Source organism: Rhinoderma darwinii, chromosome 7 (genome assembly GCF_050947455.1).
Source record: "Rhinoderma darwinii isolate aRhiDar2 chromosome 7, aRhiDar2.hap1, whole genome shotgun sequence".
In the NCBI taxonomy this organism is placed as follows: domain Eukaryota; kingdom Metazoa; phylum Chordata; class Amphibia; order Anura; family Rhinodermatidae; genus Rhinoderma; species Rhinoderma darwinii.
The window spans coordinates 131336888-131481066 of NC_134693.1; the positions used below are offsets into that span (position 1 = coordinate 131336888).

A 144179-nucleotide genomic window follows, 5' to 3' on the forward strand; every position below is an offset into this window, starting at 1 on the left:
GCTGGCAGTGCTTATAGAGGGGCACTTTTCTGGCACTGTTTATTTGTGAGACTCTACTCACACTGTTGATAGGGGCACTTTTCTGGCACTGTTTATTTAAGACACTCTTCCGGCACTGTTCATAGGGGGGCACTTTCTGGGACTGTTTATTTGGGACACTCTTCTGGCACTGTGTAGGGAGGGGCACCTTCCTGGCACTGTTTATTTGGGACCCTCTGCTGGCACTGTTTATAAGGGGCACTTTGCTGGCACTGTTTATTTGGGACATTTTTCTGGCACTGTTTATAAAGGGCACTTTTCTGGCACCATTTATTTGGGACACTTTGCTGGCGCTGTTTACACGGGGACACCTAATTTAAACAAGTCGGATGCATTTCACGGCAGATGAGACAGATTTCAAGCAGGTCAATAGTCATTTTACACACCAATTTAGATTGAGATTGATCTGATTGGATAGAAACAGGGCCTTAGGGGTGTGGACCTTTGTGGTCGCATAGGGAGCTTCGCTTGTTACTACCGAAGAGGGCACCACTGACCCTGATGGCCTGGGAACCAGGAGCTTGCAGTCCGTGTCCGGATTTATGGAAATAAACCTATGGAAAGGCATCTCTACTGGCTCCAGCTACATTACCAAATCATTCATTAGGCAGTGCTATTTAGGCAACTGTCTGATCATGTTATTTGTACACTACAGTATATCATTGTATTATTTAGCCATTATATTGTATACCATAAGGGGGCGTCAATAGAAGGTATTGTGCAGGGAACTATCTAACCTAAGGTTGGCCCTGGATAGAAATTGGTCAGAAATCTATGTGTGGATATACAGTATTAAGCTGCATGTAGATTGGTCGATTTATCATAAAATAAATTATTTTTCGCTAACATTGCAATTTACACCAAATGATAATTGGTAAAATTCTTAACCCATTAACGCAACACAACGTACTGGCCCAATTAACCCCATAGTTGCAGTGCTCAAAAGCTAGCTAGTCCGATCTGCTAGTGTACTAGCAGATCGGAACCCCGCAATGCAATCGCGGGGTTCCGATGGCTGCTCTGGCAGACCGGAGGCCTAACAATGGCCTCCTGTCTGCCAAGTACACAAGCCTGTTAGGTCCCGCCCGGAGGCAGGGCCTAAAAGGTTTCTGGCTGCAAAAGGAAGATGGCACTGGCTCAGAAGCTCAGCCTGGGACATCACATTGAAAATGTCCACGTTTTATCAGAAAAAAAAGTCATTTTAAATTTCACTGTATAATTCCATTAAATTCAGCAAAAAAAACTGTGGGGTCAAAATGCTCACTATACCCCTCAATAAATTCTTTCAGGGGTGTAGTTTCCCAAATGGGGTCACTTTTGGGGGGTTTTCCACTGTTTTGGTCCCACAGGGGCTTTGCAAATCTAACATGGCACCCGAAAATCATTCCAACAAAACTTGAGCTCCAAAAGCCAAATGACGCTCCTTCCCTTCTGAGCCCTGCCGTGGGTCCAAACAGCAGTTTATTACCAGATATGGGTTATTGCCGTAATCGGGAGAAATTGCTTTTCAAATGTTGGGGTGCTTTTTCTCCTTTATGCATAGTAAAATGTAACATTTCTACATTTTATTGAAAAAAAATGTGATTTTAATATTTACGTGCAAACGGTGTAGTTTGTGGTGTCTTTTTGGGGTGTTTCCACTGTTTTGGCACCACAAGACCGGTTCAAACCTGACATGCTGCCTAAAATATAATCGAATAAAATGGAGGCCCCATAATCCACTAGGTGCTCCTTTGCTTCTGAGGCCGGTGTTTCAGTCCATTAAAACACTAGGGACACATGTGGGATATTTCTAAAAGCTGCAGAATCTGGGCAATAAATATTGATTTGCGTTTTTCTGGTAAAACCTTTTGTTTTACAGAAAAAAATGAATTAAAACAGATTTTCTGCAAAAAAAAGAATACATTTGTTAATTTCACCTCCACTTTGCTTTAATTCCTGTGAAACATCTAAAGGGTTAAGAAACTTTCTAAATGCTGTTTTGAATACTTTGAGGGTGCAGTTTTTAAAATTGGGTGATTTATGGGGGGTTTCTAATATATAGGCCCGCAAAGCCATTTCACAACTGAACTGGTCCATAAAAAAAAAGCTTTTGAAATTTTCTTGAAAATGTGAGAAAGATCTGAGCCTTGTAACGTCCTAGAAAAATACAAGGACGTTAAAAAAAACTGATGCAAACATAAAGTAGACATATGGGAAATGTTAACTAGTAACTATTTTGTGTGGTATTACTATCTGTCTTACAAGCAGATACATTCAAATGTAGAAAAATGCAAATTTTTGCAAATTTTCTCTAAATTTTGGTGTTTTTCACAAATAAACACTGAATGTATGGACCAAATTTTACCACTAACTTAAAGTACAATGTGTCACGAGAAAACAATCTAAGAATCGCTCTAAAAAATAAAATCATTCTAAAGTTATTACTACATAAAGTGACACGTCAGATTTGAAAAAAATGGCCTGGTCCATTAGGCAAAAACAGGCTGTGTCATTAAGGGGTTAAAGAGGAACGGTCAGCTCTTGGGACATGTCTGTTTAGTAAATACTTCCCCATGGTATAACAATTCTGGAGCATCTTTCTTTAGAACTATGCGTTGTGCCGTTCCTCTACTATTCCTACTGGAAATTTATGAATAAATTGTCAACTGGGCATTACTGTTCCCCTTGTCGATGGGGCATGTCCCTACACAGTCTCCAGTGTCAACACTGATTGAACATTGTCAGACTGTGTAGGGAAACAACCCCAACTGGTAACACCCAGTACCTGCACCTTTTACCGGAGAGACACGGAGGCAGTACTTTCTGTACCTACATCATTTTCTGGTAATCGCAAGAAGGCAGTACAATCTGTGCCTACATAATTTTCTGGTAATCACAAGAAGGCAGTACAATCTGTGCCTACATCATTTACTGGGAGAGACAAGGAACAAGTACTATCTTTGCATATATTATTTCTAGAAATGGAAAAGGACGCAGTACTACCTGTGTCTAGATCATCTACAGGGAGAGACAAGGACGTAGTGCTGTCTTTGCTTACATCATTTACATCAGAAAACAGGGAGGCAGTACTATCTGTATCTACATCGTTTACAGGGAAAGACAAGGAGGCTGTACTATCTGTAAACATCATTTATATGGAGAGACAAGAAGGCAGTACTATCTATCCCTACATGATTTGCTGGGAGAGACAAAGTCGCAGGACTATCTTTACCTACATCATTTACAGGGTGGGACAGGGAGGCAGTACTATCTGTGTCTGCAATACATAGAGAAAGATAAGGAGGTAGTACTGCCTGTGCCTATATCATTCAAGGGGAAAGACAGGAAGGCTGTGCCTATATTATTTTGAAAGAAAAAGTATATACTGCTCCCTCTAGTAAGGGGACCACCAAATTAGGGTGCAGTCACACGTGGAAGATTTTGTTACAGAATTTTTTGTGACTGAGAATCATCTGAATGGAACTTGCAGAAATCCACGCACCTGCTGTAGAAACGACCTCACTCAGGTGTCTGGAACTAATTTTCAGTCGCAGAAATTTCTGTAACAAAATCTGCCGCATGTGAATCCACCTTATACTGAAAATGTAAGCACTAAGATGGTGGTCAATTTGCCGACATGAACTGCTGTTATGCAATGACCACGGACAATGTAAATGCAGAATTCTTATAGAAGAAAAAAAAAATATTCATAAAAGCAACAGGCTCAAATATATGTGGATTTTCTGGATTATAACGCCAAAAAAAAAAACGCTTTAATTCTACGTGTATACAATTAAAAATTTGTAATTCAAAACTTCACCACTAGAGGTCATTATACACAATAAATTACTAAAATGATTGTTCATACACGCTAAAGATTATGAAACACTCATAGATCATCAGGAGTCTGATACAATGTACAAATTCTCAACATCTCTGTGTATATTTGTTTTTGTAATTCATTTTTATTAGGGCTCATCCACTCTTGTTTAAAGGGTCCCCCTACGATAAGCTCGTCCTGCTGCTGTAGCTCCCATTGATCAACTGTAATCTGTGGGGGAACCTTGCAGCAAGTGTCAGGGGTGTACACAGACGTCATAGGGCCCATTAGCAAAACTTGGTATAGTCCTTGCCCCCACCTAGAGTTCTGACAAATATACAATTTTTTTTGTAAGTTAATGATCACCGTCGTTTTTTTGTTGTTTTTTTTTAAACGGATCTTTATGGTGAGAGCCCTTCTAATATTAATGCACTGTGTGAGTGATGCCCCATAATATTGCTCCTGTGCAGCTTGTAACAGATTTATAAACATGGCGCACAACATGTTGATGAATCTGGCTAAAGCAAAAAACGCCAGGTCGGACCTTTTCTAAGTAGAAAAGTGGTGGGATTGTTTAATAATAAAATAAAAAAAGTCACCGACTTCACTTCACACAGTACATGATAAAACTGGCTGCATGTAGCCTCCACTAGGGGGAGCTCAGTGCATATAAAATTATATAGCCACCATTATATCCGTATGTACTGAGTTCCCCCTAGTGGTGGCTGCAGGGAAATGCTATTTCTTTATGTTGGGAAGCAGAAAAAGTTCATTTGGACACCTTTCTCACCTCGGGGCCTGATAGCAGGGTCCACCTTTATGGTGAATACGTGACTGCAGCGCCATGTAATGTTCATATACTGGGTCTTCCAGAGTGAGAGATGCTCTTTGGCTCATCCATGAGGGTCCTGAACCTTATTTTTATTAACTTTTTTTTTTTTTTAAATCCCTAGATGGGGCTTAAGAATTAGGTCTTCCTTCTACTTTTATGTAGGAAGGGCATTATCATAGCTCGCTTAGTTATAACAAATTTCAACTGCGTTATCACTTTGCATTTAACCCACATTTATCTCTTTTTCATGCCTAAAGTTTACTGCTTCACTTTAAATCTAAATAAGTCCAAAATTCTGTGTTAATGAATTTCTTAATATATTTTTATAAGGGTCAGAGCTCAATTTTTCTAATACAGAGCTTCAAATCTGTGAAAAATTTAAATCCTGGCTGCCTGCAGTCACCACTAGGGTGTGCTGAAGAATTTACTGAAGACTGATTTATTATTGAGTTCAAGGAGAACTGCAGAAATTCCTATGCAGTCAGCGCCCCCTAGTGGTTTCCAGAATTGTACTTGGCTTACTGAAAATCTCTCTATCAATAGTGCAGAAGTCCAGTTATTGAAACAAGAGGTCCAGTTGTGTTAGTGGTGAGTCTAATGTAATGACTTGGTTGGCCATTCTCAGTAAGTGAGCTGGGGGAGGGGCGAACTTTAAACATTTTTAACGAAAACCCATTAAAAGCATCATGAGTGGTAAAGAGTGAGAACTCTGACAAATTGGTGCTCACTAATCTCTGGACAAATGATATACTGTAATAATGTCAGATGCTAACATCAAGCTCCACTCTTTGATCGACTATCTGCACTCGGCTATGTTGGTCAGTCCTATAGACTTTGAATGGTGCGGCACCACACATGCTCGACCACCGCTTTATTCAATCTCCTCCTCACTGTGGTTGTGTGGTAAGGCGGAATGGGGGCCCGTTCTAACGATCGGTGGGTCCCAGCGATCATACATTAACCACTATGGATTGGAGATGTGGAGGTGTCCTTGGTGGGAAAACTCCTTTAAGGTGGTGATGAGCCAACCAGTACAACCGCAACGTACCTACATCCTAAAGACACCTAATAAGAATAAGAGATCAGTCAACAGCAACTTGCTGATGGTTTCCATCTTACAAGATTTTTTGGGGGGGGGGTCTACATGATAAAAGCAAAAAATGCACAAAAAGATAACGAAAATCATTTAAAGATGGAGCCTCACGTTAATTAAAAAGTGAGCGTCAGTTTAAATCTTACGTTATTTACAGCTGAAATAATGAGAGTCTCACAGTCGCCCATTAAAGGCGCAATTTAAGATCTTTGTAATTAAATAGAAAATGTCACACAGCCGAAACAAGGCTCCGCTGGGTCTACCTGCAATAATATCATAAACTGTTCCGTTTTGGCGGTTGGATTTCGATGCTGCTGCGTTTTATGACTCGGCCTTTTAATTCCCGTTTTCCCATAAGTCACAATGCTATACTCATTTAATAGGCGAGCCAAATTAGGCCGATCGCTATAGTGTATGAACAGAAAAATCAATTTGTCTTTAAATACTCTAAGTATTATGTAATGAGATAACTGAATCACAAATGTGTGTTCTCTGGACGCCGTCCAAAGATCTGAATTGCTGATTTTAAGCCCTTGGTTCATTTTACATTCATAGTTTTTTTGTTTTTTTTTCCTATGGAGGGAAATTGTCCAAGATAAAGGTTTAAAGGGACACTAAACCTAAAAACGACCTTACTTCCATTTGATGTGCAATTGAAATACAAACTATTGCTCTCTGTTATCAGTCACTGCAGGCTCAATTGTAGTGTACCTCAATAAGATGAGTGACAGGTCTATCCCTGCCCCCATGATCGCTGCTTTTGCTCACATATCTCCAGTGCTGAGAACCTCCGACGACAGTTACATATATATGTATGAATCAGATTAGCTAGTTTTTAGGCTTACTGGCCCTTTAAGGGGTAATTCTTGTAATGGCCTGAAGGGGGACTAGAAATTATATTATAGACGGCTATGAGCAGTATTTTCATAGAACGCTCGTCGCTCATCTGCTGATCGTATCGCTTTAAAAAAGTAAAATATTATCGTTGTCGGCAGCACATCTCCCTGACGCGCTACCAACATGATAATAACGTATGGGGACGAGCGATCGGAGTAAAGAGCGCTCGTCCTCATACATAGCTCCGTGTGACAGGAGCAAACGAGCGCCGATCAACGATGTTTATTTATCGTCCAGTCCAATAGGGCCTTAAGGCCCTGTTCATACCACATTTGAGCCTTTCGTCATTCGTATACCTTTGACAGAAGGTTCTGAAGTATGCCAGTGTATACAGAATACGATGGTATACGATGCCCATAGGTTAGCATGATAAAGAATGTATACCGTGCGATATACATTTTTTGAGGGATGCCTCTGCATAGAAAAGTGTAATAGACTGTACTTAACTATACTGCAAAAAAAAAAGAAGTTATACTTAGGGTATGTTCACACGGCCTATTTTCGGCCTTTTTTTGGCCGTAAACACCCAAAAAACGGCCAAAAAATCGGAAGCAGAACGCCTCCAAACATCTGGCCATTGATTTCAATGGGAAAAACGGCATTCTGTTCCGACGGCCCATTTTTTTACGCGGCCGTTTTGAAAACCGCCCGCGTAAAAGAAACGGTCGCGAAAAAGAAGTGCAGGTCATTTCTTGGAGTTCTGCTTGCCCTGCTTGTCTGGTTTAGAAAACCCATTTTCAAATACCGAATTAGGGGATTCTGAGTTATTAGAAAATGTGTTTCTCACTCTGGAGGACCCGACTTGTCCAGGCAATACATGAACAGTCTATTTATTTAAAGTGTAACTAAACTTTTAAAAAACTTTTGACATTTCATGGTGACATGTCAGATGTTTTGATCGGTGGGGGTCTGAGCACTGAGACCCCCATCAATCGCTAAAATGAAGGCGACAGATGGTTGAGCGCTGTGTCGCTTCGTATCTGATTGGCTTTCCTCAGAGCGGTGTACGCACTCATACTTACTCTTAAGCCTGAACACCACTCCGAGAAAAGCCGATCAGAAACAAAGCGGCACGGCGCTCACCCGATCCCTTCTGCTGCTTCGTTCTAGCGATTGGTGGGGGTCTCAGTGCTCGAACCCTCCACCGTTTAAAACTTCTAACATGTTGCTATGACATGTCGAAAGTTTTTTAATTTTAAGTTTAGTTACACTTTAATTGGGAATTGTGTAATGCTTAATTTTCTCTGTGGTGGCGCTGCAGGGAAATTTAAGACTTGCTACCAGGTTACCCCAGTGATTACAGCTGATCACTGGAGGTCCCAGCAGCGAGACACCCTGTGACCCTAAATAGGGCCCAAACTAATTTGGCTGAACTGCAGTCCTAGGCTCAGTGACATAAAGGGGTTGCAATGCTCCACTGTTCTGCTGATCAGTAACGTTCCTGAGGGTCGGACCCCCACTAATCCTAGCAGGGCAGGCCTTAGATTGGATGGGGCCCTTTGCAATACCTTCTGTAGATGCCCCTTCCATTATGGTGTACCATATAGCTCGCAAATAATGTTTAGTTACAGTATACATATAACCATACCATGCCCAAATAGCACTGCTCAATTAAAAAAACTAGACAATGCAGCTGCCTTTCTATAGTTCCGGGCACCAAGCATGGCAAGCTGTGGATGCCAAAGCCATCGAGGCGAATAGCGCCCCCTTCAGCAATGACAAGTGAAAAACCCTGTGCAACTGCACAGTTCTGCATCCCACATTGAAGGCCTAACATTTGTTGGCCGTGCTCATCCCTCTTTCACTCATCGCCAGGATATGCCATCACTTTGCGATCAGTGGGTCCCGTCCCACCCAGCTAGAAAGGAAAACTTAGAAGGGGATGCAGCGCTCTAAAGCAGCCCTACAGCCCCCTCATTCTCAGGAACAGAGGGAGACCTGGCAATCCGACCGCCACCGATTGCAAAGTGGCATATGCCAGAGATATGCCATCACTTTGGGTGATGGGAATAATCCTCTATATAATGGCTTGATATTTGTACCTTACAATTTAATGTACTAGCAACTGTGCCCCCTTTATAATTTGCAAATGTTGGCAGTCCGTGCTTGCTCACATTGACTAAGTGTTTCAGATTAAGTTCATTTTGTCCCTTGCCAATATGTGTTTAAGCAAATAGTCATTATGCAAATTGCTGAAATGACTATTTCTAATTACGTACATTTCCACAACGTGCCGCACATTATTACCAATGTAACAGGAATTTTAAAGGTCATTACAAAATAAGTTCTAGTTTGTATAACAAGAATACATAGTGTAGTCACATCAACTGGAAAAAACCCAAACCTCTAATATATGTATAGCATGCTAATAAGTGCAATACCACTGCTCTCCTCTAGAGGGCACAACAGTTTGAAGATGATTTTATTGGTATTCAATATGTTCCCATTTACTTTTTTTTGGGGGGGGGGGGGGGGATTGGGTTCTTACTTAAATTATGTTGATTGAAGGAAAACAGAACTATCTTTCCCGGCTGAAAGGACACGCTGGGAGTTATAGTTTTGCAATAGCCGGAGAGCCACAAGAGGTCTAAGAAATATTATTATCAAACCATCATGCATGACATTCAGTGTTTGCTAAATATTAGTATACATGATCCTTGGAGGGTTATTACTATCATTTCTATACCCATGTATTTGGAGATGGTAGTTTAACATGAATTTCCACCTTTTATCAATATGTAATTTTTAGGTCTAAATTTCTGTGCTGATCAATTTCTGAATATCTTTTTCTAGTGGTTGGAGCTCTGTTTTCCTGACTCCCTGCATAGATATGAAGTTAATGGATAACATTCTTGCTACATGCAGCCACCACTAGAGGGAGCTTAGAAGCTTACTGCATACAGTTATTATGAATTATTTAGTTCATTATACACACAGTAATAGGCAATAGTAATAGTAATGCAATAGGCTCCCTCTAGTGGTGGCTGCAGGTAGCAAGAATATTACCAATTAACTTTTATCTCTGCATAGGATTTGCAGCTCTGTGTCAGAAAAACAGAAGACCGACCACTTTAAAGATATATTATGAAATTAATCTGAACAGAATTTCGGATTTATCTAGATTAAGTAAACACAAAGGTATTTAAAGGTGGACACTTAACCATCTAAAGACTCCACTGCTCCAGTTGTATCCTGAGACCCATTTGCAACAACTGTTCCCACAAGGTAAAGCCCTTTCTAGTAACACTTTTAAAACTACAGAAATAGTTGTTAATCTTCTCACAATCCATTATACCTCATACCGACGCCTGCACTATGTGCAAAACACTATTATAAAAAGGGAATGTCTGTATTCCTATGAGAGGGAAACATTTGGCAGCATTTGCAAAATAAATATTTATTTTCTGCGTATTCATAAAGGTGTCGGATTTGCTAATATCAACATTTAGGGGAGGAAAAAGTAAAACAACAAAAAATATTGTAATCACATTTTTGGCTGTTTGGTATCATAGTAATAATGTGTTATTTGTAATATGTTACATCGAGTGAGACTTCCTATTTACGGAATTGCATTATAAGCAGTTACCTAATTTTCGCATAATACCAGGATAGTTTCCTTAAAGGGGTTGTGCACTTTTTGTTAGAAGGGTCCCCAAGCAAAGAAGCTGATCACAGGTTGTCCCGATGCTGGGACTCCTAGTGATCAGTTGTAATCTTTGAGGGAATGTGGCAGCAAGTGCTTAATTTCCCTGCAGTGCCACCACAGGCAAAATGAAGCATTACATAGGTACCATTAAAATCAATAGGATTTCAATAATATATGGATGTGACGTGTAATCCAGAGCGGGAGACACTTTCTGTAGCCACTCTTCACTTTGATTAATAGAAGAGGATCGTGAACTGGGGACTCCCATCCAGAGGCATAACTTTAAGCTTCTAGGCCCATGGCAAAATCTATAACCGATACCCCAACCTACCATGTTCCATTTATAATACTAGCTTCTTCTTCTTCTTCTTCTTCTTCTTCTTCTTCTTCTTCTTCTTCTTCTTCTTCTTCTTCTTCTTCTTCTTCTTCTTCTTCCTCTTCTACTTTTTCTTCCTCCTCTTCTTCTTCCTCTTCTTCTTCCTCTTCTTCTTTTTCCTCTCCTTCCTCTTCATTTTTCATCTTCTTCCTCCTCTTCTTCCTCTTCTTCTTTTTCCTCTCCTTCCTCTTTTTTCTCTTCTTCTTCTTCCTCTTCTTCTTCCTCCTCTTATTCTTCTTTTTCTTCTTCCTCTTTTTCGTCTTCTTTTTTTCCCCACTTCTTCATTTTTTTCGTCTTCTTCCTCTTCTTTTTCCTCTTCTTCCTCTACTTCTTGTTCCTCTTCCCCTACTTCCTCTTCTTCTTCCTCTTCTTTCTCTTCTTCTTTTTCCTCTCCTTCCTCTTCCTCTTCTTTTTATTCCTCTTTTTCTTCTTCCCCTTCTTCCTCTTCTTTTTTTTCCCCTCTTCTTTTTCCTTTTATTCTTTTTCCTCTCCTACCTCTTCTTTGTCTTTTTCTCTCCTTCTTCTTCCTCTTCCTCTTTCTCTACTTCTTCTTCATTCTAGCCATTATGAGGGTCCCAACAGCTCCAGAACCCCCTATCAATGCTATCTTCTGAGATGTCAGAAGGTGAAGAGAAAAAATGCAGTGTAATTACGGGTATCGGCGCCAGGCTGAAGAGGATCAGGAACGGAGTCAAGTGCATAGGATCTAGGAGATCTTTTATTGAGAAGACGACGCGTTTCCGGACCGAACTGGTCCCTTTGTCAGGTCAGTATACAATAGTTGCACGTGTAGTGTGCACATATATATGCAGTAAAAAGACCGGGAACACACCGGTGCACAACACTTCAATTAACATACAAATTAACAAGAGCCGTTACAGGATGACAGATCCTTCGTGGCTTCAAAGTTGAAAACATCATGAAACCATTTTTTCTCTTCACCTTCTGACTCTCACCTTGTCCCAGGTACCAAGGATTTAGCACCAAGGGACTGCAGTGGGTGGCAGCCGGCTATCTACACTTCACCACCTCATAATAGTCTCGGAGGAGCACCGCCATCCCCTCACCTTTTTGCTGTACTAACTCCTCTTCTGAGATGTGTCTCTGAGGTCCATATATTCATTACACTTTTGGAAACATAGAACTACAATGTACTGGTTATAGGGGGTTTACTATGAATTATATTTCTCATTCCTCATCATACAAGCCCGTGGAAATAAGTGACACTCACAGGGCCAATAGAAGGATGGTGCGGACCCACTGTGCTACCAATGGATTTGGTGTAGGTATAAACCAGAGAGAGGAGTATAAGGAATAGCTAGGTGTTTACCCTTTAACTTACGTACGGAGATGTGGACAGCCGCTAGTATCGACAGGTTGCTACTCCCAGAGTAGTTTCAATGGACGACAGCCAACATGGATAGGCGAGGTACAATGACAGCAGACAGATGCAAGGTCGGAACAAAGGCATAAGTCAGTGCAAGCGCCAGACGGTCGTCATGGAAAACAAAGAACAGGTCAGTTCAGGCAGCAGACAGGCGAGGTCAAGTTCAGGGGGTTTGGTAACAGATAATCCAAATAGAAGTAGCTGGAGAGTACAACTAGCGAGGTAAAGTATCGGACCTTAAAGGGAAATAGCCGACCTGTAGCCCCATAAAAAGTGAATGGAGCCATGGTTGAGCATGCGTAGTAGCGCTTCATTTATATTGGACACACATGGATGGCAAGGTAAGCCCGCTCTCAGAATCGGTGGGGGTCCCAGTGGTCGGATTCACACCCATCAGATATTTATCACCTATCCTGTTGATAAGTGATAAATATAGATAATGGGGGAAACCCTTTATGTACCCAGGAAAGATAAGTGAAATTGGCGCATGTTGGCCCCTTAAGGGGAGTTTCAGCACACCCACACTAGTGGCCACAACGGGAAGTTGAAGGAGCCAGCGGCATGGAGTGGAGGAAAGGCGTGGCGCTGGCCACAAACCAGAAAACAGTGGCAGGAGCGGACGGCGGCCATTACAATACAATCTGAGTCTTTAGGCAAATTTTGACATTGACACAACACCTTTGATACATTATCTTAAAGTGAATGTCCCCTTTAAATACCATTTTGTCTTTTTTTTAAATCTGAATAGGCCCAAACATCTGTGCGGATTAATTTCTTAATAGATCTTTATAGCACTCGGAGCTACGTTTTTCTGATATACAGCTCCAAATCCACTGTATAAACATAATGTTAAAACATAACACGCTACAGCCACCACTAGGGGGAGCTTAGGCGCTTACCACATACAGTTCATACATTGAACTCAATAATAACACAGTATACAGTAAGCTCGTAAGCTCCCCCTAGTGGTGACTGAAGGCAGAACTTTATCTTTTAAATCTATGTTTACACAGGGGATTTGGATCTCTGTATCAGAAAAGCAAAGCTCCAATTGCTACAAAGATATATTAAGAAATGAATCAGCAAAAAATGTTGGACTTAAAAATTACATTGTGTCCAAAGGTGGAGATTCACTTTAAGTGTCTCATGGAACAGTTGTCAGCATCAAATTAGGTTTCTGATGTCTATGTCCATCTTTTCCTATGACTTTTTGATATTTCTAAAATGCAAAATAGCTCTCCAAAAACTGTCACTCTAGTGCCACCTATAGGTGACTCCCCTGTAAATCCTTATCCGATCCTTTATAGAGTCTTGAAAAATACAGGGCAGTCACCAATAGGTGGCACTGGAGAGACAGTTTTTTAACTTCAGTAAGAGAGCTATTTTGCATACTTTTTTCCCAGGGAACATTGCCCTTAAATTTCCCTACCAGCTAAATCTCCGCAAGTAGATGCCTTCCACAATTTTTCTAATATAAACTGCTTGCCTACAAGTGGGATACATTGGCCGCATTGTGATATTGTACAGTTATTTAATTGAGTATAAACCGACTTCAGGAAGTTTAGGAGACGCCAGATCCGGTTTGGTTACCTCACACACCCTTCATCTGAAATGTTACGTTGTATTTCATAGACAAATCTGTCAACATACACTCTGCGCAAGGAGTTTCACAACCACTATTAACCCTCACTTAATGGGTCAGTGCAAACAGTAATATTATAAGAGGGGTGTGGAGAATAGAGAAGATTCTCATTGGGGCTCATTGTCCGCAATATATATGGGGTTGTGTTACCTGATAATCTTTATAATCATTATATACTTGCTGTAATAGAAATCATCTCTCCATGCAATGACTTCCAGCTGAGCTTGAGCTCATATTCATAAAAGCAGAGCTGCAGTGTAAAGCATTGGGGAAGAACAGAAGTCTGAGCCTCAGATGAAACAGGAAGTAGATTTGAGACTACCTTACATTCTCTCCAGACAATGCAGCTGTACTGTAGGCACTGATCATAGCTGTGTCCTAATGGAGCAGAGCTAAAAAGCAACCATCAGAATGAATAGGAGGAAAGCATCATCCAATGGTAGTGATTTATGCATAATTTATAAGACCACACTAAGAATAGGCCATTAATATCTGAATGGTGGGGGTTTGACTCCCAGCCTTGACACAGCGCCATATATTTGGTTGTGGTTGTACCTGGTACTACAGCTTACAGAAGCTCAGTCTTGGAAAAACGCTATAATAAAATGAATTTGCGGAGCACTTCTCACTTACATTTCTTTTTTTGTTTTCTTTTTTATTGCAGGCCCAACTCTAATTGACCAAAGGGCTTTAGCCACACCTAACCATTGCCCCTTATCAGGGGAGTCACTATAGGGGGTGCAGAGGCAGCAGTCGCACCGAGGTCCTGGAGCCACATACGAAGACAGCATTTTGGTGCATTTATTTTTTACTCCAGACCAAATGCCCCTTTGCAGTTACATTTTCCCCCAGTTCTTGTGAGCATTTAGTTATATTCTCCAGGCTGTGGCTCTCCAACTGTTGCAAAACTACAACTCCCAGCATGGCTGCCAGGGTATGCTGAAAGTTTTAACTGTGCAACAGCTGGAGACCCACAAGTAGGAGATAGATGCTCTATAAACTATTGTACATTTGAAGTGTACGACCAAGTGGAACTTTTGCGAAACTTATGTTATGTGTACAATATGACAGCACTATGTATGTGTATTATATGGTGGCATTAGTTATGTGTACAGTATGACAGCACTATGTATGTATACTGTATGGTGGCATTAGTTATGTGTATAGTATGATAGCACTATGTATGTATACTGTATGGTAGCATTAATTATGTGTACAGTATGGAAGCACTATGTATGTATACTGTATGGTGGCATAAGTTATGTGTACAGTATGGGAGCACTATGTATGTATACTGTATGGTGGCATTAGTTATGTGTACAATATGACAGCACTATGTATGTATACTGTACAGTGGCATTAGTTATGTATACAATATAATAGCACTATGTATGTATACTGTATGGTAGCATTAGTTATCTGTACAATATGACAGCACTATGTATGTATACTGTATGGTAGCATTAGTTATGTGTACAGTATGGTAGCACTATGTATATATACTGTATGGTGGCATTAGTTATGTGTACAGTATAATAGCACTATGTATGTATACTGTATGGTAGCATTAGTTATGTGTACAGTATGGTAGCACTATGTATATATACTGTATGGTAGCATTAGTTATGTGTACAATATGACAGCACTATATATGTATACTGTATGGTGGCATTAGTTATGTGTACAATATGACAGCACTATGTATGTGTACTGTATGGTAGCATTACTTATGTGTACAATATGACAGCACTATGTATATATACTGTATGGTGGCATTAGTTATGTGTACAATATGACAGCACTATGTATGTGTACTGTATGGTAGCATTACTTATATGTACAATATGACAGCACTATGTATATATACTGTATGGTGGCATTAGTTATGTGTACAATATGACAGCACTATGTATGTATACTGTATGGTAGCATTAGTTATGTGTACAATATGACAGCACTATGTATGTATACTGTATGGTAGCATTAGTTATGTGTACAATATGACAGCACTATGTATGTATACTGTATGGTAGCATTAGTTATGTGTACAATATGACAGCACTGTGTATGTATACTCTATGGTAGCATTAGTTATGTGTACAATATGACAGCACTATGTATGTATTCTGTATGGTGGCATTAGTTATGTGTACAATATGACAGCACTATGTATATATACTGTATGGTGGCATAAGTTATGTGTACAGTATGGGAGCACTATGTATGTGTACTGTATGGTGGCATTAGTTATGTGTACAATATGACAGCACTATGTATGTATACTGTATGGTAGCATTAGTTATGTGCAAAATATGACAGCACTATGTATGTATACTGTATGGTAGCATTAGTTATGTGTACATTATGATAGCACTATGTATATATACTGTATGGTGGCATTAGTTATGTGTACAATATGACAGCACTATGTATGTATACTGTATGGTGGCATTAGTTATGTGTATAGTATGATAGCACTATGTATATATACTGTATGGTGGCATTAGTTATGTGTATAGTATGATAGCACTATGTATATATACTGTATGGTGGCATTAGTTATGTGTACAGTATGGTAGCACCATGTATATATACTGTATGGTAGCATTAGTTATGTGTACAATATGACAGCACTATGTATGTATACTGTATGGTAGCATTAGTTATGTGCAAAATATGACAGCACTATGTATGTATACTGTATGGTAGCATTAGTTATGTGTACATTATGATAGCACTATGTATATATACTGTATGGTGGCATTAGTTATGTGTACAATATGACAGCACTATGTATGTATACTGTATGGTAGCATTAGTTATGTGTACAATATGACAGCACTATGTATATATACTGTATGGTGGCATTAGTTATGTGTACAATATGACAGCACTATGTATGTGTACTGTATGGTGGCATTAGTTATGTGTACAATATGACAGCACTATGTATGTATACTGTATGGTAGCATTAGTTATGTGTACAATATGACAGCACTATGTATGTATACTGTATGGTAGCATTAATTATGTGTACAACATGACAGCACTATGTATGTATACTGTATGGTAGCATTAGTTATGTGCAAAATATGACAGCACTATGTATGTATACTGTATGGTGGCATTAGTTATGTGTACAATATGACAGCACTATGTATGTATACTGTATGGTGGCATTAGTTATGTGTACAATATGACAGCACTATGTATGTATACTGTATGGTAGCATTAATTATGTGTACAACATGACAGCACTATGTATGTATACTGTATGGTAGCATTAGTTATGTGCAAAATATGACAGCACTATGTATGTATACTGTATGGTAGCATTAGTTATGTGTACAGTATGATAGCACTATGTATATATACTGTATGATGGCATTAGTTATGTGTACAATATGACAGCACTATGTATGTATACTGTATGGTAGCATTAGTTATGTGTACAATATGACAGCACTGTGTATGTATACTCTATGGTAGCATTAGTTATGTGTACAATATGACAGCACTATGTATGTGTACCATATGGTGGCATTAGTTATGTGTACAATATAATAGCACTATGTATATATACTGTATGGTGGCATTAGTTATGTGTACAGTATGGAAGCACTATGTATGTATACTGTATGGTGGCATTAGTTATGTGTATAGTATGATAGCACTATGTATGTATACTGTATGGTGGCATTAGTTATGTGTACAGTATGGTAGCACCATGTGTATATATACTGTATGGTAGCATTAGTTATGTGTACAATATGACAGCACTATGTATATATACTGTATGGTGGCATTAGTTATGTGTACAGTATGGTAGCACTATGTATATATACTGTATGGTGGCATTAGTTATGTGTACAATATGACAGCACTATGTATGTATACTGTATGGTAGCATTAATTATGTGTACAATATGACAGCACTATGTATGTATACTGTATGGTAGCATTAGTTATGTGCAAAATATGACAGCACTATGTATGTATACTGTATGGTAGCATTAGTTATGTGAACAATATGACAGCACTATGTATGTATACTGTATGGTAGCATTAGTTATGTGTACAGTATGGTAGCACTATGTATATATACTGTATGGTGGCATTAGTTATGTGTACAATATGACAGCACTATGTATGTATACTGTATGGTAGCATTAATTATGTGTACAATATGACAGCACTATGTATGTATACTGTATGGTGGCATTAGTTATGTGTACCCTATGATAGCACTATGTATATATACTGTATGGTGGCATTAGTTATGTGTACAATATGACAGCACTATGTATGTATACCATATGGTGGCATTAGTTATGTGTACAATATAATAGCACTATGTATATATACTGTATGGTGGCATTAGTTATGTGTACAATATGACAGCACTATGTATGTATACTTTACGGTGGCATTAGTTATGTGTACAATATGACAGCACTATGTATGTATACTGTATGGTAGCATTAGTTATGTGTACAGTATGGTAGCACTATGTATATATACTGTATGGTGGCATTAGTTATGTGTACAATATGACAGCACTATGTATGTATACTGTATGGTAGCATTAATTATGTGTACAATATGACAGCACTATGTATGTATACTGTATGGTAGGATTAGTTATGTGCAAAATATGACAGCACTATGTATGTATACTGTATGGTAGCATTAGTTATGTGAACAATATGACAGAACTATGTATGTATTCTGTATGGTAGCATTAGTTATGTGTACAGTATGATAGCACTATGTATATATACTGTATGGTGGCATTAGTTATGTGTACAGTATGGTAGCAACATGTATATATACTGTATGGTAGCATTAGTTATGTGTACAGTATGGTAGCACTATGTATGTATACTGTATGGTGGCATTAGTTATGTGTACAATATGACAGCACTATGTATGTATACTGTATGGTAGCATTAGTTATGTGCAAAATATGACAGCACTATGTATGTATACTGTATGGTAGCATTAGTTATGTGTACAATATGACAGCACTATGTATGTATTCTGTATGGTAGCATTAGTTATGTGTACAATATGACAGCACTATGTATGTATACTGTATGGTGGCATTAGTTATGTGTACAATATGACAGCACTATGTATGTATACTGTATGGTAGCATTAGTTATGTGTACAATATGACAGCACTATGTATGTGTACTGTATGGTGGCATTAGTTATGTGTACAATATGACAGCACTATGTATGTGTACTGTATGGTGGCATTAGTTATGTGTACAATATGACAGCACTATGTATGTATACTGTATGGTAGCATTAATTATGTGTACAATATGACAGCACTATGTATGTATACTGTATGGTGGCATTAGTTATGTGTACCCTATGATAGCACTATGTATATATACTGTATGGTGGCATTAGTTATGTGTACAATATGACAGCACTATGTATGTATACCATATGGTGGCATTAGTTATGTGTACAATATAATAGCACTATGTATATATACTGTATGGTGGCATTAGTTATGTGTACAATATGACAGCACTATGTATGTATACTGTATGGTAGCATTAGTTATGTGAACAATATGACAGAACTATGTATGTATTCTGTATGGTAGCATTAGTTATGTGTACAGTATGATAGCACTATGTATATATACTGTATGGTGGCATTAGTTATGTGTACAGTATGGTAGCAACATGTATATATACTGTATGGTAGCATTAGTTATGTGTACAGTATGGTAGCACTATGTATGTATACTGTATGGTGGCATTAGTTATGTGTACAATATGACAGCACTATGTATGTATACTGTATGGTAGCATTAGTTATGTGCAAAATATGACAGCACTATGTGTGTATACTGTATGGTAGGATTAGTTATGTGCAAAATATGACAGCACTATGTATGTATACTGTATGGTAGCATTAGTTATGTGAACAATATGACAGAACTATGTATGTATTCTGTATGGTAGCATTAGTTATGTGTACAGTATGATAGCACTATGTATATATACTGTATGGTGGCATTAGTTATGTGTACAGTATGGTAGCAACATGTATATATACTGTATGGTAGCATTAGTTATGTGTACAGTATGGTAGCACTATGTATGTATACTGTATGGTGGCATTAGTTATGTGTACAATATGACAGCACTATGTATGTATACTGTATGGTAGCATTAGTTATGTGCAAAATATGACAGCACTATGTATGTATACTGTATGGTAGCATTAGTTATGTGTACAATATGACAGCACTATGTATGTATTCTGTATGGTAGCATTAGTTATGTGTACAATATGACAGCACTATGTATGTATACTGTATGGTGGCATTAGTTATGTGTACAATATGACAGCACTATGTATGTATACTGTATGGTAGCATTAGTTATGTGTACAATATGACAGCACTATGTATGTGTACTGTATGGTGGCATTAGTTATGTGTACAATATGACAGCACTATGTATGTGTACTGTATGGTGGCATTAGTTATGTGTACAATATGACAGCACTATGTATGTATACTGTATGGTAGCATTAGTTATGTGTACAATATGACAGCACTATGTATATATACTGTATGGTGGCATAAGTTATGTGTACAATATGACAGCACTATGTATGTATACTGTATGGTAGCATTAGTTATGTGTACAATATGACAGCACTATGTATGTGTACTGTATGGTGGCATTAGTTATGTGTACAATATGACAGCACTATGTATGTGTACTGTATGGTGGCATTAGTTATGTGTACAATATGACATCACTATGTATGTATACTGTATGGTGTCATTAGTTATGTGTACAATATAATAGCACTATGTATGTGTATTATATGGTGGCATTAGTTATGTGTACAATATGACAGCACTATGTATGCATTTTGTATGGTAGCATTAGTTATGTGTACAATATGACAGCACTATGTATGTATACTGTATGGTAGCATTAGTTATGTGTACAATATGACAGCACTATGTATGTGTACTGTATGGTGGCATTAGTTATGTGTACAATATGACATCACTATGTATGTATACTCTATGGTAGCATTAGTTATGTGTACAATATGACAGCACTATGTATGTGTATTATATGGTGGCATTAGTTATGTGTACAATATGACAGCACTATGTATGCATTTTGTATGGTAGCATTAGTTATGTGTACAATATGACAGCACTATGTATGTATACTGTATGGTAGCATTAGTTATGTGTACAATATGACAGCACTATGTATGTGTACTGTATGGTGGCATTAGTTATGTGTACAATATGACATCACTATGTATGTATACTCTATGGTAGCATTAGTTATGTGTACAATATGACAGCACTATGTATGTATACTGTATGGTAGCATTAGTTATGTGTACAATATGACAGCACTATGTATGTGTACTGTATGGTGGCATTAGTTATGTGTACAATATGACAGCACTATGTATGTATACTGTATGGTAGCATTAGTTATGTGTACAATATGACAGCACTATGTATATATACTGTATGGTGGCATAAGTTATGTGTACAATATGACAGCACTATGTATGTATACTGTATGGTAGCATTAGTTATGTGTACAATATGACAGCACTATGTATGTGTACTGTATGGTGGCATTAGTTATGTGTACAATATGACAGCACTATGTATGTGTACTGTATGGTGGCATTAGTTATGTGTACAATATGACATCACTATGTATGTATACTGTATGGTGTCATTAGTTATGTGTACAATATAATAGCACTATGTATGTGTATTATATGGTGGCATTAGTTATGTGTACAATATGACAGCACTATGTATGCATTTTGTATGGTAGCATTAGTTATGTGTACAATATGACAGCACTATGTATGTATACTGTATGGTAGCATTAGTTATGTGTACAATATGACAGCACTATGTATGTGTACTGTATGGTGGCATTAGTTATGTGTACAATATGACATCACTATGTATGTATACTCTATGGTAGCATTAGTTATGTGTACAATATGACAGCACTATGTATGTATACTGTATGGTAGCATTAGTTATGTGTACAATATGACAGCACTATGTATGTGTACTGTATGGTGGCATTAGTTATGTGTACAATATGACAGCACTATGTATATATACTGTATGGTGGCATTAGTTATGTGTACAATATGACAGCACTATGTATGTATACTGTATGGTGGCATTAGTTATGTGTACAATATAATAGCACTATGTATGTGTATTATATGGTGGCATTAGTTATGTGTACAATATGACAGCACTATGTATGCATTTTGTATTGCAGCATTAGTTATGTGTACAATATGACAGCACTATGTATGCATTTTGTATGGTAGCATTAGTTATGTGTACAATATGACAGCACTATGTATGCATTTTGTATGGTAGCATTAGTTATGTGTACAATATGACAGCACTATGTATGTATACTGTATGGTAGCATTAGTTATGTGTACAATATAATAGCACTATGTATGTGTATTATATGGTGGCATTAGTTATGTGTACAATATGACAACACTATGTATGCATTTTGTATGGTAGCATTAGTTATGTGTACAATATGACAGCACTATGTATGTATACTGTATGGTAGCATTAGTTATGTGTACAATATGACAGCACTATGTATATATACTGTATGGTAGCATTAGTTATGTGTACAATATGACAGCACTATGTATATATACTGTATGGTAGCATTAGTTATGTGTACAATATGACAGCACTATGTATGTATACTGTATGGTGGCATTAGTTATGTGTACAATATGACAGCACTATGTATGTATACTGTATGGTGGCATTAGTTATGTGTACAATATAATAGCACTATGTATGTATACTGTATGGTGGCATTAGTTATTTGTACAATATGACAGCACTATGTATGTATACTGTATGGTGGCATTAGTTATGTGTACAATATGACATCACTATGTATGTATACTGTATGGTGGCATTAGTTATGTGTACAATATAATAGCACTATGTATGTATACTGTATGGTGACATTAGTTATGTGTACAATATAATAGCACTATGTATGTATACTGTATGGTGGCATTAGTTATGTGTACAATATGACAGCACTATGTATGTATACTGTATGGTGGCATTAGTTATGTGTACAATATAATAGCACTATGTATGTATACTGTATGGTGGCATTAGTTATGTGTACAATATAATAGCACTATGTATGTATACTGTATGGTGGCATTAGTTATGTGTACAATATGACAGCACTATGTATGTGTACTCTATGGTGGCATTAAATATGTGTACAGTATTACAGCACTATGTATCTGTATGGTATGAAATTAATTACCCCCAGAGTATCTCATTATGACATGACAAACACTGCTACGCTCCCGTGACTGCAGCCGTGAGTGGGACTCTGTCATCCACTTATGGGACCAGCTTACTTGTTAGTCTAATTGTAATATATGCAAATTATTGACTATAGCTCAGAGACCTGAGGTCTAATGTAGGCAGTGATTAATGTTCTTGAGGGACCAGCACCAGAAGGTGTCAAGTTGCGCTATAGTCAAAGGGACAATGATTACATCTTGACACTGCTGTGTCCACAGGTGGTCTCCAGAGACAGCCATGAGTACATCAAAACCCTGGCAATTTCTTCAGAAGGAAATCACACAGCGGGGGGCTAATCTAGTCTATTAAAAACCTATCAGCTTTTGTATCTGTAAGCGGGAAAGAAAAACACAAAGCATAACCAAAATAAATACACAGGGGCTGATCATCCTTGTTCTGCTCCTTCTTCTTTTCTATTGTTTATTGCCACCAAATCTGCTCATAGAATTATTCCTATTTTGGGTGGTTGTCTGCTTTGGTTAATCCATTTTTTTAGAAGGGTCCCTCAAAAATAAACTGTTCCCTTCCAGCGATCAGATGTAATCTAGAGGGGAAACCTGGCAGCTTCTCCTGCAGTGCCACTACAGGGGACATGAAGCATTACAATGGGCTGTCTATGTAATGCATGGACATGTTGGGTCCTCCAGAGTGAGAGACGCTCTTTGTAGCCGCTCTCCACAATGAATAATTGATGTAAGTCCCGAATGAGAGACTGCCTTCATAAAACCCTATTCCCACTGAACCACCCTTGGGGTTCATCCATCTTTGAAGCAAAAATGTATGTGTAGTTTTTTATTTAATTGCGAATGTTTTGTAGGGTAAAAGGGGACATTTATGAGATGAGTGATGATTACCAATAAACTTGTCTTTTTCTTTAAGCCCCCCTTATTCTCCTTCCGTATCCTCCCCAATTCTATTCATGACAGCAGATGGGCCTTGCCATGAAGAAAGACTGACATCGACCTTCTCTTATTGTCTCTGAATTACACTTGTCCTCAGCGGGTTTGTGGCGGGCCTGTGTGTCTTTCCAGGCTGCGAGCCTGCTTCTCTAGCTTCATTCTTGGCAGCTATAAAAGAGATCAGACACGGACGGATTGTGGCTCAGATCCAGCGTTTACAAATGCTGCACGCTCGGATGTTGGCAGCAGACAAAGAAATACACACAGTCCTCTCCAATTTTTTTCTTTTTATGTTACTATGCTATATGTTTTATTGCAGACTACTATTGTTTGGACAGTCTATGATGAAGTCAATAATTTTCATTACTTTATAGTTATATTCTCCAGCCTGTGGCTCTCCAGCTGTTGCAAAACTACAACTCCCGGCATGGCTGTCATGTTATGATGAGAGTTGTAACTGTGCAACAGCTGGAGACCCACAGTTTGCGACAGATTCTCTATAAAATATTGTGCATTTAAAATCCAGGACCACATGATTCAACCTGTGGATAGTGCGACACAGCCCTCTTGTAGGTAGTGCCACACAGCCCCCTGTAGATAGTGCCACACAGCCCCCTGTAGATAGTGCCACACAGACCCCTGTATATAGTGCCACACAGCCCCTTGCAGGTAGTGCCACACAGCCCCCTTGTAGGTAGTGCCACACAGCCCCCTTGTAGGTAGTGCCACACAGCCCCTTGGTAGGTAGTACCACACAGCCCCCTGGAAGGTAGTGCCACATCCCCCTGGTAGGTAGTGCCACACAGCCCCCTGGTAAGAAGTGCCACACAGACCCCTTGTACGTAGTGCCACACAGCCCCCTGGTAGGTAGTGCCACACAGCCCACTGGTAGGTAGTGCCACACAGCCCCCTGGTAGGTAGTGCCACACAGCCCCCTGGTAGGTAGTGCCATACAGCCCCCTGGTAGGTAGTGCCACACAGCCCCCTGGTAGGTAGTGCCACACAGCCCCCTGGTAGGTAGTGCCACACAGCCCCCTGGTAGGTAGGTAGTGCCACACAGCCCCCTGGTAGGTAGGTAGTGCCACACAGCCCCCTGGTAGGTAGTGCCACACAGCCCCCTGGTATGTAGTGACACACAGCCCCCTTGTAGGTAGAGCCACAAAGCCCACAGCCCCCTTGTAGATAGCAACCCATCCCTTCCTGTAGATAGTGCCCCTGTAGCTCCCTGAAGGAGCGGAATCCTCCTGTGGCTGGGGATTCCGCACCAGGAGCGCTCCGATTGATATCTTTGTCCATAAATGGACACAGACGACAGGGGCTTCTCCTGGAGTGGAATCCCCGGTCACAGCATCGTCAATGCTGTGGACGGGGATTCCGCTTCAGGAGTTGTCTTTCTACTCTGCTATCTACTAAAGCCACTGTAGCACCCTGAAGGAGGGTGCTACATATATGGACAGAGACATGAAGCGCTCCATCCAGGAGCGGAATGCCCAGCAACACAGGGATTCAGCTCCTTCAGGGAGCTACAGTGGCGCTAGTAGATAGCAGAGGAGGAAGATACCTCCCTGCTATGCTATAGTGGCGTCGCTACCGCTGTAGCAGCCGCAGCAGCTGCTAGCGGCGCTGACGGGCGGCACAGGTGCCCGCATGCCCAGTGTCGCCGCTAGCAGCCGCTATGGCTGCTACATTGGTAGTGACGCCACTGAGTGAAGAAGTGCCCGGGCAGAAAGGCGCTTGCTGAGTCGCCGGGCCTGGTGCTTCTGAAACAAACTGGGGAAGGGAGCCAGTGCAGCGCCCCCTTCCACCTGCTGGAGTGATGCGCCCTGTGCAATGGCACAGGTCGCACACCCCTAAGGCTGGCCCTGATCACTATGTATGTGTACCATATGGTGGCATTAGTTATGTGTATGGTAGAACAGCACTATGTATATGTACTGTATGGTGGCATTAGTTATAGGTACAGATGGACACCACTATGTATGTGTACCATATGGTGGCATTAGTTATGTGTATGGTAGGACAGCACTATGTATATGTACTGTATGGTGGCATTAGTTATGTGTACAGTATGACAGCACTTTGTCTGTGTAATGTATGGTGGCATTATTTATTGCTACAATATGACAGCACTGTGTATGTGTATTATATGGTGGCATTAGTTATGTGTACCCTATGATAGCACTATGTATGTGTACTGTATGGTGGAATTAGTTATGTTTACAGTATAAGAGCACTATGTATGTGTATTGTATATGTGTACAATATGACAGGTGGCATTAAATATGTGTACAGTATGACAAAAGTTTGTCTGTGTACTGTATGGTGGCATTAGTCATGTGTACAGTATGACAGTACTATATATGTGTACTGTATGGTGGCACTATTTAATAACTTTGAAATTAAGGCACTGACAGTCTATTAAGTGCATGTGCATCTCTTTATATGTGTATGTGCCCCACATGTGAATATCTACACTCAATAACCAGCACCGCCATGACAAAATCCAGTGTACGTTTCTTGGCTCCTGGTGTTTCAGTAGATACATAAATACGTATCTGATGTACCTGGAGATTTCAAAGTCATCAGTAGATATTCTTCTAATATGACCCTTACCTCCTGCCAGACAAGTCAAGTAAAACCTACCACATTAATTGTATATCAACTCAATCTGAGCGGTAGTTTTACGTTCCATGTGGATTTAATCTGTAGCATTTTAATAGTTCTCTGTGGATAGTAGATTATTTATAAGACTAGTACCGACAACACTTAATACCCAGCTGTGGTTAGAAGAAGGATGGCGAAGTCATATTACCGTTATTAAAAGATAATTTTAGCATTTAACATATCTAATCCAGTGGAGAAGGGCTGGACAAGTGCTGCCAAGACGTGAAAGGAACTCTCTGGCTTCTAATATTGATTTTCCTGACCAAGATCTGTGTTTAGCCACATAAGTAGTTGCGTTTGGTGTTCTCTTAAGGGAGTGTTTGGGATAGTTTTCCTTCATTCCGCCAAGATAACTGATTGCTTATAGTTGTGTATTAGTTATATCATATTTTATTATTTCATATTCAATTGTATATTATTTATTATTACGCCTTCAGAATATCAGCAAACAATAAGACAACCGGAGAGATGACCATTACACAGCTATAGAATTAAAAATATTAAAATTCTGGCTGCCTGCAGTTGCCACCAGAGGGAGCTCACTTCATACATACTTATACAGCACCGATTGAAGTAAATGAGAGTAATATAAATACATGTGCAACAAGCTCTTCCTAGCGGCAACTGCCTGCAGCCTATGAAGGTGTAATTATGCAAATTAGTTCAAATTAGGAGGGAAACTTTCTCTCTAGCGCCACCTATAGGTGACTACCCTGTCTGATCCATTAAAGAGCCTTGAAACATGTCTAGGGATATCAACCAAACCAGAGACACCAATCCATAGACAGCACTGTTTTGGCATTTTTGCTCATCACCAGTACAGAGTAGGTTTCTGGTTGGCTGGGTGACATGTCTTAGATGCAGCTCTTAGAAGGTACTCTTGGCCTTGCAGGTATACGGCTGGTGTAGAGACTCTGGTTTGGCTTATACCCCTAGTTATATTTCAAGGCTCTTTAATGGGTCAGACATGAACTTACAGGATAGTCTCCTATAGGTGGCACTAGAGAGAACGGTTTTTTTCCTTCTGGTGGAAAACTGATTTGCATACTTTTCCCAGGAAGCATTGCTTGTAAGACTCTCTACATCATCTGGATCTCTGCAAGGAGAACCGGTACCTTCCAAGAGTTGGGATCATATAAGGCAGGTTGGAATGGTTTTCCTGGATGACAAGGCTTCTTAGAGCGTGGGATGAGCCTTGGATAGCAGGGGCAAAAGTCAACTGCGGGAAGTCGGAAGCCATGCTCTTCGGAAAATGGTACCTGCCTTCTCCTGCCTCCTTCCTGTTTACTATCAAGCCGGACTTCATCAAAATTCTGGGAGTCTGGTTCGGTAAGGAAGGTGCAGCCCTAAAGTCGTGGGAAGAACGCTTGGCCAAAGTCAACCAAAGGATCGGACTATGGAGCCTCAGACAACTCACTATTGAGGGCAAAGCAATGCTCCTGCGTAACGAAGTCTTGTCTGTGCTACAATACACTGCACAGGCATGGCCCCCTCTTGCCACGGTCTCGAGGGCCATTACCAGGACTGTGTTTCGCTTCATCTGGGGCTCGAAAATGGACAGAGTAAAGCGGACTGTTATGTACAAGGAGCCCCGCAAAGGTGGGAAGGGTATACCCGACATTCCCACTCTGCTGCGGATCGCTTTTGTATGTGACTGTGTTCGTAGGACTCTGAGGACAGCAAACGGCTCTGCGGGCAAGGCCATGTCCCGCTACTTCCTCCTTCCCCTCTGGCGAGGTTTTGGCTGGGACAAGTGGGACAGCTCCTTCCCTTACAACTGGCACGCTCCCTGGTTCTACGGAGATGTCCGGTTTGTGAGGGAGCATCAACTGGAGGGTCTTAAGCCCGACTTGTGGAAACCTAAGACGATCCACAAGCACATCAGAGCAAAGGACTCACTGGAGTCTGTTCCAGGGCTTCATGCCGACACGTTGGAGACTGTTTGGACTAACGTGTCATCTGGCAGGTTGACCAACGGGCACAAGGACATTTCATGGATGGCCATTCAGGGAGGACTGCCTCTTAGGTCATTCATGCATGCCCGCAACCTGTGCAAGACCCGGTACTGCCCCAGGTGCCCCTTCACGGAGGAAACATCTTTGCACACTTTCTGGCAGTGCCCCTTTGCACAGGGTCTGTTGAAAGCCTTGGAACATGAACTCAAGGACTCAGTACCCAGGAACAGACTGTCGTACCGCTCGGTACTTTATGGACTATTTCCTGGGAATACCACGGATGGAGCAATCCAGGAAGCCTGGCGCCTTATGAACTGCTTTAAGGACGCTATATGGTTTGCCAGGAACCGTCTGATTTTGCGGAGAGAGAGTGTGTCCGTCCAGGACTGCCGCAGGCTGATCCACAGCCTGCTCAGGGACTATTCCACCTGGGACAGCCCGGACGTCGATGAGGAAGAGGACTGATACTCCCCTTCCCCCCACTCTCCCTTCTTGTGTGTTGTCTTTCAATAAAGCTTCGGGCCTGTGATTTCCCCCTTCCCTATCCCCTCCTACCCACTCCCCTATCCCATCACTTGTCTGTAATGCTTTGTTGTTTGGCTTTAGTGAATGCAAGAATGTTAGTGTAGCATGTGGTGTAATGTATAGCATTATCTAGCCTGTACTGTGTATTATACTGGCATGTTATGTTTGACGACTGTTATTATTTATTTAAAAAACATTTTTTTTTAAAAATGAGCCTTGGATAGCTCAGTCGGTAGAGCATCAGACTTTTAATCTGAGGGTCCAGGGTTCAAGTCCCTGTTCAGGCGTGTGTCTTGTAGAAAACCAGACCAGACCCGATGGCTCACTTCGTTCTCGGATTGACTTTGTGTTCACCTCCCGGGCAGTCAAGCAGCATGGGCACTCCATGGTCCCCTGCTTCTTCTCTGACCACAGGGCCATTCTCTTCCAGGGTGCCATCGGCCACGGTTTTCCTCCCGGCCCTGGCTCCTGGAAGCTGAATTGTGCCCTGCTGGAAAGAGAGGAGGTACTGGCGGAACTTAGAGACGCCTATATTGTTTGGAGGAATGATAAAGTTTTCTTTGACAAAACCTGTGACTGGTGGGAATATGTTAAAGTTGAATTTCGTTGTTTCTTTCAGACAAAAAGTCGTCAACAGGCGTGTGAGAGGAAGAGAGACTTCAGAGAGATGCAGCGTCAGCTGCGATCCCTGCAAGACCTCCTTCAATGCGGCTGGGACGTCAGGAAGGAGCTGGAGGAAGCCAAAAAGGGCCTGAAAAGGCACTTTGAGGAGGAATCCAAGCGAATTGTCTTTCGTTCCAAGGTGGAGAACCTGGAGAAGGGTGAGAAATGTAACTCGTTCTTTTTCAGGAAACTCCATGCCGGCCACACGCCCCTGAAGGAACTCCGAGATGAGACCGGAAACATGCATTCTGGGAAGAAGGAGGTGATGGGAGTCGTCACAGACTACTACCGAAGCCTCTACTCCCGGAAAACCACTGACCCCGAAGCCGCCGATAAATTCCTGTCAGGTATCACTAATCATCTTGATCCTGCAGGTACGGAGGCTATGGATGTACCCCTGATGGTGGAGGAACTGCTCTCTGCCGCTAAATCCTTCAGACCCGGCAGGACCCCGGGCAGTGATGGTCTCCCAGCAGAGCTCTATGTAGCGCTGGGGGACTTGATCTGTCCGGACCTGCTGGAGCTCTATGAGGAGATGGTGGTGGAGGGTAGAATGCCACCGTCCTTGAGAGAAGGCATGATCACGATCTTGTATAAGCGGAAGGGGGAGAGATGTGACCTGAAAAACTGGCGTCCCATCTCTCTCCTGAACGTGGACTACAAGATCCTCGCCAAAGTATTGGCCAACAGACTGAAGGTTGTCATCGGACAGATCATCGGATCGGACCAAACCTGCGGCATTCCTGGCCGTAGGGTGGCCGACAGTCTTGCCCTGGTGAGGGACACGGTGCATTACATGCAAAGCCGCCGTACACACGCGGCCCTGGTCAGTCTGGATCAGGAGAAGGCTTTTGACCGGGTCTCTCACGAATTCATGGGTAAGGCTCTGCGTAGGCTGCGGCTTGGCAGGTTGTTCTGTTTGTATGTTAACCTGATGTATTGCGACATTTACAGCTCGGTGCTGGTGAACGGCTGGAAGACTGACCCCTTTCCTGTATCGTCGGGGGTTAGACAAGGCTGTCCTCTTTCACCTCTCCTTTTTGTTTGTGTTATAGAGCTCTTCACAGAGGCTATCCGGCAGAATGGAGAGATCAGAGGGATCACCGCACCAGGTCCAGGACACTTCGAGGTCAAATGCTCGCTGTACATGGACGACGTGACCGTCTTCTGCGCTGACCAGAGTTCGGTGACTGCACTCGTCCAGACCTGCGAGGAGTTCGGACGCGCTTCAGGGGCAAAAGTCAACTGCGGGAAGTCGGAAGCCATGCTCTTCGGAAAGTGGTACCTGCCTTCTCCTGCCTCCTTCCCGTTTACTATCAAGCCGGACTTCATCAAAATTCTGGGAGTCTGGTTCGGTAAGGAAGGTGCAGCCCTAAAGTCGTGGGAAGAACGCTTGGCCAAAGTCAACCAAAGGATCGGACTGTGGAGCCTCAGACAACTCACTATTGAGGGCAAAGCAATGGTCCTGCGTAACGAAGTCTTGCCTGTGCTACAATACACTGCACAGGCATGGTCCCCTCTTGCCACGGTCTCGAGGGCCATTACCAGGACTGTGTTTTGCTTCATCTGGGGCTCGAAAATGGACAGGGTAAAGCGGACTGTTATGTACAAGGAGCCCCGCAAAGGTGGGAAGGGTATACCCGACATTCCCACTCTGCTGCGGATCGCTTTTGTATGTGACTGTGTTCGTAGGACTCTGAGGACAGCAAACGGCTCTGCGGGCAAGGCCATGTCCCGCTACTTCCTCCTTCCCCTCTGGCAAGGTTTCGGCTGGGACAAGTGGGACAGCTCCTTCCCTTACAACTGGCACGCTCCCTGGTTCTACGGAGATGTCGTCCGGTTTGTGAGGGAGCATCAACTGGAGGGTCTTAAGCCCGACTTGTGGAAACCTAAGACGATCCACAAGCACATCAGAGCAAAGGACTCACTGGAGTCTGTTCCAGGGCTTCATGCCGACACGTTGGAGACTGTTTGGACTAACGTGTCATCTGGCAGGTTGACCAACGGGCACAAGGACATTTCATGAATGGCCATCCAGGGAGGACTGCCTCTTAGGTCATTCATGCATGCCCGCAACCTGTGCAAGACCCGGTACTGCCCCAGATGCCCCTTCACGGAGGAAACATCTTTGCACACTTTCTGGCAGTGCCCCTTTGTACAGGGTCTGTTGAAAGCCTTGGAACATGAACTCAAGGACTCAGTACCCAGGAACAGACTGTCGTACCGCTCGGTACTTTATGGACTATTTCCTGGGAATACCACGGATGGAGCAATCCAGGAAGCCTGGCGCCTTATGAACTGCTTTAAGGACGCTATATGGTTTGCCAGGAACCGTCTGATTTTGCGGAGAGAGAGTGTGTCCGTCCAGGACTGCCGCAGGCTGATCCACAGCCTGCTCAGAGACTATTCCACCTGGGACAGCCCGGACGTCGATGAGGAAGAGGACTGATACTCCCCTTCCCCCCACTCTCCCTTCTTGTGTGTTGTCTTTCAATAAAGCTTCGGGCCTGTGATTTCCCCCTTCCCTATCCCCTCCTACCCACTCCCCTATCCCATCACTTGTCTGTAATGCTTTGTTGTTTGGCTTTAGTGAATGCAAGAATGTTAGTGTAGCATGTGGTGTAATGTATAGCATAGGCTAGCCTGTACTGTGTATTATACTGTCATGTTATGTTTGACGACTGTTATTATTTATTATTTGCTGCTTCATGGCTTGCGCTGTGTCGCAGTAATGTTTGTATGATGACGATTGATTGTCAATAAAGCATTTTTCAATCAAAAAATCTGTTCTTATCAGTCCTTGTAAGGATAGATAGCTCGGAGAACCACTGGGGAAAAAAAAATAAAAAATAAATGAGCCTTGGAAATAATGGGCAACTGTTGACCATGTAGATAAGTTTTGGTAGCTCCAATCACTGACCGCTAACCTTCGTGGTGTCTATGCTTATCTCCTCCTTACAAAGAAACCTACATTGTGGTTGTTATGGTGACACAACTGAGTCGTGAAATCATTGTACGGTCACAGCAGCGACTTGGCAGACATACGACATATATATGAGGAGCGTGTAGTAAAAGATCTCACAAACATTCTTCAGCAATAAAACAAAGAATAAAGAAGCATTGGCATCAGCATAATCCATCTAGAATTAAAACATTTAGCGTCTCGGTAAAACAAAGACATCTTTTCTCGTGAAGACGTTAACAACGCGCTACAGTTTTTTCTTCTTTTTCCAGCAAAGTATTGTTGATTCTTTAGAACAATGGAGCCGTAACTCAACCATGTCAGCAGTGAAGACTACCAGCGTCTTTGTACTTCCATTTCTAACATGTTTCCACCTATAGACTTGTCAGAAGACGGCATTATCTTCAGCAAAGTCATAGAGGCAATAATAGCAGGGCCAATTTTAGGAGGAGGCAAACTAGGCAACTGCCCAAGGCACCTATTTTCAAGGGGGCCTCCAAGGATGGGAGTCCAAGAAGCAACCTAAAAAACACCAGTATTATCTAGCATTGTATGGTGGAATTATTTGGGAACTGAATTACGGTATTATGTGGGTTTTTTAAGGGAGTATTATTAGGATACTGTATATTTTTGGGCACTATATGGTGATATTAAAAGGGTTATATGGCAGTATAATCTTGGCACTATATGGTGGTATTTTGTGGGCTGTATATGTAGTATTATGTGGACACTGTAAAGAAGTATTATTGAGCCCCGACCCTTACTATGCTTTCAATTCTTTTCAATTTCCATGTTTTGTCACCGGGGAACCTGGGAAGGGCTGGAGGTAACTGAGTTGTAGAGGCCCCTAGGCTATTGCCCCTTTTGCCCTCCCTATATTCTGGCCTTACATTACAGGTAGAACAAGTTTTCCACCTGTGTCTAGGGGCTTGAATTTTAACCTTGGCTTGAGCCCCTGGGCCTAGTGTGACACCTTGAGCTGATCAGAGCCAAAATTTTGAGATGTTAGAACTACTTTCCATACCTGACTAGTTAAAATAATTGAGTAAGATTCATAAAATGTCAGTGACACCAGATGTTTGTCACCAGATTAGGTTCTTTACTCCTAAAGGGGGTTTTACACTGGGCGATTATCGGGCAGACAAGCGTTCATAGAAAGCTCATTGCGCGTAAACAGGGCAGCGATCAGCGGATGAACGAGCAAACGCTCGATCATCTGCTGATCGTATCGTGTTAAAAAAGTAAAATATTATCATTGTCGGCAGCACATCTCCCGGTGTAAACAGGGAGACGCGCTGCCGACATGATAATAATGTATGGGGACGAGCGATCCGATCCACGAGCTGTCTTGGCCGGTGTAATAGGCCCATTGTCATGTGACAACAGGCCAAACTCACCAAATACAAACATAAAGTTATAGTAAAAAATGTAGTAACATCAAAGTAGATCTGTGATCAAACGTGACCAGGCTGAAAACTTTCTGTGAACTTTTAATTTGTTCCATCCTCGTCCCTGCTGTTTTCTTCCTATGTCAGTGAGTTATTATCCTGACTTCTACATTTCATACATGGAGCCCAGGAAGCAGGTACATATCTGCAAAAAAAATAACTTTGTCACAGTCACCCAAGCTTCATAGAAATGCATAGCCACTGTTTGCTTTCTCCTCTTCCCCTGCCCTCTTTAGCTCCTCCTGTTTTATTTCACCCAGAATTCAATGCAGTGTCTGATTTTTGCCATCCTGAGGAACACAGCAACATGTGGGGGACCGGAATGTATATTAGCGGTGTACTCACATACTACAGGGACTACACAGCGAATCATTTCTGGTCCCCACATAACCCTTTTAACCCCTTTTTGCCCCAGACTACCAGGGATACTTACATTAACCCCTTCAACTGCCCTAGACCAACAGGGATTTAGGCATTTGACCTAGTGGCGACCCTAATCTCCAGGAAAGCGACCAGAAAGTCAGCCATATTGGTTGTGACCCATCTTTATGCAAACAAACATATAAAAAGGCGGAACAGAATTTTTAACAAATTGACAGATGAGGGAACTTTTACATTTTAGGGAAAAATTATTTTTGTACTTTGTCAATTTATAGTAAAATGACGTGGGTATACTGACAGTATTCTAATGGGGATAAAATAGCGATTCTGAGAATTTTGCGTATTTTATTCCAGGTATGTACAAAATAAAGAGCGATGTTATCCAGCCGATTAAACACCATATAAATGATTAAAACGGTCCGCACAACATCCCACAGTTCATGTAACTAATGATTATAGTTCACAGTCTGGGTCACATTTAATTAGACGATGCATTAAAATAGATTTGTAGAACCACTTATTCTGATTTAATTACTTAAAATGATGGTGTAATGAGCGTGCGTTCAGGAGGAAAAAAAAACTTGTTTAATGGCTTCCTTTGAAGTTAATAAGAGGAAAAATTTATCTTTTACCAAAAGTGTAATATGACAAGTTCATTTATAAAGCTGTGATATGGAAGCCAAAATAGAAGCGCGGGACGTACAGGACATGACGATTCCCAAGTCCGTGGTGTATATCGTTTTAAAGGGGTTGTACACTTTAACAATTTCTTTTTGTTAGAAGGGTCCCCTGAGAATAAACGGATCATGCAGGTGGGATCCGCTGCAACTCTGTGGGAATCTGGCAGCAAGTGCTCAATTCTCCTGCACTGCCACGACAGGAGCTACAAAGCATTACATTGTCCCTATAGAAATCAGTGGGCTGTCCGTGTAATACACAGATGTGCCTGGTCCTCCAGAGACAGACGCTCTTTGTATCCACTCTCCCTTCTGTCTTAGGGTATGTTCACACGCAGTAGCAAAATACGTCTGAAATTACGGAGCTGTTTTTGCCTGAAAACAGCACCTGATTTTCAGATGTTTTTGTAACTACTCGCGTTTTTCGCGGCGTATTTTACGGCCGTTATTGGAGCTGTTTTTCAATGGAGTCAATGAAAAACACCTCCAGAAACGTCCAAAGAAATGTACTGCATTGCAAGCAATGGGCAGATGTTTGGAGGCTTAATGGTGCCGTTTTTTCAGGCGTAATTAAAGGCGTAAACGGCCTGAATTACGTCTGAAACCACTGCGTGTGAACATACCCTTGTTTGACGCGGGCGTCTTTTTACGCGCCGTCTTTTGACAGCGACGCGTAAAATTACACCTCATGGGAACAGAACATCGTAAAACCCATTGAAAGCAATGGGCAGATGTTTGTAGGCGTAATCGAGCTGTCCTTTCAGGCGTAATTTGAGGCGTAAAACTCCCGATTTATTTCTGAAAACACTGCGTGTGAACATACCCTGAGTCTTTCCCACGTAGCTGGTGAGATCGCAGTTCACATGTGGTCTTATAAATGAAGTCACTACATCAGGATGCCGGCGCCGCTTACACAATATTTTTTTTCAGTGCTGGCTGTTTTTTTTAGCTTAAGACACAACTATGACCAGTGCTCTGTCTATTGGGGTCTGACGAAATCTGGCTGGCACTCTCACGGGAGCACTGAGGCTGGCACTCTTATAGGGGTACTGTGGCTGGCACTCTCACAGGAGCACTGAGGCTGGCACTCTTATTGGGAGCACTGAGGCTGGCACTCTTATAGGGGCACTGTGGCTGGCACTCTCACAGGAGCACTGAGGCTGGCACTCTCACGGGAGCACTGAGGCTGGCACTCTCACAGGAGCACTGAGGCTGGCACTCTCACAGGAGCACTGAGGCTGGCACTCTCACGGGAGCACTGAGGCTGGCACTCTCACGGGAGCACTGAGGCTGGCACTCTTATAGGGGCACTGTGGCTGGCACTCTCACAGGAGCACTGAGGCTGGCACTCTCACAGGAGCACTGAGGCTGGCACTCTCACGGGAGCACTGAGGCTGGCACTCTCACGGGAGCACTGAGGCTGGCACTCTTATCGGGGCACTGTGGCTGGCACTCTCACGGGAGCACTGAGGCTGGCACTCTCACTGGAACACTGAGGCTGCCACTCTTATGGGGCACTGTGGCTGGCACTCTCACAGAAGCACTGAGGCTGGCACTCTTATTGAAGCACTGAGGCTGGCACGCTTATGGGAGCACTGTGGCTGGCACTTATGGGAGCACTGTGGCTGGCACTTATGGGAGCACTGTGGCTGGCACTCTTGTGGGAGCACTGAGGCTGGAACTCTTATGGGAGCAATGAGGCTGGCACTCTTATGGGGGCACTGTGGCTGGCACTGTAATGTGTTTTCTGGGGATCAGCAGTCATGTACACTAGTCATAATTCAACGACATTAGGTTGCGGCATTGTGTGCGGTATATATATTAAGGGGTAAGGCATTTGACTAATCCCCAGCTATCAGCTATTTCTGTTTCTGGGAAAGCTGTGTGATAACCAATATGGCTGCCATGACATCTCCCACAGGTTCTGTCATCCAGCTTTTCCAGACCCCTGAATATGGTGAGTATTGTATTAAAATGCATACATTACACTTCAAGCAAAGATTTTGTAACGAATCATCAAAATTTTCGTTAGGGTCCCTGCGCTCGTAAATATTTTATTTTATAGCAATATTCTCCGCTGTTCGTGTTCTACGAAAGTTTTTTGAGGCTGTCAATTTAATCCGAGGTTTTGGGTATTTTACAGCCAAGAGAGAAGCTCTAAATCAATAGCGCAGACCACAGCACTGGGGAGATGTGAGCTCTGGCTGGACTCGGCATTAGGCAGAAAACATGTCAGCCACGTGAGCCAGGCCTCTCACTGTTTGTGGTTTTCAGGACAAGCAGTCGGGCCGCAAGGAAGGGCCCCTGGGATTTACTGTCAGAAGTTTTACTAAGATTTCATTCCAAGACTGAGCTGCTCTACAACAAAATAATGGAATCAGTGTGATCTGCCCGGGATTGCTGCAATCTCACCCGTTAATGGCGGGGGCTCTCTGGGGCCACATACAGGAGGTTTAGGGTCTTAGTAACACAGCGCGCATGTCTGATTGGTCCCTGAGCACCCATCATGTGGCCGCAGAGACCGCAGTGTTTGTATATATACGCTATATCCAAGGATGAGGAATGTGTACAGATGTAGCCAAGTTTATCTTGACTCTGAGAACTTGCTGCAGCGTGATATCACATAACAAAAGCCATTGAAAAAGTCAATTTGAAGTTTCTTGCCACTGTGTATTTAAAGTGTAGCTAAATGTTTGACAAACTTCTGACATGTCATAGTGAAATATCAGAAGTTTGGATTGGTGGGGGTCCGAGTTCTGAGACCCCCCACCAATCGCTAGAACGAAGCAGCTGAAGCCCTTGTGTGAGCGCTCAGCCGCTTCGTGTCTGTTCAGCTTTTTCCGGAAATAAATGTATCGATGTACGGACTCAATACAAAGTGTATGAGCCCCTGTACACCGCCACATCGGCTTTCTGGAAAAAGCAGATCAGACAAGAAACGGCTGAGCGCTCACATGAGCACTTCAGCTGCTTCGTTCTAGCGATTGGTGGGGGTCTCAGAGCTCGGACCTCCACCAATCCAAACTTCTGACAAGTCACTATGACATGTCAGAAGTTTATCAAACGTTTAGCTACACTTTAATGCTTTTCGAGTCAAGATAAAGATGGCTAGATCTGTATATATGTATACCCAAGATTGTCATACTCCCTAACCATTTTTTTTTACAAATAGTGTCGTTTACTGACGCACCTTCATTTATAGTGACGTCTCCAAATCAGGCTGAGACGTGCCGCCGCGGTCAGGTGATGTAGCATTGTCAATAAGGAACGGCAGGAGACCGGTTGTATGGAACCGACAGAGAACAGGTAAAGTGAGCACAGTACAGTTCCTTTAATCCGGCATCTATGAGTTCTGATGAGTGCTGGATTATCAAATATTCTGGATTATTGGACTGTCATCTAAAACTAGGGAATGTTAACCAAAATCTGCTGCTATCACTATGGTGGTCTCTGCTCAGTGTTCTGCTTTTGCTCCCTTCGGGAAGTGCCGGATTATCAGAGTTTCTGGATTTTTGGACGCGGAATTTCACTTTTCAGTTTATAATATTTTATTCCCTTAGAAAACTCCTTAGATTGCCATATACATATTAATTGTTGACAGATATTCTTGATTTCAGCTGGATTCGTCAACAATCTGGCAAACCATCTCCCGACATCTTCAGGAAAAACAGAAATCAGACTGGTTGAATCTTAAATTGTCAGATCCTGTAATGTCCTTCAAGATAAGCGGTGTCAGATATGTGATGCCGCTTATCATATTATTACGATAGACATAACATGTCTATTTATGGTGGAGTCACAGGAGATAGACGTCAATTCAACAAATATCTATGGCCAAATTTAGAAAAAGTCTATAAAAAATACATGAGATCCATTGATTCTTGCGTCACAATGCGACTTTAATACGTCTGTCATATCACATAATATCATTAAAGACATGAGAAAAAAAAAAACGTTTAACTCACCTATGCTCCAGGAACCTTATATAGAGTCGAATTCCTTTAATCCCTTTAATCTGGCATCAATAGAATCTAACAGGTGCCGGATTATCAAATTTTCCGGATTATTGGATGGTCACAGAAACGCGTCTTTTAAGAAAGACTCCTAATAGTTTATGGTTTCTAATTGTATAAAATTGTGCGCTAGAAGTAAAGGGGGTTTTACACTGGGCGAAATATTATCGGTGTCGGCAGCGCATCTTGGTGTGTAAACAGACGCGCTGCCGACATGATAATAACGTATAGGGACGAGCGATCGGAGTAACGACCGCTCGTCCCCATCCATAGCTCCGTGTGATGGGAGCAACCGAGCGCCGAATAACGATGTTTCATTGTTTGACGCTCGGCTGCACCGACCGCTTATCGGCCGGTGTAAAAGGGCCTTAAGTGTGGACTATCGGAATTTCTGGACTATCAGATTCCAGATTAAAGGAATGTTTGTGTCTTTTTTTTTAAATTTCTCTCACATTCAGCCAGCGTGATGGGTTTTGCTCTTCATTATTCAGTTTCGATGTTTGCAAATACTTTTAGCTTTACTTACAAGGACAATTTCCCTGCTGAATATGCGGAGAAGCGGCATTAATTAGTCTTGGCCTGATTACAAGAGATTTTGACAAGGATACCGAGAAAGTGCCAGGATGAGATAGATGTGCGGCTCCGCCGAGCACAATGAAGGGTTTTGTCTCATTGTCGAAGTTAAATTGTTAGCACAATAAAGTGACAGGTTTCTCAAACACGAAGAGATGGCGGCAGATAGAAATCAGTGTCACATTGTATCACTGCGCAGCGGCGCTGTGTACGGTTATCGTCTTCTTCTGTTTAGTTGCCGATTGTCAAATTGAAAGAACATTTCCTTGTAAAACAAGTCATCGGCTCGTAAACTGTTAAAAATGATATTCTGACGGGGTTCTTTTTTATTTATCTGATTCTGGGAAAGCTGGGTGACAACCAATATGGCCGCTATTACTGCCCCAACAATCCCAGACTCCTGAAAGAAATATCTACTGTGTTATGGGCGATGTTATATGGGATTTGTTATTATGGCCACATTGGTTGTCACCCAGCTTTCCCTATGAGAGGTAAATCAGATCAAATACAGTGGATGTAGGAATATTTTAATACCTTTCAGGAATCTAGAAAAGCTTGGTGACAAACGTTATAGGAGCTGTAGTGGTGTCCATATCGGTTTTCCCAGACTCGTAAGTGTTACTCTACCCACAGGAGTCCGGGTGTGTGGAGTGACCGATGTAGGAAGATGCAAGAGCGGCCATATTGGTTGTCACTCAGCTTTCCGAGAATCAGATAAAAAAAAAAACGTCTGACCAACATTTTAAACAGTCTGAGTGAAGAGGACAACCCATATTTTCGAGGGAAATGCTCTTTCAATAACTTTCCCAAACTGATGACTGCTGAGTTATTCATCAATACAACCGCAGCTCCCGTATCACTGCATGACCAGGAAGATATGCCATTCCGGAACCTGGGAAAGCTAGGTGACAACTACTGTGGGTGATGAAATAAGAGTAATTTTTTTGCCAATTTTAGAAAACATAAAGTTATATATCTATGGAACGACTATAAAGCCACCTAAACATGGGGCAGATGTGCCACCAAGATGTGTGCCGCCATGTTGAGGTCCACCATGTTGATTGCCACCATGAGTACCGCCATGATGATTGCAGCCATGATGAGTGCCGCCATGATGAGTGTCGCCATGATGAGTGTCGCCATGATGAGTGCCGCCATTATGAGTGCCGCCATGATAAGTGCCGTCATGATGATTGACGCCAAGATGTGTGCCGCCATGTTGAGGTCCGCCATGATGAGTGTTGCGATGATGAGTGTTGCGATGATGAGTGCCGCCATTATGAGTGTCGCCATGATGAGTGCCGCCATGTTGAGGTCCGCCATGATGAGTGCCACCATGATGAGTTCCACCATGATGAGGTCCGCCATGATGATTTCCGCCATGATGAGTGCCGCCATGATGAGGTCCGCCATCATGATTTGCCGCCATGATGAGTGCCACCATGATGAGGTCCGCCATGATGATTGCCGCCATGATGAGTTCCGCCATGATGAGTGCTGCCATGATGAGTGTCGCCATGATGATTGACGCCAAGATGTGTGCCGCCATGTTGAGGTCCGCCATGATGAGTGCCACCATGATGATTGCCGCCATGATGAGGTCCGCCATGATGAGTGCCGCCATGATGAGTGCCGCCATGATGAGGTCCGCCATGATGATTGCCGCCATGATGATTGCCGCCATATTGATTGACGCCATGATGTGTGCTGCCATGATGATTGCCGCCATGATGATTGCCGCCATATTGATTGACGCCATGATGTGTGCTGCCATGATAATTGACGCCATGATGAGCAACATTGAGCCAACCATTTTCGTTAAGCAGATCATTTAGTGCTTTCTTCTCAGTGGATTCGTCCATAGAGAACGTATTTCTGACATGGAACAAGGGAGCACGTAGGGTGGAGTTTCCTAGTGTGCAACTATAGAGTGTCGCCATAATCATTATTTATCCCCTACGCACAAGATAGGTGACAAATATCTCATCGGTGGGGTTACAACCGCTGGGACTCCCATTGATCCTGAGAACGAGCTAACTTTGCCGTTCCTGGGAGTCCCATAGGAATGGAGCGGTAGTGCGCATGCTCGGCCACTGCTCCATTCATTTTTATAGGGCTCCCAGAAACAGCAAGGTAAGTCCATTCATATAAGGCTTCCATGAGAGGCAAGGCAAGCCCTTTGTCGTGATCAGTGGGGGTCTCTGCTGCCGGAACTGCTTACACCACTAGGAGTAACTAACTGAAAACTCAATAATTAATTTACCTTTAGTAATCTCTAAAGCTCCCCCTAGTGGTGGCTTCCACCAGCCAGAATAATACCATTCAACAAGATAGGGGGAAGTCCACTAAGCACTCTATGCCGCTGGCGTAGAAAAGTCCCAATTTACCCAAAAACTAGTAACTTTTTAATTTTAAGGCCGTCTCTGGCACATTTTGTGAAACGGGGTGTGGCTTAGTATGAGGGGGCGGAGTTAACCCACTGCCCAGGGAAATATAGAGTAGACCTACGCCAGTTCATAGACAGTCTTAATATATTCCCCCCTATGTGTATAAGAAAAAAAAGATCTCCCACCGCTATAAAGACACATTATGAAAAGACTCTGCACGTTATAAAGTGTAAATAATATCAAATAATCAACCCGGACCCCCAGGAATGAACCAAATACTGCCCTGGACCACCACAGATACCATCATTAACCCCTTCACCACTGTAGACCCCAGATATTAGTTACTAACCCCTAAGCCATCCAGGAGCAGCGCAGATGTTAGCATTAACCCCTTCACCACCACAGACAACCAAAGATATTAAGTATTAACCCCTAAACCACCCTAGAGCACCACAGGTATTACTACTAACCCTTTCAGTACTGTAGACCCCAGATAGTAGTTACTAACCCCTAAATCATCCTAGAGCACCAGGGATGTTAGCATTAACCCTTTCGCCGCTGCAGACCACCAAAAATATTAGTTATTAACCCCTAAACCAGCCTAGATCACTGTAGATGTTAGCATTAACCCTTTCACCCCTAAACAATCCTAGAGCACCCGATGTTAGAATTAACCCCTTCACCAACCCAGACCCCCGATTATTTTCGTTATTAACCCCTAAACCATCCAAGAGCACCGTCGATGTTAGCATTAACCCCTTTATCACAATAGATTCCCAGGGATATTAGTTATTAACCCCTAAACCATCCTATAGTCCTGTGGATGTTAGCATTAACCTCTTCACCACGGCAGAGCACCAAAGATAACAGTTATTAACCCCTAGACCATCAGGGATATTGTCAGGAATATGATCTATGTAAAAATATGTGATGTGATGAAGTACATGGGAATTATCACATGTGGAAATACTTCCTTAAATATCATGCATTAACCCCTGTGAGGGGGGAGTATTAAATATGGACCCAAAAAACAATGAACTGTAAAATACAGCCTGGTATATAAAAGCGTTAGGGTATGTTTACACGGCAGCGTCCGTTATGGCTGAAATTACAGAGCTGTTTTCAGGAGAAAACAGCTCCGGCATTTCAGACGTAATGGCATGTGCAGGCGTTTTTCGGAGCGTACATTATGGACGTATTTGGAGCTGTTTTTCCATGGAGTCAATGGAAAACGGCTCCATTTACGTCTGAAGAAGTGACATGCACTGCTTTGACGCGGGTGTATTTTTTACGCGCCGTCTTTTGACAGCGGCGCGTAAAAAAAATGGCCGTCGGCACAGAACATCGTAAAGCCCATTCGAATGAATGGGCAGATGTTTGCCGGTGCATTGCAACCGTATTTTCGGACGTAATTCGAGGTTAAAACGCCCGAATTACATCCGTAAATAGGGTGTGTGAACCCAGCCTTAGAGTATGTTCAGACGACCTATTTTCAGCCGTTTTTCGGAAGCAGAAAGCCTACAAACATCTGCCCATTGATTTCAATGGGAAATACGGCGTTCTGTTCTGACAGGGGCGTTATCTTCTGCCTCATTTTCAAATAACGGCGTGTAAAAAAACGCCCCTAAAAAGAAGTGCATGTCACTTCTTGAGCCGTTTTTGACTCAATAGAAAAACAGCTACAAAAACGGCCGTAAAAAACGGCAGAAAACACAAGTTGCTTAAAAAAGGCTCAAAATCAGTTTTCCCTTGAAAACAGCGCCGTCTTTTCAGACGTTTTTTGTTTAGCGTGTGAACATGCCCTTAATGACTACATACTACCAATATTATGGTAACGCCATCCTGAGATTTAACATATAAGGCTTCGTTCAGATCTGCGTCAGGGCTCCGTTCCGATGTTCCGTCTGAGCTCCCCGTCAGAACGGAACCCTGACTGAAACAAACAGAAACCACAGGTTTACATTTGCATCACCATTGATTGCAATGGTGACGGATCCGGTGCAAATAGTTTCCGTTTGTCTCCTTTGTGTAAGGGTTCCGTCATTTTGACTAAATGAATAGCACAGTCGACTACGGTATTGATTCCGTCAAAACGACGAAACCCTTGTACTACTGAGACAAACGGAAACCTTTTGCACCGGATCCGTCACCATTGAAATCAATGGTGATGCAAACGGAAACCTATGGTTTCTGTTTGTTTCAGTCAGGGTTCCGTTCTGACAGAAAAATCTGACGGAACACCTAGATGGAGCCCTGATGCAGATCTGAACGAAGCCAGGGTGTTTTCTCCTTGAAGAGATTGTGGTAAAGTATCAGTAATTTATTGACTGTCTCCTACAACTCAAGGAGTCAATTCTTCAAAGTTGCGGCCTCTAATTAATTAAACTGATTGACCTTGTGTCTCCTGCTGAACAGGATCGGGTCAACTCGGCGAACCAATCTCTCGTATGTACATAATAATGAGCCAAGAAAATTTGAGAACTGGGGGGTGCAGGGACTGGGAAGAATCTAATATTCAGCCAACATGGCCTGAGATAAGGGGGTTTTACACTGGGCGATTATCGGGCAGACAAGTGTTCATATAACGCTCGTTGCCGATAATTGTCCTGTGTAAACTGGGCAGCGATCAGCAGATGAACGAGCAAACACTCGATCATCTTATGATCGTATCGATTTTAAAAAGTGAAATATTATCGTTGTCGGCAGCGCATCTTGGTGTGTAAACAGGGAGACGCGCTGCCGACATGATAATAATGTATGGGGACGAGCTATCGGAGTAACGACCACTCGTCCCCATCCATAGCTCCGTGTGACAGGAGCAAACGAGCGCCGATCAACGATGTCTCGTTGATCGGCGTTCGTTGCACCGGCCGATTGTCGGCCGGTGTAAAAGGCCCTGTAATCTCTGGATGAGCCCGGCAGGTACTGAAGGGTTAACCCCGCAACTGCTGATAGGCTACAATTATGCAGGGTAAGCAGTAAATTTAGAAAGAGAGAGAATTAAGTCCAGGAGGCTCCGTTGTGCTGCGGGTATAGCATTCCTGTGGACTGCGGCCAACATCGCTTCATCAAGGCAGGTGTCTAAGGAATACAAATGAGATGTGTATAATAAGGGCGCACATTACAGCACAGGACGCGCGCTACGGGTGTTTATTTCTAATAGGAAAATAAGAGGTCAGCTGCGCCTGCTTATCACACGCCAATTATTCCCAGTGTCTACGGAGGAAGAGCGGCAAGGTCAACGCGCATCTGTAACGTATTCACCAGATATTTCTATTAATGAAAACCATAAATTTTGACATTCAGAAAACTGATATTCCTTAAAAAAAAATAAAAAATCTCCAGCTGCTGCAGTCGTTCAGACCTCAAGCACAATATTCAGGGAGTCAGGGACGGTTTTAGGGGGTAGACGGGACCATCAGGAGCAGCCGTAGCATAAAGCGGAAATACATTCTACTCCACCGTCAGTTCCTGTAGTTTGGCGGTATTGTGTGAGCTGCATATGCAGTAATATGTAGACACTATATGGCGGTATGAATTGGACACAGTATGGCATTTTTCGGGTGGCATTAAATGGCAATATTGTGTGGGCAATATATGGCAGTGTTATGAGGGCATCATAGGGTAGTGGGAATATGTCCGTTGCATTGTTTCATCCTCCATAGGATATCAAAGGAAATTCCCATGCAGACTTGTAGGACAAAGGAGCTGGTGTATTAATGGTATGTTCACACGGCCTAATTTCTGACGTTTTTTGGGCCGTAAACCCCCGAAAAACGGCCCAAAAAATCGGAAGCAGAACGCCTCCAAACATCTGCCCATTGATTTCAATGGGAAAAACGGCGTTCTGTTCCGACGGCCGTTTTTTTATGCGGCCGTTATGAAAAACCGCTGTGAAAAAAAAGTGCAGGTCACTTCTTGGGACGTTTTTGGAGCCTTTTTTCATAGACTCTATTGAAAAAAGCTCCAAAAACGGCCGTGTAAAACGCGAGTAGCTTAATAAACGTCTGAAAATCAGGAGCTGTTTTCCCTTGAAAACAGCTCCGTATTTTCAGACGTTTTTGAGTTTGCATGTGAACATACCCTTACGCCGTTTTTCCCATTGAAACCAATGGGCAGATGTTTGGAGGCGTTCTGCTTCCGATTTTTCATCCGTTTTTCGGGCATTTAACCCCCGAAAATAGGACGTGTGAACATACCTTTATAGGTCATAGGCGGAAACTGTCAATCCACCATATTTATTAAGGAATAGAAACATTTCCCTCATTTATCAAAATTGAAAGCAGCTTTTATGTCTTACACATGTCTGGAAAGAAGGAAGCCGGGCGTGCTGCCTCGTGAACATCACAAAAATTCTGATGCGGTCAGTCATTTCCATTTAATTGCGTTGTCCATCAAAATCTGACGTTGTCTGAAATCCATTTCCAGTCTCATCAGAGGCTACAGCTCCGTCCCCGTCCTTTACTGCGATGTAAAGGAGCCCGTTACTTACATGAAAGTAACTATGGCTGAGGCCTGGCACACACTTGTGACCAGAGCCCCAGTGTTAGGAGCGTGAGGCAACACCCAGGAGTGGTAAGTACATAGGGGGCCTGAAATTTTGGAGTCTGGTCGGCGGTCTGAGTTAATTTAGGGGTTTGGTCTGGTGTCTAAATTAATGTTGGCATCTTGTCGGGGGTCTATGCTTTTAAGCGCTGTGCTCAGGGAAGCCCTTGACGGTACTGTCCATATATGGACAGTGACGTCAGTGGCTACTCCTTGAGCGGAATCCCCGTTGCCGACTCTGGCCGGGGATTCCGCTCCAGGAGTAGCCACTAACGTCACTGTCCATATATGGACAGTAACGTCGAGGGCTTCCCCGAGCACAGCGGTTAAAGTAGCGCTGTGCCTGTGAAGTCCTCGGAGAGCGGAGGAGCTCCCTCTGCTCCTCCACTATGAACTAATTCTGAAGAAGGGAGCTGATGGCTCCCTGCTTCAGAATTAGTTTGACAGCGGGACATACCCCCGGCCGTCTCACTGAATCCGGGACGGTTGGGAGGTATGAACGTGGGTGCTGCATGTGAAAGGATGGTGGAGACTTTATCCTGGTGTGCTGCAGCAGTGGAAGTTCGTAGAGCCTGCAGGTGCCAGAAAAAGCGTCCAGCACTAATGTTGCCCCCCCCCATAGAGCCCCTGCACACCTACTGTCTCCCACCTGTCCCCCCTCCAATTGCCTTAGGACTCTCCCCCCCCCCTTACCCCCTGACAGAGCCTCAGCCCACCTACTGTCTCCCCTCCTGCCACTCCACAGAGCCCATCAGGTTGCATCTCCCACCTGGCCCCCCTCCCGTTCCCCCAGCCCACTCCTCTCCCCTGACAGACCCCCAGCCCACCTACTGTCTCAACACTGCCCCTCCACAGGGCCCCTGCCAGTTTGTATCCCCCACCTGTAATGAAAGGGGGTGGAGGCCCTGATTCCTTGCCTGTATGGGGCCTAGCAATTACTGATGGCAGCCCTAATGGCCACACAGATACTGAGGGAAATGAGCCTCGATGAGGGGCCTAAAACCAGTACAGACTAAATGTATAAAACCAAAGATCATTCCACACCAAGAAATTTGGAAGGTTCCTCCATTTCTAGTTGCACTTGTAGTTCAACACCGGCCGCCAGACAACATAGATCATCAGGTCGGGATATGTAGCATCATAATCGGCTGTCCTGACCTGCTGCAAGGAGACGCACATGTTCCTCCTCATCACTTCTCAGAGCTCTATGTCTTTCATTACAATTCAACAAATCTCCATATCACCGGCATCAATTACCTCTCAATCGACATAGAAAATTATGAAGCAGGAGAAAGAGGAGGAGATGACATGTCCTCAACTACAGAATGTCAAAAAGAAAATCTTCCATCTGCTGATACATGTTTTATCCAAAATTCTAGATAAGTGGGATTTAAGTAATAGATGACTCCATAGGGTTCCTGCGTCACTATATGGCCCATCAATCCTCAAATCCTCAATCCTCAATCCTTGGCTAGAGTTGAGACGAAAACTGGAAATTTGCAATGTCACCGATCATTACATTTTATATTGCTGAACTACACTGCTGGAAAAAATTAAGGGAACACTTAAATCACACATCGGATCTCGAGGAACGAAAGATTCAAGTTGAAAATCTTTACGGATATAAATTGCGTCATTCTTTTAGAACAAAATGACGTATGAATGGTCAATGGAAACCAAAATCATCAACCATTTCAATGCTGGAAAGTAAAAAATTGAAATGACAGGCGGTGCGATTTGCGTGAGTTTAATCACGGGGACTCCGTAGTGTGTTTGGCCCCTCATGCCTGTATGCCCTTCCCGATAACGTTTGGGCATGCTCTTATGAGACCGCTAGATCAGTGAGCTACTAGACAGTCTGTGGCGCTACCTGGCGGCATCGGATTTCATAATGCCCCGAAGTTTCTCAGTTGGATTCTGGTCTGGGGAACGGGAGGGTCAGTCATTGGCAACAATGGCTTCGCCATCCACGAACAGCCTAGACACTCGGGCCACGTAAGGCCGAGCATTGTCCTGCACCAGGAGAAGCCCAGGGCCCGCTGCACCAGCGTAAGGTCTGACAATGGCTCTGAGGATTTGATCCTGGGGCCTAACAGCAGTCAGGGCACCCTTGGCTATCACATGGAGGTTTGCGCAACCCTCCTAGGATATGACACCCCAGATCATCACTGACCCACCGGCAAACTGGTCATGCTGGATGATGTTGCAGGCATCAGAACGTTCACCTTGGTGTCTCCAGACTCTTTCATGTCTGTCACATGTGCTCAGTGTGAACCTGCCCTGATCTGTGAAGAGAACGGGACACGACTGGCAGAACTTGTCATTTTGTAGAGCTCCGGTAGTCCTCCTCCTTGCACAAAGGAGCAGATACCGATCCTGCTGATGGGTTGATGTCCTTCTACAGCCCAGTCCGGCTCTTCTTATGTAACAGCCCATGTCCTGGTATTTGCTCCATGCTCTTAACCCCTTAATGACCAGGCCCCTTTGCACATTAATGACCAATGATTATTTTTTGTTTTTTCACGGTCTCATTCTAAGAGGCGTAATTTTTTTTTCCCATCGACAATGCCTTATAAGGGCTTATTTTTTGCAGGACGAGTTGTTTTTTCCAATTGCACCATTTTTGGGTATATATAATATATGGATTAACTTTTATTAACTTTATTTTAGGCAAGAATTAAAAATAAGCAGCTAATCCAGAATAGTTTTTCACGTTATAAATTTATGCCGTTCACGATGCGGCATAAATAACTTGTTACCTTTATTCTATGGGTCGGCACGATTACGGGGATGCCAAATATGTAAAGTTTTTATATTTTCCTAGGTTTACAAAATAAAAACCCTTGCCAAAACAATTATTTTTTTTAATGGCCGCATTCCAAGAGCCGCGACTAGATTTTTCCGTCGATGTGGCCGTATGTCGACTTTTTTTTTTTTGCAAGACAAGGTGTCGTTTTTATTTGTAGTATTTTGGGGTACTTGGGACTTATTGATTAACTTTCTTTATTTTTGTTTATGGGGGAAATGTTTTTTTCATAAACTTTAAACGGTTTTATATTTATTTTTTTGTCCCACTAGGGGACTTCACCATGCGATCTGCTGATCGCTTATATAATGCTTTGGAATACTTCGTATACCAAAGCATTTTTGCCTGTCAGTGTAAAACTGACAGGCAATCTATTAGGCCAGGCCTATTTTTTGTGTAGAATTCCCCCATTTACAACAGTATGAATACACTATGCTATACCTATACTTGCCCTCAGGGGGTGCTGCAGAAAACAGCGCCATTTTTTTAAAGGCATTCAAGTAAATGGAGCAGAGTTGCAATACCAGACACAACTCATTGACAAAAGTGGCGCTGTTTTCTAATCCTGGAAAATTCCTTTAAAGCCATGTGTCACGCTCCACCCTCTCAGGCCGTGCACTAGGTTTAAAACTTTAACACAAATAACTTACCGGTGGAATTGCCCTTTAAGATCAGGAAAAACAACATGCATACAGCCCATATGTGTCATAGCAAACCAGCCAATAGAGTTTAACCTAAAAAAAAAAAATATGCAACAAAAAAAAATTCTACAACAATCTGTTACTACAAGAGATCGGCTTGTGCACTTCTCATGGGCAGAATGTGATCCTGCAGTCCCCAGAATGGCTACCTGCTGTGATAAGCTCACATTGCACGGCAGCTAAGTATTGATTAAAGGATTCCCGCCTGATGCCAGGAGGTTTTGCACATTATTGAATTAAATGCGTGGTAAACCGTAACGCATTTGTTCTAATTTTTGGGTGTATAAGAGCGATCGCGTTTCACAGCTTGGCACAGCTTAGATACGAATGACATGATACCAGAGAACGGGGGGAAACCAGCAGCTCCGATCTGACGGCTGCCAAGTGCAAATCTTCTATTTTTTCCCCCACTGTGGAACCGTTGTACCTTAATTGGGTATTGCCACCATGAATTGGCTAACACAAGACCCTCGTTCTCCCAATAGGTGAGGGTCCCAGAGGTAGGACTTGCACCTATCAGGCATCTATGACATAGTTGGGATAGGCCATAAGCGTCCATTCTACAGCCCAGACTTTCACCAATAGTGTTGTTTTCTAGTTTTATGGAAACAAAGTTTGATCGTTGTATAATGGGGAGTTCTATACCTTTCGAATATACTTTCTATTCTTCACCATTTTTCAAGATCTCTGCTTGCTGTTCGTGAATGGAAACATGGTTGTTTACCTAGAGATGGCTGTCAATCGCGTCCAGCTGGCAGAGTGCTTTTTACCACAATACACTAAAACAAGTCATGCACCTCTGTCAGACATGATCAGGACAGGTTTTCAGTGCTCTGGAGGTAAACCATGAAGGTTTCTTTTCACCGAGGCAAGCAGAGATCTTGAGAATTAGCAGAGTTCAAGTTGTTTGCTGTGGGCAATAGGGCCAGTTTGTTAGTTTTGATAAAGGAGGCCCAATTAAAATGAAATCTAGTGAAACCTCCCTAGAAGACTACCCATTTGAGAAGACCCCCCCCCCCCCCTCCCATCCAGGCCGAATTTTTCGGTGACCGATTTTACCCACCATTATAGTCTATAAAAGCTGCCCCTCTATTAGCAGACCATCACCCCCCGATCCAAACAAAGACCACTTTTTTTTAGCACATTTTTCAGTGGGAAAAGACCACAAATTACATGAGCTGTAAATTACCTGGATGCAGGTGCGTGCCGAATCACTGTACCAGAGAGAGCAGGAGCAGCAGACTTGGATCGGCACATCAGGGGAGAGAATCTGCCAGCATCGTGCCACATCATTGTGGCAGAGAGAGCAGGAGGGGTAGCATTTCTAGCATCATGGAGCCTCACAGGAGAGGAGGGAGGCGGTCAAACAGCCAGCGGTACTGCTGAGCAAGGCATCCTGCAGACTGCAACTAGAGTATAAAGGTCAGCAGTGAGGGGTGATATGGAGAGCAAAGTCTGACTGGGATCTAAGAAAGAGGGAACCCATGCTATGCACTGTACAAGAATAAGAGGGGGGAGCCATGCTGGCCACTAGAAATGAGCGGAGCCATAATGGGGACCACGAAATAGAGCAGTAGCCATGCTCGGGATTAGGAATGAGTGGGAAACCATGCTGGGGATTAGGAATGAGTGGGAAACCATGCTGGGGATTAGGAATGAGTGGGAAACCATGCTGGGGATTAGGAACGAGAGGGAAACCATGCTGGGGATCAGGAATGAGCGGAGAGCCATACTGGAGACTAGGAAAAAAAGGAGCCATAATGGGCGGCAGGAAAAATGTGGGAGCCATACTGGGGGGGAACCTGGAATGTGAGAGGAGCAATGCTGTGAATCAGGAATGAGAGGGGGATCCATGCTGGAAACTACGAACAAGAGGGGAACCACGCTGGGGACTAAGAATGAGAGGGCTGTTTGTGTGTTGTACATGTTTGCTGACTGCATTACACACATTAACCTGTATTGTGTACTTTTTTCTTTGAGAGAACCACCCCCATGAAAGACGGTGGTTCATGAAAAAGATTTTTTTTACTATATATTAGTAAAAGTCTTAGAAATGAGAATCCTATGAACAAAGTTTAAATGGCAAGAAATGCCATTCAATAAAACGTGGATATTTAAATTCATTTTTACTATTTTATTTGTGAAAAAAAAACTACAAGCAAGAGATTCATAAATAGACATTTCTAATTAAAGCGGGGAAAAAAAACCAACAAAAAAAATAAAATATAAAGAGGCTTCTAGGACAGCCGTGCACATGCTAGCAACAGTAATATATTAACATCTTTTTATTTTGCTAGACAAAAAGCAGTGTTTAATAAAAAATTTCCGAAAACATTTTTAAAGACCTGTGAATTTGACCATTTCACAAAAAAACACCAATTGACACTTTAAGCATGAAAAAAAAAATACTGTAAAATAAAATTAAAAAAAAGGCTGAAAAAAAATCCTATATGCTTCAAAGACTGTACAGTAGTAACTGTCAAAAGCAGAATACAAGCCAAAAGGTTTACAAAGATCATGTTTGACATAAACAAGCATTCTAGTGGAAATGTCGGGAGGGGGGGGGGGGGCTCGAACCACAGAAGAAAAAAAAGAAAAAGTAAAAAAAAAAAACCAGAATGTAACCAGCTTTACACAGTAAATAAAGGTTACAAGTCATACGTAACAACAAAATTGATTGTGCATTGAAGACCTCTAAAGTTTCAATGTCTATCTAAAAGTTGGCTCTGAAACCATGTTTGGTTTCATACACGCAAAAAAAAAATATTCAAAAAGTTAATATATAGTCAGCAATTATTAACAATTTTCAATAATTTAAAGATACAATAAGCTTAAAAGAAAAATGAGTAAGGCAGGTGATAAAGTTTCACACGGTGTGGTCAATTATTTAAAGTGCACCCATGGCCTAAGCAACGGAGGCGCTCATTCTGCAGTCTATCTATTCACTATAAACTGGTTCATTGCCCTAATTCTAAGTGAACGCCCAGGCGAAGTATTAAAAGGAGCCTCCATCTTGGAACACACTCCAAAGTAGATCAGATATACATTTTTTTTCTTTTTAACTAGTTCAGGTCCTGAAGGTTGTGATGCATGAAACCGAGATATAAAAACCTTAAAAGAAAGCTAATCCTTGTGTCATGCTCCACCCCTTTAGGCCCTGAACTAGACGTAGCAGTCGATTAGTACTGCCTGGAGTGTTCCTTTAAAAGAGAGTATTATGAAACTGCATAAAGTGTCGAATAAGAGTTCCTATAATAGCAATTTTCGTGTATGTTATCATAATGAGGCCAAAGGGACCAAAACCCCCTTAATATTGTTATACTAAGGAATTGTTTATGCACATTTAAGTGGCTCCAGGGTGGAGTTTCACTTTAATTGATATTTGTACAGAACGTAGGCGACAGGTGAACTTTAAACATGTTTTCACCTGTTTCCGATGGAGGGAGAGGAAAAGAGAAGGGATTTTTGAACGCTTTACTATTTCATGACGTGATGCCTTAACTTGCACAAAAGTAAGATTATCCGTGATACTTGGAAAAAAAAAATTAAATTAAACACTGTGCTCTATGTTTTAGCCCTGTGCCAGCGAAACCTCCTATAGTCACATCCACCCACAATGATGAGGGTCTGTTACCAGCCAAAAATGAATAAAAAGCCAGGAAAGGGGGGGGGGGGGTGACAAATGTTTTTCAAAATGTTTAAGACAGAAACCAAAAAAATAAAAAAAAATTAAACAGGTCGTCTCGAGAAAACGAATTTCATGTTCTACATTTACAGAATTTACCACACAAGAAACAATTTAGAATATAAACCGATCAGTTGTACAAGTCATTAAATATACTGAGGGTTAGATACATAGGCTACCTTGCTTCAAGAATTTCGATCAAAGGAGGTTTCCACCAAGAGATAACACACTTATTGTCTTGTGCACATCCTATAATTTTTTAGGTTCCTTCTAGAAGGTGGCTTTTCCATATACAGTTGTATGAAAGCCAAAGAAAAAAAATAAGTTATTTTTTGGACAATCCCTACTCCTTAGAAGGATTGACAATAAGCCGATCACAAAAAGTCTCCCCCTGCTGGGATCCCCAGCAACGCCACCACAGGGGAAATGAAGCATTACACAGTGCAAATTCTAAATCGATGGGTTGTCTGTGTAATACGGGACAGGACAGGTCCTCCAGAACGAGAGATGCTCTTTGTGATGGCTCTCCACTCTGGCCAAGAGATAAGAATCCAGAACATAGGGAAATCTGAGTTTATAAAGGGGGTTTTCTAATAGGGTGTATGAAAATGGGTTTTCTAAATTGGACAAATGTGTAGGTAGTTACATTAAATGACATCCAAATCATTCAACCCTTAAAGCTGCCCTGAGCCGATTACAGGACAATTTATTGCCGGTTTTCAAAGACCAAAGATAACTTTATACCTAGTCTGATAGTGTGTGGAGGATTCTCTCTACTTTAGTGTGCAGTACATGGTCATATCAGAGCGGAGGCCTTTTTTTTTTCTTCTTTCTTTTTGGCCAAAAATTGGAAGCCTTAACCCAAAAACAACCATCGTAATTTAAAGAGGATCAATAGTGGTTCATTCAGACTATAAGGATGTACATGAGCACCTCCACTCTCAAAACCATAAACCATTGAGAAAGGAGTTCGACTCCTACAAAAAGACCCTAAAAACATTCTAAACTGGTTAATGATGACCAGCTCCAAGAGGGCGGAAAATAGGAATCCATGTTATACTGGTCACATAAGAGACAAATCAGTACTAATGTCAATTCTCCAAAAAAATTTCCTTTTTTTTACGGAAAAGTGAAAAGACTGGCACATAATATATGTAAGGAGTTCAAATAAGTATTTTTTTAGTACCCAGTCACTAAGCTTAATGCATTGACTGGCATATTTCATGGTCTACCCACACAGGTAAATTTCCATAATTTATCTTCATCTGAACGGAAGATCTTGAACATTTTATTTATTCATTTTAATGGACAACTCATTTATCAGTAGAAAAAAAAAAAAAGTTGACAGTACGGCGCACAAGCCAATAAATTAAAGTTATCGGAGGGTGGACAACCATTTATGCTTAAAAAATTAAGACGCAAATACACTTGATGCCACATGGAATCAAACATCATAGATCAATTACCAGAAAGAAGAAGTCGGACAGTTAAATCTGCTCTTACAGTACAATAAAGTTGACGTAGATACAATGAGTTAGCAGCGTGCACAAATGTAGGGATTCCGCAGATTGTCCTAAACCAGAACGTATGGTCTTATCAAAACCCTATAATATATGACTTGTGGTATGGGACAAAAGTCAAATTCATGGTAGAGAAACACGCAAAGGCTTAATATGTAACACCAAGAATTCCGACTTTTACCACAGCTTAAGTCACATCTCCTTTAAATAATTAACTTGTGTTATAGGTCGCGATACTGACAAACCGAAGGCCGGTAGCCATAAAATACAAGTTGCTCCAAGAAAAGGCATTTGTAACATTCACAAATGTATATTTTAAGGCTTCTTATCCACAAAACTTAGAAGTGGAAAGTGGAGAAATAGGCCGATCAAGTCGCTCACCTCTGGTACAATTTATTTTAGGCTGGGCAAGAAAGTATTCCTCCCATACTCATAAGTTTATCTTGTAACGTCACATCTGAGAAGTTCCCGGAGTTTTTATTTTTGTGAATTGAAGTGGCAACTCTTTTGTAAACCCTAGATCATTGGTCTCCAACCTGTGGCTCACCAGCAGAACTCCAACTCCCAACAGCCAGAGTCACAAGTTGGAGATCAGTGCCCTAGAAATCCCCTTAAAAACCGTGTTTGGTGTCTGCTTATGTACAGTTTCAGGATGAATAATGGATAACCTTTCGAGGCTCTACCAACATAAAACTCAGCTCTTCCCACATAAGATACCACTGCAGTCGGTAATGTCAACTTGTGACAAACTATTTATTAAGCTATATGGTTGCTTGGCTTGAGCACCAAGACATTGAGATTTCGGGGGAGCCTTTGGTGCTGGACCTGGTAGTCAATCCCACTGTAGGAACAACTCTTTTGCGTAGTTTCTGTGGGAACCAGAACTCATTCAAACAAGCTATGGATGACCAGGTTGTCCACGCACCTCAAGAAAATGGTCAAACAGTCCGAACATCACAGTGAAAAAGACAAATATGACTTCTTGAAGGTCTTAGATTGGATAGATGGGTTGTTTAAAGTTTTTGATGGAAGTTGAAGAAAAAAAAAATGGATGAACCTCAGCAGTACAGGTCAATTAGGCACAGATTGAGCACAAACAGTGCAATTTATTAAGACAAAACACTTTTTTTTAAGGGAGTTGTCCACTTGTTAGAAGGGACCCCTGACAATAAGCTGATCCCAGTTGTAATCTGTGGGGAAAGCTGGTGGTAAGTGTTCAATTTCCCTGCAGCGCCACCACATGGGAAATGAAGCATTATACAGCGTCTATTCATATTAATAGGCTGTCTGTGTAATGTGGACAGGACTGGTCCTCCAGAGCGAGGGACACTCTTTGTAACCACTCTTCACTCTGACCAAGAGATGAGGCTCCCGAAGAGGGAACCCCCACTATTAACTCAGGATTCCCTTAGAGAGTATATAAAGCTTTTTTTTTTTAAACTAGACAACCCCTTTAAAAACCACAGAACTGGGAGAGCATGGTGAGGACGTGGCTCGCAGAAGGATCTAAGATGACATTAGTTTACTAATGACCTTACCCATTAAGTCGCATTGTAGTAATATTGAGAGAGTATAGAATGAGGTTTGTAGGATTCTACATGCAACTTATGGGTCACAAGATTATCTCCCACTTATAAATGTTTAGTGGTTTTCTACCGACATTGTCTACTGTGGGGTGCAACCATTACCAAGACCTCCAAGTTGTAAAAGATATATTTGAGCCAATGTGACTCCATGAATTCTGTAGGGACATGTCTCATTTTCTGGAGGTCGTGTCTCAAGTCTGTCTATACCTAGCCTAAAAGTCATCTGCCTTGACAAAACAAAAAAAAAACCACGACCTTTCAAAATACATTCACATCAAAGAATTTTTATAAATCTTTCCTGCATGAAATTTACAAAATATACATATTTTTTCAGAATGTTACAAGAAGCCTTTTCTTTTGTCTTCCTCATTTTGGCATTTCTCAAAACTTTAAGATATGGACTTGCATTGGACCAGTCATCTACACAGTGGAGTGGCCTCAGACGTATTGAGGGTCTCTAGTGACAACAAATAATGGGTCAAAAAGAGGACTCCCAACATTCTGTGTAGGTGAGGAGTCCAATCTTTGTCATTGCATAGGCAATCATTTAGGCCACAGCCTATAAAAGATATAAGTAATTCATGAAGTCTTAGACCAAGAAAGATTACGTCTTCAAATAAAAACCAAATTGAGGATTAAACATCATGGTTGTAATGGTTGGTCATGGCAACCAACCAGTCTGGATCGAATTGTCTAGCGATTTTTCCTTTTTAAATTGTGATAGGTTTCGATGAGTTTCGGGAAACTGGCGTTCTATAGTACCTTGATTCTTTTAATGATGTATTCCTCGAAAACTTCACCTATCTACCAACAGACAATGGAGTAAGTTGGGTTACTCTAGGCTGCCGACGCTTTAAGTTGAAATGCCCACTAAATTATTGCCCCAATATAAAAGGCATTTTGCAATAGTCACAAATACATATGAAATTTCAGTAAATCTTCAGGACCTGCCACCGACAACAATCTTGGAGGCAAAGAAACTACGAGAAAGGATTGGTTATATTGTACAGAGATATTTCAATGTGGCAAATCCGGCCAGACATGGGACAATTTAGGTTGCCATACGTTCTTATGGAATATCTTATAGTGCTAAGATAGGTTTCATGAATGTATGTTGGGCTGTGCCTCGACCAATTGGTAGGGTAACTACTGGTTCAGCTCATAGCTGGCAGAACCCTTGGACTTATTCTGGTTATTCCAGGTAATTATTGTCCCACCACCAGACATCTATCAATACAACTAGAGAGTCTGGCATAGAAAGAATTATTCTGACCCCAATTGGACCAGGGTTGAGTGTTAACATGTTGTTGCCTGAAGCCCAGGTGGCAGTGTCAATTTCCCCAGGATAGGACAACCTACTTGTAGACCTGGGTTGGCTTAGAAACAATATAGTGGGGAAACCAGTCAACGGCAACTCTGTCAACATGGCACCAACCAAGGTTTCGGACACTCTTGGGACATGCTTTTGCTATTGCCTGGCCCGAAAGCATATCCCCATCCCCTTTAACTGTACATGAGCACATGCAGATTTGGAATGACACAGGTTCCTACTAGAGTTTTTGAAATATATTGCATGGCTCCACAAGGGACAGAAGGGTAAAACTGGCAACCCATATGGCCGTCAAATGGAGTCTACAAGGGTTGTAATTGCTATGGAAATCTATGCTGACCACATCTCCGTATAAATGTATCTTGACTGGAAAGAGATCATCTAGTGTCACTTTATAAACTTTTCACATACAAATTTGTGAATATTACAAGCCACCTCTCTATCGGAGACTTGTATTGCCCGTTAAATACAAAAAAAAAAAAGTCATAGTAATCTAAATAAAGATCCCACTCATCCGAAGTAGATGACAGAGGAAAAACAAGTTGGTATAGAGGCTGGAACAAAGCTGAAGGTTCACACTTTTTATTGTCACTATCTTTTTGCACCCTTAATCCTAAAACTGACCAACAGAAACTTCTGGCACTAAGACGAGTTAATATTCTCGTTTTCAGGCCGGTGTTTAAATGTTCACTTCACAGTGTATCAAGCACCAGTGTGTTTCTATGTATTGGTTTTAAATAACCATTTCTTTATATATATATATTTATATTTTATATATATTGATGTATAAAAATTGATAATATGCTGTATTACAGGAAAGGAGTCGAGCATGGGCGAAACAAAAATTAAGGGCTTGGCAAAAGCAAATAAAAGGGGGTGTCAACGCAATAAATAAATTCTAAAATAAAATAAAAAACAAAAAAAAAAAAAACGTAGGTCTGTAGAAAAAAATTAGATTTAGGTGCACATCCAATTACAAATGATTGCTAGGGAAATGCTATAAAATAATGGAATACGCAATTGTTAAAGGTCATTGACGGTACGATGTTCTATGGTTGCCAGGTTCCCAAGTCGAGCAGAAATGGTCCTGGGAGAAGCACTCGGAGGGTCCAGGGAAGGGACAAACCAAATAAATTCAGTCTGAACAAAAAAATAATAATAATAATCCAGGAATATAAAGAGACGAGGCAGGCGGGTGTCTGGGAAATCCTGACCACGATTCAGAGTCGCTTCTGCCCAATGTATGTGCAATATTTTGTGTTCCTTTCAGAAAGACTCGTCATTCACAACGGACATGTCGCCTTTAGGGGTTGAGGAGCGGGAGGAACCCTTGTCTGTGAATTCTGAGCCAGAGCCGCTCTGGTTCTGCTGTTCCGAGCCCGCGCTGGAGGTGACTGTGGAGGACGAGGTGGAGGAAGAACGAGTCTTTTCTTTAAAGTCTGTGATAATTACGGTCACGTTGCCCACCGTTACTGCGAGCTGTTGTGCAGTACTTCGGTCCACGTTCTTCAGCCTGGGCCTGTAATGTGGAAACATAAGAACCTCTGTCAATGTACAGATTCATGGCTACCTTAAAATTAAGTAACTCTTAAGAATTTTCCTACTTCAAACCAGATCGGAAACCAGATCGGAGAACAGGGAATCCATTGGAATAATTTGGTCTCTTTCAATGGACATGTGCGAAGGCGGCCAAGTGGGGATCTCTATGTCAACGTGCCATAATAGGCCAAGGAGGTGCCCGCTTTAGACCGCTTTTATTTTAGCTGGTTAATTTTACTTTTGTTATAATGTTTCCCCATCACATGGCAGTCCAGCTTTTGCAAAACTACAACTCCCATCAAGACCTGACTAGTTCAGCAACAGCTGGAGAGACAAAGTTTGGGGGACGACAATGACACTACTTTAGCGTATGACAGAGACATGTACTGAATTCATATACATCTTACACCCTAACCCAGTGTGCCAGTATAGCAAAACTAAAGAAATAATCATGTCAAAAATATCAAAAAAAGTATGTACAAAAGTAATGTATTTCGTAGTTGCAATAAAAGTAATCGGATGGTGATGAACTTCTTCACCGAAGACCCTTCTACCTTCCCACGCAGGCCGCTAGCATTTGGTAGGATGACATTTTAATTAGTAAAATACTACGAAACCAATATATCAAGAAGAGTAACCAAGAGGCAATTTGGCAATTTTTGTGGTGGTTCTTTTTTTTGCTAGATACCAATGTTACATCATACAAATTATACATAGAAAGCAATAGCAACACACCGATAATAGAGTATACATATACACACATACACATGTAGAGTGTACTGGTCTAATCATATATAAAGTTTCATTTCTACTTCACAAGACCGAGAGGATCCAAAAGTACTCGCCAAAAATCATCTCCAAGGTTGAAACCAGGATTTATTAAAACATCTAATTTATAACTAAAGTTGGCTATACATATTCGATAGCCGCGATCTCTCGGGACTCCACCATGAAGATGTACTCTCAGCTCGGCCAAGGGGGGCAGATTTCTATTTACCCCTCTGGCAGTGGCCTATTTCCCACAACAAAGGATTTTTTAAATCTAACATGCCCGATACCCTGTTCTCCCGACACCTGAAATGGGGGGTAAAGCTCCTATTACACCTGCCGATTTTGGCAGGTGCAGCGAGCGCCGATCAACGAGACAGCGCTCGTTTGCTCCAGTCACAAGGAGCTATGTATGGGGACGAGCGGTCGTTACTCTGATCGCTCGTCCGCATACATCATGTCGGCAGCGCGTCTCTGTTTACACCGGGAGATGTGCTGCCGACAACGATATTTTTACTTTTTTAAAACAATACGATCAGCAGATGAATGAACGTTTGCCCGATAATTGCCCAGTGTGAAACCACCTTAATGAGGCTCTGTCACCAGATTTTGCAGCCCCTATCTGCTATTGCAGCAGATCGGCGCTGCAATGTAGATTACAGTAACGTTTTTATTTTTTAAAAACGAGCATTTTTGGCCAAGTTATGACCATTTTTGTATTTATGCAAATGAGGCTTGCAAAAGTCCAACTGGGCGTGTTGAAAAGTAAAAGTACAACTGGGCGTGTATTATGTGCGTACATCGGGGCGTTTTTAATACTTTTACTAGCTGGGCGTTCTGATGAGAAGTATCATCCACTTCTCTTCAGAACGCCCAGCTTCTGGCAGTGCAGATCTGTGACGTCACTCACAGGTCCTGCATCGTGTCGGACACATCGGCACCAGAGGCTACAGTTGATTCTGCAGCAGCATCAGCGTTTGCAGGTAAGTAGCTACATCGACTTACCTGCAAACGCTGATGCTGCTGCAGAATCATCTGTAGCCTCTGGTGCTGACACGATGCAGGACCTGTGAGTGACGACACAGCGTGATCTCTCGAGAACACGGCTGTGTCTGCACTGCCAGAAGCTGGGCGTTGTGAAGAGAAGTGGATGATACTTCTCATCAGAAAGCCCAGCTAGTAAAAGTAGTAAACACGCCCCGATGTACGCACATAATACACGCCCACTTGGACTTTTACTTTAAACACGCCCAGTTGGACTTTTACTGTAAACACGCCCACTTGGACTTTTGCAAGCCTCATTTGCATAAATACAAAAATGGTCATAACTTGGCCAAAAATGCTCGTTTTTTTTAAATAAAAACGTTACTGTAATCTACATTGCAGCGCCGATCTGCTGCAATAGCAGATAGGGGTTGCAAAATCTGGTGACAGAGCCTCTTTAAGACAGATAATAGGCCCCCATACACATTAAATTGTCGGTCTATCCTGCCGATAATGGCAGGTCCGGCTGACTTTCCTCTAATGTGAATAGCCAGTTTAACTCCAAAAAATGTACTAACAAAAGTTGTGAATTTTTTGGTACTTGGGTGCAGATGAATCGTATTTGTCCAATTTTTCGATAATTCGACAATTTTTGGTCTGCAAAAATAAAAATTAAAAAAAACACACATGGGAGGAGAGACTCAAACACATTTTGGTCAAGGCTAAAAAGATTGGAAAGCACCGTACTTGTTGCATCCAATGATCACAAAACGTATGTGTTACGGTCTTCCTCTACTTTTTGATGATGTAAAGACACTTAGGCCTAGTTCAGGTTTTTTTTTTTTTTTTTAAAGGCCTGAAAATTGCTTGAGTTTTTGGCCGTGGCCGCTGAATCTAATGCAAAAACCGCAGGGGGGGAGGGGACGCAGTAAAAATGCTCCAAACGTGTTGCAGCTTTTTTCTCCCCCCCCCCCCCTATTGATTTCAATGGGAGGTCAGAGGTAGAAATCTCTCAAAGTTGGAGCATGCCGCTATTTCTCCCACGAGTGGCAAAAAGCGGCCACTGCCTCCAATTGAAAAAAAAAATGCCTCTGCCTCAAATTGGGGGGGGGGGGGGCGACTTGAGGAGTTTCTTGGCACGGATTCCAACGCTGTATCCGTGTCCAAACCAGTGCCAAAAACCAGTGTGAACTGACCCTAAACCTGGTAATTCTACTATCCCAGGACATGATGCAGTTGCGTTAGCAAATTAGTCAGATTGCTTCATCCGGGGAAGACATGGGAGCCACTATTTTTCAGGAGTGTGGAAAGATAATAGTTGGCGAGGCACTATGGCTGTTACTGGGGGTACTGTGGCAAGCACGGAGAGCATTGTAGTTTGCATTATTATGGGGGTAATGTGGAATCTAAGGGATTTGGATATGGGACATCGATGTCGGCATGGTTTGGCTGGTGGGACCCCTGAAGAAGATGAAGGCCTGTTTAAGTCCAATATCATACGTATGATCTCAATCTCTTGATCTCCCAATGGTTCTTCTCGTAAACACAAGATCTGTTATGTTCTCCTAAAGTCGAATTGCTTCTTGACAAACCTCTAGTCAACGACAAATAGTAGGGACCAGATTTAACGAGTCACCCTTACTTGGACTAAAGCAAAACCCACGTTCCTCAAACTCACCTTGAAGTGTGGTTAAAGTTACTGATCTTTGTTGCATTTGCGGACTGAATACGGTTCATTTCATTTTCAGGGTTTCGGTGTATATCCGGCTTTGGTCTGTGGGGACACAACAAACAATGTATTTATAATCTGTCTATACAGCCTGATGTGTCAAGCTATCAGATGGACGGACTAATGCTAGCTGTGGAAAGACCATGGCTGCGGTCGTCACTGGGCGCATTAGTCCGAATGTTCCATCAACACCACAGGAAATGTGATCATTGCAAAAGGTTCATTTGGCTTAAAGAGGCTCTGTCACCACATTATAAGTGCCCTGTCACCTACATAAGGAGATCGGCGCTATAATGTAGGTGACAGCAGTGCTTTTTATTTTAAAAAAACCAATCTATTTTTACCACTTTATTAGAGATTTTAGATTTATGCTAATGAGTTGCTTAATGCCCAAGTGATTTTACTTTAGACCAAGTGGGCGTTGTACAGAGGAGTGTATGACGCTGACCAATCAGCATCATGCACTCCTCTCCATTCATTTACTCAGCGCATAGGGATCCTGTTAGTATAAGACAGCACATAAGGATCTAACACATTAACGATACTGAAGTGTTTAGACAGTGAATAGACATTCCACGGGATGTCTATTCACAATCTCTGCACTTCGTTACTGTTTCTATGGTAGTTACAGCAGAGGAAGCGTAATCTCGTTGTAACCTGTCATTTACAGCGAGATCTCGCTTCCTCTGCTGTAACTACCATAGAAACAGTAACGAAGTGCAGAGATTGTGAATAGACATCCCGTGGAATGTCTATTCACTGTCTAAACACTTCAGTATCGTTAATGTGTTCGTATAAGACAGCACATAAGGATCTAGCAGGATCCCTATGCCCTGTGTAAATGAATGGAGAGGAGTGCATGACGCTGATTGGGCACTGATTGGTCAGCGTCATAAACTCCCCTGTACAACACCCACTTGGTCTAAAGTAAAAACACGCCCAGTTGGGCATTAAGCAACTCATTAGCATAAATCTAAAATCGCTAATAAAGTGGTGAAAACAGATCGTTTATTTAAATAAAAAGCACTGCTGTTATCTACATTATAGCGCCCATCTTATGTAGGAGATAGAGCACCTATAATGTGGTGACAGAGACTCTTTAACGGTCCACCATGGTAACAAAGCCAACTTAGGTAAGACAATCACATAGCAATATGTAGGCAGAACATGGATTGTCCCTTAACAACCCTAGAAAAGAAAGTTAGGTGGGTGTCCAACCTCTGGTGCCCCCAACTTTGTAAAGTTGAGGGACCCCAAAACTCTTGTCGTTCGGAGAACAGGATGAGCAAAGGCAATCCTTACCCATAGAGATTAATAAGAGATATGGAAAAGGCTGAGTGCACTCATTTGGTGTTTCCAACACTCCTAATCATCTAGGGACCACACTTTCAGCAAAAGTGGGGGTCCAAGTTGTGAGGTTATAAAAGTAAGTTAGGAGAGGGTCTGATTGTCAAGGGAGAAACCCTTTAAATATTCTGTACAAAAGAATAACACCGCCTAAAAAAGGGACAGCAAATATTAAATGCATCTATGAAAAAACTAATAAAAAAAACAACAAGACTTTCCGAGAGCTCTAGAAACTCTACAGAAATCTAACAGAGAAAAATCGCCATCTTTCTCCTCCTGGTCCCGTCCATCTTGGGTTCGGGACTGAGAAGGCGGACATGGTTGACTGATCATTACATACCGCTGGGGGTCCCGATTCATCCTTACCGGCACCACTGCGGTGAGGAGGAGTTTCAATGGAGCGGCAATAATGCATGCGCAATGGGACTAATGGAGACAGGGCTAGTAGAGTAGTATATTATAGTAGGCTAGTATTTTTCTATGTAGAGTCCCTTTAACTGCAAAGAATGGTATATCAATTCTCAGTACTCTGCCCAACTCCCCTCGAATAGATAAAAGGATCTATCCTATTTGGACAACCCCTCTTTTTAAGCGAGTCCACTGACAATAATATTATTGAAGTTTCCCTCTTCTAGAATCCCTCCTCTCAAAGAAACAACTTGTATGGACACAGAAGGCTCTAAATGAGCATCTGAAAGAAGGTTGTCTAACTTCTGTTAGGCCAGGGTCACACACACAGTTTTGATGCAGTTTTTGGCTCAGTTTTTTTTAAGCCAAACGCAGAAGTGGACACAAGACCAGAGATGCATCACTCTTAGGCCTGATTTATACGAGCGTGTGCGTTTTGCGCACGCAAAAAACGCTGCATTTTGCGTGCGCAAAAGGCACTTAACAGCTCCGTGTGTCATCAACGTATGATGCGCGGCTGCGAGATTTTCTCGCAGCCGCCATCATTATGACACTCCCTTTGGATGTTTGTAAACAGAAAAGCACGTGGTGCTTTTCTGTTTACATTCAGAGTTTGACAGCTGTTGCGCGAATCACGCAGTTCGCACGGAAGTGCTTCCATGTGACCTGCGTGGTTTTCACGCACCCATTGACTTCAATGGGTGCGTGATGCGCGAACAGCGCACAAAGATCGGACATGTCGTGAGTTTTTTTCAGCGGACTCACGCTGAGAAAAACTCACGGACTGTCTGCATGCCCCCATAGACGAATATAGGTGCGTACGACACGCGTGAAAAGTACGCGCGTCGCACGCACGTATATCACGCTCGTGTAAACGAGGCCTTACCTTTATGCCTAACCTTCCTTTTGGATCCACTTCTTGCTTCGGCTTAAAAAAATGGAGTCAAAAACGGTCACAAAAACTGCATCAAAACGGAGTGTGATCCTGGCCTTAAGGCGTTACTGACTTTTGAATACAACCTCCCTTACATTTCATTCATAGATGGAAAATTTTGTATTTTTTCTTTTATTTACCAGAAATTCAGCGCACATAAATCTCTTCCTATAATGTGTATCCTACCCAACCTCCATTGCAAGTTGCGGTACCTGGAACAAGTGCTTCAGGGAACCGAATTTCAATAAGATCCTATATTAGGAACCGGAGGCACGTCTAGTGCGGTCACTTTCGACATTTCAAAAATCCTGGAGAACCCCTCCCTTTCAGATCGATTTCTTTATCTTTCCATTTACACTCTTCTAATAACCCAAATTAGGCTGTGAAATGGGATTTATAACACAAACTCCGAGCAAAGCGCATTCTCCGAACGCACAAAAGAATCCTTCTTGTCGACACACAAATATCTAGCGGCCAAATTATCCCATAATTCCACGGCTCCTCTGTTCTGGAATGTAAATTAGCTATTGAAACCGTGGCAAGAAATACACAGCCTCCCAATATAAAGTAATTATGGGCTCTTCAGCCCCAAAAGAAGAGTGTGAGCGTAACTCACATGAGAGTGCAAACAATGAGACACTTTTATTCCCGAACAATAAGGGTTTTCAGTCCCCATGTGAATTCATACAGCTGCTCGGCCCGGCGTGTTTACAATGATATAATTTACGCTTATAGAAAATTTTACATTTGTTCTAAGTGGGGGCCCCGTTTCTCGCTCGGTCACAGTAAAGGCTTCTAAATAAGGGAAGACCAGAATTCGACCGATCAACATCTGGGGGCTACATAGGAAATTATAGTGTCCCATTTTTTTTTATTTTTAGAGTTCCTGTACCGTGAAATGGGCTGACACGCTCTGTGGTCTCGGCCCGGACTCGCACGTGACAAGAGGCGGCTCTGTAGGAGGATTTAGAATATGGACAAAACAATTATCCCCTGTTATTCCCTATGCCTCGGTCTTCATGGTCTACGAGATTTCAGAGTAGATCACAAGCCAGAAACTACAAAACATTTCATATGATTCAACACATTTTTGGAAGAGAAGAGAGTGGTATCTATCACTTATCAATCATCACTGTAGATTTAGATAGTGCTAGGAAGCTTTATCCTCCGACAGGTTAAAATTTTAGACCTTAAAGGGGGTTCTCTGCTCTGGAAAATCCCTAATTGTTGGAAGGGTTCCTTGACAATAAGTTGATCACAAAGTGTCCCCCTGCTGGGGGCCCCAGCGATCAGCTGTAATCTGTGGAGAAACCTGGATGTGTTACATTTTCCCACAGCGCCACCACGGGGGAAATTTAGAACTACAGCGTCCATTCATATATTAATGTGTAGTCTGTGTAATGCGAGAGACACTCTTTGTAGCTGCTCTACTCAGCCAAAAGATGAGGATCCTGAACATAGGGGCCCCCCCTCTAGTAACTCAGCATTCCCTAATAGGATGTACGGAAATATGTTTTTGAAACCAAACAACACTTAAATATTCACACCGGTGTTCCTCATGGAAAGGAAAGCGTTCAGTCACAGACACCATGCTGGTAGGGATGTGTGTGTTAAAAAGTCTGACCCTTTAAGCAAACGTCCACTTTTTAGGTTCAAAATTCTCAGTTAAATAAAAAAATTGTAAGTCTTTAAAGCAGATAGAGCCAAGTTCTTCTGATGCAAAGCTCCAAATCCCCAGCATAGAGAGATTTAAAAAGGTTACATGCAGTCACCACTAGAGGGAGCTTACTGCATACAGTTTTATTATGGAGTTCAATGTATCAACAGTATGCAGAAAGTTCATAGCTCCCCCTAGTGGTAGGGCTGCAGACAGCCAAAACATTACAATTTAAAGCGAAGTCTGAAGAGGATCTAGAGATCAGATCTGCATCAGAAAAATGGAACTCCAACCACTATAAAGATATATTAAGAAATTAATCAGCACAGAATTCTGGTCCTATTTAGTGGACAAGCACTTTAAAGCTCTAATGAAAAAAAAAATCTGAAAGATGGAAAAAAAAAGTTCCAACAATCTTGTGTTCACCAATTGATGTATCAATTTCAAGCAGAATATTTACCCATACATTCAACCAAAAAAACCAAAAAAATATAAAATCCCAAAATTTTTATTGCCCATCTTGATTCCATTTGCCATTATGTCTACCCTAAAATATTTGGACAAGCAGAGGGTGACCGGTTTTAAACAGAGATCCTTTGTTCATGGGTCATCAGATCATATACGTATATTTGGTTGGTATCGATAAATACAGGAGAACTAAACACCTCGCAAGGCAAAGCGAATTGTTTGAATGACTACTTTAGAATATGAAGTAAACCAACTATAGCTGTTTTTTCCTTCCTATAAATCGACCCTCAAGAAAATAAAAATCTCACAGACTGGGCAATTGTGCCTACTAGTTTTTAAAAGGTTCCCATATAAGTCAGATCTATCAAACATGTTGGGTGCGAGTGCGCTCCTGAACCCGCTATGGGAGCCCCATAGAGTGGGTGGGTTGGCCCTATCCCCTTGGGTGGTGTGAACCTGCAGTGGGCTAACCACTCCGCATCATCACCAAATTTGCGGGTGTCCATATCCGCCAGTCTCTGCTGACAAAAATTGGTGGTTGTACAACGCCCTATCACCACTCGCGTCCTGCACTTACCGTGTCTTTTTATAAGTGGTCTTCTTGACAACACTTGGAGTAATCTCCCGCTCTGGCTTTTCCTTTTCATGCCTCTCTCTCTCAACTTTCTGTTCCTTTTCAGGTTTCTCTTTATCAGTCTTCTCCTTCTCTGTTTTTTCTCGGTCTATCTTTTCCTTGTCCAACTTCTCGCGGTCTAGCCTTTCCCGATCCAGTTTCTCCCGATCCATTTTTTCCCTGTCGATCTTCTCACGATCTAATCTCTCTCGGTCTAGCTTTTCAATTTTTTCTCTGTCCAGCTTATCCCGGTCTAGTTTCTCTCTGTCTACCTTCTCTCTGTCCAGTTTCTCTCTGTCCAGCTTGTCCTTTTCAGGCTTTTCCTTTTCTAGTTTTTCTCGGTCCGTTTTCTCCTTTTCAGGTTTTTCAATTTTCTCTTTTTTCTCCTTTTTTGGAGGTGGCGGGGTGGCATACTGCTGGGCAACTTGCTGCGCCACTAATTGGGAGTTTATTCTAGGCTTCCTATAAAGAAACAAAAAAAAGGAAATATTAGGCAGATACTTAAACCGGCAAATACATAGATTGCTTCTAGCTACCAACCCAAAATATAAAAAAATAAAAAAACAGCACCACTCTTGTTATGGACTGTGCCCGATATTACAGCTTTTACATACGATATTACAAGCAACCCCTGTAAATAAAATGTTTTGCCTCTCTATACAACACATTAAGAAAAGTTCTCCAACATGAAATCCAACGTGCCCAATCCCTTTTGCCCCCAGATTCTGTGCCAGACGGTCGGAACCCCCCCCCCCATACACCGATAGTCGCCGGTCCCTAATTTCATCCAACGTGTATGGGCACCTTAAATCCTGAGGCTCCAGAACTCACGAGACAAAATTCTCAAAGAAGAAAACTGGCATGACTACTAAAGGTCTAAATTAAAGAAAAAAACATTTTCCACAATAAACCAAGAACAATTCAAAAGCTATGCCGACCTTCATACATGCCAAAAAAACACATTTCTAGCTACAATATATACTCCAGAGCTACATTCACAATTCTGCTGGTTGCAGAAAGATTATCGTCAGACACCCCCTAACAGCTGAGCTGCCATAATATAGGTGGACAGTAGCGTCCAAGAGAATTACCAAGATACCAAACCCCCAGTGCAAGCGCTATGCAGATACTGAGCCAGCAAGGGATACTAGAAGATTTCAGCTCTGAAGCCCGGACAATTGTGAACACAGGATGTGTAAGGAAATGTATTCGCGTAACTTTTTACATGTATTGATTCTATATAAGAACTGCGCTAAGCTGTTTAAAAAGTGAACGTACGCTTAGGTCGGGTGAACCCAGCCTATTTTCAGACGTAATGGAGGCGTTTTACGCCTCGAATTACGTCTGAAAAAACGGCTCCAATACGTGGGTAAACATCTGCCCATTACTTTCAATGGGCTTTACGATGTACTGTGCCAATGACCTGTCATTTTACGCGTCGCTGTCAAAACACAGCTCGTAAAATAACTGCCTCGTCAAAAGAAGTGCAGGACACTTCTTGGGACGTTTTTTGGAGCCGTTTTCTCATAGACTCCAATGAAAACAGCTCCAAAAATGGGCGTAAAAAACTCCGCGAAAAACGCGAGTTGCTCAAAAAACGTCTGTTTTCCCTTGAAAACCGCTCCGGATTTTGACTCTACGCGTTAACATACCCTTATATTAACGGACGCGCCTAAAAAAAAGTCACCGAAGGCCATTTTGGGCAATTAAAAAAAAAAAGACAACTGGCTCCTGGAGTGGTCTAACTTGCTTCCAGAGTCTACAATAATTTTCACTTCTCCATATATTTAGAATTATTTGTAGGACACACAAATACATTTCCGTTAGGCTCCAACAACTGTTGAGTTTTTCGCACCAGAGTTCTACAGTCATGAAAAGATTCCAAGCATATGGATATTCATGTCGGCTCCACATTAACGCTCAGGGCCAGACAGCAGCAAGTAAAGCATCAGCCGCGTTGTGCTACTTTCCAGCTGTGGAACAATTGAAAGAAGATACTTTAAGTCTGAGAGGAGGCGAAGGCGTCCAAATCTAATCTCCAATTCAAAGCACGTTGGTTTTCGAGCAGCGCCTTCATCGCAGCACAGCATTACTCCACACAACAATAGCGGCTGCTTGTCTCCAAGGAGTCGGAATGATTATTTTGTCTCGGGAATGACAGTTTCACACTTATTGACTGAAATTCTGAGAATGGAGAAAGCGAGGACTGGTATAACCAGCGACAGATCTTACCAAATTGGATCATTCGTTTTATCCCTCTCCAGTGAACCCCTAAGAAATGCCTAAAAAATATTCAGGATTTTCCATTCTGATTTGGGCAATTTTTTTTTTTCTTTAGATATTGACGGATTTAATAGATGACCCATCAGAAATGAGGGGAACAGAATACAATAAAAACCCTCCATTAATCCGCCGGCCTTCAAAAGCGGAGCCGTTGACTCAGAGGATATTCAATTAATTCCCGGTATTAGGTTTCAGGAGATTTAAGGACAGTAAAGAATGAGCCTAAATAATCTCCACATGTAGTTCCAACTTGCCTAGAAGAGAACATATGTAGCACTCCAAGAACCAGCAGAAATTAGCAGATGTGCGGACATTGACATTTTTTCCTCTCTTAAAGGGCACCCGACACTAAAAACACTACACAACAAATCACCAATTTTGTTTGGCTGCACCATTATTTCTAGTGGAATTTTACATTGAGCAGATAGAATTTTGTTATTTAACATGGAAGATTTAAACAAAGTCATAATTTATGGAACGTGGAAGAAAACAAAAATGGATGCCCATTGAAATCTGATTTTTAAGATATTATATATTTTTTTTAAATGGGTAGAAAATTAGAAAAACACAGCAACTTTCTTCGAGAAACAACCCCGCACATGTCCTTGGGTTCTGTGTGGTATTGCAGCTCAGTTCCATTGAAGTGAATGGGGCTGGCTGCAATACCACACAGAACCCGTGAACAGGTGTGGCGCTGTTTTTGGAAGAAAGCAGCCATGTTTATCTAATCCTTTACAACTCCTTTAAGAGTATGAAAACAAAAAGCAGTGACTTGAAGGTTGTGAGGGATACATCCAACCTTTACCAAAAATGAACAGAGGTCTCAAAAATACCAACATTCTTTGAGATATCTGCCCGGCCGTTGCCACTATGGGCCACTAGTGAGCGCACGGATGGTTGTAAAACTTTTTTGTACAATAGCGGGAACTTCAGACGTTTGGGAATGGTCAGCAAAAGAGGCGACGTACAAGACCACGCTGTTCCTTCCTGGAGGGCAGAGAGGGCATGGCTAGTCAAATTACCTCTAACACCTGTGTATTTACCACCTAGGGCAAATTTGGACAACATGGATGGACGTTATATATTATAGGCATGATGCCGTACCCTTGCTGATATAGTAAAAGTTAATGATGCTACCTACATAGAGTCCCTGTGTTTCGTCAAGGATGCCCAAAAGGTCAAAGTGGAAGGGATCAATGACCTTTGACTGGACAGACCGTGGTGAGTCACAAGTAAGGAAATTAGTTTGCAAGCTTGACTGGATTCCCAACGCTTTAAATACCGGTCTAGCTAATAAAACAGGGATGAATACCATACTGCAAGTCAGTCTGACCATTACAGGGCAGGAAGAAAACAAAAAACAAAACAACTAACGTTTTGGAAAGTTGTAGCCACCTGCCAGTTACAACTTTCTAGAACATGCTGGTGTGGCACTGGATAAATTACTATTACTCACAGAGAAGAGAGCGAGCGAGCGAGCCCGCCCGAGGAGGGCCCGCCCGAGAACAGAGCGAACGAACGAGCGAGCCCGCCCGAGAACAGAGCGAACGAACGAGCGAGCCCGCCCGAGAACAGAGCGAACGAACGAGCGAGCCCGCCCGAGAACAGAGCGAACGAACGAACGAACGAACGAACGAACGAACGAACGAGCGAGCCCGCCCGAGAACAGAGCGAACGAACGAACGAACGGGCGAGGCCGCCCGAGAACAGAGCGAACGAACGGGCGAGGCCGCCCGAGAACAGAGCGAACGAACGGGCGAGGCCGCCCGAGAACAGAGCGAACGAACGGGCGAGGCCGCCCGAGAACAGAGCGAACGAACGGGCGAGGCCGCCCGAGAACAGAGCGAACGAACGGGCGAGGCCGCCCAAGAACAGAGCGAACGAACGGGCGAGGCCGCCCGAGAACAGAGCGAACGAACGGGCAAGGCCGCCCGAGAACAGAGCGGGCGAGCCCGCCCGAGAACAGAGCGAGCGAGCGTTCCAGCCCACCCGAGAACAGAGCGAGCGAGCATTCCAGCCCACCCGAGAACAGAGCGAGCGAGAGTTCCAGCCCACCCGAGAACAGAGCGAGCGAGAGTTCCAGCCCACCCGAGAACAGAGCGAGCGAGCGTTCCAGCCCACCCGAGAACAGAGCGAGCGGGCGAGCCCGCCCGAGAACAGAGCGAGCGAGCGTTCCAGCCCACCCGAGAACAGAGCGAGCGAGCGTTCCAGCCCACCCGAGAACAGAGCGAGCGTTCCAGCCCACCCGAGAACAGAGCGAGCGAGCGAGCCAGCCCACCCGAGAACAGAGCGAGCGAGCCAGCCCACCCGAGAACAGAGCGAGCGAGCCAGCCCACCCGAGAACAGAGCGAGCCAGCCCACCCGAGAACAGAGCGAGCGAGCCAGCCCACCCGAGAACAGAGCGAGCGAGCCAGCCCACCCGAGGAACAGAGCGAGCGAGCCAGCCCACCCGAAAACAGAGCAAGTATTTGTATATAATGGATTACTGGATTTAAAACTACCCATGGGGAAACATTTCCCTCATGCATTATGTTAACTTCCTGGGGGACAGTTCCCAAATACTTACCTCGATCGGAAAACACCCTCATTCTAAGGTCAGAATGGAGTAGTGTAAATTGTTTACACCCTCACAATATGTAGCACCCAAGATTTAGAACGGTCCTAAAAATTAATCATTCCTCAATTTCCAGTAACGACATTTTATTTCATGCATCTTCCACCTCATACTGGAAACCTCTTTTCTAACAGTCACGACAACGCTGTTTTGCCTCATTAGTCTCGATGTTTAGATGCCAAATCATAGTTTATTAGAGTTCCGAGTTCCTGTGTGAGTAGGGGGCAGTATACATTACACTCAGGGGAAATCTCATTTATATACATATGATAGAAATAAACATTCCACGATTACCAGAAATTAGTCATCACTGATTAATGCAAAATGTAACATTTATCAGGTTCTTGTGGTTTCCTTGTTTTTGTCAGTAAAATAAAGTATGCCGAGAACCAGAAATACAGTAACATGAGCAACACGGCGAGAAATCTGAGGAAGCAAAGGAAAAGCTACGTAATCACTAAAGCCAGGCTTTCCGAGATGTTGTTGTGAGATCTATGTATATATCATACACTAGACAAAGCCTGGACAGATATCAGGCCATGGACTACAAAAGGAAGAATCAGAAAAAGGACCAGGTACTCGATGATTTAGATTGGTTTGGACAGGATAATTAACACAACCACCACTGGTCCATGTCCAGTCAGGAGAACCTCCAACGCTGGCTACACACAGAAGATGTGTGCTCCTCTGTCTCCTCCAATCTCACCATAAACAGACACGCTTGGCCGAGGCGAGAGACAAGCCACTGACTAGAACTTCTGGCCGCAGCTCATCTCAGCAGAGAAAAGGATCGGACGTGTTGAAATCCAACAGGGTCGGTCATCGAGCCCTTCATCAGGGGTTCGGTCCTCGAGCCCTTCATCAGGGGTTCGGTCCTCGAGCCCTTCATCAGGGGGATCGGTCCTCGAGCCCTTCATCAGGGGGATCGGTCCTCGAGCCCTTCATCAGGGGTTCGGTCCTCGAGCCCTTCATCAGGGGGATCGGTCCTCGAGCCCTTCATCAGGGGGATCGGTCCTCGAGCCCTTCATCAGGGGGTCAGTCCTCGAGCCCTTCATCAGGGAGTCAGTCCTCGAGCCCTTCATCAGGGAGTCAGTCCTCGAGCCCTTCATCAGGGAGTCAGTCCTCGAGCCCTTCATCAGGGAGTCAGTCCTCGAGCCCTTCATCAGGGAGTCAGTCCTCGAGCCCTTCATCAGGGAGTCAGTCCTCGAGCCCTTCATCAGGGAGTCAGTCCTCGAGCCCTTCATCAGGGAGTCAGTCCTCGAGCCCTTCATCAGGGGGTCAGTCCTCGAGCCCTTCATCAGGGGGTCAGTCCTCGAGCCCTCCATCAGGGGGTCAGTCCTCGAGCCCTTCATCAGGGGGTCAGTCCTCGAGCCCTTCATCAGGGGGTCAGTCCTCGAGCCCTTCATCAGGGGGTCAGTCCTCGAGCCCTTCATCAGGGAGTCAGTCCTCGAGCCCTTCATCAGGGGTTCAGTCCTCGAGCCCTTCATCAGGGGGTCAGTCCTCGAGCCCTTCATCAGGGGGTCAGTCCTCGAGCCCTTCATCAGGGGGTCAGTCCTCGAGCCCTTCATCAGGGGGTCAGTACTCGAGCCCTTCATCAGGGAGTCAGTACTCGAGCCCTTCATCAGGGGGTCAGTCCTCGAGCCCTTCATCAGGGGGTCAGTCCTCGAGCCCTTCATCAGGGGTGCAGATGGAGACTCTAGATGTGTCCATAGAAATGCATGAAGTCTCAGAATTTTCCTAACAAACTGCATCTTTGGGGGGGGGGGGGGTGTCTTAAAAAAAAAAAGGCAAAAGAAAGAAAAAAATAAATAAAGTTGCCCTCCAACGAGAGAGCAATGTGGACCACACTATTGGAGGGACTTGGCAGTCCTGTCTGATTTCACGGGACGAATAGCGTGGCATACATGGCTACTTTTCCTGTCAAAACGGACACCATGTCAGAACCCAATGGACCCGCTTGAAAGGTAAAAGGGATCCATGAGGCGCCTTTTGTATCCACAATATGATGAATCTAGCGTGCGCCATATGGAAACCACAACATAAATGAACAGAGCCCAAGTTCACATGATTCAGGTCACACAACCTGGTGGAAAGGCACGGCTAAATTTTCAATGTAGTCCTGTCTCTAAACTGACCATACATGTCCCAAATTTGCAGCAGGCCACAGCGCTCCGATCAGGAATCTGAAGTCGTTACTATCCTGTTAAGATTTCCCCCCCATTTTGGAAAGTCTGTGCGATGAACGCAATTCCTCAAATTTTCATGACAACAAAGAAGAATATTGCTCATAATAAAGTTCTCGTCTACCTGATAATCCAGCACCTATGCTGTTAATACCAGGTTGAAGGAATTATACTGCGGAAATTAAAAGCTCTCCAGAACCCGTAGTCTGTTTATAGACTCTTAGAGCTCTCAACGCTGCCATTTGTAAGCCCGAGATCTGGTCTTCACTATGAAGAGCGCTTCTTAGCAGAGCCCAGGCGATTCAACGTAAAAAGAAAGGAAACATGGAGTCAAGGGTAATTGTCACGAGTGCTTAGCAACTCGCTGCAGAAGAATCTTGTTACAATGGCCTATGCTCTTGACCCTACATTTTTAATTAGTGCTGTCCCATAGATACAGATAAGGACTGGTACAAAGAACATCTCTGGAAAAGAAACTACATCTGTGACATTCTTCCTGGAGCAAAGTGCGTTCTCTGAGCCCGGAGACACATTGTTAGCCTGTCATCAGACAATATAATACTTCACTACTGACTTATAGGATTCTTCCTACTGCGAAGAACCACCAAATTTAAAATGGAAAAACAACATTTCTATCTATAAAATGTCCCATACACATGACAAAGCCCAATGCATGGATCCCATACGGCGCCACATGGAGTCCATATTTTAGACATATATGCTCTCCGTGTGACACCGTATAGGACCTCTGTGAGGCGCTGTATTCCTACTCTATGTAATGCATCTTGGAGAGAATAGCTCAGTAACACAGCATAATGCAGTCAATCTGTGGGCAGGAGGAGCAGGTTGACATATAGTTGTGCGAGAAAAGATTACATGTAATCTTAAAGACGTGCGCCAGGCCATCAATACCTTAAATGGGAACCGATCAATTGAACATGATCATTCTGCATGTTATAGAGCAGGAGGAGCGGAGCAGTTTGACATCTAGTTGTGCGAGAAAAGATTCAGGATAACATGCAATTTATTGGTTAAAATCTCTTCTAACTGGGCTTGAGTCCAGTGGGCGGACCTATACTGTGATTGGCAGTTTTGCTCTGTATGCACATTTAGAGGGAGGGATGTCAATCAAGGTTTGATAGCGCCCACTGGACTGTGGTCTAAAGAGTCCAGTGGGTGGTAACAAACATTGATTGGCAGCCCTTCCTCTGAGTGTGCACACAGAAAACGGACAATTATGGAGGCATTGTTGGCCTATTGAATGTCTCTAAGGCCTGATTCACATTGTTTTTACCCTTCATTTAACAATTTACCCGACATTCACGCTAAACGTGTTCATTGGGTTCCATTAGCACGATGGAGGCCAAAAGAGTAGACAACGCTATTCTATCCTGTGGGATCCGGCTTACATTTTTTATTTTATTGTTTTTAAATGTATACTGTGTGGTATACGTTTTTGTTTTTTTTTTAATCATGGGAGTCTGTGTGATGGATGCAACTGTATGGGATCCATCAGAGGTATACGCTAAACATATACCTCGGGGAGCTACCACAGGTTTGGAGTCCCCGGGCAGAGCATCAGGCAGCGCTCGGCCCGGGGTACCCAGCCCTGGGAAGCCCCTGATGACACAGTCTATATATTGACGACAGTGATGTCAGGGGCTTTCAACTATGGAGTCCCCAGGAAGGGCCTCTAGTGCGCCAGCCAGAGACTCCACGACTGGAGAAGCCCCTGATGTCACAGTCCATATATATATATATATATATATATATATAAACTGTGAAGTCAGTGGCTTCTCCAGGAGTGGAATCCTCCGCAAAAGCATTGACAACACTATGGCCGTGGATTCTGGCATCTCAAAGCTCTTAACATCACTGTCCATATATGGACAGTGAGGTCAAGGGCTTTTCGAAGACAGGAGTCCCCGGCCAGAGCGCTTGCGATCAGCTGGCCGGGGACTCCGTAGTTGAAAGCCTCTGACATTACTGTCAATATATAGACAGTGACGTCAGGTGCTTCCCCAGGCACAGCGCTACAAGTAGCGCTATACTCAGGGAGTTAGGAAGGGGGTTCAAGAAGAGGCTCGTTGGATTTATTATATATATTATAATCTATTCTACCAATTGCACTTAGAAGCCAAGTTCACTATCCAACCTACTACAAGCTATCTAGAAGTTAAGTCCATTGACATGAGCAGTGGTGTATATTCTGCACTTATCCTTTGGTCGCTAGTATCTTGCTGGATGGCCCAGGCACGGAATAAGGCCAGTGATTGGCCTACTCCGACATATTCTATTGGAGTATACATCTGTCAATGTTGTCTCTGGGAGGCCAGACTTGCCTTGTCGCTTTGATTGGTCATGACGTAGACCGCTCTAAGAGACATGAGGAAGCTTATAAAAAGGGGGATGTTCTCGTGCTCGCCGCCATAAGCCCCTATACCCCTGAAGACGCCACTGTTGTGGTGAAAAACGTTGGGGGGAGGGGGAAGCTATGAGAATTCCTCATTTTAAACAAATCAATGCTGTCTAATGTACAGTGTCCTCTTGCAAGCGGACTGCAGCCGCTGCTTGGCTCCTATCAAATCGCCAGACATTGGTTAAACCCCATGCACACGACCGTAAAAAAATCTCCGTAATTGCAGACTGTAATGCGGTCCCGCCCGGTTCTATTGGCCGTGGACACCTTTCCATATCGCTACAGATAGGTGTCCTACTTTGATTTTTACGGGCCGTGCTCCCATACTTTGGCAATCTGGTTTAATGTTTATAAATTCAGCCCAGCAGCATAGTTCGGGCGACGTAGCCCTATACAGTGGGATACAGTTTGGACTCCTCCCAACGCATACCTCCAATGTAAGAGAAATAACGCAATGTGAAACGGGGCCAAAGATTATAGTGAATATAAGGACTCGTTCACATCTGCGTTGAAGGCTCAGTTAGTGTCCTCCGTTGCAAATCCGACGAAGAATACCGGAGTCAATAGCGCAGCATGCTAAGTTAATTGGATCCATCGGCCGCCGGCGGTGTCCGTAGTGCAACAGAAACAGCGCTCCATTATGCCCTTGTTCTGCTTCTTTGAGCAGAATGAAGGAATGGCGAGCACAGATGTGAACAGGGCCCAAATACAACAGGTATCTGAAGGACAGTGGTCACTGAAAGACATGGTCAACTTCTGACAATCCAGGTGATGGGTGAAGCAATCCTACCACTTTACCCTGGCAACCACAATCCCATAGCCCCGGGAGCAGCTGCCAGATTCCTGCGTGTGTTGGATTACGTAAAAATAATTCAGATTCTTTATGCATCTGGGTTAAGAGGATTAGTCGGGAAACTGTCAGACGGCAAGTAAAATGTAAAAGCTACAGGTAGAAACAGACTCTTGGGTCAAGTGATGTCTAGTAGCTGCATGTTATCTACACTGGTTGCTGGGGTGGGAGGAGGGGGATGCGGCTGGTGATTATTGGCGGCTAAGCTGAAGGTTTTCGGGTATTGGTAGAAGCCCTGGAACTAAAGCGTAAGGACATTATTTTGGTTATAATATGGTGCAAGTGTCTTCTCTACACATTTTTCACCCCATAGCACCTTCTTAGTACTGTGAAGAGATAGAGCTCCGAACTTGGTTGACCTATAGAAGAAGACGTTTGCAAAATGTGACCTCTAACATGGAGTTAATATTGCCGGTCATTTGTCTTCCTCTCCCAACTCAAATTGGTTAACTGAATGGAAGCAGACGTCGCCTGATAAAACATGTCTGGCATTCGCCCAAATAAGAAGGTTTTGGTTGCCAGGCAGCAGAATTCTGGATTTGTATGTTCGATTCCTCAGAGAACTTCTAGACTATTTGCAAGTAACGTACATGAATCCCAGCAGCCCTAAAAAAAATAAATCCCATGTATCCCCTAGATGCCGGACTATTAGTACCTCGCTACGTCTTCTGAATATGGAGGCAGTCAAGATCCGAGATTATTCAACCAAAAACACTTCTACATTTGGTCTTCGGAAGTAATGGTCCAAATATAAAGACCAAAGTCCAACTACCAACTTACAAGAGGCTGTCTCACTAAGACCACACCTTCAAAGAATCCGGGTCCAGATTCTCTAACCCCCGGTGATCAGCTATGATCATTGGGAAGCCACATCGGCCAACTCATTTCTCCTGCAGGGAGAAAGCACGACTATTTCTAAAAAAATAAATAAAAACGCAGCATTACATGGTGGCCATCAAATGAATGAACATGATGCTTGGACGGGCTGGGTCTGCCAGAACAGCTCTACGTAGCGTCTCGGACGTCCATATGCCCCGATAGGACATATGGAGTAGGGTTGTCTTTAGGAGACCCCTTTTAAGCCATCATTGTAGAATTTATTTCCCATTGATCATACATCGCCAACATATTCTGCAGCACTGTACAGAGATAGTCACCATTCACATCGGTCCCTGTCCCCATTTTAGATCATATGCTTTCGGAGAATGGACGGAAACCAGAGTACCCGGAGGAAACCCACGTAAACACGGGGAGAACATACAGACTCCATGCAGATGTTGTCCTTAGTCGGATTTGAACCCAGGACCCCAGTACCCATCTGATACAGGTGTCATTGGCAACAGTGTGAATACCCCACAAAAAGCAGAGATCTTAGCTTCCCATACAACCCCTATGCATATGAATGGTGGAGGAGATTGGAGTTAAAAAATGAAAATCTAGCAGACAAGCTGAAATGGCCTTAAAAATGGTTTGATTAATTATTTTTTATGTTCGTAGACAAATGCTAAATACAAAATCTTAGGACAGGCGCGCTACCAAACCAACCACGGCCTTCACCGGAAGAGACCGCAAACACTCTCAAGCAGGTGCCACCATGTAAGACCACGCACAAGGTTTTAGTTGGCATGGGAACAGCAGAGTTTATGGTTTCTGAACTTTGTCACCAGCACGTCAGTAAAAACACTGACAGCAGTGTGCAAACAACCAACACGACTTTTATAGGGTTAATGAAAGTAAAAACAGGCAAACGGAGTGAAGTGCAGACACGGGGACTACAGGTCTGCAAACGCATCAGACCTTGAAGACGTAGAGACAGAACAGCAATCTCCTCACAATAGAAGTTGTGCTCACCCCACAGAATTACTACAAAAGTTGTGCCAGCCACAAAGCAGTAGTAGTTACTGCAACCAGAGGGCCCATAAAAATATGCCAGCCTGTACAGAGCCCATACAAATGTGCCAGCCACAATTCCCCCAACACCGTGAGGTACCCATCTCCTCCATAGTCCTGCCCAGCCCTCGACTAATACATATGAGCAGTCAAACAGCAGTCTCCCTGTGCCAGTCTGACGCCAGAGATCCGCAAAGGGTTACAGATGTTTGGCGTTCTGCTTCACGGAATTCTGCTCACTTGGAGTTGTTAATGAGGAATTACTTGAAAGAGGCCGTCCAAGCTGGATTATTGCCATGCAGGACGCGGAGACCCTTCTGGTTCCGTCTCACGGGCCTGTATGTACTCCACGCGCTGTCGTGTGGTGCCTCCGTAATATGGTTGTAGGCACGGACCATAGGAAAACTGGCATAGCTGCCCATAGCAACCAATCACATTGCAGTTTTTATTTTGCAGGGCAGTTTAAAGGAAAGCGGAGCTCTGATTGGTTGCTATGGACAACCAATAATTTTCGTTAGATTGTTTTGGCCCTATGGTTTTAACATGCAGTTTGGTCATCGTAGTGGTAGAAGGTCCACTATATCTTGTACCGTCACAGGACAGGTCTTAATATAAACAGGTTCGTACTATTACGACAAGGGCAGGGCTGTGACAACTTCAAAAAGTGGAAAGCTGTAGTATAATTTGTGAACCGGTAAATTAAAGGGCAAATTTAAAAGGGGGGGGAGCCGAGGTTTCATTTTGGCTGGAGTACTTCTATCTGTATAAACCCAAGTTAAAAACGGGGGTGTAAAATCGGAGAGGGCTTAATGTAAAAAATGTTTGACTTGTGGTCAAGAAGCTTTCCAGGTCATTCATGAACAAAGTTATGGAAAGAAACCAAAGGCTACCGCACTGTGGGAAAGTTTAATGAGCTCCATATTCCTTCTATACAGAGATCGCTAGTAAACGATGGCGAATACGTGCTAGAAGTTTCAGAACAAAAACACCAACCAGATTGTAACCGCGTCCACATTTCACGTCGTCCCCAGCAGAACAGTAAAATTCTCGGTTATTTTAATAAGTTCAAGTCCGTCTGAGAAGTTTCTAACGCCGCAAATTTGTAGAGTATTTCTACATAAAACACAATCTGCTTTCAATAATCATCCACGTGCTTAGCGTAAGAAAAGCCACTGCGGAATTACGGGAAATATACACGATATGGACACAAGTATTGGGACACCTACTGGAGCTTTTATGACATCCCATTCTAAAGCCGTAGACATTTATATGGAGTTGGTCCCACCTGTGCACCTAAAACAGCTTCCACTCTTCTGGGGGCTTTCTACAAGATTTAGGGGTGTCTGTGGGAATTTTTGCCCATTCATCCAGTAGAACATTTGTGAGATCAGACACTGTGATCCAGGCCGTCTCGTCCAACAGCAATCTCCATTCTAGTTCATCCCAAAGGTGTTGGATGGGGTTGAGGCCAGGACTCTGTGCGGCCAGTCAAGTTTTTCTACACCAACCAACCAACCAGCCATGTTTTTATGGACCTTGTGCACTGGGGAGAAGCCATGCTGTAACAGAAAAGGGCCAAACCCCAAACTGTTCCCACAAAGTTGGAAGCTACAATTGTCCAAAATGTCTTGGTATGCGGAAGCATTAATATTACCCTTCACTAGAACTAAAGGGCCGATCCCTGAAAAACAACCCCATAGCCTTATCCCTCCTCCCCCAAACTTTACAGTTGGCACAATGCAGTCAGGTGGGTAACGTTCTCCAGACATTCACCAAACCCAGACCCATTCATCAGACCGCCAGATAGAGAAGTGCAATTCATCACTCCACAGAACACGTTTCCGCTGCTCCAGAGTTCAGTGACGGCGGCTTTACATCCCTCCATCTGACGCTTGGCATTGTGATGTAAGGCTGACATGCAGCTGCTCGGCGATGGAAACCCATGCCATGAAGCTCCTGGGCACAGTTATTGTGCAGATGTTAATACCAGAGGTTTCTACTCTGCAGTTATGGAGTCAGCAGAGCGTTGGCGACTTTTATGCACTATACACCTCAACAATGGGCGCCCCCGCTCTGTAACTTCACGTGGTCTCCATTTCATGGCTGAATTGCTCTGGTTCCTAGACGCTTCCACTTTACAATAATATCACGCACAAGGAGATGGTGGAATATCTAGGAGGGAAGAAATTTGACTTGTTACGGTGGCATCCTATTACAGGACCGCGCTGGGATTCAGTGATCTCTTTACAACGACCCAAATGTTTGTAAAGGAGACTGCATGGCGAGTGCTGGATTTTATACTCCTGCGGTAATGCGACAAACACCTGAATTCAGTGATTAAGAGGTGTCCCAATACTTTTGTCCATATAGTGTAGATGTAGAAAAGGCCAATAAATGGAAAAAAAAGTTACCACCAGTGTGTCGTAGAAGCTTTGGCACGGCACCAGTATTGCTACCCCTTGGTTCAGGGCTGACTATTAACCGAGCCCCTAATCCAAGCAAAACACTCTGCTAGATCGAAGCCGCACACCCAGCGCCCGCGCCACAGCTTGGACCCTTTTTTTGGATCAGTGCCCGTTTTAGGCTGCGTTCATATCTGCGTCAGGGCTCCGTTCCGTTTCCATCACCATTGATTTCAATGGTGACGGATCCGGTGCAAATGGTTTCAGTTTGTCGCCGTTGTGCAAGGGATCCGTCGTTTTTTCTTAAGGCTGGTGTTGTGCTGCTCCTCTGTTATTCCTCCTGGAAATTATGAATAAATTGAGAACCGAGCATTACCATTCCAGTAGGCAATGGGGTGCGTCCCTACACAATCTGACACGTCGCATCGATTGGCTAGTATCAGTGTGCGCCGCCCTGTTGTCAATTTACCCATACATTTACAGGAGTAGTAACAGAGGAACTGAACAATGATGCCCCAGACACAAATAATATCTACCAACACAGCAGTAAAGTGTGGCATACAGCTGCAGAATGTAATTCGTGAAGGTTATATGAGATGGGCAAATTTACCCAAACTTATGTGGCTGTAAAAAACAAACGGTCAAATAGATATGCACTTATAAACTCTGCATAAGTTAAAAGTGAAGTGCCCAAAATATAGTCATGGCTAGTGGAGCGCCGAAACATGCTTTCCCTTTAAAAAGGTTTAGAAGAGCTCCACACAGTGACTACATCAGGATACTAGCGGCATCAATCTGTACATCTAGAATAATAAAACAATTGTTTCCAACAAATAGAAATACATTTGACGTTCAGCATGTCTGAGATGACAAACAGCGCCACTCTTGTTCACAGGCTGTATCAGGTATTACAACATTCAAGTAAATAGCTCTGACCTGCAATACCAGACACAGCCGATGGACAAGAGTGGCACTAAATCAGGATCCTGGACAACCACTTTAGGGTAAGGTCGAAGCGGCCCTGACACTTTCGTGACGCAGCCAACAACCGCGCTGGCACCATGTTTGGCACCACTGTCAAATACGTTAATGGCCATGCGTTATTGCAGGCAAAACGTCCCTTTACCTGTAAAATCGTGCGGCCATAAAGGGTGTATTAATTAATGCCTGCACGATTTTGCAGGTAAAGGGACGTTTTACCTGCAATAACGTGCAGCCATTAACAGGGTGTTTGACAGCCGCGCCAAACACTGTACAGGCGTAGTTGTTGGCCACGTCACAACCATGTCAGGGCCGCTCGGTGTGGCCTTACCCTTAATCAGGGCTGAATTAAGGATGGTGGAGGGCAAAAAAATTTGATGGAGAGCCCCAACCCACCTCCCTGACTACGACTACATCAGATTCCTGATCGCAGCCACATATCGAAGGGGTGGCCGTGCACGTGTCTTGCCGTCTAAAGTCTAGTCGTGCCACCGACTCCCTTCGGACTTGAAAAGCTGCCCGCGTACACGGCTACTCCTCCACCTCTTCTCTATAGGATCACCGAGCAGCCATCAGGGATGGTCGTGCCCACCCTATAAGCCCCTATCTTAATTGGCAAATTCTTGCCGAATGCCTAGGTCTAAAATATGGGATGCAGCAATAAGCTGATCATTTCTTACATATGGGATACGCAAGGAAATATTTATCGTCAGATATGGAAAAAATATTGGCTTCAGAAATCCCAACCTGTATTATGCCGTGTGTGCTGCAAATGCTTAGTACGTGCTTCAAGAGGTATGGGGGAGGGGAAGAGGCTGCTACCACTTTACGAGGCTGCTGCAGTGAACAATACATGCAAGCACTGGAAGAATGCAGGCCATCTACATTCAATGAGACCAGGCTCGCAGGGAGTCTGGGTGTGAAACTTCTTAGTATTCTTCTCCTGTCCTCGTCTGACCCTTTCCCAGAGAGAGAATTTCCTGTTACTTGATCTGCTCTCCGGCTTATTAGATGAACGCCGCTGCAGGGCTGGCGAGGGAAGGATAATCATGGAGAACTTCTGCTATTAAAAGGACAAAGAACACGGGCCGCAAGAACAGGCGGATAGCGCCAGATCACCGTCCAAGTCATTGAATTCTCTGGTTTTGTAGGGCGCCCATAAAAAAAATAAGTAACCTTCAATACTAGGGCCGACATACCATATATGCCACCTGGGTAGTTCCGCAGTGGCCCTGCCCGCGAAGAGCCCCACTACTACCTATATGCGCGGCCTACTGTCTGTCTATTAGATGACACGTGAGTGTCAACACCCACTCCCATGCCTGACATTACTAATGGATTGGTACAGTGGTAAGGGTCCATTCACACATTGTGGTTGAGATGTGGTTAGAACCGCATTGGAAAAAACATACGTTTGTACCGTGATTTGTAGCGTTCTCCATGCGTCTGCATTTTTTACCGCAACTAAGAACACACCGAATCGCGGTAAAAGCGCATACAGTTTTGAATGTGTTTTTTCAATGTGTTTTTTTTAACCGCACCTCAACTTGTGGCTGGACCCCAAGAGTGTCTGGAGAGCCAGTGGTTGTCTACGGCTGGCACCCAGCGGTTATCAAATTGGCGTTTTTGGTAGACCGGGCCGATACTGTTCTTGCAGAGACCCTTTGTCGTCAGCCTTCGCCCGTGCTTTAGTGCTGTATTCAGATGTTGCAGTTAAGGCGCGGTTCTTGCCATGCTGCAAACAATACATGCGATTTAACTGCGAATTGCCGCAGTTTTGATCTTTTAATGAGATTCTCCTGTACAAGCTGCAGAACTCGCAGTAAAACCACTTGCGGTTTTTTGTCGCACAGATCTCAGCCGCGTGGCAATAACCTCATCTCAACTGCAACGCTGGAAGGAACATTTTTAACTCTGCTACATCTAAATACATGTTCCCAGAAGGTTTCACCATCGGAGGACATGAGGGATTCAGGACAGGTAGAGAGACCTTCGACGTTTAGACATCTCCACCATGAATCTCTGTTTTGCACTTATTACCTATAAAACTCCGTAATGTCGGATTTCATCGTTAAGCGGCTGAAAACTCAGCGGAGAATAAATGAAGGCTTTATAATTGCCGGATAAACGATAACGCAACGCTCGATTAACCCTTACCAGGCCATAACTAATCATCCACTGCAAAGCCTTATGTTTTAGAAGTGCGTTATTACAGTTTAACCCTTAATGGGCTCGATTAAAAAAGGGAGTAGGTGGCGAAGGGCGGTGTCCAGATCAGGCAATCCAGGTAAACGCAGGGGACTTCACTGTCCCCATAAACGGTTATCCTTTAAGATTAAACATTACAAGGTGATTAAAATAGAGCGTTCATTGAATTTAGTGATGCCGATACCCCTCCAAATCCCAGAGCGGCTCTGGATGAGACTTTTGGCTTTAGCTAATCAAGTAGGGTCTCAACATTTGCTTAAAGAGGTTTTCCTTTATGGCATACTAATGTCGGATCACTGGGGTTTCCGACAGAACCCCACTAATCCTAAGAATGTGGGGTGACCTGTACCCTAATACCGGCAGAGTTGCCCATACACATGATCACCCTCCATCGATGACTATGGGATATAAGCTGTCAATCTCATGGCATGCACTAGGCCCAGAAAGTGGAAGCAGGGCTTCATTTTGATTTTTGCTCTGGAGGCCCAACTTACTGAACGCTTCTACATCATATATATTAGAGGTAAACATAAAAAAAGAGTGGTGGGCTCCATAAACCAAAATGCTGGTACACCATACCAGATTCACGTAACCCCGGGTCAGGAGGGCTTGCTTGCCTTCCCAATCCCATGTAGGAAGAAAAAAAAAAAAAAAAGGAGTAGATCTTATCTGCTTGCTACTGTTGCATTTCTTATGGGCGGGGGGGGGGGGGGGGGGGAGGGAGATCATTTGTCCCTTAGTTGGGGCTCCATTTGTCCCTTAGTTGGGGCTCCTCACTCTAGAAGCCCTTAAAAAGAGGTTCTGTCACCTCTGACAGGTCCGTTTTCGTAAATAATTGTATTTCCCACTAAATCGTTCTGAAGCATCTTTTTTTTTTTTTTTTAGAACTCTATCCTGTGCCGTTCCTCTGTTATTCCTCTTAGACATTTATGAATAAATTGACAGCTGGGTGTTACCAGTTGGGGGTGTGTCCCAACACAGAATGACACTGTCCAATCAGTGCCGACAGAGTGAGACTGTATGGACACGCCCCTTTGCCAAGGGGAATGGGAATACCCAGTTTTTAATTTATTCATAAATTTCTAGGTGGAACAACAGAGGAACGACAACACATTCCTAAGAAAAGATTCTCCAGCATTGTTATTTCATGGGGAATACAAGTATTTACTACCACAGACCTGTCAGGAGAGGTGACGGCTGTAAGGACTGCCTCAAACCTCTGAATAACCTCCCAGGCATTCAATATTTCCATCAGGCAGAGGTGCCATTTAACAAATGCCTGACAAGCGTTCCCTCTCCTGCGTTACAGGTAGGACGACAACAGAAATCCCCCCTGATACCGGCATTTAAAGTGATTTTCAATTTACAAAAGAAAAAATAAAATGTCACGTTGGAGCCACGGAAGCCTTTCATTACCCATCCCACTTAATACCGGCAATCTCCCCGCAGTTCACTCGCTCAGGCGGCTCTGACCGTGAGGCGCGCACTGACGGATGTGAGGCTTACTGGGAATCCGAATGCTTATTTTTTCCTGCTGGCTAAACACAGAACTCCTGGCTGTTTGCCTGACCCACAACATGTGTGGAATTGTAGAGCCAGTGCAGTGTGTCATCTGGAAGGGGAAGCTGGAGTCGATCGAGGCATTGTCGTTCTTATAATAGCCCGGGGCGCGAGAGTCTGCAGCCACTAACAATTTAAATGTCACTCACAAGGGAATAATAGGCAGGCATGGCGGCGCAGTGGTTAATAGCGCTGCCGCGCAGTGCCGGGGCCGTGGGTTCAGCTCAGACCACGACACATTATCCAGGGATTTTCTGTATATTCTACCAGCGTTCACATTGTTTGCCCCGGTACTCCAGATTTCTCCTACAGGGACATTCTCCTTTTTGTGGGTCTGAACTAAATCTGCAAATTAATTATTAGGTCAATTAAGGCGACCGTGTTCGGGCTCATTCACACTTCCGTATTTGATCCGTGTTTTTATACGCACGCACCATTCTTTTTATTTTATTTTTTTACAATTTTGGCAGTTTTTATTTTTGTATTTTGTTCTTTTTTGTTGCGTATCGTGTTACGAGTTGTCCGTTTTGTATCCGTAAGTCTTTTTTAGTTAATGGGTAACTAAACGTTCAAAAAAACTTCTGACATGTCACAGAAGTTTTGATCGGTGGGGGGGGGGGGTTCCGAGCACTGAGACCCCCACCGATTGCTAAAACCTCTATGAGCCCCTACACCAACTGCTAGGATATCCGAAAAAAGCAGATCAGAAACAAATCGGCTCAGCGATCACCGGAGTGCTTCTGCCTCTTCGTTTTAGCGAATGGTGGGTTCGCCCGTGCTCGGACCCAGACCGATCAAAACTTCTGACATGTCAAAAGTTTAGTTACCCTTTAAAAAGAATAAACTTTTTTTTTTTTTGCCATTTTGTGTAATAGAGGGAAAAAACCCCAGAAAAAAACAAAAGTATGCACATATAACTACGCAAAAACGGAACATGCGCTTTTATATTTTTTTTAAATTCAACCCGTTTACTTCTATAGGCTAAAAACAGCATCGATTAAAACACTCTGGATACTAAAACTACCAATTACATTTAAAAAAATACAAAAAAAATCTGTATATAAAACCATTTAAACGCATCGGTAACTTTTTGTCAATGGAAAGAAATGGAATACAATTCCGTAATATGAAAGTGTGAATGACGACAACAAACCATAATAATCTTCATAGAAATTAGTTGATCCATAACTTAATAGGCTCAAGTCAAGGGATCAGTGAAAACGGGTCCTGCAGGGGTGCAACGCGGAACGACGGTTTTTCACATCAGAGTTTGCACTCGTTCGTGTGAAGAAGCCCTAGTACGAAGGCATGGGATGCAAATTTGCTATATACTGACACCATAACCAGTTGTGCTCTCTACATTGGAAGCAAAAGTATCCTGGGGGTTATTTATTTTCTACAACAAGATTTGACTTTTTGAAAAAATAAAAATAAAAAATTGTTTTATTATAAATGGAAAGGTAAAGCTGCTGCGGACAGAGCGGTGAAACAGCAAGCGCAGTATTACCCAGGACATTCCTGCCTGTCGCCTCCGTCAGTCCATCCAAGTACTGAAACCCGTGAAGTAATATCACTTACTCTAGTTTCATATGGACGTTCTCCAATAGGCTGGCTCCATCCCAACAATAACCAGAACTATAAGTGGCGGCCCGAGATGCTGACCACAACTTAGCGGTTGATGTTAAACCTAAACCTATTCAAATGAATTTCCCAAAGGAAGACAATAGCAACGGCAATGGAGAGGGGTCTCCGCAATATGTAGGTCCTCAAGTCCATCTAATCTCTGCTGGTCTGTTTTGAACATCTGAGAGCAATTAAAAGGGGTGGTCGAGGATTAGAAAAACATGGCTGCTCTTTTCTAAAACAGTGCCACACCTGACCACAGGTTGTGTGTGGTATTACCACTTAGCCCCTTCCACTTTAATGGAGCGGAGTTGCAATACCAGGCACAACCCGTGGACAGGTGTGGTGTCGTTTTTGGAAGACAGCCATGTTTTTCTAATCCTGGACTACCCCTGTAACGTAACACCGATCCTCTACCCACCCTTATAACAAATTCATTCCCAATCCACCAAAATACACAGGTCTTCGAGGAACAAGGTGTAAAATAGTAGTATGCCAAGTGAGAGGGCGGAGAATAAAACAGATTAAAAGACCCATCAAAGACCGAATCACTGCGTCATGCACCCACCTTCGGGCCCGTTAGTTTTACCCCAATTGCTCCTTTAAGTATGGACTCTAGACCGTACCCCCTTTTACCCCTCCTCACGATACTGCTTGGATGTTTTTCACCTATCTTCAGAATAGTATCAAGCTTTGTGTTGTGTGATATTACAGAAAACGACTACTGCTGGGATATATCGACGGTAATTCTTAGCCCACATGTCGTACGGCACGATTGTCATCATCTACAACCCCAATCCAAGAGAAGAAAACACACGAACAACTAAAAAACATCCAAGAATAACGAATCCCTTAAGAGCGACAATTTATAGAAGGTTTGATTGAAACTGTGGAAGAAAATCTACCGAGCCAAGATGACCCGGACCTCTGCACTGGTATAATGTTTGAAGGCTCAGAAAAGGGAACATTTACGATTCTATATGCAAAGGTCGAGTCCAAAGTCTAAAGCTGTCCATACATTAGAGATTTCAGACCGCCATCTCTTTTTGTATGACTTGTCGTGAATGGTTCGTCTAGGAAGGTGGTTCTGGACAACATATCCTATAGGTTAAAAACGCCAAATCGCCTGATCGATCGCTGCCTTGATCTGTGGCCTGGTCTGGGCTTCTATTGATGGGATATAGATCTGTAGTTTGGCATGAACGAACGTCTGCACCCTACGACGACCTGAAAAAGCCCAACACGGCAGAGAAGCTTTTCCACAGACATAGGTCTTCGGTTGGAGTCTGTCACACTCGTTCACTTCACAAAAAGGGGCCGATGGTCGGCAGAAATTGGTCTGAATCTGCCTTTTTGGCAGTCCAAGATCTCTAGTGTATGGCCAGCCTAAATCTGGAGGAGGTCAATCTACCAAACGGGTGGAACAGGAATTTTTTAGCTGGTATCAGACTGTTGAATCCTCTATTTTTGAAAAGGCCCATCTAAAATTGCCTCTGGGGTAGAAGACAATTTAAAAATGTCTGTGGTGCATCCATGAATGAGCTGGCCATATGGATTTATGGCACATTGATTGGGCTGGGAGTTGTGCCACATTGAGGGACGGTGGGGGGGGGGGGGGGGCCAGACATGATACCCGTGGCTGGGCAGAGTTTTATCTCAAAATGCATGGCTGCCCTTCAATGAAACTTTTTCTTAATGTCTCTTATTATATCACTGAGTAACGTTGCCATATTTAACATAAGTGTTCGTTGGTAATCCATCAACGCGGCTATAAAACGACACCGAACAGCTTGAGTATGTTTTGCTTTGTTTCAACATTTTGTCCAATATCAGCGGCATTGTAATCAGTGTGATAACAGCGACACGTGCCTTTGGCCGCTTGGGAATGGAAGCGGAGGAAATAATCCATTATACACAGTAAAAAAAAAAATATGGAGAGACAGACCAGACCGACCACTAGGAAGAATGAGTCAAAAAATAACCTAAGAATAAGTCAAATTATATCATTAACTATGGCTCAGCGCCATCTATCCATGCAGGTAACGGGAGTAGTAAGTTCTTGCTTTATTTACAAAGCACATTTTTGGCTTTGTGAGATTGTAAAGTCTCTTGTACTTTTGGACCATCAGATGCTGGATCAAAGGAATTTTAATGTACTTCATCCAATATGGGAGCCTATGGCAGTTATCACTGGTATACAATAAACTTCTACATCAGGAAGCTCCTGACGTCACTGTCCATATATTGACAGTGAAGTCACAAGTTTTCCCAGGGCTGGAGTCCCCAGGCAGAGCGTTTTGAATGTTCTGGCAGGAGACTATGGTATTGTAGCTCCTGACATCACTGTCCAGTTCTAGGCGGACACGTCGGGAGCTTTCCATGGCAGAGCGCTTCAGGTATCGCTCAGCCCGAGGGCGTTCGGGCGATGTATCCTAATCAATGCCTTTACAATGGGATACGTTGCAGCCTTCCGTTGGTGGTTTATGCCAGGAGTTCTACCAAAATATACCTCTGACAGAGGGCAAAAACGTGATGTGAAATGAACCCTCTCGAGCTGGCGCCATCTAATTGAAATCCTCTCATCTGGACATTTTGATGGCCTCTTTTGCCCCAGTTCTCAATGACTTCCTGTATCATTGAACATACAGGTGGGTCCAACCTATGAGACCTCCACAAACGGACTTGACTAATCCCCCATGTTCCATTCTTGACCTTGCACGAAGCAGTCACATCTCCATTGCCAAAAACCATACCCCCTCATTCTTAGGATTGGTGGACATCCCAACAATTGGTCAACCGCCGACTTGTGGCAGTCTAAAGTAAGAATTGCCTTTACATTTTTTCACATAGCGCAGCTTCCAAAAAGAAAAATTTACAGATGATTGTTCACAAGACGACACACGCAGGCCTACGAGGATCCATTTCATCTATAAACCACCAAATAGGATATGGAGCAGCGATGGTTGAGGGGCTCCCTTAATAGTTTATGACTTGCCCGCAGCTCGTATTATGACTTGTGCAGTTCTTAGTTAAGTCCTATGGAAGTTTGGGGAATGTGAACGAGCTGGCGGTACTAGATATAAAGACGTCTCAGATACGTTATTCAGATTACCCAGAAGACCGTTCTACTACAGCAGGTAGAGCAATGATTCCGCGGCTTCCAGGATCAGGGCTATGGAAAGTGACAGACGGCTGTCAGGATAAGCCCCTGGTGACCCCTTACAAGTCCGCCGTTCTGCTGGAGATCAGAGTGAGACGTGGAGGGGAGGATTGCTGTTTGACTATTCTCGCACACTCATCTGGGAGAAGATACACATTTGTATGAATTTCAGGTAGCTTCCCTGACCGCCTGAGGGAACGGCTTCTATCAGACGTAGAGGTTTACAGCTGTCAACAAGACGGCACAACGGTATCCGTGTCATTGCGTCTAATTTCATAAACATCATGTGCTCACTGTGATCGAGCGTGATCTGTTGTCAGAACCTGATCTGTGCCGTGATAAAGAAGTCCTGACAGTTCAGACTTTTTCCTCTCCCCCCCCCCCCTCAAACTTTTTCCTCTCCCCCCCCCTCTCAGACTTTTTCCTCTCCCCCCCCCCCTCAGACTTTTTCCTCTCCCCCCCCCCCCTCAGACTTTTTCCTCTCCCCCCCCCTCAGATTTTTTCCTCCCCCCCCCTCAGATTTTTTCCTCTCCCCCACCCCCCCCCTCAGATTTTTTCCTCTTCACTCTCCAAATCAACGGTCTTACATTGAGACGTATGTTACAGGAAGGGTAATTAATTTTTATCATAGTGGCAAGTAGCCAAAGACCTTCCACTCTGACCACCCAAAACAGCAGAGCTGTAAAGTATATATTGTGCGTGAAGGATGATGGGTCAGTGACATTACCCTAGCCACCCCTTAAATGGCTCATGACGAAGTAAACATGTGAAATAGATGTCGGCCAACTTGGGCTACACCATATACATTACATCAACCAATCCCGTCGAAGTTGGTGGGTTTGTCCTACTTTAAAGGGGTTGTCCAGGATTAGAACTAACGACCTGCTTTTAATTCCCCTAGAAACAGCACCACTCGTGTCCATGGGTCGTGTCTGGTATCGCAGCTCAGGCTCATTCACTTCATTGGTGCAATACCACACACATCCTATAGGCAAGAGCGGCGCCACGCCTGGAGAAAAAAAAAGACTAAGTTCTAATCCCAGACAACCCTTGATAGTAGGACATAGCCACAAATTTCAGTAAGATTGGCTGACAATCAATATGAGGGTAGCCCAACTAGATCTGTAATCTGTGGCGAAATCTGGCAGAAAGTGTTCAATTTCCCTGCAGCGCCACCAAAGGGGAAAAAAAAGCATTACATATTTACTCCAGACTGGAGATGACTTTTTGTAACAGCTCTCCAGTCCGGCCAAGAGATGGAGCCCCCTCTGTTAAGTATTCCTTAATAGGATGTATGGGAATGGGTTTTCTAAACTGGACAACCCCTTTAATGAGAATTGTTACGTCATACGGAAATAAAAAGAATTGACTGGAAATCTGCCCTATCACGGCTGGACAAATCTCAAAATCCAAGTAGCCAATGCACCCAGAAAACAAATAGTTGCGCCAACATTTTTGGGTTATTTTCCATAGATATCTAGAGAAAAGTATTAAATTGGCACCTGGAGTATTCAAAGTAGCTACTGAAATCTACAATAAACGTGTCCACTCCTGTGAAACGCTTTCATTGTAACATTCAACATCATCCAGGGGAAAAAAAATACAATTTAGAGAAATAGTCATTTTCCTAAAAACTTATTGAAAAAAAAATATTATATTGGGGATATTCGTGTGTGTCTATTTTACCAAGGAACTTTTCAAAATACCAAAACGTATAGGAACGTCATTCTCACTGAAAAACCTTGTGTATTTAACGCTACGTTCATAATGGAGGTTTTATTTTTGGTTCATTTTTGGGAATTTCAAAGACACATTGTTTAAAAACAGTAACCCACGGTTCATAGTCCCACAAAGTTCACACATGGAGAATCTCCGATCCGGCTTTCCTTGTTAATGGGCTTTTAGTTCAAAACTGGAATTGTGGGTCAGTTTCAGCAATATAGATCACAAATAGATGACATGAATGTAACGGAATTAGATCGAAATGTTGTGAATTCTCCAGTCAACAAGTGGACTGTTGACTGTTTCCATTAGCAACCAGCAGAATTCTGAATACAACCCCAGTCTACGACAGGCTGTAACCTGGGATACATACACAATAAGAAAACTTTGGAATAATTCCATAGAGTCACTAGTATCCAAACTCATGGGGGAAAAAAAAACAGCTTTCAGCCCAAGACTAAGAAATGTTAAAAATGTAAACTTTACTGGATGATTCACGTGGTTTAGATCCGCTGGGTGCAAGGGTTCAACAAATATAGCAGAGTACATAGGGAGTGGCGCGTGTGTCCAAAACTTCAATATATGATCTAAAAATAAAACTGGAAAAGGCCAGCGGGCCTAATCTGCATATCATATGCAAATAAGGCAAAGGAGGATACAATGTAGCGACTTTTATAACAAAACATTTCCTGCTGGTGTCAAGAACTTTCACACCATCTCTAGATTGTCATCGTTGATAGGTTAATCTTGGTCAACGCTGAAAGGGGCATATCCGTCATCCAAGCTATAAAATGTGTGACCCCGCAGAGGGCAGGGACCTGGCTGTATGGGCGAATACAAATTTATAGGGCTTTTTATGGCATTCGCACAGTGATCTGCAACTTGTAGCTCTCCAGCTGCTAGGAGACTACAACTCCCAGCATGCACTGAGCCATAGGAGTAGGTTCCTGACTTAACACTTAATGAATATCTAAAGAGTTGATTTAGTGCCGTCTTGGAAAACAGATATATACCAGCTTGGACGCCATTGACCCATGAATGAACCAATTCCAAATTGGGCGGAAATTTTGATGTAGAGTTATCCATTTGGTTAGGATCAATCAAATTGATTGCCATGAAAAGGACCAGGATGTACGCAGCTAACACACCACTGAAAATGGGCACGGGACTATCACTCTAAGGCCCAATGGAGTTCCCAGTTGCAATACGCAATCAATGCGTCTTCTGACAGATCTGTGCCCCATCTGTGCCAACACTTCACGTAGGTAACATGGACTTAATGCTCCACCGTAATGGGAAAAGGGCTCCCTATGAGATGCCCATGAGGGGTTAAAAACAAGAGCTCTCGAAAAAGTTGGTAATTCAAAGGGCTGTTCAGGGGTAACCATTGTATTAACTCTTTGCCATCGGGCGACAGAGATTAGGAGACTTTTCAAAAATGTTGGGAAAATTGGGGGCTATAGGTCTAGAAAAAGTGTCACTGTATAGACCGATGTCCACCAATAATAGATCAGTGTCAGACAAGTTACTTAGCAAATAAGCAAGGGGGGTCCAAGAGCTGACAATCATTTTCAATCCTCATTGCCACAGCAGTTTAGCTGAGAAAGTCGCGTGGACAATGAGATGTTAAACCGAAAACCATCGGAGGAACGAAACCACCATTTAGTGAGATCGCATCAGCGAAACTGTACGTCACAATGACAGCGGTCATCGCAATAAACTATTACAACCCGCGACTTGTTTCTAGTGATAGACAAGGTGGAGAATCTACGGAGTTACGAGGATCACCAGCAATAGCGTCATCTGGCAACTTTAAAAAAAAAACAAAAACGACAACCTTACAAAGTGGAAGGTGGTGACCACAGAACAAAATGTGGAGTCCAAAACTGCAGGGGATCATAAAGGGTGTTTTTGGGAGTCAAAGCAAAATCTTCATTGAAAATCGATACAAAAGGACTACGACCCGGGACATTTTTGCCCAATCAACCGGATAAAGGCCCAAATGGGTTCACACTTGTAGGGTCAAATGACTGATCCTTCTCTATGGACGATCTTCTAGGATCTCATACATTATACCCTGTTTAAAGGGGTATTCCACGAATTGACATTTGTGGTATATCCATAAATGTCTGATAGGTGGAGATCTCAGAGGGGATATCACGGGTGCTGCGACCCTGGCTCGGCTGTTTCCGTAACCCCTACACATTTTAACAGAGAGAAGCATGTATGGCCAGCTCTCGTTTCTCCTCCATGTTCTTCTCCTCGTCCGCAGTTTTCTGTAGAACAGGGGGTCACCTCCTTAAAATGTAAATTGACACAACACCCTCTTGAAGCAACAGAAAATACATGCCCCCATTGTACCTGTCATAAATAGGATAGCGCCCCTAGTCTATGAACCGTACCTGGTATTGCAGTTCAGTCAGTCACATGAAGAGGGCTAAGCTGCATTACCAAATACAGCCTATGGACAAAAATGGCACTGTTTCTGGAAAAAATAGCAGACCTCTCTTGTATCTCAATCAAGGATGTCAAGGATTAGAAAAAGGGCTCTGCTATTGTTTCCATAAACAGCGCCACTCTTGCCCATAGGCTGTGGCTGGTATTGCAGCTCAGCCCCATTCACATTGAGGACTAAGCTGCAATACCAGACAGAGCCTATACACACGAGTGGCGCCGTAGGCTGTGGCTGATATTGCTCTAGAAAAAAAGCTGGTCAGTACCAGAGCGAGTATCGGCGGTAAATGCAGGGACTAAGGGCCCAATAGATCAATAAATGAAGTTGGACCCCCATTGCCAGTCCTCTTTCCGTTTTATGTATGCTGTAAAGTAAAGAACTGCAAAAACCCCAAAGCAACAAGTACTGACCATAATTCTGACCTCAATCCATTCTCAGTATAGAACAATCAAACCAGTGTCTGCAACGAACCCTTTACGTTACTGCCAGTCCATGAAAGGCATTAAAAGGGTTTTCCGATTCTGTGAGTCTAGTAAAAAAAACTTCGGCAACTTTCTAATTTCAAGGTCTCTGTTTGCAGTCAGTGAATAGAGGCTTAAAACCTTTACAGATCCAATTCCGCTTGCAGCTAAGGGTTTGTTACAATTGTATCCAGTCCAGACAATCTTCAGAGAGCGTGACTCTTTTTGCTACACTGTATCAGTGTATGTATACACATAGAAGTTCAGTAATGATCATGCCCTTTCATTTCCTCTGGTTCATAAAATATAAATTCCGACTTAAACCTTGAACACGTTCACTAAGCAGAGTGTTAGCCACATCATAGTAATCGCGTGCCCACTAACGGCCGCCGAAGAGTAAACCCTTCATTTGAGGCTTCACCTATTCCGCACTCCATCACTGATGTGAAAACACAGACGCTCATTTTATACAGACGAGGGGGGGCGAACGGGAAAATCTTAAATATTTCCATTCCATTTCTTAGCGTTTCAGCCTAATTCTAGACGCGGCCTCTTTCTAATAAAATCAAAGCGCATTTCATTTCATGGTTTGACTTCACGCGTAGAATCATTGGAACCAGGCCCTGTGGGGAAACTCGCCACAAATAATTACGCAGATTTTTTTTTTTAAAGTACTCTATAAATTATCTTTTCCTTGCACTTAAAATATAGAAACGCCACACTCGTTATGCAGGGAGGGGGGAGAGGGGAGGAAAACGGAATGATATTGTAATTTGGCTGATCTTTGGATTTGGCCGGTAATTGAACAGATCATGCCACTAATGTAATAGTAGCGAGATTGTCTCTTCGTAATATGCGACATGAGCCAAATGGAATTATCCGCTATTGTAGATGGGAACGCTGAAGCCGGAACCTCTTTACGGACTAATAATAAGCTGAACGTCTCAGTCCTCCATTTCTCCCAGTCTGTTAACCCCTTCATCGCGTTGTAACTACCATCAGTATCTATAAGGGCACATTGCGGTCACACACCGTAGTAGTGGCGCAGCACTGAAGTACACCGCAACTGCAACACTAAGACCACCACAAGGTAGACGTCATGCACACGGCAGCAACAGAGACCATGGGACTCTGCGCAATGTTTACTGCCGCATGGTGGCGTATTAGGGGGTTACTCTTCCCCCGTTCCGTAATAAAGCTTCAGATGGAGCACGCCAACTCCGTAATTGGAGACAGTCACACATGGCGTTTGCGTTGCCTTGGAGTCAAATGGTTGTAAAACCGTCACTAAACGGCAACGTAGCTGAACACCCATGAGATCAACACATGACAGGGACAAAGTCTCATCCTCTGGAAGTAAACAATGAAGGTTCCCGTTCAATGGCTACAAGCAGAGATCCTAAAAACCGTGAGGAATCGATATGCAGTTTACTAATATAATTGGTATAAAATTTCTTAAAAACTAAAAATCCCAGAAACTGGAAAACCCGTTTAAAATAGGAATTAATCTCCAAAAACTCAAACTAGCCCCGGAGCATTCTAACAAAATCGACACTTTTTGGCATCCCCTGGTTAAGACCCCCTGAAGTCCTTTCACAGTCAACAACTTCATACACAACCTCCATTTCTTGGGTTTTCTTCCACAGTGGAACTATTTTTAACTGATGTCTTTCCATATTAAACCTTTGTGGCATATCCACAGAATATTCCATAAATGCCCAATAGGTGGGACCCTCACCGATCGGGAGTCCAGTAACGCCCATTCCACGATTTACAGCAGGAACAGCAGACATAGCACTCAATAAAGATGTGACCACACTCTCTAAGAGTTCACACGGACGTGTCAGTTTTACGCGCAAAAAAGGTCCGTGTGTCATCAGCATATGTTGCGCGGCTGCGTGATTTTCGCGCAACCGGCATCATGATGACACTCTGTTTTTATCTTTACAAACAGAAAAGCACGAGGTGCTTTTCTGTTTTCATTTATTTATCTTACTACTGTTGCGCGAACCACGCGCGGCACCCGGAAGTGCTTCCGTGTGCCAAGCGCGATTTGCACGCACCCATTGACTGGGTGCGTGCTGCGCGCAACACTGGCAAATATAGGACGTGTCGTGAGTTTTACGCAGCGGACATACACTGCGTGAAATTCACTGAAGTCTGAACGGCCCCATTCACTAACATAGGTCCGAGCAACGCGCGTGATTTCCACGCGCGTAACACGGACGTATTATACGTTTGTGTGAATAAGGCCTAAGGCTGAATTCACACTGGGTGGATATGCTGCGTAAAAGCACACAGTGTGTCTGTCCTGTTCGCCGCAGGGAATTACGGGCGAAAAACTGCACCATAGTTTGGTGCGGTTTATCGCCTGGAATGTCCGCTGCGGAAAACTTCAGAATTCATCCCATGTGACTGCCGCCACAGCCTGTGATTGGCTGCAGTGGTCAGATGAAATGAAATGTCATCCCTGGAGGCCGCGCTGAAGGGAGGAACACAGACTTCTGGGTAAGTATGAGTTTATTTTTTTACGAGTTGCATTTTGCGGCGGGATCTCCCTATTAAATTCAATGGGGAAAACCCGCAACAAATCAGCAGCGTTTACGCAAATACAAGTGACATGCTGCGGAATACAATTCCACACCGCAGGTCAATTCGAGCGTTTTTTCCGCTCAGTATTTACGCAGTGTGGGGATGAGTTTTGTTTCATCTCATCCGCGTTGCTGCTACTGTATTTGCTGCGGATTCTCCGCAAAGAATTCCGTTGTATTAACGCAACGTGTGAACTGACCCTAAGGTTTCTGTAACTCCCAAAGATTTCAAGGGAGAGAACCGGGCACCACTTGAGGAATTCTATAGAGACGCGGCAGCCATGAATCAAGAATGGGGGTCATTTTTCTCTAGATAGGCGAGTGTCTTGGGAGTGGGAGTCGCGCCTTACAGGCATTTATGGCATGTCCTGTGGATACAGCGCTCCAACTTTCTGTCCCCTTTCCTTCACTGTCTGCTCGCCCGTCCGCCTCCATGCTGTGCGGAGTCTGGATAAACAATAGCTTAGACAGAATTTGACAGGCGTTCGTGAAGGACAAAAAAAAAAAAAAAAAGAGAAGCCACAACCCCCCCCCCCCTTCGTAGTGTGAAAACTACAACTCCCAACATGCCTCGACAACCACAGACTGTTCAAGCACGCTGGGAGTTTTAGTTCTGCCACTGCTGGAAAGCCACAGGTTTCAGACCACTAATTTAAAGGAATACTCATTGCAAACCCGATACACTTGTCTAGTGGTGGGTATAAGGGGGCGGGGCATGACAGATTCAAAGAACACCAAGGCGAGAATCTGTGTCATGCACCTCCCCCTCCGTCATGCCATGTTTTTGAGTGTTCGTATAAATCACCCCGAATCCGGATTATAATATCCCCTATGGAAGTCAACTGAAGGCATTATATATTTACAGTTTATTTATATTTTTTTGCCGTCTGCTTTAGAAGTTATTGCCACCCTACATGTATCCGTCATGTGGATTTATACAGACTCTTCAATCTAAACTTCACAAGCTGTGCATAATATATATATATTATATGTATAAAAAATGGAATCCAGATGAATGATGAGGAAGTTGTGGAGAATGTAATATACTGTGCATTGTAGACTGCAAATATAACTGCAGATAAACGAGCCGCACGTGCCGCGGAGGTGAGAATTTGTCACTATTCTAATTGCTGCATACATTGTAACTGTATCTCCGTAATGTCATGTGGCGTAGACACCGGGAGCTCGCGGCTACGGCGCTGTATGCATTTTTATTGAGATAGATTAAACTAGTTGCAGGGGTGTACGCAAACACACAGGGCACATTCCCCATGTCTCTATATATGGCTTTATGCCTTTCTACATGGTCTGCCATCATCTTCATCACTATTACGTATGGCCCGCCACCCAATAATACAACCAGGCCAGGGTACGCCATCACCTTTACATCTCAGACAAGACTAAGGTACTTTTAGACCGGCCAATTTTGGCAGGTGCAACAAGCACCGATCAACAAGACAGCTCGTTGATCGGCGCTCGTTTGCTCCTGCCACAAGGATGTATGGGGATGAGAACTCGTCACTCCGATCGATCGTCCCCATATATGATCATCGTGTCGGCAGCGCGTCTGATTACACCAAAAGATGTGCTGCCGACGATAAAATTTTAGTTTTTTAAAACGATACGATCAGTAGATGATTGGCCGTTTGCTCGTTCATCTGCTAATCGCTGCCCTGCCCCAGGGCAATGATCGGCAACGAGCGTTCTATGAATGATCGTTTGCCCGATAATTGGCCCGTTCAGAAGGGCCTTAATGATAGATGCGGGTCGTGACTAGAAGTTGGACAAATCTCAGCGTTTACTAATCATTTACAACCCCTTTATCTACATGGACAGCGATTCTTTTGAATGGCTTCATGTAATACTATACCAATCCTGCAGCGGCCGCTGCAGGGGAAACGAGCAGCCAATAGATGAGGGATTTTACGCAGCGATCAGCGGATTTGATATTAAAAGGGCTTGTCTGTGATAAGACCGATCATTAAGACCTCATTCACACATGATGTGTGTGGGATTTTTTGCCCAAAAAAAAAAAAAAAAAAAAAAGAAGAGATCTAAAAACATGTGATTTTTGCCAATAATGTGTTTTACTACCTGCGTTTTTTTGGGGGTTATTTAGGTGGCGATTTGTCACATTGCAAATCATGTGATTCAAAGATGTGATGCAAAGATTTATCTTTGCAACAGATGTTTTTTTTCTGAAAAAGGTGGCACCGAAAAAAAAAACAAATTACAAAAGCAAGAGTCAAAAACACTGACCCAAAAAAAAAAAAAAAAAAAAAAAAAAAATGGCCACATAAAACGCCCTGCTTTTTTTATTTCCCCATTGAGTTCAATCGAACAACTGGTCGGAGAAAGGCAAAAACCGCCACTAAATACATGTGAATCTACCCTTAAAAGGGAAACTCACGGAAAATGGATTTAAAAAAAACAAAAAACAATTAAGTGCAGGAGAATCAATTGGCTTCAGCGGCCATTGTACTGGGGCTTGCACAAGAAAGAATACTTGGTTTCTGAGGGGCAGCCTAGCACAGATAAGTAGGACATTGGCACTTTAATCCATTTCATCCATTGATACCCCATTTACCCCTAACACGGCACATTAGGAAAATGCAATTCCATACAAGGCGAAACCCAGGAAGCCAATTAAAAATTAAAAAAAATGTAAAAAAATAATTGGCACTGGGGTAGACAATTTGGGTTTTTGAGTTTTCTATTAAGGTCTATGAGAGTTCTTATTACCTGGCCACAAAAAACAAAAAAGTAGACTGTAACCAGGAGTGGTCTAAGTGGTTCCTAAAATCTACAGTAATGTATCCACCCCTGTATCAACCAAAGACCCTGATCTATCAGCACAACATGCCCCAATAGGGTATATATATCAGACACCACCTATACGAAACCAAAAAAACCACGACCGCCTAGACCAATTCTACTTTATTCATCTCTTCTTTGATCAATAGGTCTCTGGCAGGTGATGGCAGCACAATTATAGGCACACGTACAATGCTGATCTATGGTTTTTGGCAACCGGTGTAATGGTTATGTGCCATCTGGGAACACATTGGTGAAGGAGTTTAAAAGACGCAAGATAAGGATTTCATAACAGGCGATTAATTACCACCATTATTTTTATTCCTTTTAACAACAAAACCATCCTCAAAAATTAGATTTTAAAAAAGGTGCCCTTAGTCCTGAAAATGTTACCCTATTTATAGGGGGAAAAAAATTCCCCAGAGATGAAGCTTCATGAAAATTACCAAAGACCTACCTCTAGAACCTACTGTAGATTGGTCATCCTCCACAATATGCAGGTTACAATAATTTCCAGTTGATTGTGTACTGCCAACATATTCTGTGGCGCTTTATAAAGGTTATCAACACTCCCATCAGTCTGAGTGATGTCCCCAATGGGGAAACATGGGGAGAACATACAAACTATGTAGAGGTTACCCTTAGTCGGATTCGAACCAAGGACCCCAGTGAAGCAATAGATCATGTTCTCTTAGAACATTGCCCAACATGCATTATATTATCGTTGAAGTTTTTAATTTCTCGAGGTAACCTATAAATACAGATCTCCTATATGTAATAACTGTCTTCATTCCCGTAAAATTCCACCAAAGTCTAAAACAATAGGGACACTCCAAATGGTCACCAGTCAGTCATCACGTATCATGGGTTGAGACGCAAACATGAGATGAACCTATGAGGTCAGTAAATATAATTTCCTATTGTTTTAATACATGAGGGGATATTTATTAATACGGTCTTAAAGTTAGACAGGCAGAAACTGCGCCACATTTATCACAATTGTGTACGTTGTATGATCAATGTGGCGCATCTTGATAGACGTGGGTATCCTCTTTTTACCACTAGTTTGGCTACTTTACACCAATATTTTGTTACATTAAATTAATCTGGCGTATTTTACAATTCCTCTCAGCGGTGCTCCTTTTCCGAGCGGTTAAGTGGGATGCAAAATGTGTCGCACAAACAATTTGGTGCAGAGCACGTAGTACAGATTTTTGCCACAATTTGTGAATTCTAGCATATTTTGCTTTGTAAATCTCCCCCGATGCCGTTATCTTGATTAATAACCGCGTGTTATTATAAAAGGTAATACGTAAAGTACTGTATTCGAAAGGCGGCCCGTGAATACAAGATCTGACATTCGGCCCATAGGACATTGGAGATTTAGGCTGGGTTCACACGAGCACATTAACGTCCGTAATGGACGGACGTATTTCGGCCGGAAGTCCCGGACCGAACTCAGTGCAGGGAGCCGGGCTCCTAGCATCGTAGTTATGTACGATGCTAGGAGTCCCTGCCTCTCTGCAGGACTACTGTCCCGTACTGTAATCATGATTTCAGTACGGGACAGTAGTTCCACGGAGAGGCAGGGACTCCTAGCGTTGTACATAACTATGATGCTAGGAGCCCGGCTCCCTGCAGTGTGTTCGGTCCGGGACTTCCGGACGAAATACGTCCGTCCATTACGGACGTTAATGTGCTCGTGTGAACCCAGCCTTAGGCTGTTAAAGGACCTGTTCACATAGAATTTCCTTCAGAAATTTTGGGGCAGATTTTGACCTGCCTGCACTCTTTGCTGCATTTTTTGGGTGCGGTCATTGACCACCACGGGCAAAAATTGCAGTGAAATCCGCTTTCTCTGTCACCCATTGGTGGCAATGAGAGGTCAAAGATGGAAACGCCTGAAGGGCATGACTTATTGGCCAAAATAGTTTTTTTACCGCTCGCGGGGAAAAAAAAAAAAAAAAAACACCTTCCACTCAAATCAATGGGAGGAGCTTTCAGATTTTTGGGTGTGGTTTCTGCGTTAAAAAACAGCGCCAAAAAACTCTGCGTGAACATAATCTAAAGGATGTTATAGTTGCTTTTATCTTTCCTGCTCCATCTGCCGTTTCCTTGATCTTATCGAGCCTTTTCTCCTGACCTTTCAACCTGACCTGGAAGGTCAAGGACCTTAGGGAAGATCTTGTCCACCAAGCCAAAAAAGCATAAATCCTAATTCATGAGAACAGTTTTGGATGCATTAAATAAAGCAAGGCCTATGTAAAGCAGGCTCGATAATCCTCATAAGGGATAGATATGGAAAGCATGGCTTCCGTGGTGTACGGCATAGAGAGCACCCCCCACAGGTTAGGGTGAATAGGACTTTAAGAGACCAAAGAGAACTCTACTACCGCCCTATGAACGGCTGGCCACAGGATCAGAAATGGAGCAATTTACATGTATATCTAAAAAAGGAGCCCATACACATTAGATGAAAGTGGTCCAAACCTGACAATTTTGCCGGGACCAGCTGACTAATGTATAGGGGTCTAATGTAGGGGGTCTCACGATTCTCCCCTGATCGGGCATGTTGGAATTCAACATGCCCGATAAGCCGTTGCCAGGGTGGCAGTAGCTTCTTCCCCTCTCCCTATTGAAATAGGGAGGAAAATGTTGTTGATCATGAGCTATGTAAATGTTCCTTATTATAATTAAGAATCCCCGGATGTTTACCGTTTAAGAGCCTTTTCCTTCACATTATATCCTGGTAGATTAACCTTGTCTACTCAAATGCCTTAGGGCACAAGCACACAGTCATATCAAAGGATCCATAACAGCACCCTTGGATATTTATGGGCCTATACTGTGCCTCCTTTCGTGGCATACTCTATTGCATGCCATATTACGTAAGTATTCCCCCCCTAGAAGCATTACTTCTAGGGTAGAATATGTCCCCGCATGGACGAACACGAAGTGCCAATGGGACTCCCAGTGCTGCCGTACAGGCTCCGTGTACATCGTGATTGAAGGAAATATAAGTTTACGTAGATCGCTGGGAAATTGGGGTGAAGGACATTGGCCGCAGTGGAGACCATGCTTTGATGTCCTGACTTTACTTGCTGCTGAAGGTGGTCATGATGGAGTGGGGCCCCATTGTGAGAACCCTGCTCTAATACAAACTACAAACCCCCAAAATAAATACAAATCCCAGACCAAACCCCTAAATATAGATTACCCTATTAGAGGGGGGGGGGTCCTCTGTTCAGGATTCTCACCTCTTGGCCAGAGAGTGGAGCGGTTACAGAGAGTGTCTCTCGTGCTGGAGGACCTGTCCTGTCCTGCATTACACAGACAACACATTGATATGAATGGACACTGTGCAATGCTTAATTTCTCCTCTGGAGGCGCTGCAGAGAATCTGAACACTTGCTGCCAGGATCTACCGCAACAATCAACAATAAAAAGCAAAGTTAAACAGACTCAAGTAGATGCTGTCTTGGATTATACAAATTTTACCACATATAATAGCTCAGTTACCAAAACTCTCCAACCCTCGGAGATAGAGACACCACTAATGCATGGAATGTCAGAATCCCTGACAAGTATCAGCCCAGTCAGAATAAAAAAAAAAAAAGCTCAGGTTATACGTATGTTGCCCTCAAGCCTTGTCCTACATTGGCTCTTGAAGTTGCATTTAGGCTTCATGAGGCTTGTAGGCCCTGAGGCCCAGGAGAACATCACAAGACGCTTCCTGACAACTACAGCAAGTCAAGAAAGGAAAAGTGATGTACCATTATGTGAAAAGGACATTGGGGATTTAGGGGCTACACTTTTCTTGCCAGGGGCTAGATGAAACTTGAGAAACCCGAGACTGAAATCGAAGAACTATCAGGATCTTCTTAAAAGTTACTACAATAGGCCATCCAGAAGAAAAATCAGGTTTACGAAGCCCACGGGCCAAAATACCCCAAACGAATTGTTAGCATCCAGCCTGGAGGCCCCTTGAAGTTTCATGACTAAAGGACATTCACAAGACAGACAAAAAAAAAAAAAAAAAAAAAAAAAGGCACGTAGTTACAGGTAGAGTTTCTATTTATACCGGAGTTTAAGGGTTAACTAGATATTTTTTACCTTCTGGCCCACGCATTTACATCGAACGTCCACCCCCCCCCCCCCCTAAACTACGGCATTTAAATAGCAAACTGCGCATATGATCTCCATCACCACAACTGAAAATTTAGGGTATGTGCACACACACACACACACACACACACACACACACACACAAACTCAAAAACGTTTTAGGTGTTTTTTTCTACAGCGGCAATGAAAATCGGCTCCAAAAACGTCCCAAGACGTGACATGCACCTTTTTCACGGCCGTTTTTCAAAACAGCCGTGTAAAAAAAAAAAAAAAACGGACCGTCGGAAGAGAACGCCGTTTTCCCATTGAAATCAATGGCCAGATGTTTGGAGGCGTTCTGCTTCAGACTTTTCAGCCATTTACGGCCTGAAAATAAGCCGTGTGAACATACCCTAATACAGACCCGTACCCTAAACAAATAGAGACCCGTACCCTAAACAAATACAGACCCGAACCCTAAACAAATACAGACCCGAACCCTAAACAAATACAGACCCGAACCCTAAACAAATACAGACCCGAACCCTAAACAAATACAGACCCGAACCCTAAACAAATACAGACCCTAGACCTCCTAAACAAAGACCTTAGAACCTCTAAACTAATACAGACCCTAAATACAGACTCTCGGACCAGACCCCCCTGAATATAGACTCATAGACCCCCTTAATAAAGACACCAGTACCTCAAAAGACAAACCCCCTCAAGTAACAGAGACCTCAGACCAAAACAATAGCAATGACCGCCATCTGGACACTTCTATATAATACATTTTGGAGGGTCTTCATGAAGGAATCAAACACATATAAAGTAAAATGGGTTCCCAGAGGAGGGTCCTCAACATAATCCGAAATAAAACACAGATACAGCAAATGTGGAGACGACAATTAACAAGCGGAGTCCTCGACTGGAAGGAATTAAAGTGATTTTCTATAAGAATGGCTCGAGAGTCGCACTCAATGCATCATCTTTTCATCACCTCGTTTGCCCTTGTCATGCAGCGCTCGCTGCCAGCGCCGGTGACAGTGAAGCGACCAAGTGCAGCCCGGCTCCGTGCGTGATTGAAAGGGTAAAAGCAGCACAAAAGTAATAACTAATAACATGTAATATGGGACAAGCCGCCTTTTATTGTCAAAATTAATAAAGACAGATCTACATAGATGTTAACACTGCCCTTTAGTAACGCACGGACCGCAAATCATTAAAAAAGGATTTATTTTAATAGCAACAGCAGAAAACGGACAGAAATATTTTGAGATTTACCCAATACCTTAAAGGGGATCTCCACTTTTGCTGTAACACTGCATAGACAATATCATTGCTTTATTCCCTTTGCAGGTACCTAACCTGCTAACATACATTTGGTGGCAAAAAGTAGGGGACAGATGAAAGGAAGCAACTAACATGACTTCAGAATCAGACCACACATGACTTGCACGCAGTCCGTAACCATGAAGACACATAGTTCTGCATAGGAGCTGTATACACAAAACAGTAGAATATTTAAAACCGAGACCATTTGCTTCATTTTATATTCCGGCTGTAGAAGAGCAATAAAAAAGATAATAAAAATGAGTGGGGAAAAAAAACAAAAACAAAAAAAACTCTAAATTTAAAAGATCCGTGAACAGAAGTAAAATCATCACACAGCTTTGTGGAGACTGAGCCGGAGGAAGTCAATGCAGGCAGTTCACTTGATCTATTATCGTATAATGAGCAGGTATACAGGTTTTCCTTTAACAAAGCTTGAATAAATCTGCCATTATTTTCATGATCTCTGCTTGCGGTCAATGAACGGGAACATTCTGGCTAAAAAACTATTTAAACCTGCATAGTTGAGGATCTGCTACAAATGTATCCAGTCTAGGCAATCCACCAGCAGAAATATCTAGCCTATCCTGAGCGTTCGTAACAATGTATCAGGAGAACCATCAACTTTGCGAATGAGATTAGATCAAAATGGAGAAATTAGGAACCCCCCTTATTGCTACAGTTTACACCAAGGCTGGGGCTACATGAGGTCATTTAGTCGCACTATATCTCAGGCTTTTATGCCACGGTCTCCAGGTCGAACTCTACGACACTAAGGATTATATTAAAGTCTTGTTGTAAATTATACCACCACTAGCGTGCAACCATAGGGGGTGCAGAGGTAGCAGTCGCTCCCAGGTCCTTATGCCCAACGGGGCCCAAAGGCCACATAAGACACCAATATTCTAAGTAGCACGTGGTAGGTGGGGGGAGGGGCCTACTACAGATACTGCATCGGGGCCTCTGCCCCACAACTATAATAGGCCAACCTGGTAACTCCTGAGTAAAGCGGAGTACGGCTGATGGGAGCAAAAGGGGTGCTCAAAAGAACATGGCAGGCCCGTTATTTCAGCGATCGGTGGGGATCCCAATGGTCGGACCCTCACCGATTCTACATTTATGGCACATCCGATCAATAATCTAGAAAAGTAAGTAGTGGTATGATACCCAAGGATATCCAAAAATGGAATGGAAAAGCCAACAAACTACCATGGGGAACATCGAATCTCCAGGTGTTGTCCACAGCAGCCAAATCACATCACAGAAGCCAATATTCTGGGTGGGTTGTGGGTATGAGCGCCACTTCACTAAACATCACGGAGGCAGCCATTGCCAGGCCGACCCAATAATAATGAAACCGGCGGGCCAATTACAAGGAACAAATGAGATCACATTGACATTTCATGACCATTATTCATAAGACAAACCATCCTAATAAACCTCAGTCCACACAAACATTTTAAAAGGATATTCCCACTTTAGACATTTATGGCATATCTACGAGAACGGCCATCAATGCCGGATAGAAGCACAAGGGTATTTGCAAAAAAACAAAAAAAAAACAAAAACAAACCACCACCAACAAAACATGAAGGAAAAGATCCTGCTGCAAACATGTAGCCAAGGTCTATGGAGGACACCGGACGAAATATTGTTGGTGGCCCCAGACCCCTTAGTGGCCATATATGTATGCAACTGTTTTTATTATTGTTGGATCGTTGATAACTTACGTCTATGGTTTATAACACTATTGGTTTAGACCGATATCAATCTAATTGATCAGACGATTGTAATAATATAACGATTATCCATGGGGAAGAGATATGTGAAACAACAAGCAGCCAAATCGCAAAACTCATCAGCTCGCCAGATTAGCAGGTTTTGGAGGAAAACATTAAAATGGTCTAAAAAAAAATAACCTAATGACAGTGCCAAATAGTGCACACATACCGCCATACAGTGTGCAAATAACAGGGACCTGCAGTGCATAAATAATATCGCCATAAAAAAAGTTCTATAAACACCATACAGTACCCAGGCCTTCCACAACATCCCTATAACACAAAGTCCCCAAACACTGAGAAAAAAAAAAAAAAAAAAAAGGTATAAAACATATATATATATATGGGACTATGAACTGGAACCACAAATGAAAGGCAGAGCGACACATTCATTGCCAACATACCCACATTTACATTTTACAACTATTTAATATTTTATGGCAGCCACAGAATAAACAATTCATCAATCCACCGTTTGAGGCCTATGGAGACCCCCCAGGGCAATTGGCCCTTTTGCCCTCCCTATAAACACAGGTGCATACAACATCAATAGACGACAAAGGCATCAAGTTAACGACTATGGACCTGAAACCTGGTTCTCCTGCGCACATTTACAACTTCGAATGGACTGTAACAAATTGTGACGAGTGATACAGCTGTTACACTACAGTCCTGCCATCTGCACATGTGGACAACCCCCTCTTCATAAATAACCCAAATCATTGAAGATCAAAAACATTACCACCTGCCACAAGGCAAGTGTCTCAACGCTTCACCCTCCAAGCAGGACACAATGAGTTTCGAAAAGGAAATCCATTTACAGAGACGTTTCGAATCGCCTCGGGCGCATCAGTGACGGAGGTTTTTATTAGTCACGAGTGAAACAACTGTAGATCAAAAACAAAAACTAGCCACGGTAGTTCGTAAATTACCTTTTTCCTGCGCAAATCCCCAACCTTCTCTCCTTGGTGCTATTCATGGTATAACGCATAGAGAGGAGCTCATGGAGAGAAGCTGCCATGATGGCCTTCAGCCCTCCATGACCGATCGTCTCTATTCGAGGGAACTGGGGTGTAAAAAAAATAAAAATAAAATTCCATTGTAAAAAAGTTAAGGTTGGCCAATGACACGGATCTACTGACCCTTTGACATTGACCAATCAGCTATGGCCACCACTTCCTGTACTCATTCCATGAAGTTGAGCCTTTACGTTGCCCCACATGGGAAGTTCTCAGCCAGTTAACTCTTCCATAGACATGAACATTTGCTATACGTCATGCTAGCTGAAATAGTTGAGCAACTATAGGAGACATCCAAAGGCTTACAGTAAGTAACCGGACTCGCTGGGATATATCCATATCTGCATAGGAAATACCCTCTGCTGCTAGATCACTGTAGCGCTTATAGGATATATCCAAAGAAGACCCCCACCCCGTTGTCTGTTTGATTAGCAGCGGTCTGAATAGTTTTGGGCTGTTGGTCAGTAACAGAACTTGCAGGCAGAGGGCGACACATTGATGGAGATCCAGTTGTGTTAAATAGTGAAGGGCCGGCTCTACCGGAAAGGAAGACGGCTGCCAGTCTATTCCTGGAGAGTAGATTTGACATTCCTTAAGGGTTTGTTTTGGGGACTGTAGTATTGATAGCCTATCCTTCGAACAGACTCCCAGTACCCCAGTCCATCAGCAGAATGCGCATCCTTTGTTTACTGAAGCACAGCGCCATACGTTTTGTTGTGGTTGTGCCTGGTACTGCAGCTCAGTCCCATTTACTCGAGTATGACTAAGCTACTGCAAGCACCAGTACCAGGCACTGACAAATATACGATTAAACAATGAAGGGGGCGCGGGGCTCCAGCAACGCAGCCCCTACTAGTAGCTAATCGCCAGGGGAGCCGGTAGTCAGACCCCCATTGATCAGATATTGATAGATCATAAATGGTGGAGTCCTGGAAAACCTAATTCCCCACGATTTTATTTCATATAAGAACAAAAATTTTCCAAAAATATTCAAAAGTTCCTAAACTATTAAAAACAACGTTTTTGTGATTCCGGTCGTCACTCTGCACAGACAAAAACATCACTTCCAGTATCGCTACTAGGAGTCAGACGACGCTCACCAATAGCACCAGGTTTATTATTAGCCGTCAATCACGTGCAGGAAATACTCGCAGAACATTGAAAACAAGAACTTCTGGTCACATGCTGCAAGTTTCACTTTGAGAGATGAATCATTCGAGTAGTATACAAATCCTAATGTCGAATACAAGCGACAAGTATATATATATCCTCATGATGGGGGGGAGGGGAGTGCTGGTCTCATTGACTCCATTCTTGTACTGTGTCATAAACTGAGATCAAGAACATTTTGGGAAATTTCTTTCTGGACAAAAATAAAGTGTAAAAAAAAAAAAAAAAAAAAAAAAAAGTTCTCTAATGGGATATACTGTAAATTTGTCAGAAGCCAACATAAATGGAGACCTGTTTGCCACCGATATACGGATCGAAGGTGCTGGGGCACGAAGTAAAGTGGATGACCCCTATGGCATTGGTCAGAGACTTCTGTAACTTATTCTTCAACACGGAACTTCCCTGGTAATGTATTCCAAGAAATCTCCTGACGAAAGTCAAATTAATTAATTTGAGCACCATTTTAAGCGCATACACCCTCCAATTCAACTTATTGTGGTAACCCCCTTTAAGGTAATTATAGTCACAAACCTCTGTCCATCATGACCTCTGTCCACTTGCCTTTGAGGGATTGTACAGGAGTAGATAAACACAGCTACTTTCTTTCAAAAACAGCGCCACACATGCCCATGGGTTGTGCCTGGTATTGCAGCCGGCATTACCATCTGTGGACAGGTGCGGCGCTGTTTGGAAGAAAGTAGCCATGTTTTTGTCCTCCTTTACAACCCCGTTAATAAAATCACATACGTGAAAACATAGTTTGTCACGATTAATACTCATTTACCGCCAGTAAGGCTGGTTTTACATGACCGTAACGCGGCTACATTTTGGGGTTTGTCTTATGGCACGACACACCGACCTCCTGGGGATCTAATGAACTGAACTTTGGCTACCATAGAGTGCTATAGTTGGAGTTCAGTAAAACTCCAAGTGGCACAGGGTTATATAGTCAAAGTTTAGATGAGCAGCCCCAAGACATTCAGCAGAATTGCGGCCACCATTATGGGCACAAAACCCAGAACTTATGAGGTTCTATTGAACTAAGATCTATAGGATTCTATAGTGATCCAAGTTGGGTTCAGTAGGACCCCTAGAGATTTGAGTATCGCAGCCTTAATACTGACCAAAAAAATACTGCCGTCGTCTCAAATCGTCCTTACTGGCGAGAAATTTTATGACAAAACTTCTTTCCATGCGATTTACGGCAACTGCTATAAGGTCGTTACGACCAATAAGCATCTATAGTTATCTTAAAGGAGAATCCCATCTATAATTAGAGGGTCCCAATATCTTTAAAACCAGTCAAATGTAACATTTCCACTCGCTAAATGCGCAATTCTCGGCTGATAACGAACGAGGGATTAATATTAAACTTCTAACAGACGTTCATATGTTGGAAACAATCATTCAGTCACCCTGGATGCTCCCATTATTGCCTCAAGCACCTGTCATGGGTCAGACTAGTCGATCAGGGGATCCACGGCCAAATTTACGGTCGACACTGATACAAACCGCAGCATCGAAAACCCAATATGAATATCAACCAGATCAATGGTCAAGCAGGTTCATGGGGGTAAACAAGGCGAAAAGTATCCAAAAGCCGCAAACGGGATGCCGGAAATATCACATCTCTCTATCTAGCGAACTACAACACCCAACATGTTCCACAGGTGACAGCATACTTGCCAATATAGAGTAATTCATCAGACAGCCGCAAACTCATCATATTAAGGGTTAATGCTCCTTAAATACATATCACGAGACCTAAAACAAATACATCAGAAGGCGAACGACAAGTTACATTTTGCAAGAATTTGTTCCCATACAAACCAGCAATTCCTTCGTAAATCATAAAAAAAATTAATACCTTCGGAATATAAACACCTGGAAATATAATTTTTTAGCAAATCCTCCGACAGACAAAGAGGTCTGGAGGGACTCAAATCAACCGTCTAGACAAGTCACCTGCTATCAAATTCTACATTTCCCATAAGCGGTTGCTATAAACACATCACCCACAACGGGTCAGCAGGTTATTCGGACATATCCCTCGAAAACCACTCCAAACCATCAGAAAACTACGCAGCAGAGCAGAGTTTGCAAGACGCAGTAGAGATGAGTTTGTCACATGGCACAACTCATGGTGATATCCCAGTAGGGTTATACGTAGGACTGCAGGTAAGCCTACTAACGCAGGAAGCGATCCCAATACATTTTTATATAGTGTTAAAAGACAAGTTCGGCTCTGCTACATCAAGGCCATGATTAGATTACGACTCCTATCTGTTGCGTATCACTGGCATTCCATAGGAAGGAATCTTATAATGTGCGCAACTTCACCAAGAGTTGATTGTAACTTTTGCGCAATCCCCAACAGCCGCTCTTCACAGAAGTCAGCGGTCGGCACAACATCTGGGGAGCGATACAAAGTCGCACGGAGACTTAGTACACAATTGCGCCGGCACCGCATGACACCAGTCATCTCCGGCCTTATAGGCAACATCACAAATAAACAATAAGCAAATGATCTGGAAAAAGTAACAAACAACAAATGTATCAAATAAATATTTACAAATAAATGAAACATTTCCCAACTTGGGTAAAGTGCCGAAACCTGGCAGCGGGTACTGTACCTTGTGGAGGTTCCTTTCCGGACATCGCATATGCTGCATTTAAAGGCTTCTGCACTATTCTTAAAAGTGCAAACACTACAATCCCAATATCCCTCATCCGCTGAAGGTTTCGCTTGCCGTTTTGGCCTGTAAAGCAAGGACAACAGATATCAGGACATGTTCACGGCCCTGTCAATCACCCCCGCGGGCCTGTCATACAGCAAAACCCCTGTATAGAAATCCCAAACTTTCCAGCCCCATCCTATCATAAAGCGGGAACAGAGCAGGTTGTCAATTCACTGACAAGAAGCCCAAGATAAAAACTCCCTGCCCTTGAAATTAACCTTACATATCCAAGCGAGTCCATGTCTGCGATAGCGAAGGGGTTAAACCGCCCTAATGCCCCAGGAAGGGCCAGCTAGATCTACTCCTACCCATGCAGCTTCTGCCAACGCAAACTGCTCTGCCCTCACCTCACCCACCACCACCTTGTGCCAGTCCCCCGTCACAGAAGACACCCACAGCATCTCCGCCAATGAACTGCCCCCCCATTATGTCATGCAGCCATTCCAACAACAGTACCCCCCTCCCTTCTTCTCCAGCCGCCACCATCATGTTTAACCCCTCATGTCCCTATAGCAATGAGAGGATGGTCACGGAAAGAGAAGGGGGGGGGGGTTGTAGGTGGTAAAGAATAAAGCATTATAAAAACACAACACACCCCGCTGTGAAAATAACACACAAGACAAAGAAGCCGGAGCCAACACAAGACATTCCTGCCACCCACCGTGCCCCATGCCCGCCCCGTTCACCTATCAATAATCAAATAATACTAAAGGATATTGGGGGGGGGGGGGGGGGGTAATGACTTATTTAGATTTTAAGGGTAGTGGAGGCGTTTCTCCCTCTCTCCACCCTGCCCTCCTTTTTTTCCTCTCTCTCCTGGTAAATATTCTCTTTGTCTGAGGCTCTGTGCAGGGAGTGTGTGTGTTGTGTGTCTGCGAGAGGATCAGCCGCCATAGTAGAGCCGTGCACTTCCTCCCCAGCACACACAGCCACCTATATACATCCTATACACAATATAGCAAATAATGGGGAGGGGGCTACAGGGTGGTGGTACTGCAGCCTCCACTTACAAGGACAGAGAGATGATTGGGGGGGGGGGGGGGGATTATGTCTCCATCTGTCTACATGGTAATGGGGGGTATATAAATAAACCTACCCCCCTCCCCTTTAAGGCTTATTATTATTCCCCTCCCCCACCCATCCCCTGCTGCACTGTACCTGGTCGGGCTCTTCTTGTCGCCCATAATCATGAAGGTAGAATCCTGCACGCCTGGTGCACCCTCCCCCCTCTTGTGTTCTGCAGGGAACCCCCCCAACACCTATAAATAAATAGGGATTTAAAGGGAGGGTCCAGGGGGGGAGGTATATGGATTGGGGGTGAGAGGGGTATGGCTGTGGGGGGGGTATGGGGTGGTCGGGGAGAGCGGGAGCTGGCGGGCTGGTCCTCCTCGGTAGGTCCGGGAGCAGCCCCAGCCGTGCTCTCTCTCCTTCGCCGATCCGCTGCCAGACTGACAAGACACTCAGGGACGGAAGGAAGGGCGGGGCGCAGCCGACGTGACGTCACATGTACCGGCAGCCAATCGCGGACCGTGGGGGATTTAAAAGTCCAGCAAGTGGGGAAGGTGAAATATTCTCTTATGTTTTAGGATTTAATTGATGGGGGTCACATCTGGCGGGTGAGTGCCAAGAGATCAGCGAGTCCGGATCCATGCCCTGTGCCAATAAATGGCTACAGCCTAAATACGTGGGGTGATGGGATATCACCTGCTGCAGAACCTCTTGGGACCAGAGCAAAGCCGGTTCGTGATCTGGGATATTCCTGGAGCTATGACTTGACAGAGCAAAGGAATGGTTGTGATGGCAAAGATGTTCTGCAGCGGCTACAGGTGGTTTGTTACTGACTGGCAGTGCTGTCCGACCAGTCTCTCTAGTTTAGGAAAGTTTTGTCTCAGGTTTGGGCAGTCTGCTTTATTGTAGGTACTGTAGGGCTACAAGTCCCAGCAGGCTCATACAATCTCAGGATGCAAGTTTTTATAGCAAGTCCCTTTAAATCTTCTTGTTGCCAGTTTAGGAAGGTTGGGCAGCCTCTCATTCTAAATATTGTAGAACTACAAGACCCATCATTCCAAGACTGCAGTGGGCATCAATCCCAGCTAGATGTTCCAGATGTAGTCGAACTACAGGTCCCAGCGTACAACCGTCTCGCTTGACAGCAGCGGCCTAGAGTCTCTGTATGGATTCTTATTGCACATTTAGGAAGTTTTGTCTTAGGTCTGTCATCCTTTGCCATTCCAGATGTCGTAGGACCACAGGTCCCAGCATACAGGTCTGTCAATTTTCCAAGAAATGGCCATTTGTCCCTCCAGTCTAAAGTACCGAATCACTCCTGGGAAGCCCATGCTTTTCAAGATTGGAGAACTATAAGTCCCAGCATGCCAAGACAATCTCCCAGCAGTGGTCACTTGTCCCAGCAGCCTCTATAAGTATTCATGTTACTAGCAATGGATGTGAGGATATATGTATCAGCTGCTGCAGAACCTCTTGGAAGGTAAGGATGTTCTTAGAGCCATGAAGACCATACAACATGGTAACACGATGGTGCGGGACAAGCATCAAGAAATAACTGCCTGTCTCTTTAAGACCTCGGAAAACAGCAGTAACACAATGCAGTGTTCCAGAAGCTGTAGCACTACAAGTCCCAGTATACCCATACACTCTTTCAATGCAAATTTCCCAGCATCCCAACTTTTTTTTTTTTTTTTTAAGCTGGACATGTTCAGACTTGTGTTTTCTCCAAAGATAGAGCCACAGGTTTGTCTCCATGAGTATCGACCACCTGTATTGTAGGGGAAACCCATGCAGCCTCAGGGAGAACATCCAAAAACCATAGATTCTTCATGTTGAAGGGAGATGTGGGAAATCCAGGAGGAAGGCAGCAGTGTGTAGAAGAAATCAAAAATCTCAAAAAGATTTCAAGGAATTCAAGAATCCAACAGGTGGCAGGCACTTCTAGCTGACCGTTTTCTGTGTCTCCTAATAATAAACGGTGCCAATAGTGTCTGGCAGCCACTTATCCCGCAATGAAATAAATGCTGAGCGTGCATATTAATGAGGTAGTTTGGGGGTTATTGGTGCCAGCTGGCCGATTCACAATCTAATGTATATGGCATAGTTGCCAACCATCAGAAATTGCTTACCCAGAGATTAAAGGGATTGTCCCACCTGAAATACCCCAATGATCAGGAACATGCGAGTTTTGAGTATAATATGGCACCAATTCAAATGAATGGGAGACTGTGCCACCATGTATTGCACAAAGTCCATCGGATCCGCTCCTTGAGGTGGCGCTCTGCAACCATTTAAGATTTGCACACTTTTTGGTACATAAGTCTCGCCTCAAATATTGGCTATGCTCCATAGCGACATCCTCCCAACTATCCCATAGTGACCCCTAATAGGCTGGCACTATTAACACAGATAGAGTGCCCGCACATATAGTGTGAGAGTGCTATCCAGGGGCGGACATACCATTGGTGCAGCCTGTGCAGCTGCACAGGGGCCCAGAAGGTAAGGGGCCCACGGTCACCCTATAGTGACCTTCTTCTGCCCGTTAGATTGCATGTAAATGACTGAGATGATGAATTTTATGGCGAACAAAAAAACTGATGGATTGTTAGAGAGCCGTAAGTGGACGATCTGTGACGAGATATTGGAGAGCAAAGGGCCCATATACGGTTCTTGCACAGGGGCCCCCGGCTGTCTGTGTCTGCCACTCATAAGCAGTGAGTGCCCACTCATACAAAGTGTGCCCTCAAGAATGACTGCCAAAAGTACTGCAGTATCAACCGTTGAGCGCCCCCATTAATAGTGTCATTCAGAAAATGTCTCCAAAAAAAGTCAGAGGATGCCCTAAGAACAATGCCAACCAGAGAGATCACACATAAAACAGTGCAGTCCAGTGAGTGCACCGATAAACAGTGCCAGTCAGAGAGTTCCCCCCATGAATGTGAACATCCAACCAGTGGACGCTCATCTGCAGAGATCAGTAGAAGGGAAGGTTTTAATTCACCAAAGCAATCAGTGATAGTCCGCTCTTGCCGGACAGACTCTTGGGTTTGTAGAAAGAAAAAGCTGCCCATACACATTAGATGAAACTTGTCTGAAGCTGGCGAGATCGGTTAACAATCTAATGGGTATGGGGGACTCCCGACTCCCATTACAGCAGATAACGGGGCAAAGATGGAATGGGCATGCTGAATTACAACATACCCGATCCTTTGTTTCCACGGGAGATAAGCCACCAGAGGGGTCCGGCAGCGGCTTATTCCTCTTTCCCTATTGAAATCAACATGTACGCTCAACCGAGCCAAGAGTTATATGGCCACCTGCTCTGCCGGGAGTCTGGGATATTACCTCTTTTTCCATGAGGCTCCACCGCTCCTGGACAATCCAGGAGGGTTGGCAAGTTTGGTATACACTTGGATTTGTGGTTTTCCGGGCATGCTGAGAGTTGTAGTTTTGCAACCGCTGGAAAGCCACATGTTGGGGATCACTGCCCGAGACTAAGCACTGATGTAAAGAAGAACAGTGGTGTTGCCTATAGACCCCCAAAAGGTTCCAACTTGTGAATGAAGATGAGATGCCATGGTCTGATTAGTTACTATGGAGTATCCTTTCCTTGATGTGTGGAAGAATAAAGAGATATAAAATGACCACATGTGAGGAAATCCATAGAGGATGGCGGGAGAGCACAAAGTATAGGAAGTAACAAGGGATATACAGAGAAAAGAGGATGTAACATGAGCATCTGGCACAGGAACCGGGGATAGATAGAGGAAGGTGCGAGGCGCAGAGGGTACATAGATAAGATGATGAGAAGAGGATACACATATCACAGTGGGGGAAGAGGGCACGTGCCATGGCAGGAAGAGGACACGGAGAGCTGGTGATTCCAATTACATAGAGGAAGTAAAGAGGAACTTTTAAAGGGGTTGTCTGCTTTGGACAATCCCCTTTTGCTAGAAACGTCTCCCGAAAATAAGCTGATCACAGAGTGCCCCCCCCCCCCCCCCAGTGATCAGCTGTAATCTACACTCAAACCCGACAGCAACTGTTCAATTCTTCTGCAGCGCCACCACGGAGGAAATAAGGAATTACACCGTAAGCACTGAAATTAATGGACTGGCTCTCTAATGCGTGGACATGGGGGGGTCCACCTGTGAGAGGCGCTCTTTATATCCCCACACTCACTAATTGGAGGGGCTCCTGAATGAGGGACTCCTCTATTAAAGGGATTTTTCCGTTACCAATATTTATCACCTATCCTCAGGACACGTGAGAAATATCTGATCGGTGGGGGTCCGAACGCTGGGACCCCCATCGATCCCGAGAACGGGCTTACCCTGTGTACTACTGCTTCATTTTCTATGGGGCTGCTGGAGATAGGTAAGCGGGAGCCCCATAAAAGTGAATGGAGCGGTGGGCGAGCATGCACAGTTCCGCTTCATTCATATGGGGTACACGGGGACGGCCAGGTAAGCCCGTTCTTGGGATTGGTGGGGGTCCCAGCGACACCACCCTCACCAATCAGATATCTATATCCTATCCTGTGGTTAGGTGATAAATATTGATTATGGGAAAACCCCTTTATCTGCAATATTCAGAAAAATAAGATGCATCATAGGGATGTGGCTAAACAACTTGCAATGGTTGAACCAAATGTATTATTAACTTGCGCCATTTTTTGGTGTACATATTGGCGTAAATATATGAGGTGGCATAAGTGTCCAGTATTTATGCCAAATGTAGCATGCGCCATTCTGATAGTGTCCTGCTTACAATTTGCCCCGGGGGATATATTAGATAGTCGGATAAGAATTATTTACATTATACTGGAAATCCCCTTTAATTACAGTTTGCGGCAAAACAGCGCCAGAAAAGTATCGCTATCACCCCATGGACAAAGCAATACTATTACTATCATTATTCTAATCATGTGAGGGGCATAATAAAAGTCAGACCTGGATCTTCTCATGGTTGGTATGATTTGACAGTTTACTGTCAGTAGATCAGACAACTGTCACTACATTGTATACATTGATAGGATGCTGGAGTAGTAGTCTTTACCTAAAGGGATTTTCTGGGATTGTAATATTGATGGTCTAATGTTAGGATAGGCCATCAATACATAAATGGTGGTGGTCCGACTCCCACCGATCACATGATAGGCCATGAATATTACGGTCCCATAAAACCCCTTTAACGTAACCCTTATACACGTCTAGGATTATTTATATGTATTTCAGTCCTTGTGTATAAAAACGAAGAGAAATTTCCCATAACAACCCATTGAATTACGTTTCATTTTCTAACTTGCGCTGGAAAAAATGAAAGCTGGAATCTGATTGGTTGCTCTGGGCTCCTCTTCTTCCATAATGTTTACACACGAGGCTCGATGGAGGATGATTTATGGAAACTAATGAAAAGGAAAAAGTGGAGCAGTTGTCCGTAGCAACCAAACGGATTACATCTTTCATTTTCTAAAGGGCCTTAGAACAATAAGAACTGAAATCTGATTGGTTGCTATGGACAGCTGTATTCTGTAGACATGACTGCAGGGACTTACCTTGGTCAAATGGGAACCTGTCAGCAGCTCCTCTTCTATGTCTTATTTCCTTCATTTGTAGAGCGAGATACCCGGTATATAAAGCAGGAAAACAGGATTTCCACCTATTTCCTATAACCTAATTTGCAGTGAAATACAAAGTCACAGTTCAACTAAAGCAGTAACAGCTGCAAAGTCCCCATATGTACCAGCTGCAGCGTCCCTGGTATGATTGTCAGCCACGGTGTCCCCATATGTGTCAGCCTCAGTGTCCCCATATGTGCCAGCCACAGTGTCCCCATATGTGCCAGCCTCATTGTCCCCATATGTGCCAGCCTCAGTGTCCCCATATGTGCCAGCCAGTGTCCCCATATGTGCCAGCCTCAGTGTCCCCATATGTGCCAGCCAGTGTCCCCATATGTGCCAGCCTCAGTGTCCCCATATGTGCCAGCCTCAGTGTCCCCATATGTGCCAGCCTCAGTGTCCCCATATGTGCCAGCCTCAGTGTCCCCGTATGTGCCAGCCGCAGTGTCCCCGTAAGTGCCAGCCACAGTGTCCCCGTAAGTGCCAACCACAGTGTCCCCGTATGTGCCAGCCTCAGTGTCCCCATAAGTGTGACTCCCGTGTCCCGATAAGTGCCAACCACAGTGTCCCCATAAGTGTCAGCCTCAGTATACCTGTAAGTGCCAACCACAGTGTGCCCATGATTTCCAGTCAGCTGTGTCCCCATAAGTGCCAGCCTCAGTTTCCACATAAGTGCCAGCCTCAGTGTCCTCATATGTACCAGCTGCAGCATCCCTGGTATGATTGTCAGCTGCAGTATCCTCATAAGTGTCAGCCACAGTTGTCTCTATAATTACCAGCTGCAGTGTCTCCGGAATTAGTGCCGTCACCATTGTCCTTATAAGTGCCAGTTTATATAAGTGTCACATGAGTTCCATACAGCTGTGTCCCCATAAGTGTCAGACACAGTGTCCCCATAAGTGTCAGACACAGTGTCCCCATAAGTGTCAGACACAGTGTCCCTATAAGTGCCAGTCACAGTGTCCCCATAAGTGTCAGACACAGTGTCCCCATAAGTGTCAGACACACATGTTAGTGACAGGCGGTGTCCTCATAGGTGGCAGCCACATTTGCCCCATAAATGTCACATTGTCTTCATAAGAGATAACCAGGGTCCTCATACCAGAGCCAGCGCAGCAATTCACTTACATCAGATGTGCGAATCGGACGCCACATCCGAACCTCTGAAGCTCAGAATGCTTGTGGGGTTCAGACTATTTCTTAACTTTGGAAAAGGAGAAGAATATTGATCCAGCGCTGGTAATTTTTAAAAGGAAACAGTGTTCCAATTTTATTTGCAAACAAGTTTAAAATCTCAATATGTAAAAGAGGTGGTTAGTGATGATAGTTCCCCTACGCGTTTCAGACACAGCTCGAGTCCTTAATCATGGCACATAGTCGATACTAATTCTCGATTCCGCCACTCTTGACACGTTTTAAGTGGGTGGAGCTTAGTGGAAGGGGGTGTGCCACTCACGACCCGACGCGTTTTCTATCATTTACGCCAGAATCTGGCTCACGCAGATTCCGAAGATGCAACAAATTTATTAAGACACGTGCCTCTAAATATATTTTTCGCATCTTACACAAGTTTTTTTTCTTATTAAGACTGGCGTATGAAACGCCAGTCTTAGGCTTTGTTCAGACGAACGGGAAAAACGTCTGTGAAAAGCGCGTGATTTGCACGCGCGTTGCACGGACCTATATTAGTCTATGGGGCCGTGCGGACATGTGCGTGATTTTTACGCAGCGTGAGTCCGCTGAAAAAAAGTCACGACATGTCCGTTCTTTGGGCGTTTTGCGCGAATCACGCACCCATTGAAGTCAATGGGTGCGTGAAAACCACGCATTTCGCACGGAAGCACTTCCGTGGGACAAGCGTGATTCGCACAACAGCTGTCAAAAGGATGAATGAAAACAGAAAAGCACCACGTGCTTTTCTGTTTACAAACATTCAAATGAAGTGTCATTATGATGGCGGCTGCGCGAAAAGCACGCAGCCGCGCATCATAAAGGGCTGACACACGGAGCTGTTAAGTGGTTTTTGCGCACGCAAAAACGCCACGCTCGTATGAGTTAGGCCTTAATGAATTCCCCCCATGTGTCACACGAAATCATGGATATACCCTACACCTATGTTATATTTGATATACAACTATAGATCTGTTTTGCTATATGGTAGGATACAATGTCAGCGCATTGCATTCAGTCCGGGCCATAGGCCACAATGTGATGGATGGGCCGATAACATGGCGGAGACTACCGGAAACCATGTGCTGCCATCAGGGCTGAGGCATTAAACACAAAGTAGTCTGCTTTGTTCATCAAGTCCGAGCAAATAAATTGCCAATTGTTCCTCAGGTACGATCTGTGCATTTTACCGGTCAACCGCATCTCCAAAAAATGGCAAGTGCCCGATATTGAAAAATGCGAAGGTTCTTCAAACGTGCTAGATGGCTCCTTACCCGTCCACTTATCAGACTCGAGAGAATGGTACGGCACAGCGCCTATTGAGCACGCTAAATACACAGATCAGCACTTGGAGGGATAAGCATCTTAGCTTGGGAGCTCTTGAAGAACCAGAGCAGGTCCTGCCATAGTATTGGTTGTCTCTGTGGCAACCAGACCGGCTACCAGCGTGTGTGTCAGACGCATTCTCTTCTCTCACCTCCGTCCTTCTGCGGGTGAGAAAAAAAGAAAACCAAAAAAAAAAGCTTTTAATTTCGCAGGTTTAATTGTCCCTCCGCTTTATAAATGCAGAAGAGGAGGAGATTGAAGGATTCAACCTCGATCGGAAATATATTTCCTATCCCCGTTGCAATTACTTGAATATGTTACGTGGTGTGATTCTCCTCTGCCACATGTTTTTGGATATTTTTTTGTAGCATTCAGAATAGAGAATTTTAGAATTACCTTGATGACAGTCCAGCAGAAATGACCCATGTGCACTGGAAAGTCATCAAAGGACATTTAGAGGTTAAAACAGGACATCAAGTGACATTGTCTTCAGTCAGAGGTTTTTTTTTTCTGTCGGGTTGTATATGAATCCGGCAATAAAAATATTGTGAACCACATTGCTTCTAGGGTGGAACGCGGTGCCATATGGAGGCACCATACAGAAGCATATGGATTGCCTATAGGTTCATAATATGGAACCGCAGTGCTCCCTCAGCCACCATACAGGCTCCACGTAGACCGTAGATGATGGAAAGACAGAGTGGTAGGGGCAGTAGAAAATGTAAGGTATATTACTTAGAAACCACCTACTTCTGAAAATGGTTATGATATAGAAGGACCCTATTCTAAGTTTTGCTCTATGTGATTGAGTACGCGCTTCATGCGCATTGCTGTGATTTTCCGCAACGGATTTAATTGCGGAAAATCCTCATCGTATTACAGTAGCAGCAGAGTGGATGAGATATGAACAAATCCCATCCACACACCAAGACACTGTTTATAAATTTACCTGCGGTGCGTTTTTTTAACCCGCAGCATGTCCATTTATGTTGCAGAATCGCTGCTTTTCTGTTGCGGATTTTCCACGTTGATTTCAATCAGGAGGTAGAACTCGCAACAAAGAGCAGATGTTGTTTTTTTGCTGCGATTCCGCCTCAAAAATCGCAATTTAGAAAAAAAATCTCACACTTACCCAGAGAGTCCAGTCGGGACTCCAGGGATGACATTTCATCCCATGTGACTGCTGCAGCCAATCACAGGCTGCAGCGGTCACATGGGATGAAAGTCATCCCAGGAGGCCGGGTTGCAGGACGTCATAGGGATGCGTCACCATGGCTACAGGTAAGTATAAGCTTTTTTGTTTTTTACCTGCTGTTTTACGCAGCGGACATTCTGGCCGAAAAACTCCAGCGCTCACTTACGGTCCGCTGTGTCCCGTAGGGGGCGTGTGCACGCTCGTGCCCAGCCTTAAAGGGCCAGCATTATCATTAATTAGCCCATGATCACCCTGGACTATAAGAAGGGCCCTGCCCCTTTGCTCATTGCCTGAGCGTTGTTGTTTTTTCCTATGTTAGTCTTGCAAATGGTCCCTTAGGCCTCATGCACACTTCCATCACCGTTTTATTGGCCGTTTTTGACGGAACCGTGTGTCCGTTTTTGTTTCCGTGTGCACTCCGTTTCCGTTCCGTGTTTCCGTTTTACACGGACGTTGTGCTTCCGTTTTTCCGTTTAAAAAACGGAAGGTAAACTTCATTTGAACTCGTCACATGTCCCAGGAAACACCCATAGAAAGGTTACAAGAAGATTTTGGTGCTGTTTTCTGCAGCTTTCAGAGCATAGAGAACAGTTTGAGATGACTCTGCTTGGCTTGCTTTGTTTTTTTTGGAGCGAAATGTGTGCACTTACTTATTTTGTGATGCTGGACACTAGTTCCCTGCTGTCATCTGTGCGTCAAAAGCTCCTTGGCAAGTTCCTCCCACGTGGCATCCTTTTTATAGCGGTCGTGGTAGCATTCTGCCCGCGTATCCCACAGTTCTGGGTGATCATGCACCAATGCTATGAGTCTCTCCACATCCATCTTCAGGAATGAATGTGTACTGTAGTCTGTGAGTATGTGAACTTTGGCTCACACAGCCGTTGCTATGGCAACGGATCCGTCAAAAACGGACGGCACACGGAATCCTTTCCGTGTGCCATCTGTTTTTTTGACTGACCCATTGACTTCTATGGGCCACACGGTACTGAATCACTGACCAAAGTAGGACATGCTCTACTTTTGACGGAACGGAACAACGGATCCATTTAAATAACTGAAGTGTGCATGGGCCCATTGAAATGAATGGGTTCAGGGTGCTATCAGTGACAAAAACGGATAGTACCCTGAAGGAAAAGACTGAAGTGGGCATGAAGCCTAAGTGTTATCCTGTTCCTGTAGTTCCCGTGCCCTACTACCTGTACCCTGTATCCTGTGCTATTTGTTCCTGTGGCTTAAACCAGTTGGACTCGTGTTGCGCCACCTGTTCCGCCACCGGTTCCGCCTGCTGTGTTACACCACGTCTGCTGTCTGCTGCAGAGGTCCCATCTGTGCCCAGCCGTTGCTACTGTCTGAATCACTACAGGTCCCCTTGTGCTTGGACTATTTATATATTGACTTGGTACTCTGTTGGCCAGCCGCTATCCCGCTACAGCGGTATGGCCCAGTGGGTCCACATACCCACAGATCGTGACACATACCACGCTTTACCAATTGGTGAAGTTCTCCGAAGTCCGGCAATGGGTCTGAACATATACAAGTGCTTCAGAAAATTTTTGCCCAACATTGCCAATTTCTACTCGTTAAAAAAAGTGGGCATGTCTATTTTTGTAACCGGTTGACCTAAAAAAAATCATGCTGTTCTGTTTACAAATTTAATCCAATAGTGGGTCAAAACTGTTGGAATCATTTTTTAATGTCTACGGCCAGCTTAAAAGATAGATGTAACAGGAGACCTGTCAGAAGATGCCACCTGTAAGGGAGTCCATGAATTTACACTCCACCACTTCCCAAAACCAAAGAAAACAAACAAGACCATTAGAGCTATTAAGTTGAAGAGGACCCGTCACCTCTCCTGACGTATCTAATTTTGTAAATAATTCTATTTCGCATGAAATAACAATTCTGAAACATATTTTCTTAGAACTCTGTGTTGTGCCATTCCCCTGTTATTCCTCCTAGAAATGTAAGAATAAATTGACAACTTGATATTACCATTCTTTTTGTCAAAGGGGTGTGTCCCTACAGTCTCACTCTGTCAGCCCTGATTGGACAGTGTCAGTCTGTGTAGAGACACACCCCCAACTGGTAACACCCAGCTGTCAATTTATAAAAACAAATTTTTTAGGAGGAATAACAGAGGAACGGCACAATGTAGAGTTCTAAAAAAAAAGTTGCTCTAGAATTGTTATTTCATGAGGATTACAATAAATTATTAAAACAGACGTCAAAAGAAGTGACAAGTCCTCTTTAACAAAAAAAATTATGTCATATTTTGGGCCACAGGACCCTTGTAAATGGCTCCCGCCACTGATTAACAACACATTACACTCGTTCTAATGATGGAGTCTTCATGCATGGGTAGAAGGATGTAACCGTGATGATTGGAGTGACAGCGGCACTTATGCCAGGTCTCAAAGGATCCATTGACACATCCTTCACGGTCAGGCTGTCCATTCAACACAACAGCCATTTATAATTCTCTTTGCGGTACATTTTGGCTTGTATTCAGGAATCTCCTCTAGACAAAGAAGAAAGTCTTTTTGAGATGGATGGTGTGTTGTAATGGTGCAGTTGATGTTTTTGCATTTATGTTCTTCTGCTTTACACTTCACTAGGAGGAACCCTGAAAATGTCACTGGTGCCGCATCTAAATATCACCATGCATGACCTATCCAGCGGCACAAAGATACGATACTGATGTTCTTATCTATGGGTTCCGCTCTGATCGCGTCATCTTAAAGGATAACTAAATGTTTTACAAACTTCTGACATGTCATAGTGATGTCAGAAGTTTTGATTGATGGGGGTTCGAGCACTGAGACCCCCACCAAACGCTAAAACAAAGAGGCAGAAGCGCTCGTGTGAGCGCTCAGCCGCTTCGTGTCTGTTCGGCTTTTTCCCGAAATCAATGTATCGGAGTACGGACTTACTAGAAAGTCTATGAGTCCGTGCTCCGATACATTCATTTTCGGAAAAAGCCGAACAGAAACTAAGCGGCTGAGCGCTCACACAAGTGCTTCTGCCGCTTCGTTTTAGAGATTGGTGGAGTTCTCAGTGCTCGGACCCCCACCAATCAAAACTTCTGACATGTCAGAAGTTTGTCAAACGTTTAGTTACCCTTTAAATCATCCATAGATGTGATCACTTTGATTGAAGTTCGGATTATGTTGAAAAATTTAGATGGATCGTTGATCGTTATCAGGTCATTGTGAAATTTTTTTGCCAGTTGTAATTGGTTATAGTCAGACTGAGAGTTGTAGTACCATGCAAAAAAAATACAAAAACTTTATAAGCACTGACTTGATACTCTACTCAAAACCTGAGAAATTCATAACCACGGTATGCCCCTTCATACTCAGGGCTCAGGAAGCTGAGATATGTGGAGTTGTTTGATAGCATGGCTAGTAGCGCCCTGGTGAATATATAGGGCTGTCATCTTCATGTGTGCAATTCAGAGCAAAGGGGTCTGAGAATGAGAAATACACCCTTGGCTTGTCCCAAAAATGTCCCTATGTGGCATGGGGCCTTTAAGATTGGTTATGGTGGAGCGCCACCACTATCCCAAAAGCTGTCTATAGACATTAGAATTTTTTGGGCAAATACTAATTAATTTGATGGGATTTGTTAACACTGGCAAAGCCCAACAGTCTCTAAATGTTTACCAGTCCGATCCTATTGTTTCCTCTGAGATAAGTGGCTGGTTGTATTATTGGAATAACATTGCCGAGTGGAACATGCAAATTTATGGGGACGTCAAGTCTGAGAGATATCCGCTATACAGCCATGCCACCAACAACTGTCACATGTATATAGTCTGCAGAAAGTCCACTGCTTGACACCATGTCGTCTTTAGGTGCTACATTCTGTGTTGATTGAATTTGTAAACCATCTCTATATTAGAGATACGTTTTTCTGATACGGAGCTCCAAATCCCCTGCATAGACATAGAATTAAATGATAAAACTCTGTCTGTAGCCAACACTAGAGGGAGCTCACTGCATACTGTTTTAGTAATGAGTTCATTGTATAAACAGTATGCAGTAAGCTCCTGAGCTCCCCCTAGTGGTGACTGCAGGCAACCAACATTTTATCATTTAAAGGGGTTGTCCAGTCATAAAAAATTGATGGCCTATCCTCAGGATAGGCCATTAACTTCTGATCGGTGAGGGGCCAACTCTCGGCACCCCTGCCGATCAGCTGTCTTAAAGGAGCCGCAGCGCTCGTGCGAGAGCTGCTTCCCCTTCATTCCATATCTGCTCGTACTGCCAATTGTAGTCGCGGTTCATAGTTTTACAACCTTCTCCCATTCACTTGAATGATCTCCACCGATCAGATATTGATGGCCTATCTTGATCTGATCCAGATTTTGCATCGGGGCTCAGGATACCTTGTACCATAGACAATATCATTACGTTACAGCAACCTAGATGAAGAAAAATACCAAAACATCTTAGCAAAGATAATCTTCTTATCCCAAAAGCAATATTGCAGGACGGTATCTGCAAACTCAATTGATTTTCTTAATCTTGAGGAACTCTATAATGCCCTCAGTCATACAATCCTTACCTAAACTGCCGTACGTTAAGTTAAATCACCCACTACTGGCTAAGCCTAATTAAGTTACGTTGCTGTTAGCAATTTCAGTTAATTAGGTAATTAGACAAATTATCTAATTAAGTGTGACTGCTGTTATACAAAAGCAGGTACTGCAAAGGTGATAAGAAAACAAAAGCACGGGGACCAATAAAAGGAGATTATAGATCTGTTTTATTATCTGCACTGGAGGAAGGATACATAGATTTTCTACTTCATTGGCAGAATGAAGAATTAAGGACCTTTTACGCTGGACAATATGAAAGCGAGCGCCAATCAATGAGACAGCTTGTTGACCGGCGCTCCTTTGATTGGCTCGAGTGATCGGCTACGTATGGGGACGATCGCTTGGATGGGATACACGCTCCTCTGAATGAGCGCTAACTGTGAGGCCAGGGCTACACCTAGACTTTTGTAGCGCTGCGGATTGATTTTTAACTCTTGAGTGACCGCTGCAGTCCACAAGAGAGCATGCAACTCGATGTATTCATGTGGACTGCAGCTGCAGCTCAAGAGTTCATTTCAATCAGTAGCGCTACAAAAAAAAAGTCTAGGTGTAGTCCTGGCCTTACAGCTAGTCCGGTCAGGTCATTAGTATCTATTCACATTGGGCGGTCAAATTGCGCAAAATTTTGGCAAAACTTGACCAAACTCAGTGAATGGAGCTTTAGAAGCAGCACCTCTCTTTTCTACTTCCATACCTAACAGGATATATGGCAGGGGGTTGTTCTAAGTAAACAACCCCTTTAATCCAATCACCTAGGTGGGGCTCATGCACACTGGCGTGTTATGGATCTGTGTTGTACGGATCTGCAATGTGGCACCTATAGACTGCTATCGGCGCTACGCCTCTTCTCAGGGAGGCACCATATGGTGGCACACAGAATACCTATGGGGTCCAATTGATTTTGACTTATTGATACTAGATGTTGATACTATGTAACTATTCCCCATAATGGGGAGCACCACAGATAGTAATCTAACATCAGTCCCTATCCTCAATGGGGCTCACAATCTAGGAAACAAATTATTGGTACCAGAAATAGCGCCACTTTTGTATATAGGCTGTGTCTGGTATTGCAGCTTTGATCCATTCACCTGCTGCTGTCAGGGCATGCTGAGAGTTAGGGTATGTTCACACAGTAGCAAAATACGTCTGAAATTACGGAGCTGTTTTCGCCTGAAAAAAGCTCCTGATTTTCAGAAGTTTTTTAACAACTCGCGTTTTTCACGGTGTCTTTTACGGACGGTATTCGAGCTGTTTTTCAATGGAGTCAATGAAAAACGGCTCCAAAAAGAGCACAAGAGGTGACATGCACATCTTTTTACACGCCGTCTTTTGACAGCGACGCGTAAAATTACACCTCGTGGGAATAGAACATCGTAAAACCCATTGCAAGCAGTGGGCAGATGTTTGTAGGCGTAATAGAGCCGTTTTTTCAGGCGTAATTCGAGGCGTAAAACGCCCAAATTACGTCTGAAAACAGTGCGTGTGAACATACCCTTATAGATGTGCAACAGCCGGGAAATCACAGGTTGGAGACCGCTGCTCTAGACTAAGGTCGGCCAACTTGCAAATTAATACATGTGACAATGTGATTCATTAGTTCTATGACCTATTTGTGATGCTAATGGTTTGACATTGTTAATCTATTAATCCATCTCTATTGTCTAATTTGCTAGGAAACTCTTCCTAATCCTAATGCCAATAAATGTAATTAATAAAACTTATATCCATTCAGTTTGTAGGATGTTTAAACCAAAAAAATAATTACCAAAGCAATAAAAGCTTTGATTGTCCACATGCTGCTAGTGTAATAAATCCTTCTTGAAAGATATTAATGTCTTGTCGTGTATTTGAAAGATCACTTATGACTATAGGTCCGAGATTGTCTAGGATTTGAAAAAAGGTCTGCTTTTTTTTTTCTGCCAGAAACAGCGCCACCCTTGTCCGTTGGTTGTGTCTAGTATTGCAGCCCATGAATGTGCTGCAATGTGCTGCAATACCAAACAAAGCCCATGGACAAGAGTAGCGCTGTTTCTTTATTTAAAAAAAAAAAGCAGACTTTTTTTCTAATCCTGGACAGCCCCTTTAATTGCAAGGTGGCTCAGTGATTTACTCTGTTATTTTGTAGCACTTGGGTCCTGGGTTCGCGTCTGACCTGGGGTAGCATTTGTATGAGGGTTTGTATGGGATTCTACGTCTTTTCTACAAAAATCCTGAAATATAGGTTAAATGCTTTCTATTTAATTGGCCCTAATGGGTGTGGGAGATATGTTAAATAGATTGTCAGCCCCCTGGGCACAGAGATTTAAGTGGATAATTACAATCTATGTACAATAAAATATAACGTGTTGGCACTGCCACTATGTAAGTTACAATACTAATCATATAGGTTGTGCCAGGTGCTGCTGTCATGAGTTCTTTTGCCAAATTTCGGTAACTTACAGATATGAGAAGATCTTTCAAAGGTCATGACCACGGCTCCTTATCAACTTAAACTCCCATCAGATATCATAGACTTATACCTTGGCCACTATAATGATCATATTGGCATGGAAAATGAAGACGTAGCCTACTGGGGGCACCTTATCGCCCTTCACCCGCTGTTGACCACTTCACCGTCAGGATCTTCTGCAGGAGAACATTGGAAGGAGATGGTTCCAGAGTGGCGTAGCCCCATCACCTCCTCCTCTTTCTCTCTGGCTCACAGTATTTAAAGGCAAATTATCATATTTTATTGACATGTAAGTATGATTTATTCCACGTAAACTATTATGGAACAGATTTATATTGGCGTTCAGCCCAAATATGATGTGTGTCGACTTTACCTGCTGTTACTTTGTGTCATTAATGATCCACCTGTCACAGCAAGTTGAAGTTGCCTCCTATAATTGTACTACCTGACATGGGACCAAAGCAAATCCGCTGTAATCTATGGAGAAACCTGGCAGTAACTGTTCAATTTCCCGGCAGCGCCACCCCAGGGGAAATTACGTATTACACAGTGTCCATTCATATCATAGTGTTGTCTGTGTAATACAGGACAGGACAGGTCCTCCGGAGCGAGAGACACTCTTTGTAACCGTTACCCATTTTGGACAAGAGATGAGTATCCTAAACAGAGGACCTCCCTCCATTAACTTAGTGTTTCTTAATAGGGTGTATAAAATGGGTTTTCTAAACTGGACAATTCTCTCTCTCTCTCGCTCTCTCGGTCTCTCTCTATTATGTTCAATGAGAGTTACGGAGACAGCCTTCGTCTGGATTCTGCGGGCAGCGATCGCTGCAGCAGGTAAAACTGGGGTGCAGAAACCCCCGCTTTCAATATAGGTGCGGGTCCCAGAGCTGGTACCCACATGTATCAGACATTTATGGCATATCCTGTAAATATGCCATAAATGACTAAGATTAGAAAACTCCTTTTTTTCGTAATTTTACTCCTCACACCTGTTGGTTACATCTCAAGCCTATGAGTTCCTTGTTGAAACAGGGCAAGATCTGCACAGAATATGTGTGGGTTTATTCAAGAATAATGACTAACCAGGGGCGTAACTAGGAAAGACTGGGCCCCATAGAATACTTTTGAGTGGGCCCCCTCCGTGCCCCTGGGTGCCACACACAGCCCCTCTTGTAGATAGTGCCCCCTGTAGATTGTGCCATACAGCCCCCCTGTAGAAAGTGCCAACCCCCCTGTAAATAGTGGCATACAGCTCCCCTCTAGATAGTGCCATACAGCACCCCCTGTTGTTTATGCCATAAAGCCCCATTTGTAGACTGCTATACAGCCGCCGGGTAGATTGTGCCCCTTTCCCCCCTTGTAGATAGTGCATACAGCCCCCCTTGTAGATAGTGCCCCCTTGTAGATAGTGCCATACAGCTCCCCTGTAGACAGTGCCATACAGCCCCCCCACCTCCCCATTGTAGACAGTGCCCCCCAAACAAATAAAACAAAAACATTTTACTCACCTAGACCCTGTTCCCGCGATGAACAGAGCTGTTTTACAACGCCGACGGGATCCTTGGATGACCCTGTGACGTCACCACGCCGACCTGCACAGGGATCCTGTGCCGGATAGGCTGCAGGCTTGTAGCCTAGTAAATGCCCATAGAGGCTGCTGGCGGTGCCACTGGGCATGGGTGGGTCCGTTCTGGCGGGCAGCACGGACCTCCTCATGCCGCGGGCCCCATAGCTGCCACTATGACTGGTACATTGGTACTTACGCCACTGTGACTAACTGCAAAATGGTCTTGTAATACACCGTGAAATATGTAAGCACTACACAAGCAATGGATAATGATTCATCATAATCTATTTTCTTGTAAATTAGTGCAAAATGGCAGTCACCGCTATACTGTCAATGGTCGGTTACCATCTTTCACATGGGATGTCAGTTATTCTCACCACTTGGTAGTCATTTCTGAGTGATAAAATGGTGTTGGTTTTCCTTTAATTGGTTAATTAGCCAATCATTAGTACAGCCCCTAAACTCTGCTGTGCCAGCGTCCCTGGAGGGTGTAACTCTACTCTGTCAGCCAAGTGATCTAAGCGCAGAAAATGAACTGGTTGTGCTAGAAGACATGTTGCTCGCAGTCTTGTTCTGGTTTCGATTACGAGAGGTGGGTGTCACCATATTCCAAGGAGAACACATTGGCATGCAGAGAATGTCATCTGCTTGAATATTATATCAGCAAAATGCTGGTGTGTTATTTTTTTTATTCTGTGGTCATTGAGCATCTTAAAGAGGACATATCGTAAAGGAAGTCATTGGTGGCTTTAAGGGGTTGTTCACTTTAGATAATCTCTTTTAATAGAAGAATCCTTCAACAGTAAGTTCATCACAGGGTGTCCTGCTGCTGGAACCCCTAGTAATCACCTGTTATCTGTGGCGGTACCTGGTAGCTAGTATTCAATTACCCTCTAGCACTACCACAGGGGAAATGAAGCATTACATGGAAAGACAGTGATAGGTCCTCCAGACCAAGACTTTTTCTTCGTAACTACTTCCCGCTCTGGCGAATAGAGGACGCTTTTATAAGTGGTATACCGATGTAATATATAAACCTGGCTAAATGTAAGACACCATAAGAATTCATAGATCAATGTAAGTAGCAGATAGCACATCCACATGGACAGATCACTAACCCCAAAGCTTCCAGCAGGCGGTGTCCCCATGTGACATCACAAGTGGCCCATGCCATAGAAAGCTGGGGAACCAACTACATCCAATGTCACAATGACATTGACTATTGTAGCGTCTTAGTTGCCTGCCGGGGGTGTAGCTATTATGGGTGCAGGGCTAGCTATCACACCTGGGTTCCGGTTCCTGAGGGGGCCCATCTGTCACATAAGATGACACCAGTATGATAAACGGTGCATTGTAGGTGGGAGGGCCTGTTACAGATTTTGCATTGGGGCTTTAAGTTGCCCCTCTTGTTGCCTGTGCAGCCTTGGCTTAAATTTTATCCCATTGGTTGGTTTGGATGGACAATTAAGGTGGCCATTAGTTTAGTCAAGTACCAACCCCGATGTGCATGTTATTTCAATAGTGTGTTGGGAGATAAGTGGCTGCCAGACACCTGAGGCACCAATTATCTTCCCAGGGAACAATCAGATTGGGCAGAAGATATCCATTCCGTGTCCTCTTTATGTCAACCCCTGGGTGAGGCTCTGCAAGGCTCAGCAGACTTCAGATTGTTGGTGAATTTGACAGGTTGTGCCAATGTTCAATGATAGATTTAGGCTTCGGCTTTACAGCACAGACTGTCACACATGAGCCAGGTATGAATGTAGATACTGCTGTTCAACAGATGGACGTACTTTTTGCCACAGGATATCCCAACATTGATATTGCACATATAGAGGCCCTGTAAAGGTGGTTTTACACTAGGCGATTATCGGGCAGACATTCGTTCATATAACGCTTGTTGCCGATAATTGCCCGGTGTAAAAAGGGCAGCGGTCAGCAGATGAACGAGCAAACGCCCAATCATCTGCTGGTCGTATGGTTTTAAGAAAGTGAAATATTATCGTTGTCGGCAGCACATCTTCGTGTGTAAACAGGGAGACGTGCTGCCGACATGATGATAATGTATGGGGATGAGCGATCGGAGTAACGACCACTCGTATCCATGCATAGCCCCATGTGGCAGGAGCAAACGAGCGCCGATCAACGATGTCTTGTTGATCAGCGCTCGCTGCAGCTGCTGAGTGTCGGCCGGTGTAAAAGGACCTTAAGTTGTAGGATCATATGGGCTGGCTACTGTACTTGTAGTAGGTTGGCAAGAAGAGAGGGCAGAGGCAATGTAAAAACACATGAATGCAAGACCAGACTACACAGAGTTTGTTTGTAGTCTGTAACCACGGAGACACATTGGTCCACATAGAAGCAGTGTACAAAAAAAACTGTCAGAGATTTCTTATAGTTGCAAAGCTGCCTGCATTGGATCAATCAACAAATTGTTTGCAGTACAAGTAGATCCATGTCTGACACCGGCAAACAATAGGAAAGTTTTCAAAAATTATTTGAAATAGGAAAAAAAATTCGGACAAATTTTCTGTGTGTTCACAGCAACATGATGAACATAATGAAAAGTCTTATCTCCTTTCGGCTTCTTCTAGTTGGACAGTGAATGAATTACCCACTTGCTGGATGATCAGCCGGTAAAATTGCTTTCCGTCTTGCTAACAATAGAGATGAGGACGTCATATTAACCACGTAAGTCCCTGTTAAGTGTCTGTTTTCTGCTCTTTTGTTATATTCTCAGCAGGAGATCTCTCTCGTCTTGTTCACAACATTCCTCCACCCTCAGGATGCGACACATTGAGTGATCTTGTGTTCTGACGGTAGAATTTGCTTTTAGACTCTGACACAAACTCCCAAAAGACTGTGGAGTCCATCACATTACTACTCCATGCTGCAGTTGGAGTTGGGTAATTGACCAAATGGAAGGAGAAAAGCGACTCGGCGTTCTTCAGACAAAAGCTTCATCTTTATTATCCTATTATTTTGGCTTTGTTGCAGGAGCGTAGCTGGGGATGGGCTGGTGGGGTATGTGCCCTGTGTGCCATCAAGCCACTCCGCCTTGGACAGGGTATTAGGATACAGAGCTAAGGCAACAAACTGAATCTCTGACCTGGGTGAAGGAAGACCCATTGGGCTAAACTGCAGTACCGGACACAGCCACACCCATATATATGGTGCTGTTCTGCTGATCGATGGGATTGCATGGGTCGGATCCTCACGATCAAATATTGATCCTCAAGTCCCCTGTCAGGCATCAGGGCCTGCATGCGACTGCTACGTCTGCACCACCCCTATAGCTACGCAATGGGATTTTAGTGTGGCGTGTGCCATATTCATTGACGTGACATACGGCAATTGTGGAATATGTTGTATCTGGCTTAGCTCATCGCCACTTGGAAATCCATTTTTTTTTAAATTCGCATTTATGGAAAATTTGTAAGTGTTGTGGGGCTTAAGCGCCATTTTTTTTCCATATAATTACGCCAGAAATTGCGGAATTGCATTGACAAATGTGCCACTTATGTGGTCGTAGTCAACTATTCCGCAACCGATCACATGTCACTGGTCACAGAATTGAATGAAAATCGCCCTTGACCTTCGTGTGGTAAAGAATCACAATGGAGTTGAGTGAAAGTTGCACCATGAGACTCTAGCGCTGGGCATTGCATGGGATAAAAGTAGCTCTATCCTAATAGCTAAACATTATTTACTGAAACGCTGCAACGGAACAAGCTACAACACAAAGTGATGAATCTAAAGTCACATTAATCCTTTAACACAGGGGACAGGTAACCCAATCCTTTCATACAACAGATGTCACTGATCCGTAAGAGATCTGATACCCAGCAGGTGACGTGAGGTGTACACAGCACCCTAAGCACGTGGTATTATAGTGTCTCAATCATCAGGAGGCCGGGATATAGAATCACCGCACATAAAAGTCTGACATTCTATTTTCCAGGTCTGCATTCATCGGTCTATATACGAATATCCTAATCTAAAGTGGCCCTGTCCTGGTGACTGGTTACTTTTGTAGACGAGGGATATAGCATAGGAAATCTGCAGGGAAGGTGATGGGTCACAGTCAGTTGGTCTCAGGGTTTGTTTTAGGGGGTGGCAAATTGGGCAATTGCCCAAGACCCCTGTTTCCTAGGGGGTACCCAAGGACTGAAACCCCCGGAGCAACCTGAGGGACTTTACTATTGACCCCTTCATTATTTAGACATTGTATGCAAGTATCATTTGGGCATTGAATAGCTGTATTGTATGGGCAATATATGGCATTGTTATGGTGGCACTATATGGTAGTATTATTTGGATACTGTATGGAGATTATTATTATTTAGGCATTGTATAGAAGTATTATCTGGTATAACCGAGAGCAAAGCTAGAGGGAGCCTGTAATGACGGGGTAGGGAGACAGACAGGTGAGCCCTAATCTACCCGCCACTCAGTCCCTGCCTACTTGCACGGCCCATCCTAGGCGACGGCGTACAACTGGGCGACGGTCCCTACGCTCAATAAGTGCACCACAGACAAACAGACAAGGGTACACAGAAGCTAAGGGAAATGGGGCAGTTGCCCACGGCAACACCGTGAGCAACAGGAGTAGTGAACGAGCCAAGTCAAACCAGGAGTGTACGAGGTACCAAACGCACAGCAGAAGCGTAGTCAGTAAAGCCAGGGTCAAAATGAAGCAAGGTCAATAATAATAGCAGGAGCAGCAGACCCAGGAAACAGATAAGAATCACAGGCAAAGGAGGAGCAGGAAATGAAGGTATAAATAGACAGAGGGCGGGAGCTAGCTCCGTCTGGCCAGGCTGTGATAGGTTCTCCCACTCCTCAGCCTCACAGCCTGATTGGTAGCAGATCGAGTCACTCTATCAGACCTAGGCACAGATGCAGACTGATTAACCACGGGCGTAGACAAAGAAGCTGTGTCAGGCAAATCCATTACAGAGCCAAGCCCTGGTGGAATATAAGCAATACCAGTTACAGGAGCCCCACAACAGTGACAGCCCCAGTGCCCCTCATTAGTGTCACAAACCCCCCTAGACTGCTAGTTGGAATCACTGAAAGAAGAGGGTTCAGGTCACTAGCCCCCTATCCGATAGGTGTTGTGGACACCTGAAAAGCACAATGTTAGAAAAAAATTATGGGGAAAACAGGCCCATGGCCCTTTTTTCTCCACAGGAAAGCATAGGGGTAAGAGGCTTTTTCTCAGGATGTAGGGTGTGATCAACATAATCAATATGTGGCCCTCTTCTGTTTTTTTTTTTTAGATTTATGTCCCTAAGGTCTATGTAACCCCCTGTCTCAAATGTTTTTTTGTTTTTTTTATAACAACTAAAAGAAGGAGTAAGGCAAAAATATGTTTCCATTATTCGAGGCATTCCAGTGTTTGATAAGGAGAGGTTTCTCCCACAATGACCTATCGGAGCATATAATGAGTGATTATGACTATTTTTTTGCCATTCAGATATTTTTTTCAAAGCTCCGCTAATGATAAAAGGGCTTAGCTACTAATGAAAAATCATGAGGAAGTAATCAGGACAAAGTTTCAAAGACAGAATCCTCTTTCGAAGGTCAGGACTGTGGTAGAATGTAAACCTCACAACTTCGACTCGTGTCTTGAGGGCGTAATAAATCTTCAAGGAAAAAAAAATGACCGCGTGTTTAACGTTTGCCAAAGATCTCCATAATCTATTGAGAGAAAAGAAAGAAAAGAGGATGAGGCAGATAGTAAGTGGAGATCCTGATCTGACGGCTCATTATTCATCGCTGAAGATTGTGTATAGTTTAACCATGAGCACACATATATATTCGAGGCTTTATATCACAAATGTAACCGTTTCTTGCAATAAATTCTCGATAGATAGCAATCAAGACAAGACACCCGTTTTCCAATTTACACCCTAACCCAGCTGCCCCGAATGCACGGCTTGTGGGTTGCACAGTGCAGTGGTGGAGCAGTAAAAGACAAGACTGGTGTTAAGGGTGGGGGTGGGCAAACCAGGCAGTTGTCTAGAGCCCTCTATGCCAAGGGGGTATTGCTTCAATCGCAAAAGCCCTGGCAACATGTTCTGGTTCTGTGGGCCCCTTTAATGACTACTGAGATAGATGTAGGAAAAATCTTCGCATGAGCACCATCGCTTATCACTGTACTTATCTTGGCACCACCAGGACTTCTTGTAATGCACAAGACTTGCAACTGAATGAGGATGATGATGATGGGTCCTACTTTGGGGGATATATTGTGAGTTATAGCATGTCCTGGTGGAGGTACTGCAGACTTCAAAGTAAAGCGGGGGAGAGAAGAATCAGGGATATAAATTTCAACATGCCCGATCCTTTTGATTGCAGGGGAGATAAGCCGCCACCAGAGATGACTTCAATTCAGAATACATGCACGCTGCGCCCGAGTATGGATATGTATGGTGGGGATCGGGAGGAATAGCTATCTAATGTGTATGGCTAGCATTACACAGGCAGATAAACTGCGCGTAAGGAACGCTGATCGAACATGTAAAAATGTAGCAATAATTGCGAGAGGGTTCGTATGAACGATTGTTCGAGCGATTGTTCATTCCGCTTCCTCTCATACACTTTACATTATTGTCTTCAACACATCCCCCATTTATACGAGGGGATGTGCTGCCAAAAAACAAACATTTTTATGCTCACATAAAAGATGCAATCAATGAGAAATTCGAATTTTATCATTTGATCACTGGGCATGTTTACACTGAGCAATGATCGGGAACAAATGATCGTACCAATGATCGTTCGGGCGATCATCGCCTTGTGTAAAAGGCCCATTTACTATCAGCTACAGGACAGACAGTGATGGTTGTCAGCCCTCAGTCTGGGAGGGCCCTTGGGGCTCAATGACAGACGAGTGTTTTATCGTTTGTCCGGTTGGTATTTTTACACTGAACAACTATCGGTAACGAACGATGGTACAAACGATTGTTCGGGCGATCATTTCTTTGTGTAAGAGGCCCATTTACTCTCAGCTTCAGGCCAGACCGTAATGGTCTCAGCTCTCATTCCGGGAGGGCCCTTAGGGCTTTGTGGCTGGCACGGCTTTGGGTCGCCGAATTTCCATGTCACCAGGTGGGGGGGATTTTAATAAGATATGGTTTGGATCTCATAGTTACTGAGAGATGACTACACATTGTAAATGTCTTCTATTTTTAAATCTACCATTTGTGATCTAGATTTTCTGTCCTCAAGACCCGATTGTTGGCCCACTTGCCTTATTGGGTGAAAAAATTGTGCTGTCTACGTCCAGCTTAGGCTTCGTTCACATCTGCGTCATGGACTCAGTTCAGGGGTTCTGTCGGAGTTTTCTGTCAGGGGAACCCATGTACGGTACCCTAACTGAAACAAACGGAAACCATAGGTTTTTGTTTGCATCACCATTGATTTCCGGTGCAAATGGTTTCCGTTTGTCTCCGTTGTGCAAGGGTTCCGTCGCGTAGTCGACTACGGTATTGCTTCCGTCAAAACGATGGAAACCTTGCACAACGGAGACCATTTGCACCGGATCCATCACCATTGCAAACAATGGTGATGCAAACAGAGACCTATGGTTTCCGTCATGGTTCCACTGACGGAAAGCTCCAACAGAACCCGGACACATATGTGAACAAAGCCTTGCGATAACTTTAGTAGTTTTGCATGGGACTGCAGGTAATCATGATGCACAAACAAGGCAACCCCACATCTGGATCACATTTATACATAAATCCGTGGTGAAACATTGGGGTTGAGGGCACATATCTGACCTGTGGGCACCAGAGGACACTGAGGGGGCCCGAGCTGAGGTCCTGTTGAGGAACGCTACTTTTCTTAGCTTCACCGCTGAGGCACATGTCTTGTCAGCACTACATACTTACCTAATCACCTCCATGTAATTTCTGTTTGAACAAGAGCCACTTATCAGATGTAGTGTAAACATTGGTCTCTCTACCAAGTGAGTTTGGAAACAATTTGTGTCAAGGGTGAAGCGGTGTTTGCCGGGTTCTAGGAAGAGACTTGACTGTGAGGGAGTAGAGTGATTTTATAGTCTTCAAGAAGAAGTATGGCTTCTCTGTGCAGCTGTCTGTAATGGCCTCTCATTCACCACGGAGAACTCTTATCAGTTGTCACTTGCTCAATTATTCCACGTAGCGGCGGCTCTCCTCTTTTATAAACTGCTTGAATGTATCACAGATGACACGGTTCTGCCTTGCAGAACTTGGGTCTTTGGTTTGACTCTGATCAGGGTAACGTCACTATGGGGTATTCATCTTCTCCCCTTGTTATGCTGGTTTTCCTCTAGGCACCCCAGGTTCTCCTCCTTACTCCAAAACCATGTTTAGGTTAAAAAAAATCAACCTAATTTTATTTTTTAATTCCATTTCTTCATGTATGAGGTATGAACAGCAGCCGCAGAGATTTCCTTTACAGCAGGCACCTATAAACAAGAAAACGAAATCAGAATCGTACTTATTGACTTGAAAGAGTGTAGTGAGCATGCTCTATGACATGTGCAGAGGTCACTGTGCTAAGAAGGGGAGGAGGAGCTGCTTTATAACTTATTGTCTATGGTGTGATGCTGTGTTATCTGTCTCCAGCTTTATTATAGTGGTGTCATGTACCCGCTAGGAATGTGCCGCTACTCGCTACACATGGTGGCATGGTCTATGGCTACACCTCAAACTTCACCCTTAACCCCGCACAGGTGTTGAAAACATAAGTCAAATGTCACTGGTGCGGCCCTCTGTAGGCATTAGCTGACGTACAGGCTCAAGTCAGAGCATAGCACCATAGTGACAGATTCTATAGTAATCTGATGTAGGTAAAAAAAACAAAAAAAAAAACTGCCCTCCTGCATTATAGGAGCTGGGCTAAGTTGTTAGGGGTTTGTCTGTCAACAAGCTTGTCGATTGTTTCCAATAGCAACTACAGAACTGTGAACTAGAATACAGGCTGAACTCAGGATCGGTACAAAATAAATAATACAATGTACTTACAAAGTTACTCCACTTCATCTGTAGGTTCATTCTTTATATAAACTATTAAAGGGGTCGTCCAGGATCAGAAAAACATGGCTGCTTTTATTTTCCATAAACAGTGCCACACCTGTCTATGGGTTGTGTCTGGTATTTAATTCTATTGAAGTAAATAAGGCTGAGCTGCAATACCACACATACTTGTGGACAGGTGTGGCACTATTTGTGGAAGAAAGCAGCCATGTTTTTCTAATCCTAGACAACCTCTTTAAATGATGTTTAAAGTTGGACATATACTTTAAACGCTATAATCTTGGAATTTATCAGTAAGAGCTGTCTATACACATATTCACCCTGACCTCCCCACAAAAATGGCCAATCGTCTCGACCAAGCGTTCATGTTTATTTCAATGAGAGGGCAGAACAAAGGATCGGGCATAGTCGACTACGCTATTGATTCCGGCAAAACGACGGATCCATTGCACAACAGGAACAGATGGAAACCATTAGGACCGGATCCGTCATCATTGAAATCAATGGTGATGGAAACAAACTCCTTTGGTTTCCGTTTGTGTCAGTCAGGGTCCCGTTCCGATGGAAAGCTCAGACGGAACGTCGGAACGGGACCCTTGCGCATATGTGAACGAAGCCTAATTTTTTGAGTTAAAGGGTAACTAAACGTTCAACAAACGTCTTACATGTCATAGTGACATGTCAGAAGTTTTGATTGGGGAGTCCGAGCACTGAGACCCCCACCAATCGCTAAAACAATGTCGCAGAAGTTCTCGTGTGAGCGTTCAGCCGCTTCGTTTCTGTTCAGCTTTTTCTGGAAATAAATGTATCGGTGTAAGAACTCAATTGAAAGTCTATGAGCCCGTACTCTGCTACATCGGCTTTCCGGAAAAAGCCGAACAGAAACAAAGCGGCTGAGCGCTCACACGAGCGCTTCTGCCGCTTTGTTTTAGCAATCGGTGGGGTCT

The 144179-nt window shown here is 43.6% G+C and overlaps 1 protein-coding gene and 1 non-coding gene across 2 annotated transcripts; one reads left to right on the plus strand and one right to left on the minus strand.

Moving 5' to 3' along the window:
• The first annotated feature begins 29388 nt into the window (after positions 1-29388).
• TRNAK-UUU (transfer RNA lysine (anticodon UUU)) lies at positions 29389-29462 on the plus strand. Its single transcript has one exon. It is a non-coding gene; the product is annotated as a tRNA-Lys (tRNA).
• Positions 29463-56371: 26909 nt separating this feature from the next.
• RYBP (RING1 and YY1 binding protein) lies at positions 56372-116709 on the minus strand. Its single transcript, XM_075834042.1, has 5 exons — positions 116418-116709; positions 115155-115280; positions 68864-69361; positions 63422-63517; positions 56372-59971 (listed from the first exon to the last, which is right to left on the minus strand). Exons 1-5 carry the CDS (start codon positions 116447-116449, stop codon positions 59719-59721), a joined length of 1005 nt encoding a protein of 334 aa, XP_075690157.1. The 5' UTR covers positions 116450-116709; the 3' UTR covers positions 56372-59718.
• Between the last annotated feature and the right edge of the window lie 27470 nt (positions 116710-144179).

What these genes read in the sequence shown, in the direction of transcription:
- RYBP (XM_075834042.1), bottom strand. Translation starts at nt 116,449, where the DNA reads ATGATTATGGGCGACAAGAAGAGCCCGACCAG. An exon ending in GACAAGAAGAGCCCGACCAG is followed by an intron (nt 115,281 to 116,417) that starts GTACAGTGCAGC and finishes CTTGCTTTACAG; the next exon opens with GCCAAAACGGCAAGCGAAAC. An exon ending in AACTTTAACCACACTTCAAG is followed by an intron (nt 59,972 to 63,421) that starts GTGAGTTTGAGG and finishes TCCACATTACAG; the next exon opens with GCCCAGGCTGAAGAACGTGG.